This window comes from Phocoena sinus, chromosome 12 (assembly GCF_008692025.1).
Source record: "Phocoena sinus isolate mPhoSin1 chromosome 12, mPhoSin1.pri, whole genome shotgun sequence".
NCBI classification, from domain to species: Eukaryota; Metazoa; Chordata; class Mammalia; order Artiodactyla; family Phocoenidae; genus Phocoena; species Phocoena sinus.
In genome coordinates, this window is record NC_045774.1 from 16105738 (window position 1) to 16249916 (window position 144179).

Consider the following 144179-nt stretch of genomic DNA (forward strand, 5'->3'; position numbering starts at 1 on the left):
TGTACATAAGGGCATTTACTCTGAGGACACAAAGCGGGTGTGTAACAATACCTGCCCTGTCAGGATGTAAATGGAGAGGTCAAAGTAGCAATGAATGACAAGTGGGCAGAAAATATAGCAAGTGCCATGAGAAGGTGCAGTTTGGAAAGTTCTCACAACCTTGACCCTTGACCTGGTTAAGTTTTGGCTGCACCAAGTTTAACCTTTGAAAGGTTAAACTTAAGTAGAGACAGGGGAAATGGGATGGACAAAAGTACATTGGGGTGATGTGGGGCGTGCAAGATCTCTTCAGGGAAGTGATTAGGCCAATTTAGCTGGAAGAGTATTCTGTTGCAAAGTAACAAACCATCCCGAAAAGACGACAGAATTGTACAAGTTAAGCCCAGTCAGCAATGGGGAAACAGTAGAGGTTTCTGAAGAGAGCATGGAGATGATGTTCTCTCTTTAATCTAGCTGCAGGTGCAAGGTAAGAGGAAGAAGCCAGAGGCAGAACCAGTTAGATCACAGTGCGAAAGGCACTGAGCCTACTAGGAACTAATGGGTGGTTTCACAGGTGGGAGGCAGCTTTTTTCTTTTTTTCTTTTTTTGCGTACGCAGGCCACCCACTGCCGTGGCCTCCCCAGTTGCGGAGCACAGGCTCCGGACGCGCAGGCTCAGCGGCCATGGCTCACGGGCCCAGCCGCTCCTCGGCATGTGGGATCTTCCCGGACCGGGGCACGAACCCGTATCCCCTGCATCGGCAGGCGGACTCTCAACCACCGCGCCACCAGGGAAGCCCTTTTTTTTTTTTAATTTTACTTACTTATTTTTGGCTGCTTTTGGGTCTTTGTTGCTGCACGTGGGCTTTTCTCTGGTTGCGACGAGCAGGGGATTACTCTTCGTTGTAGTGTGCAGGCTTCTCATTGCGGTGGCTTCTCTTGCTGTGGAGCACGGGCTCTAGGCGCGCAGGCTTCAGTAGTTGTAGCACACAGGCTCAGTAGTTGTGGCTCACAGGCTTAGTTGTTCCACGGCATGTGGGATCTTCCTGGACCAGGGCTCGAACCCGTGTCTCCTGCATTGGCAGGCGGATTCTTAACCACTGCGCCACCAGGAAAGCCCAACTTTTTTCTTTGTAAACTCTCTGGAAAGCACTGCCACGTTGAAGATACCACAGTATTTATTCACTATGCTATGAGGATCAATAAGCATTATTGGAATGTAGATTGGTAAGTTGTAATGGTTCTACTATGCAAGTCGTCCTTTAGTATTCACGGGGGATTGGTTCCAGGACAGCCCCCAAGATATTCAAAATCCAAGGATGTTCAAGTACCTTATATAAAAAGGTGTAGTATTTATTGTGCTTTAAATGATCTCTAGACTACTTATAATACCTAATACAATGTAAATAGCTGCTGGTGCACAGCAAATTCAAATTTTGCTTTTTGGAAGTTTTTGGAATCTTTTTCCCCCCATTTTTTCCCCAACATTTATTTATTTATATGGCTGCGTTGGGTCTCAGTTGCGGCACACAGGATCTTCCTTGTGGCATGCGGGATCTTTCGTTGCTGTGCGTGGGCTCATTGCAGTGTGTGGGTTTCTCCCTAGTTGTGGCACACGGGCTCCAGAGTGCGTGGGCTCAGTAGTTGCAGCGTGTGGGCTTAGTTGCCTTGCAGCATGTGGGATCTTAGTTCCCAGATCAGGGATCGAACCGTGGCTTTGGAAGGAGGATTCTTAACCACTGGACCACCAGGGAAGTCCCTTCCTGAGTATTTTTGATCTGCGGTTGCTTAAATCCGAAGATGTAGAACCTGCAGATATGGAGGGCCGAATGCAGTTGGGATCAGAGGAAGGATATATTTCTGCCCTCAGAAGTGGGGGGCGGGAAAGAAAGAGGTAAAAGAAGGGGATCTGTAAAGAGAGGCTAGAATGAAGTGGACCTTGGGTCAATTTTAGGCTTAAAACAAATATGCAGATGTGCAAACACTGGACTAAGTCCTTTGAAGAAAGTGTTTATTTTCCTAGAGAAATAATTTGCTATTCTCCATCATAAAACGTACATTCTTTAGAGAGCTGGACATGCAAGAGAAATATAAACACACTTGATCTCCAGGTCAGCTTTGTAACCTTTGCAAAGCAATCAACCTTTTGACTTTAAAAGAGGGAAAGAATTACAGTGACTGAAATACCAAATTCTGATCGACTGAGATGTCCCTAGACCAATTCAGAGAAATAAATAGTAAACTTACCATTCTGTTCATTAATACTGTTGAGAAAAATGCCTCAAAACCCATTCATACAGAAACATAACCCAGTTTTAGGATAATCCGGTTCCTAGAGAGAAAAGAGGTTGGCTCAGATAGTTCCACATTAAGCCCCTCAACACCTCTGTGAGGAGGGTTTAACGTTAATATAATTATCTTCCTTTAACAAGGCAAGGAAAGAAAAGCAAAGGACTATCCCAGGGTTACAGAGTAAATCTAGGGAGATGCCCGAATTGGATCCCAACTGTCCTGACTCTTAAGATTTGAGGGGTGTATCTGGGGAATAAGGTGGCACAGTATTAAAAATGCAACTGCTTTCATAACCTTCTTAAATAACTAGGTAAATTAATGAACTATTGTACTGTAACATGGCAATTCTATTTTTGAACTTGTAATACAGGAAGAAATTTATAGTTGCAAAGACAATGCATTACCAAGCATTTTTAATGACTAACTACACTCCCTTAAAAAACAACAAGAACAACAACAGAAAAACACCAAACAGCCTACTACATATTGAGGGGGGGGGAATCCAATTTAACAAATATAAAGCTACAAAATTGTACTTTCTTTAGAGGAAGCCTTTTCTCTCAGTCGCCTAATTATATTTTCAGATGGAAACAATAAAAATTAAAATGCAGCCCTGAGTCATTTCATCAAGTAAAATGGATAGTTATAGTTTCTAAAAACTAGAATCAAAAAAATATACGTTCACTTGTCACGGAGAAATATAAGCGTTTTGTAATATTATATAGGAAACTATGCTAATACCTGGCACGCAGATATCAAATCTGGAATGGCGTTTGGTGCCATTTAATATTATTTTCTAAGGCAACACGGTCAACTTCAATTACTCACAGACTGACGATTATATCTCATACCATTTACTTAAACTTATCATTGTTCACTATAATTTCCCATCAACATTAAACCGGGATAGAGGAAACTGATGAAATGTCATTTAACCTTGCTATTTATACATGCTTTGATTAAAATATAAGTTAAATAGCTAATATAGTTTTGAGCTATCATAGATATGAGTTTATATACAATTTCAATACTCCAATATAAAGTCAATTAATATTACACTGTAGTTTGGCCCTGCTTGTCATTAAAAAAAATGGAACTTTTAAAAGAAAAATAAATGTTTATATTTTTTCCACAAAAATTCTCAATACAGCATGCATCTTTGTATAACATACTAGTTATATAGTAGATACTGGCCAACATTTTGTTAAAAAAAAAAGTTTTCCTGAGAAGTCCAGTTTACATGAACCGCTAACTGCCCACCTCCCCTTTCAATATAAAGCATGTCAGCACCCAAGGATGATCAGCAATGAGAAACGAAGTCCATCTTCCCATCTGAGGCTCTTAGTACCTGCAGTTCTATTTTAGTGCAATAATTCCTGAAGGTAGTCTCCAGACCACCCACATATCCAGACCTCATATTCCCTGGCAAAGAATATTTATGTCCTACTAGGTTTAAAAGACCAGTCAGGGCAAGGCAGAGCTTTCTGTAAGTTATGTCATAACAAGGTCAGCAAGGGCCACTCTGCTCTTTTCAAGCTCAGAAAAACGGAGTTATAATTTTTTGAAAACCCAACGTAAAGGTTCTCTTCAAGAGAAGCACCACCATCCTCAGCACTTACACATGATACGAGAGCAAACGTTACCTCAACGACTACTCAGGCTACATGGCCCAAGAAATCACACTTAAAAACCCCAAAAGAAACAAAAGAAAAAGCTATAATAAACTCTGAGAAAAGCAATATTCCTTTTTCTGCCTTAGCTTAAACATGACTGCTTTCATTCATTAGTTAAAAAGAAGCCTGCGGAAATTGATACAAATAATCCAAGAAATGCAGTGGAATGCCATGATGTCATGAGAAGACTCTGGAGAGTGAGTTTTCTCTGGTTTATATTAACTATCAAAGGTTCTGCTGGGGCATAAATTAGCTCCTGTCCCACAGACTTTAAAAACAAGTCACAAAATCCACGTTAGAATAGAAGTGTTTTAATTTTTATAAATAACTTATCTGTTACAAAGATAGTTTTTACCCAGCTAAATCACAAAACCATCAACTCAAGATATCCAAATTACGTTTTATTAATAAAACAAGTAAAAACTGATTTATCAATCTTCACATAGAACTGCAGATGAAGCTGAAAAACAAGGCCTATTTTTAAAACAAAACGCATCAAATGTAAGGGCTTTGAGTTTGTCTAATTAACTAGGATTGTCATAGTTCTTCCCATATACAAGATGCAAAGCCTGGAAGTTAAGGCTTTGACATTCATATAGAATCACCTGTAATAATCCTGTTTATTTAAAAATATTCATTTGCAAACATTTACAGTGGGTGACAGTCTACATTACCTCCTATCTTTTGCTACATTTCAGCACTTCCCTTAGGCCCATTCTAAGCACTGATATATAATTCCATAATTGTTTTTTAAAATGCATACTGTTATTTCTTTTTCTTGATTTCATTTAGTTATATACACTCCTGATCATCTGAATATTTATTTTCCTTATAAAAATATATCATCAAAATAAAGAGATGCTTGAGGTTGCTTCAGTGTTCAAGTTTGCTTGTTTTTCTTTTTTCCAGCTCTTCTTCAGTTGTCCTAAATATGACTAGCCTTGTTTTATAAATATACATGATACTGCCACCAAGTCAGGTTTAGAAACGGATTGCCCCAACAGTAAAGCATTTAAACTTCTCTCCGAAAAAAGGGCTGTAGGTACTGCTGCTGTTGCTGGTTTTGAAACTGTACTTTCCCAATAGTAATCTCTCGTGAGAGTTCTGTGGGACACGAGGCAGATAAAGCAAGCTTAACCTTGTTGCTGTCAGTGGGTTAAAAATATCTTTTGTTTTAAGCTTCCCTGTGGAAGATAAAACACTGTGTTGTGTTACCCACTGCTAAAGTCAGTATATAGTGTGACCTATAGACGTTAAGTCTTGTAATATTTTCTGCAATTCACTATGCAGCATCTGTATGTCTTCACAGAACATCGGCACTCATGAGGGCAAAGTACAGAATAAGTAGAGGAAAGTTATTTTGTGCATAGTTTCATTTCATTAATGCTTTTTTTATTTTAAGGCATTGCTTCTCTCAGGTAAGGCTTAAAAAGGGACACGATCGTGCTTAATCACTAAAAGGAAAAAAGAAAATTAGTTAACAAAAGACTATTACACTATACATACAGAAATACAAGAAAATAATAAGGAAGAAAAGAAATCACTTAAAGCAGACTCGAGAGATCTGTACAGTAGGAAAGGCTTTGGGATATCTCACTCCATGTTTGTACAGACAATGCATGCTGCTTTTCTTTTCATCTTTAGACCCTAGATGCTGGCTTCACAGAGTGGAGACGTTTTCAGGGAAGACAAAGACAAAGCCAAGAGTACCACAGATTTGTGAAGTTCTTCCCCTATCCATTGGCATTATATGGCAGCAAACAGTTTCTAAATAGTTAAACCTTGTTCCTTTTCTTCATGTTTGTAGTGTTTCACCGAAAGCTTTTTAAAAAAAAAAAGCCATTGTTCTATTCCTTCCTCCTGTCAAAATTCAGTAGTGACATGAGGGGAAAAGGTACTGGGAACACCTAGGTATTAATATATTGAGAATTATCCTTAATGGGCTACTGGTAACACTGTACATGGTTAGGCAGTGGGCAACCAAGTCTTTCAGCAGATTACCTTCATGTGATGAATTTCAACTGCCCATGACATTAGACTGAGGTATTATTAGCTCTGTGGGCTGACATTTAACATTAGCACAACACCATCTTGTCACACCTTCAATTTGACAAAATCCTATGTAGCAGTGAAACTTTTCCCCTGATGACAGACTAGTTTCTTGAACTTCAGATGTGGTTTTAGGGAAGATATAGGGCCTCTTGGCTCAGAAATGCCTTGGCATCTCACACTGTTCACAACGGATTAAGGCTGGATGGTTCAAAAAAGTACAGGCAGTACAATTCCACTGAGCCCCCTCATCATCTTCTGTGTCTTGAGTCTTTGGTGTTTTGATGGTGGACCTTTGATCTGTAAGGAAGCAAAAATCACAAAGTCATAAATTACTGGCAACTTTAAACACTATTTGTACTGCACAGCATGAAACAGCTTGTTAAACAAGTGAAGCATCTAGCTGAAACTGACACACATGCTTGATCCTTACAACCTGTCTCTATCAGGCTGGCACTTCTCTGCTGGGGAACAGCAACATGTACATGACATAACCACCTCAATATCTCCTCAAAGGGGAAAAGAGCATCATTTCCCCCAATTTATAGCAGGAGAAAAGGGAAGTCAATTCATATGGTAACTAATAGCCAAGATTACCATAATGTCACCTAATATGGTGAAAAGGTGTCCAACCACAATGTAATGCTGCTAGTGCATTTATGTCTGATTAAAGTTTGAGTTTCATTTCTCACTGAAGTAGTATTTATATTTTTGTTTTCTACCAGGAATGGAAGTTTTTGTTAAATGTTCTCTATCTGGACAACACAAATGAAATATAAAGATGAACTAATTTCTAAAATCTTATTTATTTAACTAAATATCGACAATAGACCTTGGAGGAGTAAATCAGTACAAAAGTTTACCAGACTTTATTTCTCACTTTATTTTAAAATCATATTTATTATGGAACACTGGAAAGACTATTAGATTAAAGATTAAGAGTTGTGAGAATGGAGTTCTACTCCTGGCTCTGTTACTAACTACTAATGTCTTTGCTCTGTGATCTTAGATAATAAATCATATAACCTCTACATCTAATCTTTCTTACCTATAAAATAAAGTCACTACAGCTTTATGAGGCCAATGTTCTAGAATGTTTGAATGTAGAGAGGTAACTTAAATATAGGGAATAATTATATTCCTCCATGGTTGTATCTAAGATGAAATTACGTTTATGAAACTACTTTTTGGGGGGAGGGAGGTACCATTTATAATTTCAGAATAGTATCCCTACAAATTATTGTGGAGACGTTTCAAGTAAAAGGAGCATGCATTGTTGGATCTCTCCAGTCAAGGTTTATAATTTGTGGTTTCCAAACTATGTTAAGACAATGTATATTAATTTGAAAATTCTACCTGCTCCATGGAGTTGATAACTAAATCCTTTTCTGCTATTTTAAAAGACAAACTATTGTATATAGTAGATGAAAATATCAAGTTTCTATAACAAATTTAAAATCATTAAGTTATGTTTGGTACTTTGTACCCCTTTAGCAGCACTTTACTGTTTGGCATTAAACACTTTATTGCAAAATTCCCACTTTAAGCATTGGTCAGAATTTTTTAGGCATCACCATAATTTCTGGCACATGCATGGGCAGCATGGAAGTACTATTTATACAGTAATTTTCTTTAAATTGAATAACTTTAAAACAAATATCTATTTAAGGTTTACCTAAGTAAAAATATTTGAAAAATCAAGGGTCTGACAGTACTAATTAGTATCCTCTAAAACACATTAAAATAAATACAGTTAAAAAAAAGTTTGACTTTTTACCATCTACAATTATTTCACACTCCATACCTGGGAAACATTTTATAGCATAACTGTTTTAATCTGGGGATAATCCAGTCTACTTACTAGAATTTTGGTCTCACCGAGGTTAGAAAACATTCCTACCTGGCACATTTTCAATAAAACCTTGTCTTTCCTTTTTGTTTAACTACAAAGGTTTTTTAGGAAGGCTATTCAATCTATATTAACACTTCAATCTATTAATAAGTGCCAGAATCTTCTTCATTATTTAAGTAATATCTAAGGTATCAATAGAGGACCTAAATTTTTTTTTAAATGGAAAAATCTCCAATGGTTTTCTTACATCTGCACGATCTCTTTTGGTACTTAGAATTATGACTCTTATTTATGAGTGGTATTTGGAAACTAAGTAACCACCAGAATTGAAAAAAGGAAATTAGGTGGCACAGGATGACTTGTGATTGCCACACTTCATTTTAGCTGTTAAAAAACCCTGCATTGGGCTTCCCTGGTGGCGCAGTGGTTGAGAGTCCGCCTGCCGATGCAGGGGACACGGGTTCGTGCCCCGGTCCGGGAAGGTCCCACATGCCGCGGAGCGGCTGGGCCCATGAGCCATGGCCGCTGAGCCTGCGCATCCGGAGCCTGTGCTCCGCAACGGGAGAGGCCACAACAGTGAGAGGCCCACATACCGCAAAAGTAAACAAACAAACAAACAAACAAAAACCTATAAAAAACCCTGCATTGTCTGTTGGTGGAAATGTAAACTGATACAGCCACTACAGAGAACAGTATGGAGGTTCCTTAAAAAACTAAAAATAGAACTACCATACAACCCAGCAATCCCACTACGGGGCATATACCCTGAGAAAATCATAATTCAAAAAGAGTCATGGGATGGGGCTCTTTGGTGGAGCTAATGGCAGACTCTGGGAGGGCTCACGTCAAGGAGAACTTCCCAGAACTTCTGCTGCCAGTGTCCTTGTCCCCATAGTGAGCCACAGCCACCGCCGACTCTGCAGGAGACCCTCCAACACTAGCAGATAAACAGAGGCTAAAGACCCGTTAGCAGGAAAGTCAGCACTGGAACTCAGGACTTCTGACTGCAGAGACCACCCACACACTTCCACGTCTTCTGTCTCTCTCCAGGCCCAGCCCTGTCTTCCGAAGCGAGATCGGGTGCTGACAGGGTCTTGGTGCTCTGGCCGGATGTCAGGCCTGAGCCTCTGAGGTGGGAGAGCCAAGTTCAGGACACTGGACGACTAGAGGCCTCCCAGCCCCACGTAATATCAAACAGCGAAAGCTCTCCCAGAGACCTCCATCTCAACACTAAGACTCAGCTCCACTCAGTGCTTCACCCAGTAAACTACAGTGCTGGGCACCCTATGCCAAACAACTAGCAAGACAGGAACACAACCCCACCCATTAGCAGACAGGCTGCCTAAAATCATAATAAGGTCACAGACACCCCAAAACACACAACTGGACGTGGTCCTGCCCACCAGAAAGGCAAGATCCAGCCTCATCCACCAGAACACAGGCACCAGTCCGCTCCACCAGGAAGCCTGCACAACCCACTGAACCAACCTTAGCCACTGGGGTCAGACACCAAAAACATGGGAACTACAAACCTGCAGCCTGTGAAAAGGAGACTCCAAACACAGTAAATTAAGCAAGATAAGACAGAGAAACACACAGCAGATGAAGGAGCAAGGTAAAAACACACCAGACCAAACAAATGAAGAGGAAATAGGCAGTCTACCTGAAAAAGAATTCAGAGTAATGATAGTAAAGATGATCCAAAATCTTGGAAATAGAATGGAGAAAATACAAGAAACCTTTAACAAGGACTTGGAAGAACGAAAGAGGAAACAAACAATGACATATAACACAATAAATGAAATTTAAAATTCTCTAGAAGAAATCAATAGCAGAATAACTGAGGCAGAAGAACGGATAAGTGACCTGGAAGATAAAATAGTGGAAATAACTACCTCAGAGCAGAATAAAGAAAAAAGAATGAAAAGAATTGAGGAAAGTCCTAGAGACCTCTGAGACAACACTGAACACACCAACATTCGAATTATAGGGGTCCCAGAAGCAGAAGAGAAAAAGAAAGGGAGTGAGAAAATATCTGAAGAGATTATAGTTGAAAACTTCCCTAATATGGGTAAGGAAATAGTCAATCAAGTCCAGGAAGCACAGACAGTCCCATACAGGATAATCCAAGGAAAAACACGCCAAGACACATATTAATCAAACTATCAAAATTAAAAACAAAGAAAAAATATTAAAAGCAGCAGTGAAAAGTAACAATTAACATACAAGGGAACCCCCATAAGGATAACAGCTGCTCTTTCAGCAGAAACTCTGCAAGCCAGAAGGGAGTGGCAGGACATATTTAAACTGATGAAAGGGGAAAACCTACAACCAAGATTACTCTACCCAGCAAGGATCTCACCCAGATTCCACAGAGAAATTAAAACCTTTAGAGATAAAGCAAAAGCTAAGAGAATTCAGCACCACCAAACCAGCTCTACAACAAGTGCTAAAGGAACTTCTCTAGGCAGGAAACACAAGAGAAGGAAAAGACTTACAATAACAAACCCAGAAGAATTAAGAAAATGGTAATAGGAACATACATATCGATAACTACCTTAAATGTAAATGGATTAAATGCTCCAACCAAAAGACACAGACTGGATGAATGGATACAAAAACAGGACACATATATGCTGTCTAAAAGAGACCCACTTCAGACCTAGGGACACATACAGACTGAAAGTGAGAGGATGGAGAAAGATATTCCATGCAAATGGAAACCAAAAGAAAGCTGGAGTAGCAATTCTCATATCAGACAAAATAGACTTTAAAATAAAGACTATCAGAAGAGACAAAGAAGACACTACATAATGATCAAGGGATCAATCCAAGAAGAAGATATAACAACTGTAAACATTTATGCACCCAACATAGCAGCACCTCAATACATAAGGCAAATACTAACAGCCATAAAAGGGGAAATCGACAGTAACACAATCATAGTTGGGGACTTTAACACCTCACTTTCACCGATGGACAGATCATCCAAAATGAAAATAAACAAGGAAACACAAGCTTTAAATGATACATTAAATAAGATGGACTTAATTGATATTTGTAGGCCATTCCATCCAAAAACAGCAGATTACACTTTCTTCGCAAGTGCTCATGGAATATTCTCCAGGATAGAACATATCTTGGCTCACAAATCAAGCCTTGGTGAATTTAAGAAAATTGAAATTGTATCAAGTATCTTTTCCGACCTCAACACTATGAGACTAGATATCAATTACGGGAAAAAATCTGTAAAAAATTCAAACACATGGAGGCTAAACAATACACTACTAAATAACCAAGAGATCACTGAAGAAATCAAAGAAGAAACCAAAAAATACCTAGGAACAAATGACAATGAAAACATGATCACCCAAAACCTATGGGATGCAGCAAAAGCAGTTCTCAGAGGGAAGTTTATCGCAATGCAATGCTACTTCCAGAAACAAGAAACATCTCAAATAAACAACCTAAACTTACACCTAAAGCAATCAAAGAAAGAACAAAAACCCCCCAAAGTTAGTAGAAGGAAAGAAATCATAAAGATCAGATCAGAAATAAATGAAAAAGAAATGAAGGAAACGACAGCAAAGATCAATAAAACTAAAAGCTGGTTCTTTAAGAAGATAAACAAAATTGATAAGCCATTAGTCAGACTCATCAAGAAAAAAGGGAGAAGACTCAAATCAATAGAATTAGAAATGAAAAAGGAGAAGTAATAACTGACAATGCAGAAACACAAAGGAGCATGAGAGATTACTACAAGCAACTATATGCCAATAAAATGGACAACCTGGAAGAAATGGACACGTTCTTAGGAAAGCAAAACCTTCCAAGACTGAACCAGGAAGAAACAGAAAATATAAACAGACCAATCACAGGCACTGAAATTGAGACTATGATTAAAAATCTTCCAACAAAAGCCCAGGACCAGATGGCTTCACAGGCGAATTCTATCAAACATTTAGAGAAGAGCTAACACCTATCCTTCTCAAACACTTCCAAAATATAGCAGAAGGAGGAACACTCCCAAACTCATTCCATGAGGCCACCATCACCCTGCTACCAAAACCAGACAAAGATGCCACAAAAATAGGAAAACTACAGGCCAGTATAACTGATGAGCATAGATGCAAAAATCCTCAACAAAATACTGGCAAACAGAATCCAACAGCACATTAAAAGGATCATACACCATGATCAAGTGGGGTTAATCCCAGGAATGCAAGGATTCTTCAATATACACAAATCAATCAATGTGATAAACGATATTAACAAATTAAAGGAGAAAAACCATATGATCATCTCAATAGATGCAGAAAATGCTTTCGACAAAATCCAACACCCATTTATGATAAAAACCCTGCAGAAAGTAGGGAGAGAGGGAACTCACCTCAACATAATAAAAGCCATATATGACAAACCCACAGCCAACATCATTCTCAATGGTGAAAAACTGAAACCATTTCCACTAAGATCAGGAACAAGACAAGGTTGCCCACTCTCACCACTATTATTCAACATAGTTTTGGAAGTTTTAGCCACAGCGATCAGAGAAGAAAAAGAAATAAAAGGAATCCAAATCGGAAAAGAAGAAGTAAAATTGTCATTGTTTGAAGATGACATGATACTATGCATAGAGAATCCTAAAGATGCTATCAGAAAAATACTAGAGCTAATCAATGAATTTGGTAGAGTAGCAGGATACAAAATTAACGCACAGAAATCTCTGGCATTTCTGTACACTAATGATGAAAAATCTGAAAGAGAAATTAAGGAAACACTCCCATTTACCATTGCAACAAAAAGAATAAAATACCTAGGAATAAACCTACCTAAGGAGACAAAAGATCTGTATGCAGAAATCTAAGACACTGAAGAAAGAAACTAAAGATGATACAAACAGATGGAGAGTTATACTATGTTCTTGGACTGGAAGAATCAACACTGTGAAAATGACTATACTACCCAAAGCAGTCTACAGATTCAGTGCAATCCCTATCAAACTACATATGGCATTTTTCATAGAACTAAAACAAAAAATTTCACAATTTGTATGAAAACAAAAAAGACCCCGAAGAGCCTAAGCAATCCTGAGAAAGAAAAACGGAGCTGGAGGAATCAGGCTCCCTGACTTCAGACTATACTACAGAGCGACAGTAAACAAGAAAGTATGGTACTGGCACAAAAACAGAAATATAGATCAATGGAACAGGATAGAAAGCCCAGAGATAAACCCATGCACCTATGGTCACCTTATCTTTGATAAAGGAGGCAAGGATATACAATGGAGAAAAGACAGCCTCTTCAATAAGTGGTGCTGGGAAAACTGGACAGCCACATGTAAAAGAATGAAATTAGAACACTCCCGAACACCATACACAAAAATAAACTCAAAATGGATTAAAGATCTAAATGTAAGGCCAGACATTATAAAACTCTTAGAAGAAAACACAGGCAGAACGCTCCATGACATAAACCACAGCAAGATCTGTTTTGACCCACCTCCTAGAGAAATGGAAATAAAACCAAAAATAAACAAATGGTACCTAATGAAACTTAAAAGCTTTTGCACAGCAAAGGAAAACATAAACAAGACAAAAAGACAACCCTCAGAATGCGAGAAAATATTTGCAAATGAAGCAACTGACAAAGGATTAATCTCCAAAACATACAAGCAGCTCATGCAGCTCAATATCAAAAAAACAAACAACCCAATCCAAAAATGGGCAGAAGACCTAAATAGACATTTCTCCAAAGAAGATATACAGGTTGCCAACAAACACATGAAAGGATGCTCACATCACTAATCATTAGAGAAATGCAAATCAAAACTATAATGAGGTATCCCCTCACACTGGTCAGAATGGCCATCATCAAAAAACCTACAAACAATAAATGCTGGAGAGGGTGTGGAGAAAAGGAAACCCTCTTGCACTGTTGGTGGGAATGTAAATTGATACAGCCAGTATGGGGAACAGTATGGAGGTTCCTCAAAAAACTAAAAATAGAACTACCATACAATCCAACCCAGCAATCCCACTACTGGGCATATACCCTGAGAAAACCGTAATTCAAAAAGAGTCACGTACCACAATGTTCACTGCAGCTCTACTTACAATAGCCAGGACATGGAAGCAACTTAAGTGTTCATCGACAGATGAATGGATAAAGATGTGGCACATATATACAATGGAATATTACTCAGCCATAAAAAGAAACGAAATTGGGTTATTTGTAGTGAGGTGTATGAACCTAGAGACTGTCATACAGAATGAAGTTAAGTCAGAAAGAGAAAAACAAATACCGTATGCTAACACATATATATGGAATCTAAAAAAAAAGAAAAATGGTTATGAAGAACCTAGGGGCAGGACAGGAATAAAGATGCGCAGACGTAGAGAATGGACTTGACGACACGGAGAGGGGAAAGGGTAAGCTGGGGCAAAGTGAGAGAGTGGCACGGACATATATACGCTACCAAATGTAAAACACATAGCTAGTGGGAAGCAGCTGCATAGCACAGGGAGATCAGCTCGGTGCTTTGTGACCACCTAGAGGGGTGGGATAGGGAGGGTGGGAGGGAGACACAAGAGGGAGGAGATATGGGGATGTATGTATATATATATATAGCTGATTCACTTTGTTATACAGCAGAAACTAACACACCACTGTAAAGCAATTATACTCCAATAAAGATGTTAAAAAAAAAAAAAAAAAAACACCCCTGCATTGAGAAGCAGAACTGATTTCAAGAACTAAGTAAACCTCTATAAGTGAAACTAGTAACTCCCTATTTTAGCTTTAAGGCAAAAATGACTGATTCTTTATTTCTCCCAAAGTAGCCAGTACACAAGCTTCTATCTTTTGTGCAAAGGTTTTTAAGTACTGGAGTTTTTCTTTTCGAACTTTTTATCATGGGAGAACGGTGAAATAAATCCTCAGGCACTTATCCTGCTTCTACAACTCTCAAGACAAATCTTATATCATCTATATTCCACCTCCCTCCTAACCTCAACACATAGGTACTGGTACTGGATTATGTGGAAACAAAACAGAATCTTTTTATATGAAAATTTTAGTTTTTGAAAGACAGTAAAAAAGAGTGTATTAAGGCAACTCATTTAGAGGCTAAAATACCCACTTTGCTTATTTTAGGAAGCTAGCCTACACCACTGTTTTCTTTATCCCTATATTCAATTAACATCCAAATAACATCCAATGTCTGAACACTGGCTTCCCCACGTACTATGCCAAATACCCTAATCTCACTTTTACTCCTTTGTAATAAGAGTTCATTACGTTCCAGCTAACGATGTTTAAAGACATTTAAATTAAAAAATATGAAGATAAAGCTAGGCCTAATTAAATTACACTTGAACAAAAATGAGTGGACAGCAAAGGATACTGAAAGAGACTATGAAAATTCTTGTAACAAACTAAAAAACTAGTAACATACTTGTTTCTTTCTTATTCCCATTTTATATGTTTTTTAATGCCTGGAGTAAAAAAACCCACACAAATGTTCCCACATTTCTTAGTTTGGTGTCTATACAGTCTGTGAATATCAGTGATGTAAAAATGATAATAGGTAATTATTTTAAAAAACCATTCGTCTGAAATTCAGAGTATTTTGATTACAGACAACTATGCGTAAACTATATAGGACAGAATACTCACGAAAAATAAACTTTCCTAAGGTGTCTTCCTTAATGTTTGTCTAAAATTTCAAAGAATGCAAGTTTCCGCACCTGGTGATCTTTTTTTTTTTTTGGCCAAGATTTGCTATTTTGGGAGTATATGATGAATCCTTAGGACATGCATATTACTTTTCAAGAGCTAAGTACATTACATTTTTGCACCCCTCCAAATCCCAGCATGTAAGTGAAAATAAATATCTTCCGAATGAATCCATCCAAGAATGCCGAAGTTTGAAGCACTTCTAGAGTGGAAGGTTTTCCAAAACCTTGCTTTTCAAAATGCAACAGTTCTCACGCTTACTGGACACACTAACCTTTGGGTTTTGGTGGCACAGGACCTACAAATCCAATATTGTCATAAAAGTTATGAATAGCGCTGGGATTAAAATGTGGTCCTGAAATACATAAAAAGTAAGTATATCAATGCTTATAGCTCAAAAATATTAAAAAAATTGTTAAAAAAAACCAAATACTTTTTTCTAAAAAATATCACAGTATAAATAGAAGAAATAAATACTTTTTGCACCTCTAATGTCAAATGACATGTCAGGGCTTCAAAAACAGCTGAGATAGGTATAATATAGTACCCATAACAGAGGTCTAAGTGGTAAATTGGGGAAGAAGTCAAATTAATGCCAGTAAGACAGTAACAGAATTAGAACTAGACCCCTGTTCTATGTGACAAGATAACTTAAAATTTAACAATTTAAAATACAATTTTAACATGGTCTTAAGCAACTAAATAGCTTGGCTTCAAGTAAGTATAAAAACCTTGTAGTAATGTAATACAATGCTTCAGATTTTAAACAAAAGGAACAAGTTCAAGACTTATAGTTTCTAGACTGGCACTAACTTCCTTTTTCTCTCCAAAGTTAAATTATGGCATTTTCAATGAATGTTTCAAGATAAACAGCTTACTTACTAAAATAAAACAAATCATCTTTCAGTTTAATGGATTTTGGCACATACTAAGAAGTATGATTAAGGGCTTATTTTTTGGCTTCTTCCCTTTCCTGTCTTTTCCATTCTATATATTTCTATTATTTCTAAACTTCAGAATTAGGTTTAAGTTATAAATATTCCTTTTAGTTGTCTATCGAACTGAATTGTAAACATTTTTTGTTTTACAATAAGCAGTTATTGCTTGTCAAGAATAGCTCAAGTATAATAAGCTATCATTGTCCTAAAAATATATAAGCCGTATTTTTATTTTCTTCTCTATTTTAGCAATTAAGAAAGTACCATTAGGGTGGCGATGCCTTTTAAATTATGTTCTTAAAAGCATAATTCTTGAAAGGGAAAAAGGTATATGAGGTACGTACATCTTAATCTCATTAAATATTGTACCAGATTATACTAATACATAACAGCAATACTTGACAATACAGCCAGACATACTAATCACTGTCTTCCCTTAACACATGACTAAAGGGGATTTGAAGGCTATACAATGTATCAAATTACTCCTCAACCAAATACATAACTTTGGGGGCAAGTGGAGAGTGAGTGAAAACAAAAATCCAAGTAGCACTATACGCTCCAAAGTCAAATCTGAAACAGTAAGATCACAATTGATAAGTCTGGTTTTAGCCATGGGAAAAGAGTTGGTAAAAATGAATTTCAGCTGAGTATGCATTGAACTTTACCTCTGGCTTGAAAAAGATCAATTTCTTTGGTTAAGCAGTCAATGTCAATCTGGAGTTGTCTATTACAACTTCTCAATTGCTGCATTTCTTCGAGCTGAAAAATAATTCCATGTGAGAAGGATCTACATTGAACTCTTGTGTTATTAGCTAAGAAAGAGTGAAATTTTGCAGGGGGAGGTAAGGACAGAGAAAGAAGTATGAATTAAGAGCATTTCTAGAAAATAAGATCAAGCTTTTATACTTATGACAGATTGCCTATTCTCATGTTCAAGCATAGCAGGCACAACAGTTAGAGAAAGAGACTTACTGAAGGTATTTGGGATATGGAATTTGATCTTTTCAGACGCCTTCGAGTTAGATTATTTTCCATTTCATTGACCTCAGATTTTAGTTTATCCAGCTTTTTCTTTTGAATCTCAAGTTCTCTTTGAAGTCGTTCCATTCTGGCCTTCTGATGTACCAAAAGAGCTGCAATACATATTAGTAAATATGAGGACCCACCCAGGTTAGTCAATTAACCTTTAAACAGCCTTGGGAAAACAAAACAAATGACTACTTCTGTGACAAACAAGAGGCTGCCAAGAACCCCAAAGATAACAATAACACAAAATATTGTGAGTTAAACATTTAAAATTTCAAAATTTTTTACTTGAAAATTATTTTAATCATTTAAGCATACAAATGTCACTCATTTTTTGGGGGGGGGAGGTTTTAATATGGCCAATGACAGCATTTTTGCCTATAACCGCTCAAAAGGTCTAGTAGAGTCAATTAACCTACTTACTATTTAATTCAAATTTGACCCCTTGAAAGGATAAGCCCCTCTACTCCAAAAAGTCTGACATGTTTGGACTATACATAAGGTATCCTAATATAGACATGTTATAGATATTTTAGAAGGGAACATGAGTTAGGTTAAATCCATTTTGATGTATACAACAAATAAAACTGATTTCAATTCATATGAATGTTAACATTAAATTCCTCAAACTGCAAATTAAAAACAATACCATTCAGATAAATCAAACACATCTTCTTATATTGCAATTACATTTTGTGAAAATATTTTCCTAAGATTTCATAAGGAAAGAAAATAAGCAATCAATCTTGTCGCATGAATGATGAATTGCTTGGGAAACCTTATTAAACCATAAAAATTGGTATATGTTCCTGCCATCTCTGGACAATGTGAGCTTCACTTCTTAGGACACTGGACTGGTAGTGAAGATACCTGAATAGACTTCTATTAAAAGGCAGCTTGGGATGATTCTACCATGAGAAAACAGGCAGATTTTGGAAAATACAATAAATAACCTCTAAAAATGAAAAAGTCAAGTCGATTAAACAGATTAGATTAATGCTAAACAGTCATCATCAATCAAACTCAAATTTCCATGAATCTAAAAAATAAGGAAAAGGCTATATACATTCAGGCCATTCAATCTGGTAGTGTATTCTAGAATCAGAATTAGGGTGTGAGGTGCGGGAGGCTAGTTAGGCTCAAGTACTTTAAAATTAACTTTAAACAATACATAATTTTTCCCAACAAAAATTTGACACTAATATAATCCACAGGTATTTCCTCTGTAATTTTTCTTTCTTACTTATTGGAAGAAAAGAGTATTAGGGCATTATGTTTCAAGTTTTAAAAACCATGACTGATTCTTGCTACCCTCTCTCCCATTTTAATATATATTCTAAGAACACAGGGCAGTGTTTTTGGAGGTACACATGTTCCTGGTAGAAAACTCACCATGTCTCTGTACCTCCATACCTACCCCAAGCTTGTTCTGTCAGGCTTTTATTAATTTGGTTTATTTTATATGAATTGCAGACTTTTATCCCTCTATTTCCAAAATATAAGAATTCTGCATTAGGGTTTATTTTATTCTCTTAAAAAAGATGAGGAGTGGGCTGTTAATTTTTGAGTGGGATAATAAGAGGAGAAAGACGGAGGCACGAAGTGGGAATGAAGGGCAAGGCAAAGGAGAACTAGGAGTACGTAATACACTTTCCTTCGTTTCTAAACCTTAACTACCTACCAACATGTCTCAAGTGGCATTAGACATTTGTTCAAATTAATGATTACTTAAAAGCAGTATTTCTTAAAAGTAATGGAGATTTTCTCCCTAAAAGTTTTTTCCTAAATATGTAAAAAAAAAAAAAACCCACAACTTTTAAAAAATACATTTATTTATTTATTTTATTTTTGGCTGCGCTGGGTCTTCATTGCTGTGCACAGGCTTTCTCTAGTTGCCGCGAGCGGGGGCTACTCTTCTAAAACACATTTACTTAGTGGTTCTAATGATACGTGATAATTCATATGTGCACTGAATTGGAAAATAAGATATACATTTGTTATATTATTTAATATTATATATGGAGAGGGGATAAGAACAGATTTTCTAAGAAATTGAAACCCAACCTATATTACACTCTGAGTGGTCAAAATTCATACCACAAGGGCAGGGAGAGAACCTCAAAGTAAGGAGTTATAACAATTAAATACGAAGAATCAATTATATTAGAGAGGACTTCCATTTAAAGATGATTGAGCATTGCATTTACATAATCTTCTGCCTCCCGAAACCCCATGAAAATGACAGAGGAATAAAACTGATAGAATCCAACAATGATAAAAAATAGGAAGAAGGCAATAAATGGACGAGAAATTTCAACAAGTTTCTGGAGAATGAAAGTAGATGAAGTGGCATAGGTTTATGAAGGAGGAAGCTACAGTCTCATAGACAAGTACTGTACTGCAAAGAGGCAGCTAACTTGCCTGCAGAAACCTAAAGAGGCTCCAGACTTTGGAGAATGAAGGTAACAACAGAAGGCAGAAGTGAGGAGTGGGCCAGAAAAGGGGGTTAATTGGATGTCTCTTTATGGAACAGCTGATCTCTCCCCATCCTGTGGAAGGGCAGGTAGCTGTATGCTTATTCTTAAGGCTCCTTCAAACACACATTTCTCAAGCTGGTTCCCATACACAAAGAATGCTAGGTGGTGACAGTGGAGTGTTCTCTTGCAGCAGAAGGCTCTTCACTTATTCCTCACAAAGCAAAGTCTGCCAAGTGATGAGTCTCACTTGCTTACCCAGGGCTTTTAGCCCTCATAGTCCTTCATTCTCAAATATGAAGCAATAGCCAAGGATCACCACACGTTTGAGGAACATCTGACATGTGAAAGACCTAGATAAAGAGAAAGACTAAACCCAGACTAAGTGAATATAACTGAATAGGGAGATGAGAGAACTCAACTTCTAATGAACACCATTAAGAGAGTTCAGACAATGAGCATCCTTAATAAAACAGCAATCGGCTATGAAAAAGGAATCGGAGAACTAGCTCTTAGAAATTAAAAACATTACTGCTGAAATGAACATTTCATACATGGACTGAAAGAAAATTTAAGGAAATCTCAACTACAAAACAGAAGGACAAGGAGGTGGGATATACTGAGAATATGACAATGAGAAATAAATAGAAAATTGGTCCAGGACGTTATATAGCTGATTAAAATAAGTTCTGGAAAGAGGCAATAAGAAACTGGAAACCAGGAGATTTCCTGGTCTGAAGGGAGACGCTAGCCTTCAAACTGAAGGTCCAATGAATGCAGAAAAATGGACGATTAAAAAAAAAAAGACCTATACCTAGATACATTACTGTGGTCTATATAGAGTAGTTATACATAGAATATATGTGTGTGTGTGTATATATACACACACACACACAAGCATGTATACCTTGATAAAATTAAAATAATATCCAATTATATACAAGTAGTTAAACCATAATAAGGCACAGGTAACGACTATGCTGCAGCTTCATTTGTAATATTTGCATTGTAATAATATTTTAATTATTCAGCCAAATCACATTAATTTTCCCTATTCTGGAATCCTAAATTATTTAAATCGTAATGGAACTGAAATTACTTTTTGTACTACTTCAAAGGGCATTAAGTAAATTACTACCATGAGTGAAGTGTGAAGGAAGGAAACAAAGGGAATAAACTACGTCAGGAGCTTACATATTATTACTTTGTATTTATAAATCATTTCACACTAAAGGGGAATCTTTTTTTGTTAGATGAGTTCATTTCATTTTTCACTTGGAAAAATTCAGCGTTTTAGATTTTTCATGATAAAGTACATTTCTCAATTAAACTGCAATCTCCTTGAGGGTAAACATTTTTGTACCATCTTGTATCTATTTTTAACCCTGAAAATTGTAGGCACTTGATAAATACCTATTACATGTAAAATAACAATAATTTGACTTTTAATGGATAGTAAAATGAAATAGAAATGTCTAGGAAATACTGTTAAAACAAAATTGGACATTTATTTTAAAGTCTCCTTGAATGTGTACTTCTAATATGTTTTACTTAGCAAAATTTTAATAATTTTAAAATATGGCAAGACTTTTTTAGGTTGCTGACACTGCAGAAAGATGGCTCTTTCATATGCTAGTTCTACTAAGGAAATAAGGGTTATATTTAACATTTCAATCATACAACGATTTCTTCAGTTTTCCAAACTTAACTATCCACCTTGTCCTTTTAAATACACAAAAAAGGAGGAGGAATAACAGGTAGAGAAAAAATACTCAGTACGCTTTAAATCTTCTTTCAGTCAAAATTAAATTTTAACGAATAAAGGTAATTTAGGCATGCAACGCCCCCTGGTGGTTGTTAAAATAACTGACAATTACTAAGGCTCTTAAAACCGCTTCTATAGGCATACTAGATATTTCACACAGCAATCTTGGAAAACGTAGTCTTTACCAAACTTTGGCCAGCTTCCAATAAACAATGGAGACAATTAATTACTCAACTTTATTTGTAAATAGAAAAACTCACCTGAAGTTTCAGACAGCGCTAGCTTTACTAATTTTAGGCATTCTATAAATGTAAATGACATCTAATTTCTCCAGAAGTTAAAAAAAAAAAATAAGAGAATTGGATGGGCATATTAAAAAAAAGATGCCTTTGCCATTGGAAAACGTACCAGGCATTTATGGATACAAAGATTTTAGGCTTATTTAAAAAAAAAGAGAGAGAGTGAAGGAGATAAACTTTATCACTGGAAACATAAGACACTTATTTCTACTGTCTTTAAAATTTTTGTCTGTCAGGGCAATTTTAAATGCCCAAGTGTGGTACCATGTGGCCTAAGTCATTGTACCCCAAAAGGCACAATGCCACCTTCTAAAATAAATCAAGATTTCTCTGGACTGTAACTGCGGACAGCAGGGATATTTAGATGTTTTATATACCACTGTATAATTACAATCACTTATTTGGTGATTGAGTCACAAGATTCAGAGACGGCAATTACCCTTTAAAATAAAGCATGCTGATGTTTTAATCTATTTTGCCACTTTTAAGGACAGCTTGAAATCAGATCTTGCAACAGTGTTGCAACTGGGCCTGTAATCTGGGCAACACATTTTACAACAAAACCATGAAAATAATGCTTAACCTCTGTAATTATTTTTAAGAAATTTAAATTACTTATATATTAGTATTAATAACAGATGAGTATGGGACCCCTGCTAGACAACTTTGTTGTCATTTATTTGCATATAATTAAGATGCTGCATGTACTCTTACAGCATTATGATACAGATACTGTCTAAAAGCTTTGTTTTAGAGAAGAAGAAAACTGGGGCCTACAGACACCTAAAGAGCCTCAAAGAAATACAACTGGATGAACCATAATAGGAATTGGGAATGTTCATAGCTTAGAAAGATTTATACTTTAAAAGGGGATATGGTAGTTATTTTCAAGTTTTTGAAGGGATGCCATATGAAAGAGAAATAAGAAATAAGGCCAGTTCAATATGAGTTCAAGGAGTATCACTATAACTAAAGAGGAGATATACACAAGATTTCTGTTCTTTTCTCTCAAAATCTTGGAGTGGAGAAGGGCTTTCTAAACAGAAACAGAAGCCAGAGGAAAAAAAGATTAAAAAGTTTGAATGTACAAAAATAAAAAAATTTATAAAACAACAAAAAAATTTATTGACCAAGTTAAAAGTAACAACATATTAGAAAAAACAGACTAGGCACAAAACAAGCAAGTTCACAAAATAAGAAATACAAATGGTTTAAAAATTAATACATGAAAAGATGCTCAACCTCACTCATATTCAAAGATGCAAATTTAAAAACACCAAAACAATATATTTTTACCTATCAGACAGACAAAGATGTATTTTTTTCAATCACCTGCATAGTGATGGGTGGGAGAAAGAAAGATGAAAAGGACATTCTTATAAATATTACTAAAAATGTTCCCCATGTATAAATATAGGAGTATAAACTGGTAGAATCTCTTTAGAGAGAGTCTCAAAATTAAAATTGGCAACATGCTCTGAGGCGGTCATCAGTGTCCTTCACCAAATATTTCGGCCTCTCTGCTTTCCAGGTATGTGGTAGAACGGCGCCTCTCCATTCTCTCTGAATTAGGGGTGGCTATGTGGACTTGTTTTTTCTAAAGAGTAACAAGTGTCAGAGCAGAAGCTTAAGTTGTCAGAGCTGATTTGCTGTATGTCCTTTGCCTTGCCTGAGCAATCACGGAAGCACAGAGATGGAGCTTCCCTTAACCTGGGCACCTAAGTGAGGATGATGTAGAAGAGCCCACCAGCTAATCTAATTGGCAAGTGAACTAGAAATAAACCTTTGCTGTTTAAAGACACAGTTTCTTACAGCAGCATAACCAAGCCTAAATGATACATCTATCAAGATTAAAAATGCACATATCCTTCGACACAGCAGTTTTCCACTCCTGGGAATCTCTTCTGCCAACATACTTGGGTGTGGGCAAAATTTGTATGCACAAAATTTTTACTGCAGCAGTTTGTAAAAACAAGACCCTAAGATCTGTCAAAAAAGGACTGATTAGAGATCATGGTACAAAATACTATGCAGTCTTCTTTTTTTTTGCGGTACGTGGGCCCCTCACTGTTGTGGCCTCTCCCGTTGCGGAGCACAGGCTCCGGACGCGCAGGCTCAGCGGCCATGGTTCATGGGCCCAGCCGCTCCGCGGCATGTGGGATCTTCCCGGACCGGGGCACGAACCCGCGTCCCCTGCATCGGCAGGCGGACTCTCAACCACTGCGCCACCAGGGAAGCCCTATGCAGTCATTTTTAAAAGAAGCAGATCTGCAATGCCTGACATGGAATACTCTCAAAGAGATAAAAACAAAAACACTGATAAAGACAGAGAGTAAAATACTATGCTTCATTTGTATAAAAAAAGGTATAAATATGCTTCATACACAATTTCAATTTCTAGAAGAACACGAAATGAACTGTTAGTGACCAGCTACTGGTTGTCTCTGGGGAGGGGAACTTCCCATCATAAACCCTTTTTGGTCTGTTTGCATTTAAAAAAAAAATGAAGTATATTTAGAAAAATGTTTTGGTGTAATCCCTATAGAATCCTAGCTGACTTCTTTGTAGAAGATGACAAGCTGATTCTAAATTATATATGGAGTAGCAGGAGACCTCAAAGAGCCAATCTAAAAAAAGAACAAAGTAGAATTTACCTGCCCCAATTTCAAAACTTACTACAAAGTAACAATAATCAGTGTAGTAATGGCATAAGGATAGACATACAGATAATAAAAAAAACCCTGAAAGTCCAGAAATAAACCCACGTGTTTACAGTCAACTCATTTTCTACAAAGGTCCCAAGACCATTCAATGGGAAAAGAAGAGTCTTTTCAACAAATGGTGCTGGACTGCTATATTTAAAATAGAGAACCAACAAGGACCTACTGTATAGCACAGGGAACTCTGTTCAATATTCTGTAACAACCTCAACAGGAAAAGAATTTGAAAAAGAGTAGATACAAGTATACCTATAGCTGAGTCACTTCGCTGTGCACCTGAAACTAACACAACATTGTTAATCAACTCTACTCCAGTATAGAAAAGAAAAAGAAAAGGCCACCTATGGTACAGGAGAGAACTTCGCAGCAACAACACAACAGCCCAAATGGTGACGGGACATCTGGACTGCCACATGCACAAGAATGAAACTGGACGCTTATCTCATACCATTACACAGAAATTAACTCAAAATAGATGAAAGACCAAAATTTAAGCTCTAAAACAATAAAACTCTCAGGAGAAAACACAGGGGTAAATCCTGATGACCCTGGATTTGGCAAATGATTCTTAGATATGACAGCAAAAATATAAATAATGAAAGGAAAAAGATAACTTGGGCTTCAGCAAAATTAAAAACTTGTGCTTCAGGGACACTATCAAAGTGACAGGATAACTCACAGAATGGGAGAAAATAGTTGCAAATCATATAAGGGACTTATATCTAGAATATACAGAGAACTCATACAATTCACTAATAAATAACCCAATTAAAGAATAGGCAAAGGAAATAAACAGGCATTTCTCCAAAGAAAATATACAAATGGCCAGTGAGTACATGAAATGATCCTTGACATCATTAGCCAACAGAGAAATGTAAGTCAAAACCACAATGAGATACCACTTTACAGCCACTAGGATGGCAAGAATCAAAGAAAAAAGCAACTGTGGTGAAGGATGTGGAGAAATCAAAACCCTCGCACATTGTTGGTGGGAATGCAAAATGGTGCAGCCACTGTGGAAAACAGTTCATTCCTCAAATGGCTAAACACAGAGCTACCACAGGACCCAACAATTCTACTCTTATGTGTATACCTACACATATGTGTATACATATGTCCACACAAAAACTTGTACACAGATGTTCACAGCAGCATTATTCACAATAGGCAAAAGCTGGAAACCACCTAAATGTCCATGAACTGATGAAAGAATGAACAAAATGCAGTATATCTATACAATGGCACAATGGGCCATAAAAAGGAATGAAGTCCTAACACGTGTTACAAGGTGGATGAGCTTTTATGCTAGGTGAAAAAAGCTAGTCACAAAAGACTGCATATTATGTAGTTCCTCTTATAGGAAATGTCCAGAATATGTAAGTCTACAGCGACAGAAGGTAGATTAGTGACTACTTAGGGCTGAGGGTGGAGGTGATAGGATAGGAGGTGACAGATAAAGGGTATGGAGCTTCTTTTGGAAGTGATGAAAATGTTCTAATATTGGTTGTGGTGATGGTTACACACATGTGACTATACTAAAAATCACTGACTTGTACACTGTAAATGACTGATGAACTTTATCTCAATAAATGTTAAAATAATGACTAAGACTTTTTTAAAGTAAATTAAAAGAATGAAATATTCGTACATGCTAAAATAAAATGATCTTAAGATGTTAAACAAAAAATGTATATAATATATCCCCAAAGAGTATGTTTATGTTATACATACTGTAGAGTATGTACATATTATATAATGCCACATATATGTATTTATGTATACTCATATACATATATTGCATTCCCATTAAAAAAAAGTGTGTGAGACAGAGAGAGAGAGTAATTATAAAGGGAAGGAGGATCAAGAACTGCTAATGGAGATTACCTCTGATAATTAAACAGTGGGATGGCTGGGGGAAGGGACAGGTCAGGGGTCAAAAGGAGACATTTTTATCATATCTTCCCTTTTTTGGGTTAAATTTCTTTTACCATATGGACATGTTATTTTCATTAATACTTGTGGAAAATTCAGTTTAACATAGGAAATAACTTGCTAGTAGGCAGAACTCTTCAGAAATGGAATGTGCTGCCTTAGGAGGCACTTTGTTCCTCAGAAAGCACGCAGTACACAATGGGTTTACACTTGACAGGGGTCCTGCAGGACCAACTGCTGGATGGGTAAGTGGACTGGATAACGTTTGTTGCAGAGTTCTAGATGAAACAAGTCTCTTCCAGCCTTGAGATTTATTCCAAATTAAAAAGGTAGGCAGTCTGAAGACCAGGAAGAACCTACGAGAAGTAGGCCAGATTCGAAAGGAAAAAAATTCTTTAAGTGGTTTGAAGTCAAGCTTAACTACTGAGTTAATTTAATGTGACCTCAATGTCAACATAGTGAGTCAACGTTCGAAAAAAGGCATTTCCAATCAGCAGGTGAATCAAAGTGCAAATTTTAAAATTTAAATTAATTTCTAGTTCCTTTTGAAAAGAATATCTAGCCCCCTCAAGTTTTGTCATGATTAGCATTTTTATTAAATCTCATTAAATAGAAAGGTGTAGTGATTTGGAGGGAAGTACCGCTGAAAAAAATGACAAGGAGGGGCTTCCCTGGTGGCGCAGTGGTTGAGAGCCCGCCTGCCAATGCAGGGGACACGGGTTCGTGCCCCGGTCCGGGAAGATCCCACACGCCGCGGAGCGGCTGGGCCCGTGAGCCATGGCCGCTGAGCCTGCGCGTCCGGAGCCTGTGCTCCGCAACGGGACAGGCCACAACAGTGAGAGGCCCGCGTACAGAAAAAAAAAAAAAAAAAAAGACAAGGAATGAGAAAGTCCAAGAAGCTAATTTCCTCTCATACATTTTCTTATTTGTATTTCTATTTTAGGTTTAAAGTCATAGCTGCTGTTTGACAATGTAATGGGACCATAAATATAACTGGAAAAAAAAGTATTAAAGTATCATTAAAAATGCTTATTACTTTAGCTAGATCAGTGCCATAGATGCTTTCTGTAGCGATAATGGAGAAGATGAAATCATTTTTGGCAGCAATGTCAGTTTGGTAAGAGCCTCTGGCAACTGTAACAAAACACAGACCACAGGCCACTGCCCCCAATCCCCTACCATGAAAACTGGTTTGAATGAATGGAGCATTTGTTCTCCACACCTACAGAAGTTTCCAGTGTTACAAAAAGCAAACTTTTATGAATGGGGGGAGGACACCAGAAAGTCTCAGAAGACAGTGAATGATTAAGGACTAAAGTATAATTTACTTCCTTTACAGGGGGTGATGGTGATAGACTTGGTGCTGAGATGAGCAGGGTCCCGAAAGAAGTTTCATTAACTCTCCTCTTTTTTCATTCTATAGCAGAGGGCGTATGAAACAATAGATCTTTCAAAAGAAATTCTCATTTTTGAAATTTTTATTGTAGCATGTTTATATTTCAAATGTTAGATGATAAATAAATGAAAAATAATGCGTTTTGTTTACCACATTTATTTAGGCACGCTCTCGCCTCAATTTGAGAAAAATGTTTTCCAATGATTCTAGTACCTGGCTTAACTTGCTCTTCTACTCTGAAACAGTATGATTCAGGAGCTTTAGAAAGATCAATTTCACTGCAGGAGGCAGGGATATTTCTTTTCTCTTTATTACCCACACCACACAAATTAGAGTTCAGAAAAGATCCTTACTTAAAGATCAGTATTATTTGGGCCACCTCATTTAGTGCTGTGTAAACTGTAAAGCATTACACACGTATAAGTTAACGTCGCAAGAGATGCATTTTGCTGGAAAGAACAGTCTTTTGATTTGACTAGAACCAAGTCGATGAAACACTAGGTCAAGATTTTGACACTGGATGATACAGAAATCTTGGTCAACACCAGTTCCACGCTAAACAGAAGGAAATGAGATAAGAGGTTGCAGAACAGCACCCACTCCAGTACTGTGTGCACATGCAGATAACACAAGGGTACACAGCCATACGAATGTTAGGAAATTCCTTACATAGGTAGGTATGCTTAAAGAAAGTGATCATGGTTGTTATAGCTGTCTGGAGGTTGTTCAGTAAAGAGAAATAATTTGAGTGGCCCATTCTGGGGAAACCTGTTTTTTTTTTGTAGGCTTTGAGCTCTCAAAACAGAGCCCTTATTCATTAGCAAAGCTTTTTTTACCTTCAGGTGTCTTTATAAGGTCTTCCGGGACTTCCCTGGTGGTCCAGTGGTTAAGACCCTGCTTCCACGGCAGGGGGCGTGGGTTCGATCCCTGGTCGGGAAACTAAGATCCCGCATGCCACACAGCGTGGCCAAAAATAAAAGAAAAAATAAAAAGGTGCTTCCTACATCTACCAAGGTTATTACTTTATTGTTTCAAGTTATTTCAAATTATATCTATATATTATCTATATTGTGATTTCTTTTGTGATCGCTGCCTGTTTTTATTTATTTTTATTGAGTGATCTTCTAGCTCCATGCTTCTCAAACTGAGGCATACACAGCCCCTACAGTGGTGCAGCAGGGGTTACATGAAGGTACAAGATAAACCTGAAGCATCTTTCCAGAGGGTTTATTTTGAAAATCTGGAAAGACAGTGCCATGGGCTCTGTTAACTGCCTACGTGAGAGTCCTGACGCTGCTACTTGTCCTTTGGCTAGGTATTTAACCTATCTGTTCCTAAGTATTTTAAGCTGAAAACAGGAATACTACTAGTGCCTATTTTATAGTTGGTTGTGAGAAATTGATGGGCTTTCAGAACAGTGCCTAGCACATTATAAGCTTTCAGCAGTATTAGCTGTTATATATCTTAATATTAGATTATTCATTTCCCCGTTGAGCAAATATAAGCAATGATGGAGAGACAGGAAATGCTGGGGGGTGGATTCAGATAGGGAGATCAGGGATAGTCTCATTGAAAAGGTAGACTTCTGAGTAAAGACTTGAAGGGAGTGAGGGAGTTAACTGTGGAGTCAGGGAGGAGAGAATTTCAGACAGAGGGAATAGCAAGTTCAAAGGCCCTAAGGTATGCCTTCTATGTTTAAAGAATAGTAGCATGAAGGCCAGCAGGGCTGGAACAGAGTGAGTGAGGTGGTAAGTAAAACGAAAAGAGATTGGGGGGGAGGCAGCGGATGGCTGAATGAAATAGGTAGTGATCATGTGCAGAGGAGTCATATGATCTGACTTATGTTTTTAAAACTGTATCCCAGTGGATGCTGAGTCAAAACAAGACCATAAGTAGGCAAGGGTGAAAGCAGGTAGGCTACTGCAATAATTCATCTAAGAGATGACAGTAGCTCAGGCCAGAGTGGTGACAATGAACGGGGGTGGTAAGAAAAAAGAATTCTTGATATACTTTGAAGGTTAGAGTTGACAGGATTTATCGTCAAATTAGATGTGAAATATGAAAGAAGGAAGGAGTCAGTGGTATTTCTGAAGTTTCTGGCCTGATTAAGCTGCCATTAATGGAGATAGGAAGAGTAAGTTCGGGGCAATGTCAGAAGCTGTTTCAGACAGAGTAAACTTGGGATGCCTAGTAAACATTCAAATGGAGATGTTAAGTAGGCAGTTAATTAAATTGCTTGAAATTCAGGAAATAAGTCCAGGTTAGAGTTACAAATTTGGGAGCTATTAGCATAGAATAATATTTAAAGTTATGAGGCTGGCTGAGATCATCTAGGGAATGATAAGGACAGAAAAGAGAGAAGGCCCAAGGATCGAACTCTGAGGCTTTGATCTCACTTCTTTGAACAAAGAAGTGGAAGAACAAAGAAGTGAAAGGTCAGAGAGATGAGGGAGAACCACCAAAGAATAAAAGGAGAGGTGGAATCCTAGTGTATTATCCTATAGTAAGTCAAATGAACAAAATGTTTCACAGAGAAGAAGGTGCTTGACAGCGGCAAAGGCTACTGATACAGATCAAGGAAGACAAGGGCTGAAAGACCACTGGGTTTAGTAATGATGTTGTCACTGATGACCTTGACAGGAGCAGTTGTGGCTGACTGCAGTGGGAAAAATCCTGACTAGAGAAGACTCAAGAGAGAATGGGAGAGAAGTTGGAGTTAGCACATTTAAGGAATACTTTATTTTCACACTCCAGTTAGTATACGAATGTCTCACATCTACTTTAAGCAAAAATTCCCCTTATCAAGTTATCTTCATAAAATAAATTACTCTCTGGGGGTGGTGGTGGGAGGAGGAGAGACACAGGTGAGGGAGATTAAGAGGTATAAACTTTTGGTTATGAAATTCTGAGTCACAAGCATAAAATGTACATCATGGGGAATACAGTCAATAATTATGTAATATTTTTGTATGGTGACAGATGACAACTAATCATCGTGATCACTTTGAAATGTACAGAAATATTGAGTCACTATGATGTGTACCAGGAACTAATACAGTGTTGTAGGTCAATTATACTTCAAAAACAAACAAAGAGACATCAGATTTGTGGCTATCGGGGGGGGGGGGGGGCGGAATTAGATGAAAGCAGTCAAAAGGTACAAACTTCTAGTTATAAGATAAATAAATACTAGGGATGTAATGCACAACACAGTAAAGATAATTAACACTGTTGTACGTTGTAAATGAAAGCTGTTAGGAACAAATCCTAAGAGGGACTTCCCTGGTGTTCCAGTGGTTAAGAATCCACCTTACAATGCAGGGGATGTGGGTTCGATCCCTGATCGGGGAACTAGGATCACACATGCCGTAGGGCCACTAAGCCCACGTGCCTTAACTACAGAGCCCACGTGCTCTGGAGCCTGCGCACCACAACTACTGAGCCCACCTGCTATAACTACTAAGCCTGTGCGGTCTGGAGCCCGCCGGCCACAACTAGAGAGAAGCCTGCACGCCGCAACAAAGAGCCCAGGTGCCACAAAGAAAGATCTCGCGTGCCGCAACTAAGACACGATGCAGCCAAAAAAATAAATATTAAAAAAAAATTTTTAAAAAAGAGAATAAATCCTAAGAGTTCTCAGTCAGAAGGAAAACGTATTTTAAAAATCTATTTCTTTAATATTGTATCTATATGAGATGACGGATGTTCAGTAAACCTACTGTGGTAATCATTTCATGATGTACATATGTAAATCAAATTATTATGTTGTACACCTTAAGCTTATACAATGCTATACGTCAATTGTATATCAATAAAACTGGAAGAAAAAAATTACTCTCCATTTAAGAATCAGTAACTATCCAAACACAGGAAATCTACTATTTTGTTGGAAGGAGAGGAAAAGAAAGGACTTTGAGGGAAGAACAGGAATTAAGTATCAGTGGAAAAAAATACTGTTATATTAAAAATAATTTACTGCCAAAACTAAACAAAAATGGTTCTAGTTTAGTCACAGATATATGGAAAATAAAGTCTCAGCAGAATTTCTAGTGAAATCAGAATCACCCATGGAGCTTTAAAACACACATGCGCACCCATGCGCACGTGCACCCAGGCTTCACCATTAAGAAGTTCTAATTGAGCAAGTGTTGACTGAATCTGGACATTTTTATGTTTTGAAAGCTTCGTAGGTGATTACAGAATTTGAAAGCACCACAGCCTAGCTTGGGTTGTGAATCACTAGAATATAATTGTTTAAAACATAAAATAAACCAAAACAATCAGGCTCCTCTAAGAAACTCAGCAGTAAAATCACTACTTTTAGAAATTCTAAAAACGACAAGTGGTACTAATAGTAGTAGGAGGCTACATGCTGCATGGGGGTGATATAGTATTTTCCAATCTATAATACTTGGAACAATTCATTGGCGATATAAGGATGACTGAGATACATCCTTACTCTAAAGGACTCCAGCTAATTTACAAAACCTGAGTCAATAGTCAAGACAAACATCCTCTCCTTTTTTATCTGAATGAATTTAACAGTTTCCTACGGAAGATTAAATAACTTAAGGGGTCAGATAAAATGTGACATGATAGAAATTATCTCTAATTGAATTAATATAATTTAGTATTACACCAATATTAACTAGTCTGTTCCAGAAAAGGACAATCAAGTGAGATAGATTTAAAACTAATGTTCTCATTCACAATTCCAAACAAAGAGAAAGGTTGCACTAACTGATGTTTAAGGGAGACTGAAAGAAATAAGTACCAGGAACAGGATTCAAATTTCTCTTTGAGTTATTCAAGAATTCACAGCAATTTAAACTTTGTTATAAAATAAGACAAGTAATGTTGTATTAGAAAAATGAAGAACAGAGAATTCTTCTGGTCAAAGAAGGCAGATTTACTATATTAGTTCACTAATCTCCTATTAAAATGTGTTTTTATGAATTTTTATTTGAAGAAAATTTAAAGGGAAAATCTGCATCACTACAGGTGACAGAGTTACTGAAAAGAAAGTTTTATAAACGTTACGAAAACAGACAAATCAAGAGTTGATTATTCTGAAGATCTGATAAGGCTACCATTCAAGCTTCAAGTTATAAGATAAAACTGATATTCAAAATTTATATGAACACTCTCAAAGGTTCTTAAGATAGTATTATTTCAGGCAACATTTAAAAGATAAAATAATAGTGATATCCACTTCTGCAGTGAAATCAAATGTACACCAATTAAGCCCAGAATGGAAAATGATCCCATTGCCAATATTATTATTACCTTGTGTGTAGGCAGCATCATCAGATCCCATACTCAACTTCCGTGCTTCACTTATTCTATCCACATGTGCTAAAGCAGGGTCCGTGAGGTGCTGAATATTCTCTGTTTCTACATAATGATCAGGATGGTTCAGCAGATTTGTAAGTTCAAAGGTAGGGGACACCACCCCTGGTGAAACTGCAGGGGGTTTATTGGGAGAAACTGTAATTTTGAAAGTATATTTTGTATTGGGTTGAGTGACCACCACTCGAGGAGAAGTTGCAGAGTTATTGCCTATTGCTCGACTTTTGGGAGGGTGGTGATGAATAAAGGCAGGCCCCATGCTCACTTGCCCGGACATATTCCTGGAGGCAGCAGATGCTCCAGAGTTTGTGGATATGAAGAGAGTGGGCTGATTCCGCATGACCTGCTCATCTCCTGTGGTGGCATTAGCTGAAATATAGACCTTAGGCTGACTACGGGACATCACCTCATCGGTATTTGGGGGACTGGCAGCTATGTAAACAGTGGGCTGATTTCTGTTTAAGGTCTGGCTGTTGACCGAAGAGGAACTGCTGGAGGTTCGAGGTCCAGAAGAACGCAGTTTCGAAGAACTGCTTCTTTGCGGGGGTTCAAGTTTGATTTCAATCTGGTTTTTCCGAGGTCCTGTTGAAATATTCTGAATGTTATATTGGCTATGGGCAGAAGACTGTGAGCTACCAGACGAATGAATTGTTGGTGGTTGTGGAGTAGTAGGTGAACTGATGGGCATGTAGACATGAGAGGTCTGGTGGCCTTGCTGATTTGGTTGCTGGGCTGAGGTATGTGGCAGAGGATTAGATGCAGGATATGTAGTCCAGGGACCAGGTTGTGAAGGTTGATAAACTTGTTGAGGGTTCATGGGATTAAACTGAGATACCCAGCCAGAATGCTGTTGTGTCTGTCGAGTTGTACCACTAGGAGTTGTAATGTAGGGCCTAATATAGATAGAATTTCCCTGTGGACTGTTAAGTACAGGTGGAGGTACACCATGTATGTGCAAAGATGTAGGAGTATTACGACCAGTCTGGATATTTGGGGCTAAAGTTACCATAATGGGATTAAATCTTGGAGTTTGTTGAGAAAGGTTAGATGTTCCTTTGCTGCCTAAGTGAAATCCAAGATGTGGTGCTGAATTTGAAGCACCAGATGTACTGGACATTCCAAAAACATTAAAGCCTTGAGGAACTTGAGCTGGTGCTGTCTGTGGCTCCTGCTGAAATAGTTCATTATTGGACTGACCACCTTGAAGTTGTCCATCACTAATGCTGTGCGTTAGAGTCCTACTTCCATTCATTCTATTTCCTTCTCTTCCATGGTGGTAAACATTCTGTGACTGCAAGTCCAAGTTGAGAGAAGTCATGTGATTGCGTAGACCAGAAATTCCAGAATCATCCGAAAAATTCAAGTCTCCTTCACCGTAAAGATACCTTGTACTCTCCTGAGAGAGAACTGCACAGCAGGCATCCAGGTTATTATTATTCTATAAGACAAAATAAAAACAGCTTGTGTTAACAACCAGAAGCCAATGCATATACTCTCATCACTACTTAAATATTACACGATTAACAAGAGATTAGTTAATACAATGATAACAGATACACTTGAGCTCTTTTACTTGAGAAGAACTAGTATTTATGCAAATAGTTGAATTAAACATCCTCACTACTAATGTAATGGAAAAGTTCTCTAACTAGCAATAGCTAAAAGTGAACCAAGTCAGTATTCTGTTTTAGGAGTTATTTTATAGTAAAATGGATTCATGCAAATATAGTAAAATTACAACTTAATTAAAAATGCAGTTTGAATTTTGAACAAAATATAAGCATTCAACTTAAGCATATAATATTGTATAATTAATATTTTGCATATTCACGTGCTATGTAATTCTTTTAAACCAATGACCTTTTAAAAACTATTATTTGTGGTATTTAAATTAAAAAGTTCTAAAATTCATAACAAAGGCATTACAATTCCTTATGTGCTTCCTCTTGTGTTAAAAACAAACAAGCCACATACATATACATATGTAAGATCAAGGTAGCCTCCAGAGTAACTGAGATCACATCTTTGCCTTTAGATAGCATCATATAATTCTACTCCAGAGAAATGAAAAACAAAACAAAACAAAACAACTATTAGACTGTTTCTAAAGAATTCTCAAAAGAAACTAACCACTACTTATAAATTATCCATAAAAATATTTACTGAACACCTACGATATGTACATCATTCTGTTTGAGACTGTGGAAGACTCAAACGATGTATAAAACCAGACTTTTCCCTAGAAGAGCTTGCAACTCAATTAGGGAGACAAACCATGGATTTATGAAAAGGTAACATTATTAAAACATGAATATATGTCAAATAATAAGTGGTATTGAAGTTCAACAGAGAGTTAATACCGTAGGCTACCGTAGAAAGGACTGTGTTAATGAGGGAGGTATAATCTCATGGGTTTCACAGTATATGTAGGACTTGGATAGGAAAAAAGGCATTCCTGGTGAAGGGAATGGCATGCCTAAAAACAGACATAAATGTGATAGTAAGGAAAAGTATGTTCTAAACAAGGTGACTGGAGCAGATCTGGCTGGAGTTAAAGGTTTGTATTGGAAATTTTGTGGAACAAATTGTTAGAAAAGCAGATTGGGGTTAAATAATTGGGGCTTGTTAAAAATGAGTTATACTAGAGTTTGGGCTTTAATACAGGCAATGGGGAGAGCCACTGAACATTCATTAACAGAGAAGTGAAGACACAAAGGATGTTTGGGGAAGATAAAGAACTCCACTGATACTTAAGATGAAGAGGAAAGGAAAACTTTTTGCCAAGAAGATCGGTTAGAAGATATGAAATAATGACTGATGGTGGAAACAAATTATGAAAGACTACAAATAAACAGTCAACACAATTTGGCTATAAGGGAGAAAGAGAATTCAAAGACAGCTGGAAGACAAAGAGCCTGACAGAAAGGGGACAGTTTTAGACATAAAGAGGATGAATATAGCCAAGTTAAAATGTCTACAGGTGGTTTGACATGAGATAAAATCTTATTAGAGAAAATGGAACTAAAAGGCATCTCGAAGTCTTGTTAAGAAATGGTAGTCTACAGTTTGACCAGATAATACGAAAGAAAAGATTAGTGAGCAACGTTTGACTTTTTTTCTTCCCCAAACGAACACTTCAAATCTCTCATGCTATAAAAATCCTTTTATCCTACACATAACTCTGAATTGATATATACTAGTTTTTCAAAGAAAATTTAAAAATTCATCACAATCTTTATCAATTGATTATTCCTTATCATAGTTAGACCTTATCTTTTGCCAAACCTAACTGGTGCTTTTTGCTTCAAGCTAAGTTTATTGCTATTCTTAGTAAATTCTTCTCCCTCCTAAGCCAAAGCTCACAAAGACCTCTTCTTCTCATCTCCTTCGCTGACATTCCCAAATTAAAATGTATATTCCCTACTAAATCCAATCCCACACTTCCTTTTTAAAAGCTGATACTCCCATTTTAAAAAGTCTTCTCTAATTCTCTTGAGCTCTCAAAAATCCTTTCAATTCTTTATAATCTCTCATTATTTAATATGTCCTAGTCCCAGCTATGCCATAACTCACGTGCCCTTAGGTTTTTTACTCTCTACAGACATTAGTTTCTTATCAGCAAAACATAAAAGAACTTACAGGGATTTTACAAGGCTACAATAGGATAAAAGGAAACGTACTTTTTATTAAACATTTTATTTTAGAAAATTTTAAACATGTATGAAAATAGAGAGTAAATATGACAAACTCTCCTATATTCATCATCCATCTTTTAAAATATCAATATATGGCAAATCTTTCTTCATCCAATGTGTATGCCCCAGCTGCTCCCTTCATCAAGCTAGATCAAGCCTGACATTATTTAATTTCCATCTGTAAATACTTCAATATGTATCTTAAAACATAACCACAATGCCATTATCATACCCTAAAATAATCAACACTTAAGATCGTATAATATCCAAATAGTGTTAAAGTCCCTTGATTATCTCATAAGTATCTTTTTAGTTAGTTTAAATCGGGATCTAAGCAAGGTCCACATATTTCATTTGGTTGATATGCCTCTTAGATTTCTTATAATAATAATTAATCCTCCGCTCTTTCTCAAATTTTCTAAGCCATTTGTTTTTTGAAAAATGATCATTTGTCCAGCAGATTTCCCATCTGGATTAGCTGATTGCACCCTATGGTATCAATATTTTCTGTATTTCACTGTGAACTAGAAGGTACAACTAGAGGTGTGTGCAGGTTCATGTACAAATTGTTAGCAAGACCCTGTATGGGCTTTATTTCATAGTGTATCACACAGGAGGCACAATAATATATCTGCCTGTCTTTTTGTGATCTTAAGGCTGACTGGTAGGTTCTGATGTTGTCACAGCTTGATCCAGCTAATGATCTTTTTGTGTGTGTGTGTGTGTGTGTGTGTGTGTGTGTGTGTGGTATGCGGGCCTCTCACTGTTGCGTCCTCTCTCGTTGTGGAGCACAGGCTCCGGACGCACAGGCTCAGCGGCCATGGCTCACAGGCCCAGCCGCTCTGCGGCATGTGGGATCCTCCTGGACCGGGGCAGGAACCCATGTCCCCTGCATCGGCAGGCGGACTCTCAACTACTGTGCCACCAGGGAAGCGCCAGCTAATGATTTTTATCAGCCAATGATAATCACTGTTTAGAAACTTTATCTCATTAGGGGTTGCAAAATGGTGCTATTGGTGATATTCCAAATATAATATTCCTTTATCATGTATTAGCTGCAATTCTTCCTCATAGAACTTGATCTCTTTAACTATTTACTTACTCTTTGCACAGAAGAGGCAGGATAAATAAGTTCTCTTTACTGGCTTTTAGAATAATGAATTGGTGCCCTAGCAACTTCCAAAGGTGACACTTACTTTCAGTATCATTATAAACTCCTGTATCTTTAACATTTTGATATGTGTCAACTGATTGTGGTCATTATATCCTATCTTCAGCCTAGTGGGAATGACTCCAAGTTGGCTCCTGTGTACATATGACATGAGCTCGTTAGTCTTTCATAGCTTCCTTGCTTTCTAATATGACAAGATGTCTAAGATCATCTTGTACACATCTTATCCCAGACCTGGGACCAGCTGTTTCTCAAAGAATCCCTGGTTACTTTTAGTGGGAAACTGTATAGGACTCCCTTTAAGTGTATCAAAAGAGATGGGATGAGTTTTTAAAAGGTTGAAAAATCACTGCTTTTTTGTATATATACAAATCTGCATTCTTTTCAAAACCACAAAAGAGTCCGAATCATTATTTTCAGTTCATCTTTTTCTCCAAGCTTCTTGCACAGAGACATTACAGATAATATCAAAGTATACACTATAATCATCCTTCTCAAACTCTGATTCATTCACTCTTTCAACCGATATTTACTGGGCATCCCAGTAGGATGTAGAAAGGAATATAATCGCTGCTCTTAAGGATCTCACAGTCCACTGAAGGAGATTAATGTGTATGCAAATAAATATAATGTACAATGGTAGGTGTTTTAATAGAAATATGAATAAGGATTATGGGTGGAGGGCACCTGAGAAGGCTTCAATTAAGGATATGGTAAGTAACACAACACATTACTTTGAAAAGAAATAGCATTTTTTTTTTTTTTTTTTGCGGTACGCGGGCCTCTCATTGTTGTGGCCTCTCCCGTTGCGGAGCACAGGCTCCAGACGCGCAGGCTCAGCGGCCATGGCTCATGGGCCCAGCCGCTCTGTGGCATGTGGGATCTTCCCGGACTGGGGCACGAACCTGTGTCCCCTGCATCGGCAGGCGGACTCTCAACCACTGCGCCACCAGGGAAGCCCAAGAAATAGCAATTTTAAACGTACAGATTTAATTGTCATATTAAAAGAATTAAAAACTAGTGAAAATTTCAGTTAAAAAAATTAAAGTGTCAACTATGCAATATTTTTACAGTATTCTAAGTTATGATTTAATCACCAAATTTTAAAGATATGAATTACATCCACTGATAACATAGCTATCTTAGAGAATCCACAGCACAAGGAAATGATGTGAGTAGTTCCAAAAAGAGGGGGCTGAACAGTAAACAAAGTCAGGAAGAGAACAGAGGTTAGATATTTCTGTTCTCCTCCTAAGAACATGTATACAAAGTGGTAGTGTGACATGATTCTTTAGCTACTAATTTTCAATATTCTATATACTTTTTTTTTTTCATTCTAGAAAAGTTCTGAACCAGTATATTATAGGGAGGATCCCTCCAGAGAAAAGACAGCCTACCCAACTTAGAAAGGGAGAGTGGCTCTCAAAAGAAAGGCCGTCACCAAATAAGAGGTGTTTATACTGCATTTAGATGTAGCTTATTTGCCGTTACAGTTTAAAAGTAACTCTAAATTTGGGAAAACTTACAACTTAGTTGTATCCCCAGAGGAGCCCTCCCCATTCCTTGCTTGTCACATTTTTGTTATATCAGCTAAAAAGGGACATTATTCGAATGATTAGCAACTCAATTTAAAGAGAGTTGGGTGTTGGGAAGCATGCCATACGGAGGTTTGTTTTTGTAAAACCAGATCAACACAGTGAAAGTTGATACTACTGGGGGCCCAAAAGAAATTCTAAATCATCTATTTTCTAGTTTTTGGTAAAGTTGAAAACATGTTTACTTATTTTATTTTTTAAAAAACTAGATAATTCATTTACAAAGATCAAAACAATATTAAAAGATAACACGCTAAGAAGTCTCACTCCCATCTGGCCTGTTCCTCCTTGCCCAACATGGGTAACCATCTTTTATTAACTTTGTTTTTAATCCTTCCAGTATTTCCTTATGCAAACAGGGGCAGATGTACATACATGTGAATATTTATTTATAGATGTATTTACATACATCTATATATACTGCTCTACATTTTTTTTTTAACTTAATATATCCTGAAGATCATACTGTAAGAGTTTCTCTCTCCTCCCTCCCTCCCCACCCCCTCCATGTCCTGGACAGTTCTTTCAGTAGCAAATCTTATACAATCTTATTGAAGAACCTATAATATTTTTGTAGTTTTCAATGACTCACTGAACATTCTCAGTATAGTCTTACCAGAAAATGCTATTTGAAAAATTAGGAAGAGGCACCTGAGTTCTAGGGGAAGATACCTTCCCCTCACTATCTCTGCTTCTTCCCATACTTTCTTTAGCTTCTGACTCCATTTTTATTACCCTTTTTTCCTCTTTCATTTCACTGCACATCTGATATCAACAAATATGGACTACTGATTCATTCACCAAATATTCATTATGGGCCTTCCACTATTATTACTGTTATTCGTATTGGTTGCTAACATTTATTGAGCGCTCATTATGAATCAGGTATCCTACTAGTTGCTTTCCTGCATTATCACATTTAACTCTCTGTGAACTTTCTTTATTCCCATTGTACCCCTGAGGAAAATGGGGGTCAGAGAGGTTAATTCAATTGCTGCTAATAACTGTCAAATCTTGAACTCAAGTCTCTTTATCAGGAAAATATATACTATTTGTTATTATTTAAATTTTTAAATTTATTTCCCCCTAGCTTTAACTGAGGTATGATTGATAAATAAAAATTGTATATATTTTGGTTGTACATGATGTTTTTTAAAGGTATACAATGTGATGATTTAATATACATATACATTGTGCAATGGTTACTACAATTAACACATTCACCACTTCACATAGTCAACTCTTCTCTCCTTCCTCCATCCCTCCCCCAACCCTCCCACCCTGGCTTCTTTCTTTTTTGGTGGTAAGCATACTTAAGATCTGTTCTCTTAGCAAATTTCAAATATACAATACAGTATTATTAACTCAAAACATATGCTCTTAAACAATATACCACAGAAAGAGCCAGACGTGTTTGGAGAATTCCAATCAGTTGAGGATGATTATAGCATAGGGTGTGAGGGAGGAAGGACTGGGTAAGAGATCATGCTGCAGAAGGCGGCAGGATTTTAGATCACAGACCTAGTATGTCCTAGTCAAGATATATAAACTTTACTCTGAAGGGTATGGGGAACAACCATGAGGTTTTTAAACAGGTAAATATATGATAAAACCTGCATTTAAAAAGACATTTCTAGCAGAAGTGAGGAGGATAGATAGGAGCGACCAAAGCTGGGTTAGACTAAAGGTGGGTAGACCAATTAAATGTACAGAGAAAAGATGATAGGGTGTGAACAAAATGTAGTCACTTGATATCAAGTACAGATATTGAGCCTTGAAAGTTTCATATAATTTCAAACTTTAAAAATCATTCATCAAGAATAAATATGTCTGAAACCAAATCACTTTTTTTTATATCTCCATTTTAACAAGCTGAAAAATAGTTCTTGATAGAAAGGTTTTACAGTTTAATCAAATGAGAAGGTACACTATCACTAACTATTTAGAATTACGGATTTCTAAAATTGTACGTACTAAGAAAAATGTAAAAATTTATTAGATAGTGGTATTAATTGGAAAACTTACAGATTAAATTAAGAGATATAAAAAGAAACATTTTTCTTCTTTAGCATTGGGACTTCAGGCATTGTCTAGTCAAATTTCCTCATTTTACAGATAAGAAAACTAAAGTACAAAAGAAGGCATATAACTTGTCAAATATGTTTAGGGTGCCTATTTAGGATTAGATCCCAAGTTTCCTGATCCCTTATTTAATGATTTTCTCACTTTCGTATGAAGACCTGGAATTTTTAAAAGTTCTGGCAAAATGGGGAAAGTGGGGAGTGAAGCAAGCTCATAGTAAGTGTGGACCATGTATCAATGCTTTATATTGAGATCTCATTTAATCCTCACATCTACTTTACAAGGTAGGTATTATCCATATGACAGATGGGGTACAGAGAGCCTAATAACTTGCGAAAGGCCACATGACTATCAGACACCAAAGCTCATCTCTCCATCATAGTACACTAATGCCAAAGAAGATAAAAGAGTTTTCTTTCAGTGTTTAAAAAAATACCAAGTTTGTATTAATAAATTCAGAAATCATTGAACACTGACCTGTAACATGCACCTGGATACAACAACTTCAGGTACTTCAGGGAATTTTTGTCGCAGGTCATGTAAAACCTGAAAATCAATTTGGTGGCTTCCTTGGGCCATTCGTATATTGCCTGATCAGGACTATTTGTACAGTAGGCAATTCTAGGCCTTAGTGGAAACAGTACTCATCTCTTCTGTCCAAGCATTTTCTGTGAAAGAAAGAAAAAAAACTTTAATGAGAACTGTTATAGAATGAATATTGTTGTGGATTTAAAATTTCAATACAAAAGGGTATGTGCTTTAGTACCTAATATTTAATATAAACTATAAAAATATTATTTAGTCCTATAATGCTTCCCATATAGTTATACTATCTTTTCAGTTTATAACTACTGGTGGCAAACTTTAAAATGTTCTAATTCCTATGTATTTGTATGCTTTATAATGGCATTCTAATTCCTACGTATTTGTATGCTTTAAAAGGCATTCAAATAAGAAACTGTCAAGGTTGTTTTTAAAATGGAAAACTGAGTAACTTTACTGATTTTTTTCTTAATGATCAGAGGACAGTCTAAGGTAAGTAATCTTGTTTACTTTACTTAAAATTTTTAAAGTTTGGATCCTGAAAAAGTTTGGTCCTACAGATAGCTTTGCCTGCTTTGTCTAAAACTGATCTGTAAATCAAAACATTTGATATTTTGCCTTAATTTTCAGATATACTTAATCTTTAAATGTGTAATCAATTCATTCTCAGGGGCTTAGCAGCATTTTATTCCCTCTGTTTCTATAAAATCAGTATTTTAAAAATGCTAATGCTTGGGCCCCAACCCCAGAGGTTCTGATTTAATTGGCTGGGAGCAGCATGAGCGTGTGGGTATTTAAAAGCTCCCCGAGTGATTCTAACATATGGCCCAAGTTGAGAATTACCTAACTTATTTATATTCCTAATATTCCTAATGTAAACCGTGCTTAATCTTCAAAGCTTCTTTGGGATATAAATAGTATAAAGTATATTAAACCTAAATAACATATTAAAATATTTAAAATCATCCCATTTGAATAATAATTAAAATACATTTCATTTTAGTATAAATTTGACAATAAGACAATCTCTTTAAAACAAATTTCTTATCTGTAGCATTTCTCTTTTCCATAAGCTTAAATACAAGTCTGTAAACTCTATAAATGTAGGAATTAGGTCTCTTTTGCCCATTATTAAACACCTAGCGCTTTGTAGACAGTTTTCAGCATAACAGTAGATATTAAAACACTTTTGAGTAAATTTAGTTATGATAGGACTCCCGAATCCTCAACACAATAAAAGCTCATTGAGATATCATGTTTGGTAAAGACTCTCAAGCTTTTTATTATCACGTGGTTACTTTTTCCTTAATTCTTTTGTCTGTGTGACTTCAGCTTAGTTACATCTCATAGGTAAAAGCACTGCCAAACCAAGTTATCTGCATTACACATTTCTCAAATCTATTTCTAAAACACACACACAGAGACACACACACACAATTTTTAGCACTCAATGCAGTGTTTCTAGAAATGGGTTGCAAGAGAAAAGAAAAGTACTGGAAATTAGCAAAGATATTTAAACATAACAATAAAGGGCGATAAACAGGCTACAGTACTGCTCATCTTGAGAAAGCCTCCTTGACTTCACTCCAGCTATCAGCTCATTTACCTGCCCATTCCCTCTTTTGGGCTAAACTCCTTGAAAGGGTGGTTTATACTTTGTCTTCATTTCCTTCCTCTTATCACTTTTAAATCCTCCCCAGTCAGGTTTTCATAGTTTTTCTCCACTGAAACTACACTTATCAAAGCTGTCCTGGATCTTCAGGTTGTCAAACTTAACAGTCACTCCTCAGGCCTCGTCTCACCAGACCTCTCTGTAGCTTATGATCTAGTCAACCACTCCCTCATTCTTTAAACAATTTCTTCACTTGGCCTCTGAGATTTATACTCTTCTGGATTTCCTCCTACCCACTAGCAGCTCCTTCTCAGTTTTCTTTGTCAGATCCTCTTCCCTTTCGGAACATCTAAATGTTGGTGAGTTATGGAGTTCAGATCTAGGGTTTCTTTTCAATTACACCTACATTCCTCTTCAAGGTAATCTCATCCAAACACACTACTTTAAAGAGAGGCTTTGCAAATCTGTATGTCCAACAGCAAGGGAGCTCTCTCTCCCTTGAGTTCCAGACTAATATAACCAGCTGCCTGCCTCACATATCCTTTTGGATATCTAAAATTCACTTCAAACTTACTATGTCCAAAATTGAACTCTCAATTTTCCCCCATCCAAACCAAACCTTTCCCAGTCTCTTTCATCTCCGTATATGGTACCACCAGTCATTCAGTTGGTCCTTCTCACATGCCATATCTAATCCATTATAAAGTTTGGTTGGCTGTTATCTGCAAAAGAATATTCTGAATCTGACCACTTCTCCCCACCTTTATTACTGCTCTTGTCCAAGCTGCCATCATAGTTCACCTAGACTACTACTGCGAAGGTCTCCTAACTGGTCTCCTCCCTGCCTTAACTCTTTGCTCTACCCCCACCTCCCACTCTATTGAACAGAGTGATCTTTGTGAAAAGTAAATCAGAACAATCATTTCCCCAGCGCAAAATCCTAAACAAGGCCCCTGGCTAACTACCACCCCCGGGGCTTTGTCTCCTACCACCATCTTTATTCCCTCAGTTCCAAACTAAGTTCCCTCACACTGGTTACTTTCCAAAGAGAAGCCAATCTCATTCCTCCCTTAGGGCTTTTAGACTCCTTGCTCCTTCTGCCTGGAACACTTTTCACTCAGATACTTGCATGGCTTTCTCTCTTACTTCATTAACGTCTCTGATCAAATGTCACTTCCTCAGAGACTGCTTCCTTGACCAATCTCTCTATCTAAAATAATGCCACACTTGTTTCCCTTCCCTCCCTATCACATCCTCATACCTTGCTTTTACTTCATAGCATTTATCAATATCTGACATACCTACCTACCCACCTGCCTATCCCTAAAGCATTAGCTCCACAGGATTAAGAACTTTGAAGTTCACTGCTGTATCCCCAGGATCTAAGTCAAAGATGTAACATTTGTTGGATGAAATAAAGGTTTTACTGTATGGTTTCTTCATATTTTTTGCTTCTAAAATGCATTTCAAATAACCTAGATTGGAAATTTATATACATAATTTGAGGGAGAGGCAAATAAATAAATTCTCAGTCTAATTCAGGACAACCTTTCTTATTTAAAAGTAGATGAATCATGTAAATAAATTTCAACTTATTCTATTGTTAAAACATATACAGAAATTTCCAAAGTTCTTCGAAAAACTCTTATCACGCTTGCTTTATAATAAAGACTATCAAGTACACTAACAAGAAAATTGTTCAAACGTACAACTGTATTTTAGGGATTCCACTTCCTGTAATGCCTAAGTAGCTCCTACTGGACGAATTCCCTCATGAGCAACTTCTATAACTAGACAACGTATAAAGAGATTGAAGGCAGAAACAGCAAAGGGGGAGTGGTGGTGCTGGGGGTGGGGAGGTGAAGGAAGTCAGTACGTAGAAGAAGTGGACAGCACAGGGTGATTTTCCATTTTTTAAATGGCTTTTAGCCAGAGAGCAGGCCTCAGTTGGTTTGCTCAGCTAAAACCCAAACAAATAAATCCATAGTCTTACTCACTTAATGAACCAAAGGATAGGTCATGTTATGGCATGACCACAACAGCTGAAAATCTAGCCAGTAAATCATAGAAAGGAGAGAAGCACCAAATTCTGTGTATAAATTCTGCACGTATCTCTGATCCCCAAGCTACACATATGGGAGAGATTCCAAACAGCCAGGCTAAGGCTAAAATAACAGAACTGACATTTCAGTTTGAAGTCTGAGTTGAGCCAAGTTAACTGCCTACTGAAACAAACAAGTAAGGAAGCAAACCACCAGCCAAACATCAATACCCACTAGAGGAACACAATAGACTCCAGAGTCTCTACAATGTGTCATTCATAATGTCCAAGTTATAAACTAAAATTATTACACATAAGAAACAGGAAAAACTGACCCATTCTCAAGAGAAAGGCAACTAAGGGAGACCAAGCCCAAGATGACCCAGATGCTAGAATTAGCACCTAAGGATTTTATAGCAGCTATTTTAACTATGTTCAAGAATGTAAAGGCAAATATACTTGGATTTCTCAGCCAAAATGAAACTATTAAAAAAATGCAAATTCAAGAAGTGAAAAATGTCTGAAATTAAAAAATTCACTGGCTAGATTTAACTACAGATCAGAAATGACAGAAGAAAGAGTCAGTGAACTTGAAGACAAAGCAATAGAAATCATTTTAACCTGAAGAGTGGAGGAAAATAAAAATGGTTGAGGTAGGGAGATGAACAGACCCTCAGGGACCTGTGAGAAAGAATCAATAACTCTAATACAATATACCTGTAAGTGGATATCCAGAAGAAAAGGGGAGGGAGAATGGGGTAGAAAAAAGTATTTAATGAAACAGTGGCTAAAAATTTCCCCAAGTTAGTAAATGATATAAATTTACACATCCAGAAGATCTTGACTGGCTCCCCGGCCATCTTGGAGGTTGCTCTTGGTTGGGCACCATCCTGCACCTAAGGCAGGAAGGTGGTGGTCACAAAGAAGACAAAAAAGTTGCCTAAGTCAATCAACTCTAGACTCCAGATCAACTCAAGATTCCAACTCCTTATGAAAAGTGGAAAGTACATGCTGGGGTACATGCAGGCTCTGAAAATAAGACAAGGCAAAGTGAAACCTGTCATCCTCACCTACAACTGCTCAGATTGAGGAAAACTGAAACAGAGTATTACGCCATGTTGGCCAAAACTGGTATCCATCTACAGTGGCAATAATGTTGAATTGGGCACAGCGTGTGGGAAATACCAAAGAATATGCACAATGGCTATCAATGATCCAGGTGATTCTGATATCATTAGAAGTATGCCAAAACAGATTTGTTGAAAGTAAATCATGCAAAATTTTTCTATAATAAAACTGGCCAGAGCCTGTTTTAAAAACAACAAACAAACAAAAAGATCTTGATCAAGAAGATCAGCAAACCCTCAACAGGAAAAGCCAAAGAAAACCACAGAGAGGCCTAACAGTCGAAGTGCTGAAAACCAAAGAAAAAAAAAAATCTTGAAAGGAGCCAAAGAAACGAAATATAGGGAAACAACAATTAAAATGAATGCCGACTTCTTATCAGAAACAGTGGAGTCCAGAAGATACTGAAATGACAAAATTTAAGTGCTGAAAGGGAAAATAAACAATCAACCGACATCCTGCATCCGGCAAAAGTAAACTTTAAGGACAAGGCAAGATAACCATTTTTAAATATAATCTTTGTGGGTGAGTGAATAAGTTTTACAACTAAACACATTATTGAAACGGACAGGTATTTATTTAATTACGAAAGGAAAACCAAGAAATACTTTACAACTTAATCTGGAAAATTATTTCTAATAATAACCAAAAATATATTTTCTATGGTTAAGATGCAAAATGACTGCTCTTCTGAGAAAATAAAGAAGTCATACTTTATAGGTATGCTTCTAACAGTAGGTGCAAAATTTTGGCACCTAACCTGCCACCAGCTCAAATGATCTAGGAGGAATAATTTCTTAAGGATTATAAACAGTAGCAGAGTATACACAGTACTACAAAACCCAACCGTAAATATACCGGAAGGATTTACAAAATGTGCCGTGTTCTTTCCTTTCTTAGGTATGTAAGCAATTTACTTCTGACCTCTCAATACTATGACAGTGCAGAGTACTAAGTATCAGTTAATGGCTCACTCAGACTTCACGTTATGATAATTATCAAGTCTTCATTTTCACTACTGTTTACCATGGTGAATTCTTCCAGAGTAAGAATTATAGTAAGAGTATAACACAAATAATGTAAGAATTTAACACATAATAATGTAAGAATATAACACAAATAATGGTTTAACTGTATTCACAAGAAGAGACCACAGTCTTCAGCTTAAAAAACAACGATAAAGAAAAGCAACAGGACTTACAGGTCTGATCAAAATTTGAGCATTTATGAGGTAACTGGATATTTAAAATTAGACTATCATCACCATCCACAACCCACGAATTTAAGGAGTGCCTAGTATGCAGCAGATACCATGTTGGAGATGCAAGTATCAGAGTCTATACCCTTGCTCTCCAGGTCACAGACATTCCTGGATTAAAGGCACCTCAAAACAAGCTCATAATTTAGGTAACTATTTTAACTTGTCCACTATTTTATATTCTGTCTGCCTCCTGCTACCAGATCTGCTGCCTGCTATCTCAGTCTGCCTTGGTGCTGACACAGTAATCTTTTTCATCCGTTTCACATCATTCAAAAACACACTGGAAGGGAGTACATGAGGAAAAACCATAAAGAGCAGCAGCAAGAAAAAGGTAGGGGCCACATCGTGAAGTGCCTTTTGGGCCATTAAAATTTGGAGGTTTTAGCTTCAGGGTAATGGGAAGCCACTGAAAGATTTAAGCTCAGAGGCAGGAAAGGTGACATGATCAAGAAAACCTGTATGTATGAAGAATGGCTATGGTACAGAGAAAAGGGGCAAAAGAATACATGAGAAGACCAGTTAGAAAAATGCTGTAGTGTAACCATGAAATAGTTAATAGCTTGTAACTGCAGAGATAGCAATGGACAGTGAGTAGAAGGAAAATCTTCAGGGATATTTAGGAAGTAAATTTAATAGAACTTTGAGATGGATTAGATACTGGGGTAAAGAAGGAGGTATAAAGATTGCTTTCTTATTTGCTCAGATGGTGGTCCCATCTATAAACTAGGGAACAACAGAAAAGGTCCAAGGAAACAAAGGGGTAGATTCTAAGTTTAGTTTTGAACATACTGAGTCTAGGGTACCTTTAAAACCTCAAAACAAATGACTCTACTACCCAAAGCAATCTACAGATTCAATGCAATCCCTATCAAACTACCACTGGCATTTTTCACAGAACTAGAACAAAAAATTTCGCAATTTGTACGGAAACACAAAAGACCCCGAATAGCCAAAGCAATCTTGAGAACGAAAAAAGGAGCTGGAGGAATAAGGCTCCCTGACTTTAGACTATATTACAAAGCAACAGTAATCAAGACAGTATGGTACTGGCACAAAAACAGAAAGATAGATCAGTGGAACAGGATAGAAAGCCCAGAGATAAACCCATGCACATATGGACACCTTATCTTTGATAAAGGAGGCAGGAATGTACAGTGGAGAAAGGACAGCCTCTTCAATAAATGGTGCTGGGAAAACTGGACAGGTACATGTAAAAGTATGAGATTAGATCACTCCCTAACACCATACACAAAAATAAGCTCAAAATGGATTAAAGACCTAAATGTAAGGCCAGAAACTATCAAACTCTTAGAAGAAAACATAGGAAGAACACTCTATGACATAAATCACAGCAAGATCCTTTCTGACCCACCTCCTAGAGTAATGGAAATAAAAACAAAAATAAACAAATGGGACCTAATGAAACTTCAAAGCTTTTGCACAGCAAAGGAAACCATAACCAAGACCAAAAGACAACCCTCAGAATGGGAGAAAACATTTGCAAATGAAGCAACTGACAAAGGATTAATCTCCAAAATTTACAAGCAGCTCATGCAGCTCAATAACAAAAAAACAAACAACCCCATCCAAAAATGGGCAGAAGACCTAAATAGACATTTCTCCAAAGAAGATATACAGGTTGCCAACAAACACATGAAAGAATGCTCAACATCATTAACCATTAGAGAAATGCAAATCAAAACTACAATGAGATATCATCTCACACCAGTCAGAATGGCCATCATCAAAAAATCTAGAAACAATAAATGCTGGAGAGGGTGTGGAGAAAAGGGGACACTCTTGCACTGCTGGTGGGAATGTGAATTGGTTCAGCCACTGTGGAGAACAGTATGGAGGTTCCTTAAAAAACTACAAATAGAATTACCATATGACCCAGCAATCCCACTACTTGGCATATACCCTGAGAAAACCAAAATTCAAAAAGAGTCATGTACCAAAATGTTCATTGCAGCTCTATTTACAATAGCCAGGACATGGAAACAACCTAAGCGCCCATCATCGGATGAATGGATAAAGAAGATGTGGCACATATACACAATGGAATATTACTCAGCCTTAAAAAGAAATGAAATTGAGCTATTTGTAATGAGATGGATAGACCTAGAGTCTGTCATACAGAGTGAAGTAAGTCAGAAAGAAAAAGACAAATACCGTATGCTAACACATATATATGGAATTTAAGGGAAAAAAATGTCATGAAGAACCTAGGGGTAAGATAGGAATAAAGACGCAGACCTACCGGAGAACGGACTTGAGGATATGGGGAGGGGGAAGGGTGAGTTTCGACAGGGCGAGAGAGAGTCATGGACATATACACACTAACAAACGTAGTAAGGTAGATAGCTGGGGGGAAGCAGCCGCAAGGCACAGGGATATTAGCTCGGTGCTTTGTGACAGCCTGGAAGTGTGGGATGGGGAGAGTGGGAGGGAGGGAGACGCAAGAGGGAAGACATATGGGAACATATGTATATGTATAGCTGATTCACTTTGTTATAAAGCAGAAACTAACACACCATTGTAAAGCAATTATACCCCAATAAAGATGTTTAAAAAAAAAAAAAAAAAAAGAAATGTACTTTTTCCTAAGAAAAGAGATAGTACCTAAAAAAAAAAAAAAAAAAAACCTCAAAACAGTGATATCACAGAGGGAGTTGGGATATATGGACCTGGAGCTCAGAGGAGAGGTCTAGGCTGCAGATAAACATTTGAGAGGCATCTATGGTGCTGGCATTAATTAAAATCTGAGCATAGATGAGACAATCCTACCATATAATTTAAGAACAGTCAAAGAAAAATACTCTTGGTTATATTATGTATAAAACATCATACAGTCACTATTAATTTTTTCCCTAAAGGCCAACATTCCTTCCAGCCCAAACACTAAACATTATATACAAAAATTGATTTTAAAATATCTTAATTTTTTGTTCCGGAACTATTTTAAGGATATACCCTATAATGAAAAATTAAATAAAAATGTAAAGAAGAAAACATGTACATAGTTTTTTAAAAGCCAAACAGTACTACAAAGTTTATCAAGAAACCAGCAATTTCCCTGTCTCATGCCTCTCCACTTTTATCCTATTCCATATTCCACTGTCAACACTGAGCTGTTTCTCCACATTCCTACAAAGATGATTATAGGGCTATTTCTTGATTTTTCAATTTTATACATTTTCTATGGATTTCCTACTGTGGAAAATGAAGAGTTAGCTTTATAACTTAGTTCCCATCCCATAATATAACCATGCTTCTTCACTCCAATGTCCATCTGCCCAATACTTATTTCACAATTTTTTGCTTAAATCCATATTCAGTATTTATATTACTTTTTCCTGTAAATACTGTTAGCCTACACTTAATCTATTATGAGGGGTGGATTATATTGCCAAGGTCCTTCCCCTACTAGCATTTTGGGAAGAAAAGTGTGTGTGTTGTTAATGAAAAAACTGTAGAATATTAACCATATGTGACCAAAAGCTGGCTTTCCATCAAGTCCAAGAAAACAGCAAAGCTCTCGCAATTCTAACCCCAGGAGAAATGGGGAGAAACGAGAGGGGAGGGGATAGGGGTAAACACTACTATTCTACTATTGAAATTATAGATTTAGATGAGATGTATTACTTTTAAACAAACCTTGACAAGAGATTAAAAAACAAACAAAACCCCCAAACTATGACTATACAGATATGTAAAAGATTAAAGTTGACTGCTCCTGGCCAGGAGGTACCATACAAAATAAATGATGGAGGAAAGCAAAATTCCCAGAGATCTAACTTTTAAGAAAAAAGGAGTGGACTTCCCTGGTGGTACAGTGGTTAAGAATCCATCTGACAGGGCTTCCCTGGTGGCACAGTGGTTGAGAGTCCATCTGCCGATGCAGGGGACACGGGTTCGTGCCCCGGTCCGCGAAGATCCCACATGCCACGGAGCGGCTAGGCCCGTGAGCCATGGCCGCTGAGCCTGCGCGTCCGGAGCCTGTGCTCCGCAACGGGAGAGGCCAGGGCAGTGAGAGGCCCGCGTACCGCAAAAAAAAAAAAAAAAAAAGAATCCATCTGACATTGCAGGGTATATGGGTTCGATCCCTGGTCCAGAAAGATCCCATGTGCCACGGAGCAACTAAGCCTATGCTCTAGAGCCTGCGAGCCACAACTACTGAAACCCGTGTGCCTAGAGCCTGTGCTCTGCAACAAGAGAAGCCACCACAGTGAGAAGCCCGTGCACCACAACAAAGAGTAGCCCCCGCTCACCACAGCTAGAGAAAGCCTGCGTGCAGCAACGAAGACCCAATGCAGCCATAAATAAATTAATTAATTAATGTATAAAAAGATAAATAAAAAAGAAGTAACTGGTAATGTATCTTATATAAACTACTTAGATTTATGTAATTTAAACTTGACAAAGTGTTGGCCTTTATTATTAAAGTCTTATTAAAAAAATAAATCAATGAATAAATTAAATGTAACTCTCAGATAAGCTTAAAACTTTCCTAAGCAGTAGAATTTCAAGAAACAATACTCTAACCATCTGTTTCTAAAATTTTCTGGCGAAAGAACATGTTAATAGTTAAAAACAGAAATAACACTGCTAAATATTTCACCCTCAATTTCTACATTAGTGGGCATTGTTTCATTTAATAAAATGAGACAATTAAATGGCTGGTTAAGTATAAATTCTAAGATTCTATAATTTGTGCTCATTTATTTATGAAATTTAATCTGTCACTTACTTGCAGTGTCTTCTTGGGCAAATCATTAAACTCCTCTGTGTCTCAGTTTCTTCACCTACAAAATGGTGATGACAGAGTAGCTACCTCACATGATTTTGAGTAATACACATAAGATAATAAAAAGGAACACAGAGCAAGCAAACAAGTAAATAAAATAGCTTATGTAAATGGTAGCCATTAACACTATCATTTCTTCCTTGTAAAATGAAGGAAACTCCAAGAATTTACAGGATTAGTGATAACACAGTGAAAATTAATGGTATTACACTTGCCTGGCCTGTAGCAAAAACTACAAACACTAGTAGTAATAATTATTTATTCGAAATATCATGAATTTACACAAAGTACAAAGGAGCAAAACCTTAGCAAACACAGCTGCAGGCCACTCTGGCTGCAGAATACTGAAGGAGTTGACTGAGCCTTTGAGGCCTTCCTTTCCCATGTATATGGGACAAATAATTTGTTTTAATTAGGTAACTCAGATAAAGCTACCTGAAAACCAAATAGTAGGTTGCATCTAAGTGCCAGATAAGTGATATAAACTGTGCTATAGGTGTTTAAAGGGCTCTCTGGGCTGAGGGAGGGTGTGGGAGGGTCTTGAATCATGGGTACTTAAATAAGAAGGTTAAAGTATGAAGCAAGGCAACCAAATACTGGGCAGGTTCTGGAGACAATGAGTCAGTCACCTGTCTGGCTAAAAGAAGGAGGGACAGGAGGAAAGGGAATTATGAAGAAGGAGTTTGGGGTGGTGAGTATCTACAAGAGAAGACGAGAAAGGCCAATGAAGGCTGCAAGTGTACAGTGGCCTTTATCATAGAAGATCTTGAGTTAACACTAACCGTTTAGTATTATTATGTAAACTGGTATACATATTTTATCTTTGCCCAGTTTGTACATGGTTGAGTTTTGCTGGAACAAATTTAATTACTATAACAGAAAAAATACAGTTCATGGTGAAATATCACAGAGAAATAGGATGAAATATATAAAACTAAAATTCACTTCCCAACTGCATTAGGATTCTCCTTTAGCTTGCGGACAAGAAGGAGGTCTTTCCACTTTAACCATATATACCATCCTAAAATTTAACTCTGATTTCCATAGTGACTTCCAGAGACGATAATTTTTTCTATAAACAATGGAATCTTGAGTTGGATAGAACCCTAGGAAATTGTCTTATAAAAGTATATATATTTAAGAGGTTAGAGAAAAGCCTTGCTGCCCAGTAGACTCCTTTTACCAGACTTCCTCTTCCATTCATCTATCCAATTTTACCTCCTAAAACTAACCCTTGACAACAAACAGAAATTTTTACACAAGTAATGTTAGTTTCAAAGTGGAGAGACTACCTTGTTCACTGCTGCTGTACCCTAAACACTTAGAAAGTGTAAGGCAAGTAGTAGATGTTCAAAAAATACTGTTGCAATAAATCTCTGAATACAGATCAGAATACATCTAGATTAAAGACTACTATAAAAAATGGTAGCTATCCCTCCAAACTAAAGTGTCTGCCTTACCCCCGGCTATGTCAGTGCTGTTGTAATACTTGTTTTGAAACTGTAAATTTGTTTCAATGCAATTGATATGTTAGGGAACAGTTTGAACACTAAATGAATTTTGCTGTGATTTTATCTGCCAGAAACACTAGGTTAATGCAGAAAACCATACTCAGCTGAAACAAGCTGCATGTGAATACACAAAATGTGAATGTGAACACACCCCAACCATCTGCCAGCTACCTCAGCTCACTGCATCTTCATGGAATCAGTCACACCCATCCACAACTTGTGTTCAACTTCCCTTGTGATTTCAGAAAACTCTTCTTCAACCACTTCACAATAACAAGCTTCCACAACTATGTGGAAACTTCTTTTACAAGGCAAACTTCAGGAGGGTTTAAAAGCAAAATACAATATTTATTTGTATAACTATTGTACAAGTATTTACATATTTCTTAGCCACTTAACATGTGTAAAACTATACTATCATGTTTTTTAAGGTTCCTATCTTTCTAAGTGTTCACTGATGACATTTTGAGTGTTGTACCCCAATTCCATGTTTACCGTAAGTCTTGTAGGGTTTTGTTTTTTTATTTTTGACTGTATTATTTTCCATAGTATGGTGTTTTTTAGCAACATATATGTCAAATTTTAACAGAACTGTTTGTACTGCAAAGCCCCTGACCTCAAAAACGGTTACTCAATTCCCCAGGATGTCTAATTGGAAGGTAGAATGTTTCAACTTACATATTTGGTTGTCAATATGATGTTAACAGTTTCTTATTACTAATTTTAACTTGTGTCTCTCTGTGGACTGGCTGACAGGATCAGACTGTGCAGTGAGTTAGCTATAACTTTTATAAAGTTAAAGCAAGTTTTGAAACTTTTTGGCCTCAATGAAGATTTCAGAATTAAACGTAAAAAAAAAGTATTACCTTCCTAATTATATACATTATTTAAAATACCTTTTTCATTATTGGTGTAGTATGTAACTATCTCATCAAATGCCAAGTAGGTAATCGTTGATGCACTTCACATCTGATTAACTTTAAAAGAATTTACAAATGCCATTAATTGAATATGAAAAATCTCAAAATTAACTTTAACAGCAAATTTTTAGAACTGTATTTCTTGGAGCATGATATTACATCTTTATTAAGGCAAAGCAAACTCGCTGCCCCCCAAATTCTATAATATCAAGTTATTTTCCTGAGATTTAAAATGTAAGAATTATAGCTATGGCAATTAAAAATCTAAAATTCAAATACTATCATCATCTACAATTAAAAACAGGGTAAGTATAATTCACCTATAGCATAAACTTTAGCATAAAACAGCTGTAATACTGAATCATTTTACATAGATATTTGCAAAAATAAAATAACAGAAACACACCAAGTTAGTCACCTAAATGCTACTTACTTTAAGTTACCTATCATGTTCAGATTTAGTGTTAGTTAAAAGCTTAAAGGGAAAAGGATTATGTTACCAGAAAATGTATTTCTCAACTTTATAAGCCTACAGTAATTTATTTTCTAAAGAAAAACAGTAAATATTAATAACTGAAGTAACATAATGATCCACATTACTTCCTTTTAAAAAAAAATTTCCCAATTTCCTCATTTAATACACTGCCTCAAGTTCATTGAATGTTGACCATTTCTTATGGTTAAAAGGCTTACCCGTTATAAGTTCCTCTAAAAGGAATGTGCAAGTCAGCCACACTTGGCAATTTAGGTATTGTGGTTTTGTGGTGAGTGCTACCATTTTCTAAGGATCAAGAAAAGTGCAATAAATCTAAGGCAGAATGGTTATAATCCATCAAAACATATTATATAACTAACTACCTTGTGCGTATTTTCCAATTCATACCCCATTATTATCTTTCAATACATTAGGGCTTTAAGATGGAAACAAAGTTACTTCTGAGTGAGCCCCTTTTAATGTAATTTTTGGATAATGCATCCTGTATGCAAATATCTTTAAAAGAAAACATGATATAAATATGTGATATGATAATAAGCTCCTATTTATGGGTAAAAGGGGAAAAAAAAAGAGGAGAAAAAGAAATGAAAGCACTTGAAAGAACCAGTTTACATCTTACATCAACCATAAACATTTGTAATGAACTAACAGTCTCAGTGACATGTGAAAATTATAATAATTTGGTTAAAATATTAATCTAGAATGGCATTTTAAGATGAAGATTCAGAGAAAGTTATAAGAAGTTTCACCATCTCCATGTAGTTTCAACCCCTTCCTTGACCCCTGTTTTTTCTGTTCATCTCATCTAACTTTGCCCCTCTTCTTTCTACTGTCATGGCCCTTAGCTGACTTATCCCCAGTGTAGACTGCTGGCCAGATGCTAGGTATCTGTGTGTGTTATGGCACTGAGAGTGTGATGGTTAACTTCATGAGTTAGACATAGTATAAATGGACAGTTATTCTTAATCTCCAAAACCTTTAATAACTAACAAAAAGTTAAATCAGTAATTTTAAAATCATATACATACACTTGATTGGTAATTGACAACTGTGGTGAATCATGAGACTGCTAAGCCTGCGAATGGAGAAAGTACATAAGGATCTATGTGCAAAGGAAAACATTGAAAAGAAAGATTTCATTACTATAACAGTATTCAGAATCTTCAAAAGAAATTATAGTGTATTTAAAATGAGTGGTTAAAACAGTAAAACAATATTAAATTGAATCAACTCTCTAAAATAAAGTAATTTTGTTTTTTGTTATGTACCAGTCTTTCAAATCTAACACTACAAAACTGTTGAAAAGATGGCTATTAATCTTGTTATAGTTATGGGGAATGAATTTTATATTAGATGGTCAAGAATAATCTCAAAACTGTACAGAAACTTCTATCTCAGCAGATTTATTACATATAAATCTACTTCACAATTCTTCAAACAATTATAGATACCCTTAGAGAATACTCAATATTTTTAATTGTATAATATAGTTGAATAAAGAACCAGAAATCTCATTATACAATGCTTATCCATAAATCTAGAGACTTCCATAATAAGAAATATGAACTGCAAAAATATATGAAAGTGATCATCTACTTCATATTTTGATTTATGAAATGACACATTTTCTAATATATTATTGTTATATATTATATTTGCATATGTACTATATAGTATACATATTTTGCTTACTCAATAAACATTTGCTGAGTGTCTACTAGTCACTCTATATGATAATGGGTGCTGAAAATATTAAAATTAATAAAAGCACAGTTGCCTCCACTCAAGAAATTTACATTGTAGTAGGGGAAGACAATACATCAACAAGTAAATATAATAACTGAATTGTAACTGAGTTGTGCTCCAGTATACATGGGAAACAAAGAAGGGACCCATCAATTCTGAGGGAAGTGGAGGGTTTATGGAAACGATTAATTAAAGAAGGCAACACCGAGACAGCGGAAGCAAGAACTACAATCCTGCAGCCTGTGGAACAAAAACCACATTCACAGAAAGATGGACAAGATGAAAAGGCAGAGGGCTACGTACCAGATGAAGGAGCAACATAAAACCCCAGAAAGACAACTAAATGAAGTGGAGATAGGCAACCTTCCGGAAAAAGAATTCAGAATAATGATAGTGAAGATGATCCAGGACCTCGGAAAAAGAATGGAGGCAAAGATGGAGAAGATGCAAGAAATATTTAACAAAGACCTAGAAGAATTAAAGAACAAACACCTAGAAGAATTAAAGAACAAAAAAACAGAGATGAACAATACAATAACTGAAATGAAAAATACACTAGAAGGAATCAATAGCAGAATAACTGAGGCAGAAGAACGGATAAGTGACCTGGAAGACAGAATGGTGGAATTCACTGCCATGGAACAGAATAAAGAAAAAAGAATGAAAAGAAATGAAGACAGCCAAAGAGACCTCTGGGACAACATTAAACACAAAAGCATTCACATTATAGGGGTCCCAGAAGGAGAAGAGAGAGAGAAAGGACCTGAGAAAATATTTGAAGAGATTATAGTTGAAAACATCCCTAACATGGGAAAGGAAATAGCCACCCAAGTCCAGGAAGCACAGAGAGTCCCAGGCAGGATAAACCCAAGGAGAAACACACCCAGACACGTAGCAATCAAATTGACAAAAATTAAAGACAAAGAAAAATTATTGAAAGCAACAAGGGAAAAATGACAAATAACATACAAGGGAACTCCCATAAAGTTAACAGCTGATTCCTCAGCAGAAACTCCACATGCCAGAAGGGAGTGGCATCATATATTTAAAGTGATGAAAGGGAAGAACCTACAACCAAGATTACTCTACTCAGCAAGAATCTCATTCAGATTCAACGGAGAAATCAAAAGCTTTTCAGACAAGCAAAAGCTAAGAGAATTCAGCACCACCAAACCAGCTCTACAACAAATGCTAAAGGAACTTCTCTAAGTGGGAAACACAAGAGAAGTAAAGGACCTACAAAAACAAACCCATAACAATTAAGAAAATGGTAATAGGAACACAGATATCGATAATTACCTTAAACATGAATGGATTAAATGCTCCAACCAAAAGACACAGGCTTGCTGAATGGATACAAAAACAAGACCCATATATATGCTGTCTACAAGAGAACCACTTCAGACCTAGGGACATACACAGACTGAAAGTGAGGGGATGGAAAAAGATATTCCATGCAAATGGAAATCAAAAGAAAGCTGGAGTAGCAATACTCGTATCAGATAAATAGACTTTAAAATAAAGAATGTTACAAGAGACAAGAAAGGACAATACATAATGATCAAGGGATTAATCCAAAAAGAAGATATAACAATTACAAATATATATGCATCCAACATAGGAGCACCTCAATACATAAGACAACTGCTAAGAGCTATGAAAGAGGAAATCAACGGTAACACAATAATAGTGGGGGACTTTTAACACCTCATTTACACCAATGGACGGATCATCCAAACAGAAAATTAATAAGGAAACACAAGATTTCAATGACACAATAGACTAGCTAGATTTAATTGACATTTATAGGACATTCCGTCCAAAAACAGCAGATTACACTTTCTTCTCAAGTGCACAAGGAATATTCTCCAGGATAGATCACGTCTTGGGTCACAGATCAAACCTCAGTAAATTTAAGCAAGTTGAAATCATATCAAGCCTTTTTCTGACCACAACGCTATGAGATTAGAAATCAATCACAGGGAAAAAAACCCGAAAAAACATAAACACATGGAGGCTAAACAATATGTTATTAAATAACCAAGAAATCACTGAAGAAATCAAAGAGGAAATCAAAAAATACCTAGAGACAAATGACAACAAAAACAATATGATCCAAAACCTATGGGATGCAGCAAAAGCAGTTCTAAGAGGGAAGTATACAGCAATACAAACCTACCTCAAGAAACAAGAAAAATCTCAAATAAACAACCTAACCTTACACCTAAAGGAACTAGAGAAAGAAGAACAAACAAAACCCAAAGTTAGCAGAAGGAAAGATATCATAAAGATCAGAGCAGAAATAAATGAAATAGAAACAAAGAAAATAATAGCAAAGATCAATAAAACTAAAAGCTGGTTCTTTGAGAAGATAAACAAAATTGATAAACCATTAGCCAGACTCATCAAGAAAAAGAGGGAGATGACTCAAATCAATAGAATTAGAAATGAAACAGGACAAGTAACAACTGACACTGCAGGAATACAAAGGATCATGAGAGATTACTACAAGCAACTATATGCCAATAAAATGGACAACCTGGAAGAAATGGACAAATTCTTAGAAAAGCACAACCTTCCGAGACTGAACCAGGAAGAAATAGAAAATATAAACAGACCAATCACAAGCACTGAAATTGAGACTGTGATTAAAAATCTTCCAACAAACAAAAGCCCAGGACCAGATGGCTTCACAAGCAAATTCTATCAAACATTTAGAGAAGAGCTAACACCTATCCTTCTCAAACACTTCCAAAATACAGCAGAGGGAGGAACACTCCCAAACTCATTCTACGAAGCCACCATCACCCTGATACCAAAACCAGACAAAGATACTACAAAAGAAGAAAAGTACAGACCAGTATCACTGATGAATATAGATGCAAAAATCCTCAACAAAATACTAGCAACCAGAATCCAACAACACATTAAAACGATCATACACCATGGTTAAGTGGGATTTATCCCAGGGATGCAAGCGTTCTTCGCTACATGCAAATCAATCAATGTGATACACCATATTAAGAAACTGAACAATAAAAACCATATGATCATCTCAATAGATGCAGAAAAAGCTTTTGACAAAATTCAACACCGACTTATGACAAAAACTCTCCAGATGGGCTTCCCTGGTGGCGCAGTGGTTGAGAGTCTGCCTGCTGATGCAGGGGACACGGGTTCATGCCCCGGTCTGGGAAGATCCCACATGCCGTGGAGCAGGCCCATGAGCTATGGTCACTGAGCCTGCACGTCTGGAGCCTGTGCTCTGCAATGGGAGAGGCCACAACAGTGAGAGGCCCGCGTACGGCAAAAAAAAAAAAAAAAAAAAAAAACAACTCTCCAGGAAGTGGGCATAGAGGGAACCTACCTCAACATAATAAAGGCCATACATAACAAACCCACCAAAAACATCATTCTCAATGGTGAAAAACTGAAAGCATTTCCTCTAAGATCAGGAACAAGACAAGGATGTCCACTCTTGCCACTATTATTCAACATAGTTTTGGAAGTCCGAGTCACGGCAATCAGAGAAGGAAGAGAAAAAAGGAATAAAAATTGGAAAAGAAGAAGTAAAATTGTCACTGTTTTCAGATGACATGATACTATACACAAAGAATCCTAAATATGCCACCAGAAAACTACTAGAGCTAAACAATGAATTTGGTAAAGTTGCAGGATACAAAATTAATGCACAGAAGTCTCTTGCATTCCTATATACAAATGATGAAAAACCCGAAAGAGAAATTAAGGAAACACTCCCATTTACTATTGCAACAAAAAGAATAAAATACCTAGGAATAAACCTACCTAAGGAGACAAAAGACAAAAGAAAACTATAAGACTGCTGAAAGAAATTAAAGATGATACAAACAGATGGAAAGATATACCATGTTCATGCACTGGAAGAACCAACATTGTGAAAATGACTATACTACCCAAAGCAATCTACAGATTCAATGCAATCCCTATCAAATTACCAATGGCATTTTTTACAGAACTAGAACAAAGAATCTTAAATTTTGTATGGAGACACAAAAGACCCTGAATAGCCAAAGCAGTCTTGAGGGAAAAAAATGGAGCTGGAGGAATCTGACTCCCTGACTTCAGACTATACTACAAAGCTACAGTAATTAAGACAATATGGTAGTGGTACAAAAACAGAAACACAGATCAATGGAGCAGGATAGAAAGCCCAGATATAAACCCACACACCTCTGGTCAACTAATCTATGACAAAGGAGGCAAGGATATACAATGGAGAAAAGACAGTCTCTTCAATAAGTGGTGCTGGGAAAACTGGACAGCTACATGTAAAAGAATGAAATTAGAACACTCCCTAACACCATACACAAAAATAAACTCAAAATGGATTAAGACCTAAATGTAAGACTGGACACTATAAAACTCTTAGAGGAAAACATAGGAAGAACACTCTTTGACATAAATCACAGCAAGATCTTTTTTGATCCACCTCATAGAGTAATGGAAATAAAAATGAAAATAAACAAATGGGACCTATTGATACTTAAAAGCTTTTGCACAGCCAAGGAAACCATAAACAAGACAAAAAGACAACCCTCAGAATGCGAGAAAATATTTGCAAACGAATCAACAAAGGGTTAATCTCCAAAATATATAAACAGCTCATGCAGCTCAATATTAAAAAAAAACAAACAACCCAATCAAAAAATGGGTAGAAGACCTAAATAGACATTTCTCCAAAGAAGACATACAGACGGCCAAGAAGCACATGAAAAGGTGCTCAACATCACTAATTATTAGAGAAATGCAAATCAAAACTACAATGAGGTATCACCTCATACCAGTTAGAATGGGCATCATCAGAAAATCTAGAAACAACAAATGCTGGAGAGGGTGTGGAGAAAAGGGAACCCTCTTGCACTGTTGGTGGGAATGTAAACTGGTACAGCCACTATGGAGAACACTATGGCGGTTCCTTAAAAAACTAAAAATAGAACTACCATATGACCCAGCAATCCCACTACTGGGCATATATCTAGAGAAAACCATAATTCAGAAAGACACTTGCACCCCTATGTCCACTGCAGCACTATTTACAATAGCCAGGACATGGAAGCAACCTAAATGCCCATTGACAGACAACTGGATAAAGAAGATGTGGTGCATATATACAATGGAATATTACTCAGCCATAAAAAGGAACAAAACTGTGTCATTTGTAGAGACGTGGATGGACCTGGAGACTGTCATACAGAGTGAAGTAAGTCAGAAAGAGAAAAAAAAAATCACATACTAATGCATATATGTGGAACCTAGAAATATGGTAAGATGAACTGGTTTGCAGGGCAGAAATAGAGACACAGATGTAGAGAACAAATGTATGGACACCAAGGGGGGAAAGTAGTGGGGAGGATGGTGGTGGTGGGATGAATTGGGAGATTGGGATTGACATATATACACTTACATGTATAAAATGGATAACTAATAAGAACCTGCTATATAAAAAAATAAATAAAATTCAAAAAAAAGAATGATGACATGAAAAACAAAACGATCACAAGATTATAATTAAAAAAAAATAAAATAAAGAAGGCAACACCTAAGCTGGGTCTTGGAAGATAAAAATGTGTTCGCTAGATTGTCAGGCAAGAGGGAAAGAATATTTCAAACATAAGTAGTTGTCTGGGAAAAGACTTTAAATGCATGGCAAGTTTGGAAAACCACAAGAAGCTGGTTAATGTTGAAGTGCAGGGAGTGAGACTAACAGCAAAAAAGTATGATAAAGGAAGAGGCTGAAGAAGTAGGGTAGGCACAGGCATATCATAGATGATCTTAATTGCTTTCCTCTGCACCATATGTGCTGAATCCCACAAGTCAGCAAGAACAACATGCCTCTCACTTTCCAGATTCAGATAATTTATCTCTGAAGTTCCAAGCCCTGCCTGGTTCTGTGACATTCCACCAAGTCCCAGAGGTGGGCATGCATTCATTCAGCAACACTCACTCTGTTCCATTTAGCAGTGTATAAGCTGCAGTGGAGATCAGGAGGAAGTGCCTAAAACTTAGGAATTAAGGAGAGGCAGGAGAAACTTCACAAAGAATGTAGTGCTTGAACTTAGCCATTACAGATGAATCATAAAAGTCTTGCAGGAAAGAGGGAAGACATATGGGAACATATGTATATGTATAGCTGATTCACTTTGTTGTAAAGCAGAAACTAACACACCATTGTAAAGCAATTATACCCCAATAAAGATGTTTAAAAAAAAAAAAAAAAAAAAAAGTCTTGCAGGATTATCACTGACTACTGTTTGTGTTGCGGGAAAGACCATGAAAGAATAAATTTGAAGAATTATAGCTGTAGTGTAGAAGGGTAAGTGAGATAAGGCTAAAAAGGTGGAAAGTTTTCAGTGAAAAATGTACAGATTCTAGATAATGTAAAAGATCTAAGAAAATTATAGTGGCCTGGAACTTTCTCATAAATATGATCTACTTTTTGGTTCACCTTGATATCTGGGATCCATTCCACAAACACTGCCCACTCTAAGCCTGGTAATGTGTTCTAAACATGCAAAGGTGAATAAAATATGGTCCCTGCTTCTGAGATTATAAATTAGTAGAATTCAGATTTATATTGGACTTCTTATAGTATATATTTGTTACCTATCTTACTTCATCCTCCCCACATGTGAAGCAGAGAAGACAACGGGTAAACCATTTTTTTTTTCTTTTTAACTGAAGAGAATCATGGAAAGACGTATTAAGAGATATATCTACAGTTCCAACTAAGTCAGTAGCAGAGCAGTATTCTAGGACAGCAGTTCTCAACTGTGGTGTCACTACCCAGTGCTAGCGCAATCAGTTGTAAATGAAATTTGTTGCTGATCATTAAGTACCAGAGCTCTATCTATAACAATATAAAGTATCTAACCTATGGACAAACACATGTGTTTAAAGAGGAGCATATAAGGATGTCACTGGAGTGTATATTACTAAAAGAACAACCTGAATGACCATCGAGGAATGAATAAATAAATTACTGTATAGCAATACTAAAGAACATCATACAACTTTTTTTTTTAAGTGGAGTAAGATATCCAAGTAATTATATGCAAAGACCTATAAGACATTACTGAATGAAAAAAGATGCAAAACCCGTGTATAATGATACCCTTTGTGTTAAAAAAAAAAAGGATACAAAAAAACTTTTAAACAGATTATTTTTATATGAACGCACAGGAAATGCTCTGAAAGGATACACACTAATGAGAGCCGGCTGGGTAAAGGGACACATGGATGGAAGATGGACCAAGGAGATTTAGTCATCTCTGTTATGTCTGAATTTTTCATAAGGATATATATTCATGTATTACTTGTATAATTAAGCATAAACAATTGAGCTTAAAGCAGAATATTTTCCCTATAAAGTTATTTCCTACATATCTCCCCATAACACTACTTGTATTCTCCTACCCACTACTTGTGGGTAGGAGAGTAAGAGCAGGATAGAAAGAATTATTTGCAAGTACCTGAACTGAGCCAACTCAATGTACTTTCAGATAACTCAAAGCCTATGTTATCAATGCTGAAACCGTTACTGATACAGTTAGCAACTGCAACAACGCTCAATCATCAGGAGTCTTGACAGACGAGATTTAAACGTCCATACATAAAGGTGGACAAGAGCACTCGCCTCTGAACCTATAGCATAATCACTCTGGTTTAGCACTCACTACAGGTTGGGCTCTGTGATGAACGCTGTTAACCTGTATTATTTCAATTATTTCTTACAACATTCCTGTAAGGATTAAATGAGAAACTGCAGGTAAAACTCTTCACACATAATGCCCAATCACATAACAATAAGTGTTGTCCTTTATAGGTGTTCCTACTGCCTAATCTCTAACCTTATCAATTACTGTACTGCAGTCAGCTTTTCAAAAGCCTCACTGACTTAAGTGTGCCAATGCTAAGAAACCTGCAATGGATTCTCATTACCTACTGAACTAAATCCAAACTCCCTCATCAGACATTTGAAAGCATGTGTGACGCAGCTCCATCACCCATCATATTCCTCCTGTACCGTACTATTCTGTAGGCACATTGGAGTGCTCACAACTTTCAGAATATATTATATACTCTGACTTCCATAACTTAGGAGTACTCTTGTCACTCTTGCTAAACAGTTCTATCTACTCTTCAAGGTTCTGTAGAAATATTACCTTCTCTACAAAGTTGATTCTCTCTGGCACTCTCAAGTACATTGCTTGCACCTCTATTATGATACTTTTTTTGTATCACTTGTTTGTAAACTGACTGAAAGCAAGTTTTATTTATTTTTACATCCCTACTGTGCCTAGCACAGTGTTTTATACACAATTTGCATTTAATAATGTAGAAAACTTTCACCATTACTCATAGCCCCAGTGATAACCAGTACAACTTGAAATTCTGAAGCAATTCTCTCTAATTTCCCCTTCAATTCACCTACCAGTGGTAATGACCCTATAGTAACTCTGGTAGTAACTCTTTCCAGTCCTAATTCAACACTCAGTGAGATATAATTATTTCCATACCAAACAAATGAAGTGGCACATAATCAGTGACCTAATGCTGACAAGACTGGCTGACATTAAATTCATTACGCATTAACACTGGAGGAAGGAATACAAAGCATAAGCTAGAATATTGGAATCATCTTTTAAAATCACAACTGGGATATAAAATTCCTCTGTTCAATTTTGGGTAATCTCTAACCTAACTGAATTGAACTTTAAAATCAAAGGATGTGTAAGGTCATCTACCCATTTAGTAAATAGAGTCACCTTTTATGGATTAATTATTTCTAAATCTATACAAATTGGTAAAAGCAGTAAATGTCCTTAAAAGCTAAGTGACCTCAGCCCTCTAACCATTCATAAGTGGTTTTTTCTCGGTTAAAATCTAAGGTAGCAAGAGACCTTAGTTTTTAGTTTTGTTGTTAAATTTCACGACATTCCAACTACTAATGACTTTGGTTTCTTTTGAGCAATCAAGTAAAAACATAGCAAATACTAGTTATATACTTACATTTAAAATATAATTAAATTCTTCAGGCGAAAGTATTACATAATACGTTACTTGGTTCTATCCAGGAATCTTCTTCCAATTTTTAAAAGCCATATTAACTCTTTATGTGAAGGCATTCGTAGTGCAGAACAGTTGAGGATCTCAGGACAGAGAACTGGTTTCATTTAATTCTCTAAACTACTTGTACCATATGTGAACCTCTTAAAGGAAGACAGTTTTGTTGTTACTGTTTACTTTTCAATGAAGACCAGAGTACCTTTTGGAGATTTACAGGGCTTAACTCAATAGCATGTCAAATTTATTTTTCTTAAATGGTTTTTGCATTAGTTTGCTACTACTAGCAAACAAGTTAAATTAGAAATATTCAGGCAAAGGTACATTAAAGTCAATACTAGCTGCATGTTATCTAGGTGTTAGGGATGTTACCAAACTTTAAAGCAAGATGACCACAAGTTTTGAAAGTAAAGTGTTGGTTATTATAGATTTCATAGTAAGGCAGTTACATGGCTAAGCTTGGCTGGTACCATGGACTTTAGCATACCTGGAAATAGAAAAATTCAAATGGTAGCTGTTCTTGATTGGCCCATTGCCATTTTTGCAGCTTACAAATTTTTAATTAAGTAACTGCAGTGAGCTCATCTCTACTGGATACTCCTTTTCCAGGGCAGGTCCAGGAACTGGGTCTGGAGCCTTGAAAGCAGAAGAGAAACTAGAGTAAACTAGAGGTAGGCAGAACAATAAACGTGACCAGATAACATTGAGATCTAATAGCAGTGAGGTAGTCCCCAATGTCTCTCACATGAAATATTCTTAAGTGGAAAAGAATCTCTTAAATTACAAGTTACCAGAAGATGCTATTTGCATTAGTTCAGTCATTGTCTTAATCTACACAACTCCACTCTGAACTCTTAATTCTAGAAACTAAAACAGTAGCCTTTATGAAATCTCTATTGGCTTTTAGCAATAGACTGCCCAATATGGGACCACAGAGTATAAAGAACGAGAAAAACAACAATAAATTCACTTTCATTGGTAAAACTGGAATTGTAAAGTCCTCATTTTCAGGTCAGTTTTCTCTTTTGCTATCTTATTTCCAATCATCTTCTAATTGTTCCCCTAATTTCCTACAATCAATTGTCAGAGGTTTCTTAAGAAATGCTTTATATATATCCAAGCAATGAACTGAATTTCAAGTTCCAATTTTTAAAAATACTTTGTAATTCTTAAAGAGGGAGGCAAAGAACAGCTCATAAGATGTGGTTCTTAACCACACTGGAAATTCTTTTTTCCATTACCACAACAGATTCAATGATTTTTTTTTTTTTTTTGGTTAGGTCCACATTATTTAAAAAAACACACACACGCAAAACTTGCAACTACAAAGGTTACAGAAATGGTAGGCTATTAAAAATGTTAGACTGTTGTACTAATTAGATTACTAGGGCCTGGAAATGATGTCCTTATGTTTGGTGAGCTGATACCCTTAGGAGTCTCTCTCTAAGAAACGAATCAATCCCACAGCAGTCAAAATAAACTGAACCCTCTGCTGCTGTCAAATGATGGCAGATTGTGAGAACTGTAACAGGACAAAAAAGTAGTGAAGACAAGGATTCAAAGAACTTAACTCCCTGCATTTCTAGTAACTAGAAACACAACAAAGCAAAATAAAATGAAAGTAGTTTTTAAGAAAAATGTCAATTTTCCACCTTCTGTGATGGCATGTTGCAGGTGAAAATATTCAGGTGGAGAAAGATCTAGGTTCAAATCTGGTTCCAGTATAAACTAAAACTCTGCAGAAGTTTCCGGTCTATTAAATGGGATACCATCCCCCACCTCACTGGATTGTCATGAGAATTAGCACCTAATGACCTGGCACACAGTAGGTATTCAATACATTTTTCTGCATAATGGAACGTTATTTTTTTGTTCTAAACATATGAGTATACTTAAGCTTTCATTTTAATAAATGCTAAAGCAACAGCTGTGTAACAAGCTTTAGGTTTAAATAACTCAACTATGTCACATCCTAAGAGATATAACTGATTCATCAACACTGATTTCAGAACAAAGCAAATGTAAGAACGCTCAGTTCTGAGAATTGATGATAAATAAAAATATAACAATTTACATTTAGGATATAAAGAGAATTAGTGGTAAACAAGTAAGTAGACATGTAATTCTTCCTCCTCCAAGTAAAGGAAAAAATACGTTTGTCAACAGGTTAAAAGGTTATAGATCTGGGATACAGTGCCTTTTAAAAAACAAAAGGAATCAATATATGATCTAACTAGGTCTTTAAGTCAGGAAATGCTTTAAGGGCAAAGAAAAGCCTTACATTTGAGCAATAATTTTCCTCTTACTGATAGAACAGTGGGTTCCACACAAAATTATTATTTACCAAATATGGTTCAAAGATCAGATTACACCTTCCCTGGCATTACCAAGTAATAGAGCATTATCGCAGGCCACAAGGAATTTTAAAAAGAAAAAGAAAAAAAAAAGTCCTTAAAGTTACTCGAAATGTATTCACTGCTACAACTTTATTTCAAATAGTTTTTAAAAGTTAACATGGAAAGAAAGAGTCTTACTCAAAAGAGATTGCAATTTACTTAGAGATGATAAGATTAAACTAAATTTTGCCAGAAGGCAAAAAAAAAAAAAAAAAGTATTTAAAAATGAGGATTCCTATTCATTAACCCATATGGATAGACTTTCAGTTTAAAGACATCAAGAAAAACACTTTTATAGACAAACCATTAATTTTTGTTTTTATTTTATAACTACTATCATATTGAAATCTCATTACTCAAATAATGTTTCAGTTGATTCTTTTGGATTTTCCAGACATAAAATGTCATCTACAAATAAATGTGCCTCCTCCCTTTCAATAATTACACCTTCTATTTTGTTTTTTGGTCTAATTATATTGGCCAGCATTCCCAAGACAATGTTATGTAACAGTAATGCTGGCCAGACCTTTTTTGATTCATGACTTTTAAAAAGGAATTTAGTATTTCACTAAATACTAAAATAGGAATTCTAGTATTTTACCATTTCTAGTAACAAAATGCTGGCTTCCGGTCTGAGATATATAAAATCTTGGCTATGTTCATTCGTTCTTGTTTCACTAAGCATTCTTATTAGAAATAAATGTTGATTTCCCTTTTTTTGGATATCTGTCAAGATATTCATAGCCCTCGTGACCTACTAATACGACTTAATTTGATTTATCATTACATTCCTAGAGTGAATATTACTCAGTTATAGTATTATTCTGTTAATGTAATGCTAGATTCCATTTGACAGTTTTATTAAGCATTTTTTGCACCAACTTTTGTGAGACTGATGTGCAATCTTTTATGTTTATATTTTACGTTACGTGCCTTTATAAAAAGAACCAGGAAGCTTACCTTTTCTTCTCTATATTCTGATATACACAGCTAATTATCTAGTGCTTTTTGCAGGAAAGAGTCTCATATCAGCTAAGACCAGCATTTTCATTTGTGGCTGCAGATCCTATCCCTTTCTTTCACATTTCCACAACACCCTTTCTTTTCAAGCTCTCACTTCAACCTACGAACCTGTTTAAGTCTTAACCATCTTAAACATACATCCATGAACACATTTATACCACAAAAACTTTCCTTATCAGTTAAGTCTTGTTCAGCAAGTATTTATTCCCAAAGCTGTTTATTAAAACTGCTACTCTATTCAAGGAACTGAGAATGAACTGCAGTTCCTGCCCTCTATTCCAAATCTAGTAAGGAGCACAACCATGCATACAAAAAACTGCAATAGCAATGCAAAGAATAAACAAGCTATGCTAGGACATCTCTCTCACCATCTGTGCCTTGCGAAACTTCTCTACTGAGTAGTTATGCTATGGTCTCAAATTTGTTTTAATCTGCCTTCAAGTTTTATCCCTTGATAAGTTTTATTCAAATCACCAAATCCAATAACCTCTTCAGGAGCCTTACCCACCATTTTGCAAAAACTTTGCGGCTTGTTTCATATTTTTTTAATAAATCCAATTAGATCTTCAAATGTACTGTTAAATTTTGTTTTTTTAAAGGAAATTCATAGAATATTTTATTCTTTAAAAGTTTATTCATTTATGGCTGCGTTGGGTCTTCACTGCTGCACGCCGGCTTTCTCTAGCTGCAGTGAGCTGGGGCTACTCTTCGTTGCGGTGCGTGGGTTTCCCATTGCAGTGGTTTCTCTTGTTGTGGAGCATGGGCTCTAGGCGCATGGGCTTCAGTAGCTGTGGCACACGGGCTCAGTAGTTGTGGCTCGCGGGTTCTAGAGCACAGGCTCAGTACTTGTGGCGCACGGGTTTAGCTGCTCTATGGCATGTGGGATCTTCCCGGACCAGGGATTGAACCCGTGTCCTGTGCACTGGCAGACAGATTCTTAACCACTGCGCCACCAGGGAAGTTCCCATAGAATATTTTAAGTTTTACTAGGCACTTTTAATTCACCATATCATTTGATGCTCATGAAAAACCACCCAGTAAGGCTAGGTAATTATTACTCTCATTTGCACGGTTCAGAAAAATACATCAATTTACTGATTATCAAAACTCCAATAAGCAGCAGAGTTAGGGCCAGAGATGTATTTGTGGCTTTCTAACTCCAGGTCCAGGGTTCCCTCCTCTATGTTTTATTAACTTGATTGATTAATTACTAACTTGAATACTTACTGATCATTCTCTTCTTTAAAACTTTTCTGGTCAATATTGCATATTCTTCTAGCGTCCTAGGTTCCTTACTTTGGTACTTCTTAATGTTTGTCAAAAGGATGTATAAGTAAAAACTATGACATTTATTCTCTCACTTCTTGCTCTGGCATCTCATCTACAGTTACAGCATCATCTAGGGAGAAGCTCCTTTAAATTGTAGTTTAAGCTTCCTGTTCTACTTGATGAAACGTAAGCATTCAGAATCATAGAATTTGATGTTGAAAGGATCTTAGAGATTATTAAGTCCAACATCTTTATTTAACAGAAGAAAAATATAAAGTTCAACTCACACAAGTCAGTAGCAGAATTTGAATAAAAGTTTAAGCAAAATTTGCCTTTTTAAACTTATGAATCATAAAACAAATATATACATACACATTAAATAGAAAGCAACTAAAATTTCAAGAGTAATTACTGGCCCCTGTTTCATTTTTGTTAAAGATACTTGTCCATATTTCTAATATGACAATACTAATGTATGAGTCCATTTATCAAAGTAATTTTTTTTTAAAAATCATGGAATGGCAATAAAGTTAAAACCTACTCAATTCTATATATTCGTGCATTAATTATCTATCTTCCAGATTTTTAGAGTGAACTGGGAATCAAAATCACACCACTACCTAGCTTAATGCTTCCTACCTAGGCTGATAATCATGACCTAGTCTACAAGGCAGGAACAGATACCACTAGACTGTTTTCTGAACACCACTTAGAACAGTGCCTGGTACATGTATTAAGTACTGAAAACGTGTCAGCTACCACTGCTTCTCCACCAATTACTACTTCTGAATATATTCATATGATTATAAATATGGCCGTATTAATGATTCAGCCATACAGACAAGCATCCTGTTAGAGGACCAGTACCTCACTCTTCTCCTTTTGGTCTATTGTCCAAGTTTTGTTCTAGTGAGCAGGGCCACAACCCTTTGTTATCTAGGAATACCTTTCCAACAACTCCCAAGCTAGAAGTACTTTAGTATCTCAACATCAGAGTCTATAGGCTCTGAAAATTAACAGCTCATTTTAAAAGGAAATTTTCTACTCCAACACTTCTAAACTTTTAAGTTCATTTACCCATGATACAGAATGCATGAGAAATAAAAGGGAATCTCATTTGAAGCAGGAAGACTTTTTTTCCTCTTAATTGTGCTTAAGTTTAAACTTAAACTCTTCCCCAAACTAGCTTCCCCTCTTCAACTTCCCATTTTTATCAGAAATAGCAATTTTCTTGTTAGCCTGAAAACTGAAATTACCTTAACTTTTCTCTTGCCTTCCTTTACCTTTCTCAACTGCTTCAAATTTCATCCATTTAATAACTAACATTCCTCAAAACACAACTCCTGAGACTCTCCTCACTCGATATTACAGTCAGTACAGTTCACAGTCACTTCCTCAGTTCTGAAATCTAAAAAGTTCTGAAAAGATTTTTTATGAAGCTTCATGTCAAAACTCATCTGGTAGTGGCAAAAGTCTGCTTTGAACTGACGTGAAGCTACTTATAGGCTTTATTTAGCCACTTACTGTAAACATTTCCATTTTTCACTGCAGAGATACTAGTGTTTAACTACTGGGTGATGCCTCAAACCTTGCTGGGCATGTTACATAGTATACAATATATACACATGTTACCTTTCTAAAATTCAAAAAATTATGAATTCCAAAACATAGCTGGCCCCAGGGTTTCAGAAAAGTTATCATGGACCTGTACAATATTGTTCCAAGAATCCTAATTTAGGCACCCTATTTTTAACTTTCTTTTTGATACTTCCCCTTACACCGCTCCATGCATTTCAGCCTCCATATTTACCACCAAGTCCTATAGGTTCTTCTTTCCAAACACCACAATTGCCAATTCTACTCCACAACTACTGCTACCACACTATCCCAATCATCCAATTTCTAAACGACCAGACCCATAGTTTACCTCCCTGCCATTAAGTTCTTCCCATCTGACCCATCAAGCAGATTAAGAAAGGCTCCTATATAACCACTTAAAATACTTCACTGCTTTGCACAAGAACTTAATAAACTGGAACAGATACATAATAAGAGGGCAAAGATGGTGATTGTGGGATTATAGATGAATTTTTGTTACCTTATCTATAACTGTAAGCTAAGAAGAGGTTCTCTTTTTTTCCAAACTTAATGAAGTTTTAAAATTTCTAAATTGACATATTTATTCTGTAATTAAAACAACACAAACAAATGAAAAATATACTAGGCCACTCCCCTATTTATCACTTCAACTAAAATTCCTCAGTGTGGTTTTCAAGGCCTTCTCCAGTTTGGTTCCACTAGGACTGGTATCATGGACACCCCCCTGGCCAACCCCGGCTTTTAGGTAAAGGCCAGTTTTACTGAAATATAGCTAATTATTTTTTTTAAAAGAATGATTTTTAATGAGTAAAATAAATGATCACAAAGAAAATCAATTATACTGAAAAGCACAGTAATCAAGTGTTCTTTAGAACCCATATTTATGATATATTTGCTTCTTTATTAACACTCAACACAATAAAATCCAGCAGGGGTCTAATAACAACTATAATTTTGAAGTAGTAATCTACATAAACTGTACTCAGAGACAGCCACAACAGTAAAGTGAGATGAAAATACCTGTGCTTTTTTTCTATTAGTAATAAAGTCACAGGTACTGCTAATACTACTGTGCTTTACTGTTTAAAATCATAATGGAAGGAAATATTAAATTTCAGTTACAGGTTATTCGTTGGTAAAAATATACAGATTTTTTTTTTCAGGGACTCCTTTAAATTCTCTCCTCAGATACTCTTCAGGGTTATGGAGTCTAGAATTAAACTCTATTAAATCCACCTACTTTTATTTCCCACTAGTCCCCACAGTCAGAGAACTTCAGTCAGGTTTTGTCGGAACATGTTCAACCCTGCTTTCATTCCTGACTATGTTACTGCTCTAGCTTAGGATATCATTTCTCCACCTGGATGCTTATCAAAATCTTAACTATCTCTTGAAAAGCAATTCATGTTCCATCTCCTTTTCAAATTCTTTTTCTACTTCTTCAGGTCACATGGATCTCTCTATTCCTAGAACTCCTAATGTACCTGTGGGTCAATGCTTCATGACCCAACATGTAATTATTTTCTTCAAGTTCCACTTCCATGTCTCTTCATCCAAGGTGTAAGATCCCTGAGGACATGGGTGACATGCTTGTATACAGGACACTGCACATATAATATAGGCACATCGAATGTATTCAATAAAGAAACTATTCTCAACAAACCAAGTATCAGAAGACAATTTCTTTGGGAAGTTTAAGTACCAGAAAATACATCAAGAGGACTGAAAATTCCACTAAGCAGCAAAAACAGACTCATAAATTAAGCTTAATATTAATAATTCACCTCAATCAGAACCTAGATAGTCATATTATATTAAAAACTCAGAAACTTATTTACTCGGCAGTAATGAATTCCAAGTAATAAATCAGGAATGGAGTGCTAAAGTAGGCATAAAACAATGATTCATTCAAAAAATATTTGCTAAGCATCTACTACATGCCAGGCACAATTCCAGATTCCACTGATTCAATGGTAAAAAAACAAAAAACAAAAAACCCAAAACAATGAAAAACAAAAACTCACACAAGAATTTACTGTTAGGCCTTGGACTAGAATCTGGGGTTCCTGATCCTCATTATGAGGCTCTGGAACAAAAAGCTGCTTCTGTCTTTCAGAATAGGTAAAGTTGGGGTGGAGAAATGCTCTCAGAAGGCAGTAAATCATATAAAACATTATAAAGAAAAAGATTTGGAGCTATTAAAAAATATATATATAATCTACATAGTATATAAATATAACATTAAAATCTCTATACATAAAATCTATAAAGAAATAGATTTGGGGATAAGTTTCAATTGTCTGTAGAATATTTATTGCCTAATGATACTAGATGAATGAGGTATTACTCTACTCACTGATTAATATTTTAATCACAAACACTTCATGAAGTTTTATTCTTCTTCAAAGAGCTCCGCCAAGTCGCCTCATTTACTTTATATAAAAATATAAAAACTTAAATACCAATATCACAGAAGTTGGGTGGGTGATAGCAGTCATGGTGGTAAATATTATTCTAAGTAATCTTTTTCATTGGAGGGAAGAGCCCAAAAGAGGAGGATAATGTGAATGTGGGTAGGAAACAAGGAACTGCTCTCCACACATTTCAATCTCTAGTGCTGTTTATGACCAAATAGAAATTACTTTTCTTAAAGGAAAGTTCTTAGACTAATAGCAATGGAATTCAGAGACTGAGTGAGTGAGTGAGGGGGAAGGATAAGTGAGTGGGACTGGAACAAATAAATAGTCTGACAGTGCCATGCTAGTAACCTTAAGTCATCTTATCCAAAACTCAACCCACTGCCTCCCACGCAATAATATAGCTATATGTTAATTACTAATAACAGAGCACTGATTCTGAAGTTAGAAATCTCAGGGTCTTCAATTCTTTTCCTCACCATATACAACCACTGGCAAAGTTCTACTGATTACTCCCACAAATGTTTCTTGCATTAATCCCCTTTTCTAGTCCCACAACCTCCTGGTTCAGTATCTTTTACCTGGATAATCAAAGTAACACAATAATCTCTTATCTGATGGCTCATTCCACTCTTAGGCCGTTCTAAGCTATATTTCACAGTGGTAACAAGCTTTCTAGCTCCTAGACATAGCTGGATCATGTCACTTTCCTCCCCAAGAGAGGTAAAAGATTTTGTAGAATTAGACTGTACTGAGTTTTGGTAGAAGGTGATGACATTGACCAAGGGAATAATGGAAAAGAGGTTGGGCAGGAAGAGAGGAGACTTAAAGACCAAGAACTTACAACAAAGGAGTCAGAAAAGTTAGATAAAATGCAGTAAAGAATGGGATCAAGAAAGCCAAATGAAAAAAGGAATAACAATAAAGTTTATTATTTTTATAATAATTTTGTAACAATGAATAGCTAACATTTATTAAGCATTTATGTATGTGCTAAGCACTGGGCCAAATGATTTATAATGCACTCATTTAATGCTCTCAATAATCATGAGAAGTAGGTACCTCTGTATCAGACTCAGCTGACTACACATTGTTCTCTCCCAGAGAAAATAAGGATTATTTTATATAGCGCCCCGTCCCCCTCTGGCCCCAGCCTTATTCCCCACAATGCCTAAAACAGAGCACCAAACAATTTACATTCTTACTATGTTGGTGTCAACAATACCAGAGGAAAGCCATTTTTCCTATTAATTTCATTAATATGTCATTGACTAGCACAATATATACATGTATATACAGCTATATACATACATACACGTACGTAAACATACACATACAAACACACTAGGGATCTGGAAATAAAATACTATGGCTTTCAAAAATAACTCTTCTCTTGGGGCTTAAATCTGAATTGGAACAGTAATGGCTCAGGGTATTTTTGTCTTGTAAAGCTCAAAGAGGAAAGGTAAATAAAAATGTTTTTAACTGAAGAGAAAAGAGGCTTATACCCCTACCACCTACCTGGAAATAGGGAGGACCTAGTCCTCCTAAAGGCAGATGAAAGTTACTTTCTTTTAAAATGTGTATAGGAAATTTCCTATGAGATATTACTATGGTCTAAACTCTAAGCCCAGCCTACTATTTGCCATGTGTGTTCCATTCCGTACAAGAAGTCTGGGCCAACTTTAGATGATTTTGCATAAATCCACTACCACTAGGAAAAAAGAACAAATAACAAATGGCAAAATGTGTGCTTCACTGACCTTGGGTTAGTGATGTTGCTATGTTTGGGTGCATTCTTCAGGAGTGTAATATTTGTTTGAAAGCATCAGGGTACTATTCAGAAAAGACTTTTTTTTTTTTTTTTGCAGTACGTGGGCCTCTCACTGTTGTGGCCTCTCCCGTTGCGGAGCACAGGCTACGGACACGCAGGCTTAGCGGCCACGGCTCACTGGCCCAGCCGCTCCGCGGCATGTGGGATCTTCCCGGACCAGGGCACGAACCCGTGTCCCCTGCATCGGCAGGCAAACTCTCAACCACTGCGCCACCAGGGAAGCCCCAGAAAAGGCATTTGACCATAACCTATACTCTGGAATCTCAAAAACTCACTTACTTTTAAAAGCAAGCAAATCTTCTAGCTTTAAACTTTAGTAGTATGTGTGTTCACTCATTCATTCACAAATATTTACATAGAGCTTAAATGTCAAGGCATTGTACCGATGCTGTAAAAACTTATTTAGTGGGAGAAACTGAAAAATAAACAGAATATTATAATAAAATATGGTAAATCCTGTGATAGGGGAAAAAAAGTCCTGAGATATTTAAATTATAAATAAGAAAAAGCATTAATCAGTTACAACAGAAAATATCATGCCACTTAAAAAAGTATTTTCCAGAATACCTTAATATGAAGAAAACATACCTGAATGGAACTCAGAAGATCTTTTTACCAAGTCTGTAAACTGAGGCTTACCCTTTCCCTTTACCAATTTAATTCTGGCTCTAAGTCAGAAATCTAAGTCTCTCCTTGCTAGCTATTTTGCATTCCTATTTTAAATTTTTGTTTTTGACCTGTCTCTTTGGCTATCTGTTTTATCTACAAAAGAAATGTTGCCACAGAAAGCCTTTCAGTCACTTAATAATAGTGTCAAACCCTTTTCACAATATGCATAAAGCTACTTCATTTACAAAGATTTAGGACAAAGCTCTGAAAATTAGTAAAGCACATGTGTCTATACTACTATTATAGCCATCTACTTATCAAATAAGCATGACTAAATACACATTACAATAAATATATATCCCCCAAATTTATCTCCCAACCACATAATTTCTGGTGCACTCAATGTGAGATAAACAACAGTGTTGATAAACAGAACGAATCAAAATTTTCACGAAGTTCTTCACGTGCTAGGAGAATCTTGCTTTTTGCTAATAAGCCTTAAACAATGGCACAGTAAAAGAAAAAGATTACAGGTATAATTTTTAATAACTATCACTATAATTTCTCAAATATCAACTCAACTGATGACTCTCTAATTTCTATTTCTAGCCTGAATTTCTTGCTTGAATTCCATTTGCATATCAAATTACCTACTTGATAGGTCCAGTTAAGTGTCTAGTAGGCCTTTCAAAGTTAACACATCCAAAAAAAAAAAAACAAAATCTCTTGATTGCCCAGCCCAAACTTGTTACTTCACTGTCTTCCCCAACTCAGCCAACAACGACTCCATACTTCCAACTGCTTGGGCCAAAAATCTTGGAGTCATCCTTGACTTCTCTTTAATGCCTCAGATCCAATTCATCAGCAATTTCTGCCCACCCAGGGTTTGTAATATATCCAAAATCTGATCTCTTCACACTCTTTCCTGTTGTTACTCTGGTCTAAGCCACCATCAGCTCTCATTTGGATAACTGCAGTAATTTCCAATATGGCTTCCCTGTTGACGTCTTTGCCCTGCTCTTATAGTTTATTCCACAAAGAGCTGCCAGAGTGAATCTTTAACAAGGAAAGTTACCTTCAGTTAACAGTTTAAAGAAGAAAAACCATATGGTCATATCAAGTGATTCTTAAACTAGGAAGAGACAGGCACCTACAAAAAACCTACAGCTAACACGTACTTAATGGTGACAGACTTCATGCTTTCCCTTAAGATCAGGAATAAGACTAGCTTGTCTGATGTCACCACACCTACTAAACACAGTATTGGAAGTACCAACCAGAGCAGTAAGGCAAGAAGAGGAAATAAAAGGCATCCAGATTGGAAAGGAAGAAATAAAACTGTCTCTATTCATAGACACATTAGAAAACCCACAGTCTCCACAAAAAAACTACTAGAATTTATTAGTTTAGCAATGTCTCAGGATAAAGGGTGAACACACAGAAATCAACCATATTGCTATAAACTAGCAATAAACAACTGGAAACCAAAATTTAAAACACAGTATCATTTACAACTGCTCCAAAAAAAAAAAAATGTATCTAGTTATAAACCTAGCAAAACATGTATAGAATTTGTGTGTTGGAAGCTACAAAATGCAGATGAAAGAAATCAGGCAACCTAACTGTAAGGAGAGATAAACTGTGTTTATGGCTTGAAAGACTTAACAAAATAAAAATGTCAATTTTCCCCAAATTGATCTAAGGGTTTAATGCAATTCCTACCAAAATCCCAGCATGATTTTTTTATAGATTCTAAATTTTCCATGGAAAGGAAATGCAATAGTTAAAACAATTCTGAAAAAGAAGAATTAAGTTAGGGAAATTTTACTACCTGGTTTTAAGACTTACCATACAGCTACAGTTATCAAGACAGTGTGGTAGTAGTACAGAGATAAACACAAAGATCAGTGGATCAGAATAGAGAATCTAGAAACAGACGCTCACAAGCACAGCCATCTGACTTTTGACAAAGGTGCAAAAGCAATTCAATGGAGGAAGGATAATTTTTTTTAACAAGTGGTGTTGGAACAGCTGAACAATCCACAGACAAAAAGTGAACTTCAATCTAAACTTCACACCTTTATGTGAAGATTATGTAAAACTGGATCATAGATCTACGTATGCAAGATGTAAAGCTTTTTAGAAAACTTTTAGAAGAAAATAGGAGAATACCTTTGGAAACCTAAGGTTAAGCAAAGAGCTCTTATTAGACTTGACAACAAAAGGCACAATTCATAAAAGAAAAAAAGATAAATTAGACTTCATAAATTTTTTTTTTCTCCGCAAAAGCCCCCATTAAGAGGATGAAAAGATAAGCCACAGATCAGGAAAAGATATTTGCAAATCACATACTTGACAAAGGGCTTGTGTCCAGAATATAAGAACTCACTAAACTCAACAACAAGAAAACAAACAATCCCATCAGAACATAAGCAAAAGACTTGAACAGACACTTTACCACAGAGGATACACAGACAGCAAACAAGCACATGAAAATACATTCAACATCATTAGCTATTAGGGAAATGCAAACTAAAGCCACAGAGAGATGTCACTACATATCTATTAGAATGGCTGAAATAAAAAATATACTGACAATACCAAATGCTGACAAGGATGCAGAGAAATTAGATCTCTCATATACTGCTGATGGGAATGTAAAATAGTTCAGCCACTCTGGAAAAGTGGCAGTTTCTTACAGAGTTAAACATACATTTATCATACAACCCAGCCACTGTATTCCTGGGGATTTATCCTAGAGAGATGAAAAAGCATTTTCACATAAAAACCTGTGGAAAACTGTTCACAGCAGCTTTAGTTTTGGAGCCCCAAACTGGAAACACAAAAATTCCTTCAATCAATGGCTGAACAAATTGTGGTACATCCATACAATGGTATACTTCTTAGCATTAAAATGCAATGAACTACTGATACACGAAACAACTTGGATGTATCTCAAGCGCATAACGCTGAGTGAAAAAAAGCCAATCTCAAAATATATAACACAACACATGATTCCATTTTTATAGCAATTCTTGAAGAGTGAAAGGGGGAAAAAAAGGAAAATAGCTCACGTCTTAAAATCCTTCCGTGGCTTCTAATCTCATCCTGAATACTAAAATCCTTTCTACGATCTAAAGAGCTACATGGAAAGCACATCAGTAGATGAGAGGATCTCATCCACTCTTCCTCCGCTCTCTTAACTCCAACTGCACTGGTCTTCTTGCTGTTGGAACACGGCAAGCATGCTCCTGCCTCTCTATTTAGAAAGCTCTTTCCCTTTATTACTTCACTCAGGCACCTGCTCAAATGTCATCTAATCAGAGAAGACTTCCGTGTTGCCTCCCAAATAAAATGATGTCTTCTTCCTCTTTCTCTCTCTCTAGGAACCTTAAAACCAACAAACAGAACTCAAACATCTTCCTCACCTGTTACTGCCCCTGGTATGCTCTTGTGTTGATGAATGGCAGGCATTATACTATGCACTCAGGTACTCAAGCCAGGGCATGTGTGATTACTTACTTCACACTCAGTATTCTCTTCTCAAATTCATCACCTACTCTTCTCCCTAATTACAGCCTTAACTCACGTCTTTATCACTTCTCAAATAAACGGTTATAAGGCTACCTCCCGCCCCCCCACTCTTTTCTAAATATTCTCTACACTGCAGCCAGAGAAATCTTTCTAGAATGTTAATTTAAACATTCCATCATTTATGGGATGAAGTCAAATCTACTTTACAGAGCATACAAGTATTTTCATGCTCTTTCTTCTCATTTTCCACCTCACTTCCAATTAACCCACCACTGGTACCTAATGTACTGTGGAACTATTCACAGTATTGAATAGGTGTGGACTTTGCTACCTCCATCCTTTATGCATGTTGTTCTCTCTGACTGCAACGGCCTCTCTTCTCCCAACTTGTCCTCCTCTTCCTTGCCTATCTGACACAAACATTGTATCACCTTTTCTATGAAGAATTCCCTCTTATATCCCTCCTTCCCTCACTGAGTCAGACACTCCCTCCTGTAGATTCCTAAAGTGCTTTATGTCTAACCTTGTCACTGCATTTGCTAGTGTTAGTACACTATTGATAGCTTGTATACCTGTCCCTTGAGGGCAAGAACAATATGTTAATCATCTTTCCAATCCCATCACCTAGCAAAATACCTGGCACACAGGAGGACTCAAAACTAATTCAAAACTACTGGATAGGTGAATTAGGTTGACCAATAAAGAAGGTAGAGATGAGGCATGGTGAAAGAATGAGTCAGGCAAGATTTTTTGGGTTAGCTATTTTGCATAGGTATATCATAGAAGCCATATGAAACAAACTCTATGGAGTTTCTTTCTATTCTTTTGGTCATGTGATACCCTATAGAAATTGAAGTACTGATTCCGTAGCTTGGTTTGGCTAAGATCACCAGTTCACTTTTCCCATGAACCAGTTACCTTCCTCAAAAGAGTACTTCTTGTTCCATTCACAGAGCTACAGCAATGGCTCTGAACAGTCATCCTGTAAATTCATGCCATTGTTCATGAGGGGAAAATCTCATGAAGAGAATGAGGATATCTCACTCAGGCCCAAGCACCACCTCAGCTAGAAAAATCTCAAAAGAGAAAAAGAAAAGTCAAGCCCAACCAATACATGTCAATACATTTTCATATGTAAAAAAGCAGAATTGGCTTTGTGGAAATGGAAATTTTTTATTTTTTGAAACCCCACTTCCACATGTTTATTTTTCCATTTCCTTAGAAAATCATCATAAAGTAGCAAACAGTACTTAGTTAAGTATAGTTCGGGTATATGCTAGTCACAAGGTAAACAGCAAGTTACTCTCAATGCAAACACACAGTACCTGTATTTTCACCAACTTTTGTTTGTCAATGGTCCCTTAGATATCTTGAGTACTTTTTCTCTTCATTTCTAGTAACTACTTAACTGTGATGCCTACATGCATCTGCTTGAGTTCCAAAGAGTAGACGCCCATGTTTGTCAGGTCACTAACAGTCTTTTAAAAATTAACCAAGCAATTATACCACAATCTGTGCTCAATGAATTAAAATGGAACAAACACTCTGTTCTGAAGGCCTTTTAAAAAGCAAACTTTCTTGCCTATATTGCTATCTTCTCTGTTACTATTTTCTAGTGATAACTTAGCACCAATAAAAGCTGATGAACAGAAAATGTTTGTATAAGCATCACTGTATAATACAAACTGTATTATTAGTAGGTTAAAATATTACTTATACAAATAGCAATTAATACTAATTAGTACAGCAAAATATTCTACAACAATCACCAGTTCACTCAATGAAGTAAGAAAAAAAAACTTTTAGGAAAACTCAAAGCAAAAAATCACAGTTAACCCAGTAATGAACATCAGGAAATTCAGCACTGTATCTTTTTTGAATGTGAAATATGGACACAGAAAAGAATACTATTAAAATGATTGAAAAAATATTAACTAGCAATTTAAAACAAAAAAATTACAAAGGTCACTTTATACAGATAAAGTGGTATATGTTTTATAGTATTATATTTAAGCTCATATATTTTCAGTGTTTTCAAAATCTGATCCATGCCAATTTTCTAATGCTTTTCATAAAAAAGCCTAAATCATGGGTTGTGAACTAATTTCAAATTAAAAATGTGGGCTTTTTCACAGGAACAGATAAGAAAAATACAAAGAATTAATAATTTGCATGTTTATTTTGTAATTAAATAATAATGGTGATGTTTTGTTTATTTCACCCTTGGTCTGAAGAGGTACAGTAAATTAAACAGTATAGAAGTTATTTCCCTTTTATTCTACTTGTTGGGGAAAATGAATTGAACAGGTATTCTGAAAGAAAAACCTAACAAAGCTAAATTCCAAATGTAAGATTACCTCCCATTATTTGAGCTATATGTCTACTAGAAAAAATAATTCACCTTGTTCTGTTTGAAAGATTAATACTTTTTGAAACTGAGCTTTGCTAAATAGAAGCTAATATTGATATAAGAAAGTTACAGGGAAGAAAATCTGCCTCAAAAAGCATAGGATATATCAGACATTTTGACTACTACTTATTGATGTCTACTAAATTCAGGTAAGTACTGTGCTAGGTAACATAAATACAGAGCTAGCTAACATAAGAAATACAGATAATGTAGTTAAAACTACCATGCAAGGTAGGTATTATTATACCTATGTATTTTTCTAAAGACAAGTCCTAGAGTCAAAGAGTTTGAGTGATTAGCCTAAGACCACAAAGCTATAGTTAGTAATAGAACTCAAAATTGAACTTGGGCTCATCTGACTTTAAAGACCAGGTCTTTTCTTATCATACGTCACAGATTCCCAACACGATAAAATTAAGATGTTTAGTTAAAAGGGTGGAGGTTGACAAGTTGACAAGTTAACAGAGACCAACTCAAACTCAAAAGTAGTATTTTCTTCAGCAGCTGAGAGAATTAAAACTAGGTAAACTCCCTTCTACTCCTATTTTCCCAGTTCATATCAGAATGATTGTTTTTGTTGATTTCTATGATAAACAAAACTTGCCTGGTGTGAGAACTGTGTTCAGCAAGGTCAAATTGCAGATTTCAAGTTTTCATTTGTATTGGCAAGTATTTCCTCCCATTGATAGGGAATGGAAAATCATTCCGCTGAACTGCCATTGATTGGCTCTATACTAATGAAACAAGCAGTATCTGGCCTGCCTGACTGGCAAACCGACAGGAAGCAAACTTGTGATGTGCTCCATTTTGCTAACACTAAAAAGGTTAACATTAAGATATTATGGGTCAAAATAAGTTTTCCTTAATATAAATGTTAGAGGAAAACTTTAAACATTAAAACTCAAAAGAAGAGTATTATTTAATACTTCTAAAAGAAGAGTATTAATTAAAAGAATAAAAAGAATTTACTGAAAATTTACTTTTTGTGCACTTTTTTCCCCTCAATAATTCACTGTCATCTGTTATTCTCCCAGAACCCGTCTTCTGCACTAGCCAAACAGACAAGTTAAATGGTCAGAATCAACCCCCAGGAACTCTGAAGTTTTTGATGGTACCACTAATCTCTATACTATACCTCGGAATGTGGCATTGCTTTTGACTTACTATTTTGGCAAGCTTGGGCAGGGGCTGGTTGCAGAGACCACGAATTTTCTTTAACAGAGTAATTCTTTTGAATAATTTTATTAAAAAAAATCAGCATTCATACATTTCCACCAAAATCTTTTAAATTCTACACTTCTTTACTCTTGCTTCTCTCCTCTGTCTCTCTCTGCAGGACCATTCCAACCTCTACTTTATTATTTGGCTTCTGAGGCTTGTACCAGGACTGTTTTTTGTTTTTCTTCTTAGGTGAAACAAGAATGCCACTTTCTTTAACAAGGCAATTAAAATACTACAAATTCTTAAAATGCCCTGGTCTATGTTGTACCTGTTTGTGGATAAATCAGACTGACTTTCTTTCTGAAGCCACTCAAACTGACACCCTGTAGTAGTATCCCTTTCCAGTGGTCGGTTATTACAGTTCAAAACAAACAAACAAACAAACAAAAACCCACAAGAGTATAAAAATATCCAATTGTACATATTTTTATCTCATTTCTAAAACAGTATTGTGTCATACCAAGTTTAAAAATGAAGCAATTTGTTTCTATACATCTTCAAGGGGAATTTTTTTAAAAGCCAAGAAATATTTTGCATAAATGACTAAAGATCTTAGAACTTAAGGGAAGTCTTCAGTTTTAGGAAAGTTAAAATTATTATTCATTAGGCAGAGAATAACTTGCTACAGAACAGGAAAAAGCTTACTGGTACTAAGATTCAAACATCTGAAAAATGGTTACTGTTAAAGTAGGGTAGGGTGGGGTGGGACGTTTTCCCTTTTCCGTGAAAACACCAATATTCCCCACATCACAGGAATGTAAGAAAGTGACTGAGCCATTTAATCCATAATGTCAGTATAAATGTACAGTTTCACTGAAATTGCCTTAAAGAGGTAAGACAAACTTGTCTTTTAAAGGCTGGTTAAGAGCACATAATTATACATGAATTATTTTTTCTAATCTGCTTTTAAAAATTTCTATTCACTTTTTCACTTTAATGTCAACAACTTCATAGGAATAGGTTAATAAATACTAATTTAGCTGCAAATAATTTCTTTCTTTTCTTCCTTTTAACTTCTAGGATGTTTTTTCAAACTTTTGGCTAGATTCAAAAAAATAGCATTCAGAAGATTTTGTGTGATATCTGAGTCTGTGCTTAAAACTAGAGACTCAAAGACTTAAGTCCAGTGCAAACACTTTTCAAAATCAGAAGGTGCTTACTACCAAAAAGAGTTGTGATACACAGGAGAACTATCACTAAGAGCCATTCAGCACTGAACGCGCAGTAATCCTTGAGCTCCTTAAGTACAGGCCAGGCACTGAAGATATGGTGAAGTCAAGACTGAAGGGAAAATAAGACACGGTTTGTCCTTGAGACAGTTTAGTGATTTCCCAGGCTAAAAATGAAAAACAAATATTGCAATTTGACTATTCCACTCTTTCTTCAAAAGACTTATGCACAGTTTGCATTACTTTCTCTTCATAAAAGTTTTCCTTAATACTTTGTGAATTCTCTGAATTACCTCTTTTCACACAATAAAGGTATAATAACTAATGACAAAGTAAACATTTATTGAATATATAAACTGTACTAAATGTTTCACAAGTACTTCCATGAACTGGGATCTTATACGATATTTTTATCTACTTGTCAAAATGCTGAAATCCAACTCATCAAGATATGTCACAACTTTTCCTCATCATAAAGACTAGGTTTACTCCTGACAGCATATTGACTAGATAACATGTGCAAACGCTCCAGAAAGTATTAGTGACCATAAATTACAGTTGAGTTTTAATTAACCTTATTCTATCAGAGAAGAGTGCTTTAGTTGTTCAAATAAACTGTGTATTAAACAATGTCCCCCACAGTGCTATGAAAGCTTCTTGGAAAGATTACCAACATCAGCTATTTTGTTTTATAACAGAACTCCAGATAAGCAACAGACAAAATAGTTGCAGTTTATTAAGCTCCTTCTATGTATCAGATAATTTACACAAAATGTATAATTTGGCATCACAACAACCCTATAGGTATTCTATTCATTTTACAGAGAAGAAAACAAGCTCAGAGAGGCTGAGAAATTGTAGTTGGCCCCAAATCACAAAGCTAGTAAGTGGCAAACCAGGATTCAAACCAGGATAGCAGACTCCAAATTTTCTACTGAGCCACAAAGCGGCTTTCTGAAGCACTAACAATAGGAAATCGCTATTAACTAAAACTCTGAAGTACAAACATAATGTTGTTCCCAAGTTATGAAGTATATTTCTAAAAAAAGTTTCTTATTGGAGTATAGTTGATTTACAATGTTGTGTTAGTTTTGAAGTATATTCTTAAAGAAAAAAATTTATGTATGGAAGTTTTTGTTTTTGAAATCAAAGATAATATCCACTATGCAGTTTTTAAAAGAGCAAATATACAATGTCTGTTCCCCAACCTCCTGTTCTGTTTTACTTTTCTCCACAGTACTTTTTTCTCCCAGACACGCTTGATTTTACTCATTATATCTTCCACTACTAAAATGTAAACTATATGAGGACAGAAATTTTGTCTGTGTTATCCACTGCTGCCATCTCCAATACCTCAAAGAACCCTGTGCTCAATAAATATCTGTGAAACGATAGAAACCTTGGCACTTAGTAGGTATTCAATAAATATTAGCTTCTCTTTTACTATGCAGGAAACACTAAAAAGGTTAATGTTAAGATATTAAAGGTCTAAAGAAATTTACCACTCCCTTGATACCAAATTTTGAACTGAAACAGATTATCAGAAATCCAATAGAATTTCTTGCTCAAGTTTTACATTAAAAATGTTGAGGCAAATCAAAAAGATACATTCGGCAAAGCCTCATTTATAAAGCACTGTCAGGAGATATGGGGGTCTACATGAATTATATTTTGAACAAAGCACTTTTAAGTGGCAAAACTTTAATCAATTTTCACAGAGATCTTTTACTGATATTAATATTCACAATTTTGCTTTGTGGCAATTCTGACTTGGATCTCCTTCTAAAACATCAACTTCTCAGCTGACGCATCTTACTGTGCTTTTAACAGTAGCCCATTCCTTCTGAGGATTAAGAAATTAGAAACTACGCATACTTTGTAAAATGAGTCAATAAAAATCAAAGTGAAAAGTCTAAGTAAAATGCATAAGTTTAACGCTAGAAGGCTAGTAGTAAATACTACTTAGTACCAAACATTGTGTTTTGAGGGATGGAATACTTAGAAAATGAAGAAAAAGACAGCCATTCTTAATCTCTGACTCTTATCAAGATCACAGGCGAGTTTAGCAGTTAACTAAAGGGAATGTAAAAAGTACAGTACTGGGCTTCCCTGGTGGCGCAGTGGTTGAGTCCGCCTGACGATGCAGGGGACGCGGGTTCGTGCCCCGGTCCGGGAAGATCCCACATGCCGCGGGGAGGCTGGGCCCGTGAGCCATGGCCGCTGAGCCTGCGCGTCCGGAGCCTGTGCTCCGCAACGGGAGAGGCCACAACAGTGAGAGGCCCGCGTACCGCAAAAACAAACAAACAAACAAAAAAGTACAGTACTGGCCACCCCTGAGTACTTACTCAGGGATTTTAGCTTTCTGATTAAGTAAGTGTCCTTGATTTTTAGGGTCAGAATCATAAAAAAATGAAATGTTAAAATATTATAAGTATTTTGGAAATATGAGCCAGAGGCAAATAAATATGAACATGCATACGTTTAGATTTCATACAATTTCCAAGTCTCAAAATCCTTACCATCTTAATACAGAGGACTTAAAATAAAATGACATATAGACTGTGAGAGTCTACCGAAAGATTCAGCCCAAACCTCCTTAGAATCGTTCAGCATGATCACCTTCCTGTGCTTGGCACCCACCACTACCCACATTTCCGTTTTCCTAGTTGCCTAAAACTGTTCATCTAATCCTCTACTAGCATCTTATCCCCTAGCTTCTCCTCCTTATTACTGTTTTGCCCCATTTTCACATTTGCCTCTGTTATTTCCTCATAATCCTTTTATTTTATAGAGTCCCAATCTTAGATGGACCAAATAAAGATGACATAAGTGAAACAACGGAAAAGTGCTACTACCGTTCTCTCTTGGGTCATAGGAGCATGGCCAAGTAGAGATATAATGAAATTGAAGCTTTTCTGAATTACAGTTTAACTTACAAACTTTGTATGTTGTAAAGATTATCAGGAACTTTTTTTCAAAACATCTATAACAAGGTAAACAGTGCCTTTTAAATACGTTGATAACCATTAAAAAATACACTTTTAGTCTTGATGAATTTATACAACTAAAATAAATGCTGTTTCAGAAAATTCACACATTCCTCATGGGACTTTTTTGGCACAAAACTCACAAAGTTTCATGTAAGTGGTGCCTATCACACCCATTTTGCAAAATGCCATATGTTCATACATACATATGTAGATTTCATCCTCAACAGTATTTTGAGAAAAGAATTTTCCTTACAGAGAAAACTACAGAAGTAGAATAAATTTTTATTTCTGTCAAGACATAAGACTAATCATGTTATGACACTTACCCAAGTATAATGTGTTACTGATACTAAACAAGCAATTCTCAATAATAACGTAACTGGGGATCTGAGTAGTTGTGCCTACTTAACTCTGCAGAGTTTAAAAACCTCCTGATTTCATTAGATGCAATAACTGTATGCAAGTTTTAAACGATATCACTAGCTGAAGGCAAGCGCTTCTTTCCAGTAAAGAGAGGACCAAATATAGGTGTTATTTCAATCAAATCAGATTAAGTTAAAACTTATTTTTCAGGAAATTTGTATCAGATGAGACTGATCATTTACCCACTTCTTAACAAGTTACAAAGGCACAGGTTCTACTATGCGACAGTTCACTAAAGAGGGCTGAACCACTTGCATTTCATCAGTGTCCCCTGAGAATACTTTTGAACTCAGAAAAGGTATTCCACATGTCCAAGAGAAAAATGAAATAACGGAGTATATTCAGTGGACGACTTACTCATCTAATTAACGCATTCAACTTTCAGTTGATCCTTTAAAGATTTAAATCTTAAGCACCCTCTATTAGAAACTGATTAGATTTAAGGGGGAAAAAAACCCAACAGAAGTTCTGAATCACTGGAATTTTTGTTCTATTTCCTGTTAACACACTGATAGTGCCATCATTCAATATATTCCTTCCAGACACGTTTTTTCAAAGCTATTGAATCCTTTTTAAACTTGGCCCTATTTTAATTTGTAACTCATTTATCTGACAATTCTTCCCATTGTTTCTAATTTAAGTGCTCAGCCAAAGCTTACAGTAAGATGAAGAGCGTGTCTGTCTTTATTAGAAAATGCAGTGGTTTCAAAATCTAAAGTTTCAAACTGTCAGGGTTTAAAACCAATCACGACTTCACTGTTCCAAGGAATTCAAAGATACTTTTAAAAAGGTGTCAATACTCTGCTACTGTATGAAGAGTGTGGTAAGCAGCAGTAGTGTAAAAACTGAAAGCAAAATTGTATTCCATGCCCACCAAAATTCCCGGCCAAATCTGAAATTGCATAATGAGCAACGTACTCTTTAAGAGTGAGCTAAAGCACAAACGAATTCCTTTTATAAAATGCGAATCAACCTGACCCTAAAGTTCGACACTTTACAAACTTACCTAAAACAGACAAAATGGATGCAAAAGTATACTGCCTCACTGTTGCCTCAAATACGACCTTAGTGTTCAAGAACTTTCCAATGAAGAGAGGCACTCAAAACAGCCTCGCACTGGGGACCCCGAAACGCATGAACTCCTGCGAAACCCCCGTGAAGCTGCAAATTCCCTCCACTCTCCTGGAAACCCAGCTTATCAGAAACATTTGAAGAATTCCTCCACGACAATTAAGCTGACTTGAAGAATGGAAACCGAACATCGCAAATATACTATATATGGAATGAAACATGGCCAAACGCATAGATACGAAGCCACATGGGCTCCGCCACTCTGCTATACTACCCAGCCCGAGCAGCCTTACAGCATCAGCAACGGGAAGATACACCTGTCACCTGTTCAGCGATACCCAGACCCTTTCAGCCTCCCGGCCCCAACCCCAATCTTAGGGTTTGAGGTTGACAGGACAGAAAGCTAGAACTATCCTCTGAAATCTAAGGGCTACACACTCACAGCGGGGCTGGCTCCCCACTTCCAGAAGGCTGCAGAAAACCCACATCGGAAAAGGAAAGACGCTGTCCCCTCGACCTCCACGTAACTCCCTCGATCTCTCCCCGCAACACCCTCGCCCCTAAGTCATCCCTCCTCGGGCCACGGCTCCCCCAGAGGAGATCTCCGTCCCCCCCCGCCCAGCCCCCCCATATCCCACACATGCCAAAGGGGCGGGCCGGGGGCACCCGTGCAGGCAGGGGCCCTCTCCGCCCCCGGCACCCTCCCCCACCCGGGGCTCTCCCCGGCGCCCGACTCCAATGAATCTCCCCCTCCCCCTACACACTTCTTCCCGGGAGCCCAGGCCGGGCCCGATGCTTCCCACCCCCGCCCGGTCTGGAGGACTTGGGGGGCCTCCCTCTCTGCCTCGCCACTGGGGAAGGAAGGAGGCGGAGGGAGGAAGAGCGAGAGGAAGAAGCGGACGCCCCGCAAGGGCCTCGCGAGTCGGCAGAGTCTCTTCCAGATGAAGGGGGGGTGCGGGGAGCTGAGGGGAGAGCCGGGATTGGGGATCCCGCCGAGGCCCGGCAGCGCTGTCCGCTTACCCTTCGCCGCCGCCGCTTCCCCCTCCTCCTCCTCGGCCGCCGCCGCCGCCGCCTCTCCCACTACGGCAGCCGTCTCCACCGTCGCCGCCGCCGCCTCCACCACCACAGCCGCCGCCAGCGCCGCCGCCGCCTCCGATTCCACCCGGCAGGGGGGAACACCTCAGCTCTCCCTCCCTCCCCGCTCAGCCCCTCCGATCGGTCGCCGCCGCCAACTCCCTCCGGCTACCGCCGCCGCCGCCGCCGCCGCCGCTGCTCGTGGCTGAGGGGGAGGGGAGGGGGTCGGGCTGGGTCGCCCCGCCGGCGGCTGCTGCAGATCAAAAACGATGGCTGGGTGGCGTCGCCTCTCCCCGCTCTTCGGCTCCAGCTCGCTCGGCCTCCCTACCTCCTTCGGCCCCCACCCCCCTCGCGCTTGCTTGCCCTCCCCCCACCCCCCCAGCTCTAGCTCGCTCTCGCCGCGGCTCCGCCAGTCCAGTGCAAATCAAAATACTGTCACACAATATGGCGGCGCGGCCGCCGGCAAACACCGCGAGATCTGTGGGCGCTGCTGAGGCGGCGGCTGTGACTAGGCCTCCCCCAGTCGGGCGGCGGGGGAGCGGCCGGCGGCGGCGGCGGCGGCGGCGGCGCGGAAGATGCTCTTTCTCTGCCCTGCACCCCTCCCCCGACTCTCGCAGACTCCACACCCGTCTTGCGAAGGCTGCAGGGAGAACGCTGCCCGGTCGCGCGGACTGGCGCGGGCAGCCGCCGGGGCCGTGCTAGAGGGGGCGCCGAGGCAAACTGCCAGAGGAGGGCCCGATCCTACTTTTTAAGTTTTATCCCGGCCGCCGTTACTTGGAGGGGGTGTGTGTGTGGAGAGAAAGAGCAGGTTTACCCCCCAACGGGGGCCGATAGCAGTTTGGGTTGAAAAGAGAAAAGAACTCAGCTCCCTGCGGCTCGGCCCGTCCGGAAGCGGGCGGCGGGACCAGTGGGGCTGCTGGCCTCGCCGCGCGGGGAGGGGGCTTCGAGCTCCGGCCGGGGGGCGGACCCGCTGCCGCGGCACTGCAGCAGCCCCGCGCCTTCCCCGGGCCCGGGCCGCCGAGGGCGGCAGGTGGGCCGCTGCGGGGCGGGGACACACCCCTTTGGAGGCGGGCGGCGCCGAGAGCCGCTGGCTGACTGTGGTCAGAGCGGGAGACCAGAGTCGTCCCGAGAGTGTGCGGGACACGTCCTAGAAGGCTCGGAACTCGCAGCTTCGAGTTTGGAAAAAAGTGTTGGGCTCTGAGTCTTCTTGAGCGCTGGAAAGAAAAAACCAGTCTAAATGCTGCAAGGGTTTTGTTGTTTCGATTTTATTTAAATTGCACGTTCCTAGAAGTCCTAGAAGCAGAGCCAAAGACACTTTAACTTGGGGGGGGGGGGGCAGGCGAAGCAAAGACTTCTGTTTCTATCTTCTTAAAGAAATATTTGTTTAATTTCCCCCTAAAATGAAACGTGTTTAACACTCACACGTTTCTCACAATGTAAGATATTTATTTAAACATTCTAGCGCTTTAATGGTGTCCAAAACACTACATTTTTAAAATTTTTGTCCATTTCTCTGCCAGTTTCTTCCTTGAAACAATTCTTACTCCCCAGAAAAATCCTGAAGGACCATTTTTATTTTTCTATTTCCAGTATGAGCGCTGTAGTTACAGCGAGAGCCTTTAAACACACACACACACCCCCAAAACAAAACAAAAATCTCTTAAGAAGTACAGGCTTCTCTACGGTTAAGGTACTTTTGCCAGTTCTTTTCCCCTCACTCATCATTTAAAAATACCTGAAATATTGGGATAGGGCACCAATTCAAAACCTTTACCACGTCAGAAGCCGGAAGTACTTATTATTACTTACTGTATCAGAATTTAAGTATTTTTCTCTCCATTGTCGATATTAAAAGGAGTAAATTAGGATTTAAAAAATGGGAAGACTATAGTTTTAATGTATGCAATGCTTGGTAATAAAAAAAATCACTGAACCTTAATACTTCACAGTAGTCCTTTCTGAGAAACTATTTCCAAACTAAATGTTAAAGTAATTAATGAAATGAGTTTAGAGAAATTGAATCCATTATTAAGTAAATTTCACTTCTCTTTGAAACCACTATAAAATATAGAGCCAAGAATTGCTTTTGAAATGGTAGAATTACATATTTTATACAAAATATTGTTAGAAATTTAATGAAATGTATATATACATATTTTAATAGAAATATAATGCTTTGTAAACTTATGAACACGATAGGTGTGAATAGCTCAAGTCTAAGAACCAGTGGGTGGCAGAGAAGGTATGTATAACAATACATCCTTGCACCAACACTGAAGAGCTTTAACCTGGATCTAATCATGAGAAGCATCAAACAAACCCAAATAGAGGAAAATTCTACAAAATAGCTGGCCCATATTTTTAAAACACGCTCAATGTCATGAAAACAAAACAAAACTGCAGATTAAAGGAAACTAAAGACATAACAACTAAATGCAATATGTGACCCTGAACTACATCTTCACTGGAGGAGGAAAATTTTATACTTTAGGATGTTACTGGGATAATCGATGCAGTTGGAATATGAACTGTAGATTAAAGTACGTTATCCATGTTAAGTTTCCTGAATATATTATGTATGAGAATATTCTTGTTCATCGGAAAACACACTGAAATATTCCCTGTGGCCACCAGGGAAGTCCCCTTGGTTATTTTTAAATTTTAAAATAGTTTAAATATTTTTAAAAACTTGGTGAATATGGGAATTTCTCTACTATTCTTGCAATTTTTCACTGTATGAAATTATTGCAAAATAAGTTTTAAAAAACAAAGAGCTTTAAACTGCAGAGTTCCCTACTTAACCAAGAGAAGGAATGTTGTGAGATGGACAGGTAGAGATAGAGAAATAGATATCCTTTCATAATGGAACTAGCCATCTGTTTCTCAGTAACAGATGGGAGTTTTGGTCATTCAACTTTTCCTTCTTCTCACCTATTTAATCTACTTGAATTTGGAACAGAAATAGGAACGCTTACTATATATTTGGTAAATGTGATATCCATATTTAGTGATCCAATAAATATTCAGTGTCTATTATCCACAAGGCTCTGTGGAGAAAACATGAGGGAACAAAGCAGACTGTGCCTTTCAGATGCTCTCTGTAATGATTAGAGAGATAAAACAAGATATAATCCCTATACTACATTCAAGAGTCTTTTAGTCTAGTGCTGTGTGGCCACTAGCTACCTGTAGCTATTTACATTTAAATTAATTAAGCAAAATGAAATGTTCAGGCCCCCAGTTGCATTAGCCACATTTCAAGTGCTCATTAACCGTCTTCACAGAAAGTTCTATTATTGAACAGCACTGGTAGTAGAAGAGAATACACTATGTTAGTAACACCAATACAAAGTAGATGGTAATAAACACCATAGAAGCTTAGAAGAAGGAGAGTTTACTTTGCAGGGGGTGGCAGTAGAGGAAATGTCAGGGACAGTTTCAAGAAGATTGTGTACAGGCAAGTGGAGATGGAGCAAGAGAATTCCAGGCAAAGACAAGATGAACGAAGCGGGAAAGGGAGAGGCATATTCAAGGGATAGCACTTAGTTGTATGTATCCATAGTGCAAGGTACGTAACAGAGTGTAGCGCTGTACAACATCACAAATGTTGAACTGCTGAGCTTGGACTAATTCTCTAAGCAACGGGAAGTTACTAAAGAAGTTATCTTTTGGACGAGACAAAAAATATGATCAAATAGTTCTTTAGGAAGGATAATCTAGCAGCACATGTATGAAATGGATTAGAGTTGAGGGCATAAAGACTGCATAGCATTGCAATAGCCCAAATGAGACATAATGAATTGATATAAAGCGGTCTATCAGTAAGGATGTAACAAATTCCAATTTAAAATGGCTTAGGGGGCTTCCCTGGTGGCGCAGTGGTTGAGAGTCTGCCTGCCGATGCAGGGGACATGGGTTCCTGCCCCGGTCCGGGAGGATCCCATGTGCTGCGGAGCGGCTGGGCCTGTGAGCCATGGCCGCTGAGCCTGCGCGTCCGGAGCCTGTGCTCCGCAACGGGAGAGGCCACAACAGTGAGAGGCCCGCGTACCGCAAAAAAAAAAAAAAAAAAAAAATTGACTTAGGCAACAAGGAAATTTATATCTCACAAATTTGGTAATTACAAAGTAAACTTTGGGTTCGAAAGATTCAGAAGCTTGATAATGTTGTCAAAGACCAGGTTCTTGCCATCTCTGCTCTGCTATCTTGGGTGTTGGCATCATTCTCCAGCTAATAACAGCAAGGTGGTAATGGCAGCTCCAGGTATCATTTCCTGAGGTCATAATGTCTGGAGGGAGAAAAGAGTTTCTTCTTAAGAGAGGGAAAATGTTTCCCAGAACCACTCTCCCGTCCCCCCTCTAACTTCCCTCCCATCTCCTAGGCCATAGTTGAATCACATGCCTATTCATGAAGCAGTCCTGGGTTTACATGATGGAACAAGTGTGAAGGAGTCAAAGACGGAGAGATGAGAGTCAAAGATGACTACAATTTAAGCCTAAATGACTAGGGTCCATAGGAAGAAGAGAAATTACTCAGGGAAAGATGATGATTTTTGTGAGAGTCCTAATTTGAGGTATCTAGGTAGAAATGATCAGCATGTGAAAACATGGGATTGACGTACAGAATGAAGATCAAAGTTGGGGATATGCATTGGATGTCCTCTGCAGAGAGAAAATCAACAAAGCCATGAGATTGCAAAGGAAAGGAGGGGTAGAGAGGGTGTACAGCACAATTTCAGAAAATAAGGTGGATGCAGGGAAAGCATGGTCAGAGAAGTAGGCCCTATATTATACATAAGTCAAGGGGAATGGATGGAGTTTCAAGAAAGCCAACAGTGTTAAGTGCTATGGAGAGATTCAGGATGATGCAGATTTAGAAACATTGGGTTGCCAACTAGGTAACTGTGATCTTTAAGAGAGATGTTTCATAGTAAGGTAGAAGCAGATATATTTCAGGAGTTAAGTGATAAGCAGATAGATAGGAAGAAGCATGAAATATTGACTATTCTTTCAAAAAGTTTAGTAGTCACAAAAGGAAAAGCTATATGAATGAAGGTGTTTATAGCAATATTTATTTATAAGACTAAAAATTGGAGGCAACTGAAATTTATGAATGTATTATTATTTTTAAAATTAGGATTTGTGTACTCAATTGTCTGTGATGCAGTCATTTAAATAATTAAGATTATGGAACAATATGGAAAACTATTTATTAAGCAAAGGAAGAAGACAGAAAACTTAAAAAAAACACCAAAGACATGGATTATAACAGCAAAAAGTATATATACGTGTACATTTGTAAGATACTATAAAATATATAAAATAATTATAATTGTCTTGGGGTTGTTAAGCAATGGGATATATATTTTCCAAACTTTGTATGTTATAGAAATTTTATAATTAAAACACATATGCATATATTTTAAAATATTAAATGGCAAAGACAGAGAATGGTAACTTGAGGTAACTGTAAGGTTGAAAAACATTTGCTTTTTTTGGCTTGTTTTGCTTTGGCAAGAAATAAAAGACATTTGGCTGTGTTTATAGGCTGGGGGTAAAAATTCAAAGTAGATGGGCTTCCCTGGTGGTGCAGTGGTTTAGAGTCCACCTGCCGATGCAGGGGACACAGGTTCGTGCCCCGGTCCGGGAAGATCCCACATGCCACGGAGCGGCTGGGCCCGTGAGCCATAGCCGCTGAGCCTGCGCGTCTGGAGCACGGATTCAAAGTAGAGGGAGAGACTGAAGGTGCAAGAATGAGGTGATGACTCTTGAGCGTCTAAGAGAAACTTATAGGAATAATATTGAAGGCACAAGAAGAGTTTAGCTTTTTAGGACAAGGGACATTTTCTGAGACAAAAATAATTAAGAAAGGAAGACTATCCTAAAATATTTGTGTGTGTTTGTGCATGTGTGTGTGCAAATTGAAAGGTGATTCTAAAATTTATGTGGAAACAGAAGGGTCTATAGTAACCAAGACAATTTTGAAGAAGAACAAACTTAAGACTTAACGCTACCAAGTTTAAAGACTCATTAAAAGTCTCAGTAATTAAGACAGTGTGGTATTGGCACAGAGACAGATGAATACACAGAAGGAACGTAACAGAGAATCCAGAAATAGAACTTGATTTATGACAAAGGCACTGCTGCAATTCAGTGAGAAAAGGATATATTTTCAACAAATGGTGCTGGAACAATTGGCCATTCATATGGAAAAAAAGGATACTTGACTCCTACCTCACACCATATACAAAAATTAATTCAAGATGGATCATAGACCTAAATGGGAAGTTTAAAAAAGCTTCTGTTAATCAAAAGACACTATCAGGAAAGTGAATAAGAAAGAGAGAACATATTTCAATATATATATCTGACAATGGACTCACATTCAAAATATATGAGAAAATTTCCATAAATCAAAAAGAAAAACCAAACAACCCAATTTTTAAAATAAGGAAAAACTCTTGGAAGAAGTACCCTATAAGATGATTTCCAAATGGCCAATAAGTTCACAGAAAAGTGTTCAACATAATTTCTTATCAGGAAAATGCAAATTACAAACACAATGACATATCAGTACCTACCTAACAGAAGGGCTAACGTTAAAAAGTCTAACAGTGCCAAGTGTTAGCAAAGAAAAGTGTAGAGCAACCTGAACTCTCATATACTGCAGATGGGATTGTAAATTGGTTCAACCACATTGGAAAACTCTTTGACAGTGTCTACTAAAGCTAAACATATGCCTACTTTATGACCTAACTATGTTGTTTTATTTTATGTGTCAACTTGGCTGGGCCATGGTGCCCAAACAGCTGGCTGAACATTATTCTGGGTGTTTTTGTGAGGGCGTTTTTGTATGAGATTAACATTTACATTGGTGGACTTCGAATACAGCAGATTGCCCTCCACAATGTAGATGAGCTTCATTCAATCATTGAAGGCTTGAATAGAACAAAAGAACAACTTTTCCCCCACTAGGAGGAATTTCCCCAACTAGATGGCTTCCTGACTTGAACTGGTACATAGGCTCTTCCTGGTTCTCCAGCCTGCTGGCTTTTGAACAGAAACTGCAACATTGGCTCCCCCTGGCTATCCAGCCTGCCAGCTCATCCTGTAGATTTTGGACTTGCCAGCCTACATAATCATGTGAGCCAATTTCCTATAATCTCTCCATCATTCTTTCTCTCTGTATCCTATTGGTTCTGTTTCTCTGGAGAATTCTTATACATCAACAATTTCATTCCTGGGTATACGCTCAGGAGAAATAAATGCACATGTCCATCAAAAAACCGACAAATGGAATATTATTCAGCAATAAAAAGCAATGAAGCACTGATACATGCTACAACAGCGATGAACTTTGAACACCTTCTGCTAAATGAAAGAAGCTAGTCATAAAGGACCACATATCGTATGTTTTCGTTTATATGAACTGTCCAGAATAGGTGAATTCATAGAGACAGAAAGTATATTAGTGGTTGCCAGAGGCTGGAGGAAAGGGTAGAATATGGAGTGGCTTTTAATTGGTACACAGTTTCCTTTGGGGATGATGAAAATGTTCTACAGTTATATATTGGTGATGGTTTCATAACTCTGAGTATACTAAAACTCACTGAATTTTGTACTTTGCAAGGGTAATTTTATGGTATGTGAATTATATCTTAATAAAACAGTTACATATTTAAAAACGAATTAATTGCTGATACACTTAACAAAATCAGTGAATCTCATGCACATTCTGAGAGGAGAAGAAAAACAGAAAAGAATACACTTTGTATAATTCTGTATATGTGAAGTGCAAGAACAGGCAAAAGTAACTGATGGCAATACAATTCAGAATAGTGGTTACCTCTGGGGGTACAGGATGAGGAGTTTTGATTAGGAGGACTCATGCGGGAGCCTACTGGGGCACTAAAATATTCTTCATCTTGATCTGGGTGGTGATTGTTTGGATTTAAACACATGCAAATATCCATCGAGTTATATATACACTAAAGTTAAGCGTGACTTAGGCACTTTACTGAAAATATTTTGTACTTCAATAAAAACATTTTCTAAAAGGAGAACAACGGGTGACAATGTAGAGAAATTTAATCTTAGAAAGAGGGACAGTAGAGAGGTTGTGGTGGCCTCCAAGCTTTCGAATATGCAGAAAGCAAGGTCCTTTGCTCAGAGTAAGAGTGTTGGGAAGGGGATTAAAAACTTATGGAAAGGAGATAGTGATATGAAGGAAGAGGGTCACTCATTAATTGTTGTCTTATTTCTCTCTAGGGTAAACAATGTGATTTATGTCACATGCTCTCATGTGTACAAAATATGGTATGTGTGTGCTGTGTGATGCCACTGTGGGTAGAAACACCAGAAGTTTTATGAATAATTTAAAAACTTATTCCAGGAGAATAATAATAACAGACAGATCAATGAGAAATCAACAGTCTTTTTCATGGACTCAGCTACCCTTTGCCTCAGGACTAGACTTGAAAACAGAGACAATTAGAATGGCTAATATTCTCATCTTTGTCTCTCCCTTTCACCCTAGATCATAAACTCTTGAATAAAAATCTGTTTCATTCAGAATAGTTTATGCCAGCATAATTAGCTAGTGTTTAAATTCCATAATCTAGCTTTAGGCTGGACTGGGGTGCTCAGTACTTTAAAGGCTCTTTTTCACCTTTAGATAACCATTAGTTAAAAAGTCTATTATCTTCCCAGCCAACCAGTCATGCTGATTTCCATTTTTGAGACTAGATCATGATGCAAGAGCTTATCAGAAAATGTTGCGACTGTCTGACGTAGAATATGGCACGTTGATACACTGGCGTGATGCACAAATGTGATAGGAACCCAGAGCATATAAAATTTACCAGTTATAAACCACTATTTATTATACAGTGCTTTACAATTTACAAGGTTTTCTCACATATATTATCTTCTCTGTTTGTCACAGTTTCTTTCTTTCTACCACCACCAATTCACAACTAAAGATTTTAAGGTTCAACAGGTTAAATGACTTACTTTAGATTGGGTAATCTAAAACAATTATTAAGTGAACAGTGGGACTTTGAACAGATCCTCTGACCACATAGCCCAGGTCCTTTTCACCATACCATCCAGCAAGACATCTTCTCTTTGCTTAAAAAATTTACAATGATGATAATAATAGGGTGGGAAGTTTAAGAGAAACAAAGTTACTCTGGAAATTCAGAAGAAGAGGGGATCACAGGAAAGGTTTCTTGGGGATTATATTCCAGATGGGCCTTGAAGAGGTGACGGGAATGCAAAAGACCATAACCCCCCCAGAACCAAACCAAACAAACAAAAACAAGGGAAGGCATTGCAGGTGCATGTAATAGTAGGTGCAAAGCCATAAAGTCAGAAAAGCATAGACCATATTTTGGGAATATTCAGTAGTTTGGTTTTGTTGAACTGTAGGAAAAATGTAGGATAGTGGTAAGAGAGAAAACAGAAAAAGGTAGCATTATGAACTAAGTTTGGTAGGCAGTAGTGTACCATAGAAGTCTTATGAGCAACTGAATATACTTGCATCTGTACTTCATCTGTCCTCTATTTGGTGGAGAAAGAAGAGCCTGGAGGTGGGAAGACCACAAAGCCAATCATTTCTAGGCAAAGGTATGGACAACCTGAACAAACCTGTGGCAATAAAAAAAAAAAGTCAGGAGCAAGAGAAATTTCGATGGTAGATTTTTTTTTAACATCATTATTGGAGTATAATTGTTTTACAATGATGTGTTAGCTTCTGCTTTATAACAAAGTGAATCAGCTATACGTATACATATATCCCCATAACTCCTCCCTCTTGCTTCTCTCTCCAACCGTTCCTATCCTACCCTCTAGGTGGTCACAAAGCACGGAGCTGATCTTCCTGTGCTTTGCAGCTGCTTCCCACTAGCTATCTATTTTACATTTGGTACTGTATATATGTCCATGCCACTCCCTCACTTCGTCCCAGCTTACCCTTCCCCCTCCCCATGTCCTCAAGTCCATTCTCTACGTCTGTGTCTTTATTCCTGTCTTGCCCCTGGTTCTTCAGAACCATTGTTTTTTTGTTTGTTTAGATTCCATATATATGTGTTAGCATACAGTATTTGTTTTTCTCTTTCTGACTTACTTCATTCTGTATGACAGACTCTAGGTCTATCCACCTCACTACAAATAACTCAATTTCGTTTCTTTTTGTGGCTGAGTAATATTCCATTGTATATATGTGCCACATCTTTATCCATTCATCTGTTGATGGACACTTAGGTTGCTTCCATGTCCTGGCTATTGTAAATAGACCTGCAATGAACATTGTGGTACATGACTCTTTTTCCATTATGGTTTTCTCAGGGTATATATGCAGTAGTGGGATTGCTGGGTCGTATAGTAGTCCTATTTTTAATTTTTAAGGAACCTCCATAATGTTCTCCATAGTGGCTTATCAATTTGCATTCCCACCAACAATGCAAGAGGGTTCCCTTTTCTCCACACCCTCTCCAGAATTTATTGTTTGTAGATTTTTTGATGATGCACATTCTGACTGGTGTGAGGTGACACCTCACGGTCATGTTTTTCTCTAATGATTAGTGATGTTGAGCATCCTTTCATGTGTTTGTTGGCAATCTGTATATCTTCTTTGGAGGAATGTCTATTTAGGTCTTCTGCCCATTTTGGGATTGGGCTGTTTGTTTTTTTGATATGGAGCTGCATAAGCTGTAAATTTTGGAGATTATTCCTTTGTCAGTTGCTTCATTTGCAAATATTTTCTCCGATTCTGAGGGTTGTCTTTTCGTCTTGCTTATGGTTTCCTTTGCTGTGCAAAAGCTTTTAAGTTTCATTAGGTCCCAATTGTTTGTTTTTATTTCCATTTCTCTAGGAGGTGGGTCAAAAAGGATCTTGCTGTGATTTATGTCATTGAGTGTTCTGCCTATGTTTTCATCTAAGAGTTTTATAGTGTCTGGCCTTACATTTAGATCTTTAATCCATTTTGAGTTTATTTCTGTGTATGGTGTTAGGGAGTGTTCTAATTTCATTCTTTTACATGTAGCTGTCCAGTTTTCCTGGCACCACTTATTGAAGAGGCTCTCTTTTCTCCATTGTATATTCTTGCCTCCTTTATCAAAGATAAGGTGACCATAGGTGTGTGGGTTTATATCTGGGCTTTCTATCCTGTTCCATTGATCTATATTTTTGTTTTTGTGCCAGTACCATACTGTCTTGATTACTGTGGCTTTGTAGTATAGTCTGAAGTCTGGGAGCCTGATTCCTCAAGCTCTGTTTTTCTTTCTCAAGATTGCTTTGGCTATTCGGGATCTTTTGTGTTTCCATACAAATTGTGAAATTTTTTGTTCTAGTTCTGTGAAAAATGCGTAGAGAGGTTGAAAGGGATTGCACAGAATCTGTAGATTGCCTTCGGTAGTATAGTCATTATCACAACGTTGATTCTTCCAATACATAAACATGGTATATCTCTCCATTTGTTTGTATCATCTTTAATTTCTTTCATTAGTGTCTTATAGTTTTCTGCATACAGGTCTTTTGTCTCCTTAGGTAGGTTTATTTCTAGATATTTTATTCTTTTTGTTGCAATGGTAAATAGGAGTGTTTTCTTGATTTCACTTTCAGATTTTTCATCATTAGTGTATAGGAATGCCAGAGATTTCTGTGCATTAATTTTTTTTAACATCTTTATTGGGGTATAATTGCTTTACAATGGTTGTGCATTAATTTTGAATCCTGCTACTTTACCAAATTCATTGATTAGCTCTAGTAGTTTTCTGGTAGCATCTTTAGGATTCTCTATGTATAGTATCATGTCATCTGCAAACAGTGACAGCCTTACTTCTTCTTTTTCGATTTGGATTCCTTTTATTTCCTTTTCTTCTTGGATTGCTGTCGCTAAAACTTCCAAAACTATGTTGAATAATAGTGGTGAGAGTGGGCAACCTTGTCTTCCTCCTGATCCTAGTGGAAATGCTTTCAGCTTTTCCACCATTGAGGATGATGTTGGCTGTAGGTTTGTCATATATGGCCTTTATTATGTTGAGGAAAGTTCCCTCTATGCCTACTTTCTGCAGGGTTTTTATCATAAATGGGTGTTGAATTTTGTCAAAAGCTTTATCTGCATCTATTGAGATGATCATATGGTTTTTCTCCGTCAATTTGTTAATATGGTTTATCATATTGATTGTTTTGCATATATTGAAGAATCCTTGCATTCCTGGAATAAACCCCCCCTTGATCATGGTGTATGATCCTTTTAATGTGCTGTTGGATTCTGTTTGCTAGTAGTTTGTTGAGGAGTTTTGCATCTATGTTCATCAGTGATATTGGCCTATAGTTTTCTTTCTTTGTGACATCCTTGTCTGGTTTTGGTATCAAGATGATGTTGGCCTCGTAGAATGAGTTGGGGAGTGTTCCTCCCTCTGCTATATTTTGGAAGAGTTTGAGAAGGATAGGTGTTAGCTCTTCTCTAAATGTTTGATAGAATTCGCCTGTGAAGCCATCCTGGGCGTTTGTTTGCTGGAAGATTTTTAATCACAGTTTCAATTACAGTGCTTGTGATTGGTCTGTTCATATTTTCTATTTCTTCCTGATTCAGTCTTGGAAGGTTGTGCTTTTCTAAGAATTAGTCCATTTCTTCCAGGTTGTCCATTTTATTGGCATATAGTTGCTTGTAGTAATCTCTCATGATCCTTTGTATTTCTGCAGTGTCAGTTGTTACTTGTCCTGTTTCATTTCTAATTCTATTGATTTGAGTCTTCTCCCTTTTTTTTTCTTGATGAGTCTGGCTAATGGTTTATCAATTTTGTTTATCTGCTCAAGGAACCAGCTTTTAGTTTTATTGATCTTTGCTATTGTTTCCTTCATTTCTTTTATTTCTGGTCTGATTTTTATGATTTCTTTCCTTCTGCTAATTTTGGGGTTTTTTTGTTCTTCTTTCTCTAATTGCTTTAGGTGCAAGGTTAGGTTGTTTATTTGAGATGTTTCCTGTTTCTTAAGGTAAGATTGTATTGCTATAAACTTCCCTCTTACAACAGCTTATACTGCATCCCATAGATTTTGGGTCGTCTCCATTGTCATTTGTTTCTAGGTATTTTTTAAATTTCCTCTTTGATTTTTCAGTGATCACTTCGTTATTAAGTAGTGTATTGTTTAGCCTCCATGTGTTTGTATTTTTTACAGATCTTTTCCTGTAATTGATATCTAGTCTCACAGTGTTGTGGTCAGAAAAGATACTTGAAAAAATTTCAATTTTCTTAAATTTACCAAGGTTTGACTTGTGACCCAAGATATGATCTATCCTGGAGAATGTTCCATGAGCACTTGAGAAAAATGTGTATTCTGTGTTTTTGGATGGAATGTCCTATAAATATCAATTAAGTCCATCTTGTTTAATGTATCATTTAAAGCTTGTGTTTCCTTATTTATTTTCATTTTGGATGATCTGTCCATTGGTGAAAATGGGGTGTTAAAGTCCCCTACTATGAATGTGTTACTGTCGATTTCCCCTTTTATGGCTGTTAGTATTTGCCTTATGTATTGAGGTGCTCCTATGTTGGGTGCATAAATATTTACAATTTTTATATCTTCTTCTTGGATCGATCCCTTGATCAGTATGTAGTGTCCTTCTTTGTCTCTTCTAATAGTCTTTATGTTAAAGTCTATTTTGTCTAAGAATTGCTACTCCAGCTTTCTTTTGGTTTCCATTTGCATGAAATATCTTTTTCCATCCCCTTACTTTCAGTCTGTATGTGTCTCTAGGTCTGAAGTGGGTCTCTTGTAGACAGCATATATATGGGTCTTGTTTTTGTATCCATTCAGCCAGTCTGTGTCTTTTGGTGGGAGCATTTACTCCATTTACATTTAAGGTAATTATCGATATGTATTTTCCTATTCCCATATCCTTAATTTTTTGGGGTTTGTTATTGTAGGTCTTTTCCTTCTCTTGTGCTTCTTGCCTAGAGAAGTTCCTTTAGCAGTTGTTGTAAAGCTGGTTTGGTGGTGCTGAACTCTCTCAGCTTTTGCTTGTCTGTAAAGGTTTTAATTTCTCCATCAAATCTGAATGAGATCCTTGCTGGGTAGAGTAATCTTGGTTGCAGGTTTTTCTCCTTCATCACTTTAAATATGTCCTGCCAGTCCCTTCTGGCTTGCAGAGTTTCTGCTGAAAGATCAGCTGTTAACCTTATGGGGATTCCCTTGTGTGTTATTTGTTGTTTTTCCCTTGCTGCTTTTAATATGTTTTCTCTGTATTTAATTTTTGACAGTTTGATTAATATGTGTCTTGGCATATTTCTCCTTGGATTTATCCTGTATGGGACTCTCTGTGCTTCCTGGACTTGATTAAATACTTCCTTTCCCATATTAGGGAAGTTTTCAACTATAATCCCTTCAAATATCTTCTCAGTCCCTTTCTTTTTCTCTTCTTCTTCTGGAACCCCTATAATTCGAATGTTGGTGCATTTAATGTTGTCCCAGAGGTCTCTGAGACTGTCCTCAGTTCTTTTCATTCTTTTTTCTTTATTCTGCTCTGCAGTAGTTACTTCCACTATTTTATCTTCCAGGTCACTTATCCGTTCTTCTGCCTCAGTTATTCTGCTATTGATCCCATCTAGAGTATTTTTAATTTCATTTAGTGTGTTGTTCATCATTGCTTGTTTCATCTTTAGTTCTTCTTGGTCTTTGTTAAATGTTTCTTGCATTTTGCCTATTCTATTTCCAAGATTTTGGATCATCTTTAATATCATTATTCTGAATTCATTTTCAGGTAGACTGCCTATTTCCTCTTCATTTGTTAGGTCTGGTGGGTTTTTATCTTGCTCCTTCATCTTCTGTGTGTTTCTCTCTTCTCATTTTGCTTATCTTACTGTGTTTGTGGTCTCCTTTTTGCAGGCTGCAGGTTGGTAGTTCCCGTTGTTGTTGGTGTCTGTCCCCAGTGGCTAAGGTTGGTTCAGTGGGTTGTGTAGGCTTCCTGGTGGAGGGGACTAGTGCCTGTGTTCTGGTGGATGGGGCTGGATCCTGTCTTTCTGTTGGGCAGGTCCACGTCTGGTGGTGTGTTTTGGGGTGTCTGTGGACTTATTATGATTTTAGGCAGCCTGTCTGCTAATGGGTGGGGTTGTGTTCCTGTCTTGCTAGTTGTTTAGCATAGGATGTCCAGCACTGTAGCTTGCTGGTCATTGAGTGAAGCTGGGTGCTGGTGTTGAGATGGAGATCTCTGGGAGATTTTCACCATTTGATATTATGTGGAGCTGGGAGGTCTCTTGTGGACCAGTGTCCTGAAGTTGGCTCTCCCAACTGAGAGGCACAGCACTGACTCCTGGCTGCAGCACCAAGAGCCTTTCATCCACACGGCTCAGAATAAAAGGGAGAAAAAGTAGAAAGAAGAAATTAGAAGAAGAAAGAAAGAATGAAAGAAAGAAAGAAAGGAGGGAGGGAGGGAGGAAGGAAGGAATGAAGGAGGGAAGGCAGGAAGGAAAAAATGAAAGAAAGAAGATAAAGTAAAATAAAATAAAGTAAGATAAAATATAATAAATTTATTAAAATAAAAAAATAATTATTAAGAAAAAATAAATAAAAATAAAAAAGTAACAAAAAAACCGGACAGATAGAACCCTAGGACAAATGGTGGAAGCAAAGCTATACAGCATAAATCTTGCTCTCAAAGTCCACCTTCTCAGGCTTCCCTGGTGGTGCAGTGGTTGAGAGTCCGCCTGCCGATGCAGGGGACATGGGTTCGTGCCCTGGTCCAGGAAGATCCCACATGCCGCGGAGCGGCTGGGCCCTTGAGCCATGGCCGCTGAGCCTGCGCGTCCGGAGCCTGTGCTCCGCAACGGGAGAGGCCACAACAGTGAGAGGCCCGCCTACGGCAAAAAAAAAAAAAAAGTCCACCTCCTCAATTTGGGATGAGTCTTTGTCTATTCAGGTATTCCACAGACATCAAGTTGATTGTGGAGCTTTAATCCGCTGGTTCTGAGGCTGCTGGGAGAGATTTCCCTTTCTCTTCTTTGTTCTCTTAGCTCCCGGGGCTCAGCTTTGGATTTGGCCCCGCCTCTGCGTGTACGTCGCTGGAGGTCAGCTGTTCTTCGCTCAGACAGGACGGGGTTAAAGGAGCAGCTGCTTCGGGGGCTCTGGCTCACTCAGGCCGGGGGGGAGGGAGGGGCACGCAGTGCGGGGCGGGCCTGCTGCGGCAGAGGCCGGCGTGACGTTGCACCAGCCTGAGACGCGCCGTGCACTCTCCTGGGGAAGCTGTCCCTGGATCCCGGGACCCTGGCAGTGGCGGGCTGCACAGGCTCCCCGGGAGAGGGGTGTGGATAGTGACCTGTGCTCACACACAGGCTTCTTGATGGCGGCAGCAGCAGCCTTAGCGTCTCATGCCCGTCTCTGGGGCCCGTGCTTTTAGCCGCGGCTCGCGCCTGTCTCTGGAGTTCCTTTAAGCAGCGCTCTTAATCCCCTCTCCTCGCGCACCAGGAAACAAAGAGGGAAGAAAAAGTCTCTTGCCTCTTCGGCAGGTCCAGACTTTTCCCCGGACTCCCTCCTGACTAGCCGCGGTGCACTAACCCCCTGCAGGCTGTGTTCACGCCGCCAACCCCAGTCCTCTCCCGGCGCTCCGACCGAAGCCCAAGCCTCACCTCCAGGCCCCGCCTGCCCCGGCCGGTGAGCAGACAAGCCTCTCAAGCTGGTGAGTGCCGGTCGGCCCTGATCCTCTGTGCGGGAATCTCTCCGCTTTGCCCTCCGCACTCCTGTTGCTGTGCTCTCCTCCGCGGCTGCGGCTTCGAAGCTCCCCCCTCCGCCACCTGCAGTCTCCGCCCGCGAAGGGGCTTCCTAGTGTGTGGAAACCGTTCCTCCTTCACAGCTCCCTCCCACTGGTGCAGGTCCCGTCCCTATCCTTTTGTCTCTGTTTATTCTTTTTTCTTTTGCCCTACCCAGGTACGTGGGGGGTTTCTTGCCTTTTGGGAGGTCTGAGGTCTTCTGCCAGCGTTCAGTAGGTGTTCTGTAGGAGTTGTTCCACGTGTAGATGTATTTCTGGTGTTTCTGTGGAGAGGAAGGTGATCTCCGCATCTTGCTCTTCCGCCATCTTCCCGGAAGCTGAGTTACTTATCCTCTTTCATTTCTAATTCTATTGATTTGATTCTTCTCCCTTTTTTTTCTTGATGAGTAAGGCTAATGATTTATCAATTTTGTTTATCTTCTCAAAGAACCAGCTTTTAGTTTTACTGATCTTTGCTATCGTTTCCTTCATTTCTTTTCATTTATTTCTGATCTGATCGTTATGATTTCTTTCCTTCTGTTAACTTTGGGGTGTTTTTGTTCTTCTTTCTCTAATTGCTTTAGGTGTAAAGTTAGGTTGTTTATTTGAGATGTTTCTTGTTTCTTGAGGTAGGATTGTATTGCTATAAACTTCCCTCTTACAGCTGCTTTTGTTGCATCCCATAGGTTTTGCATTGTTGTGTTTTCATTGTCATTTGTTTCTGGTATTTTTTGATTTCCTGTTTCATTTCTTCAGTGATCTCTTGGTTATTTAGTACTGTATTGTTTAGCCTCCATGTGTTTGTATTTTTTACAGATTTTTTTCCCGTAATTGATATCTAGTCTCATAGCATTGTGGTCAGAAAAGATCTTTGATAGGATTTCAATTTTCTTAAATTACCAAGGCTTGATTTGTGACACAAGATATGATCTATCCTGGAGAATGTTCCATGAGTGCTTGAGAAGAAAGTGTATTCTGTTTTTTCGGGATGGAATGTCCTATAAATATCAATTAAGTCCATCTTGTTTAATGTATCATTTAAAGCTCATGTTTCCTTATTTATTTTCATTTTGGAGGATGTGTCCATTGGTGAGAGTGGGGTGTTAAAGTCCCCAACTATGAATGTGTTACTGTTGGTTTCCCCTTTTATGGCTGTCAGCATTTGCCTTATGTATTGAGGTGTCCCTATGTTGGGTGCATAAATATTTACAATTGTTATATCTTCTTCTTGGATTGATCCCTTGATCGTTATGTAGTGTCCTTCTTTGTCTCTTGTAATAGTCTTTATTTTAAAGTCTATTTTGTCTGATATAAGAATTGCTACTCCAGCTTTCTTTTGATTTCCATTTGCATGGAATATCTTTTTCCATCCCCTAACTTTCAGTCTGTATGTGTCCCTATGTCTGAAGTGGGTCTCTTGTAGACAGCATATATATGGGTCTTGTTTCTATATCCATTCAGCCAGTCTATGTCTTTTGGTTGGAGCATTTAATCCATTTACATTTAAGGTAGTTAGCGATATGTATGTTCCTATTACCATTTTCTTAATTGATTTGGGTTTGTTATTGTGGGTCTTTTCCTTCTCTTGTGTTTCCTGCCTAGAGAAGTTCCTTTAGCATTTGTTGTAAAGCTTGTTTGGTGGTGTTGAATTCTCTTAGCTTTTGCTTGTCTGTAAAGGTTTTAATTTCTCCATCAAATCTGAATGAGGTCCTTGCTGGGTAGAGTAATCTTGATTGTATTTTTTTCCTTTCATCAGTTTAAATATGTCCTGCCACTCCCTTCTGGCTTGCAGAGTTTCTGCTGAAAGATCAGCTGTTAACCTTATGGGGATTCCATTCTATGTTATTTGTTGTTTTTCCCTTGCTGCTTTTTTTTTTTTTTTTTTTTGCTGGACGTGGGCCTCTCACTGTTGTGACCTCTCCCATTGCAGAGCACAGGCTCCAGACATGCAGGCTCAGTGGCCATGGCTCACGGGCCTGGCCGCTCTGTGGCATGTGGGATCCTCCCGGACAGGGGCTGAACCCACGTCCCCTGCATCGGCAGGAGGACTCTCAACCAGTGTGCCACCAGGGAAGCCCTCCCTTGCTGCTTTTAATATGTTTTCTTTGTACTTAATTTTGATAGTTTGATTAATATGTGTCTTGGCGTGTTTCTCCTTGAATTTATCCTGTATGGGACTCTCTGTGCTTCCAGGACTTGATTGACTGTTTCCTTTCCCATATTAGGGAAGTTTAAAGTATAATCTCTTCAGATATTTTCTCAGTCCCTTTCTTTTTCTGTTTGTCTTCTGGGACCCCTATAATTCAAATGTTGGTGTGTTTAATTTTGTCTGAGAGGTCTCTAAGACTGTCCTCAATTCTTTTCATTCTTTTTTCTTTATTCTGCTCTGCGGTAGTTATTTCCACTATTTTATCTTCCAGGCCACTTCTCTGTTCTTATGCCTCAGTTATTCTGCTATTGATTCCTTCTAGAGAATTTTAAATTTCATTAATTGTGTTGTTCATCATTGTTTGTTTGCTCTTTAGTTCTTCTGAGTCCTTTTTAAAAGTTTCTTGTATTTTCTCCATTCTATTTCCAAGATTTTGGATCATCTTTACTGTCATTATTGTGAATTCTTTTTCAGGTAGACTGCCTATTTCTTCCTCATTTGTTTGGTCTGGTGTGTTTTTACCTTGCTCCTTCATCTGCTGTGTGTTTCTCTGTCTTATCTTGCTTAATTTACTGTGTTTGGAGTCTCCTTTTCACAGGCTGCAGGTTTGTAGTTCCCATGTTTTTGGTGTCTGACCCCAGTGGCTAAGATTGGTTCAGTGGGTTGTGCAGGCTTCCTGGTGGAGCAGACTGGTGCCTGTATTCTGGTGGATGAGGCTGGATCTTGCCTTTCTGGTGGGCAGGACCATGTCCAGTTGTGTGTTTTGGGGTGTCTGTGACCTTATTATGACTTTAGGCAGCCTGTCTGCTAATGGGTGGGGTTGTGTTCCTGTCTTGCTAGTTTTTTGGCATAGAGTGTCCAGCACGGTAGCTTTCTGGTTGTTGATTGGAGATGGGTCTTAGCGTTGAGATGGAGATCTCTGGGAGAGCTTTCACTGTTTGATGTTGTGTGGAGCTGGGTGGTCTCTGGTGGACCCATGTCCTGAACTTGGCTCTCCCACCTCAGAGGCATAGGCCTGACAGCCTAGCCGGCCGGAGCACCAAGACCCTGTCAGCCACACGGCCAGGTACGTGGGGAGTTTCTTGCCTCTTGGGAAGTCTGAGGTCTTCTACTAGCGTTCAGTAGGTGTTCTGTAGGAATTGTTCCATATATAGATGTATTTCTGATGTATTTGTGGGAGGAAGGTGATCTCCATGTCTTACTCCTCCACCATCTTGAAGGTCTCCCAGATGGTAGATTTTTTATAAAATCATTTTAGGCAAATGAAAGGGGTAAGGAAGAAAAAACTTATCAAAGAAAGACTGATTTTGAGCCTACAAAATGGTGAATTGTTATCACATTAACAGAAACGGAGAAGTGCTTTTGGTGGAAATAATGAATTAGGTTTTCATTGTGTTGAACAATGGTTTTAGTTGCCCTCTGCAGCTTTCCAAGCCTCTGTCATTCAGATGTTTAAAGATGAGAGGATGGATTGACAAAGAATACGAATGGCCAATAAATGTATGAAAATGTTTTACCTCATTGGTAATAAAGTAAATGACATTAAAAAAACAAAAGAGGTATTTTTTTCTTCCAGTGTATCAGATGGAGAAATATTAAAAAGACCAGCTATTCAGAAACAAACTTAAGAAATATTTAGGATTTATAAGAAAATGAAAAACTCTGCTGAAGAAAACAAGAAAAACTAGAAGAAAACTAGAAATAATATACCTTGAGTTGGAAGATAACATTTTAAGGACAAAATTGTCCCCAATGTTATAAATTTAACTCAAGCACAATCAAAGGTTGACAAAGTAAGTTTAAAGAGCATCTGGATATTTTATTAAATAAAAGTTGCAGAACAGTGTGTATAGCATGCTACAGTTTTTGTAAAGAAAAGGGGAAATACACACACACACACACACACACACACACACACACACATACACGCACTGGGGAGGAAAATGGGGGCAGCTGAGATGAGGGGAGAGAGTGAGACATCTCATTTTTTTAAAATTAATTTTTATTGGAATATAGTTGATTTACAACTTTGTGTTAGTTTCTGCTGTACAGCAAAGTGAATCAGTTACACATATACATATATCCACTCTTTTAGATTCTTTTCCCATATAGATCATTACAGAGTATTGAGTAGAGTTCCCTGTGCTATACAGTAGGTCCTTATTAGTTATCTATTTTATATATAGTAGTGTGTACATGTCAGTCCCAATCCCCCAATTTATCCTTCACCCCACCTTCCCCCTTGGTAACCATAAGTTTGTTTTCTACATCTCTGACTCTATTTCTGTTTTGTAAATAAGTTCATTTGTGCCCTTTTTTTTAGATTCCACATATAAGCGATATCATATGATATTTGTGAGACATCTCATTTTATTCCCTTTCCTCCTGATTTAGAAAATGTGAAAGCGTTACACATCAAAATTAATGAAATCAATTGAGAGGAAGAACTGGAATGTTTTTTTTAAGGAGAAATAATTAGGGTGGGGGTAGGGTGGGATTCAATGACTAGACAAAAGGCTTGTTACAAGGATTAAATGAAGGAACACAGGTAAAGTTGTTACAACAGTTCTTGGAACATGTGGTGTACACACAAATGCTTGTTGATATTATTTTTTTATAGTCTTTAGATGGGAACTACATGACTCAAATATGTAAAGAAATATATTGATAGATTTTTTACGACATGAAATTTAAAAACTTGTGGATGGGGAAAAAAGATTGAGAAAAACATAAACTGGAAAAATATACTTACAACATATATGAGGGATAAGGTCAGTCATTCCGCAGATATTTTTTGAGTGTCTGCCTTGGGTGAGGCATTACACTAGAGGCTGGCTACATGGTGATGAAGAAGATGGTCTTGGTCCTCATGGAGTTTATAGTCTATATAGAATAGTATTACTATCCCTAATATATAAAGGCTTATTAAAAGTCATAAGGTGGGAAACCTACAGGCCAACAGGAGATGGACAAAGGACATAAAGGGGTTGTTTGTAAAAGTATTGCTGATGGTCAATAAACATAGAGAAATAAATTCATTCTCAGTAGTCAATTTCATTCAAAAACAATGAGATTTAAGTTTTTGTTTATTAATGGTGAAAATTTTTAAAATGTGGAAACCCAATGTTGGCACAGTGGAGACAGAGGCCGTCTTATATCCTGAGATTGGGAGTAGAATAGTATGAGCTTCCCACAAAGCTGTTTAATAACATGTATTGGAATTTTAAATATGCAAACTGTTTGACCTAACAATTCCACTCCTAGGAGGAAAAAATTGGACATATATTTGAAGGTATATGTTCAACGATGTTTACTTCAACCTTCCTTATGATAGCAAAAAATAGAAAACAACCAGAATATATCTTAATGAGTAACGAGCTAAATTCTGGCGCATTGATAAAGAATATGATGCAAAGATTAAAAGGGTGATGTACTACACACATTGACATGAAAAGATGCCACAATATTATATTAAGTGAGGAAGGCAGATTGTGTGACAGATTATTTAAAAAAACTCTGATCACATTGAAAACAGTGGATGTGTATGTATAGAAAACATTCTTGCAAGATAGGCTCCAAAACATAACACTGGGTGACGACAAGAGGGGTCACCTTTATTTTATGTTTTATACTTTTCTGAGAGTGGTATTTTCTGAATTTTTAGCAATGAATATGTTACTTATACCTCCACACACAAAATGAAACTCCAATAAAAATAAACAAAATAAAGCTATGTCTCTTACATATTTTCCTTCAGAAGTTTTTTAGGAATAATCTTTGTTTAACTAAAGCCACGACGATTGAAATTTTTATGATTAGGACTCTCAGGCTTTGCACATTCATAATTTTTCCTGTCCTAAGTCAGTAGGGAAATCTTCCGTAAATAATAAAATATTTCAAGAATTTGGAATGAAATGACAATCACAGAGTACTGACCTCGTTTCCACGAAGGTTAAAAGAATCGAAGGAAAGGAAACCTTGACAGGGCAGCAGACAAGAAGTCTGAGCGGCACTGGCTGCCTGAGGTTTGCAGCAGGTTCTTTGGCAGCGGCGGGGGGTGGTGGAATGGAGGAGAGACAGGCAGTCTGCCTCTTTTTTGGTTTGCCAGCCATACTTACTCTTCCCCAAACTGTGTAAATTTCCACATGTGTAAGTCTTTAGGATACAAGAGAACTCCTCTCCTTGTCCCTGTCACTCTTCTACCCTTGTTGAACCAGGTCTTAGGTGCACTGTTATCTGGACATTAAGTCCTCTTGGCTCTGCAGACATTATTACGCAAAAATGACTGAAAATCCTTAATTCAACCCACTTTGCTATGGGATTCAGAGGCCTAATGCTTGTCATGTTTGCAACAGAATCGTTCTGTGACTCACAACGCTACCCATCTTTGGACAGAGAAGAACTGTGGCTCAGCCTCAGATCTTGGAGTCGGAGAAAGGGGCCCAACTCCACAGACCATGGGGTTATTGTAAGGAGACAGTGATTTCGTATGTCCCAAGCCTAGTCTGAAAACTAAATTGACCAAAGTACAACTGCTGCTGTATGGAGAGGGCCACATTATTAAGACACTTAGATTAAAAAGGAGTTCTTATTGTCAGAAAGTTTACCAACCTACAAACTTAAGATGATAAACTTTGTATGGTCTTTCATGCCTTCATATGTCTCTGTATATGAAGGGTCTCTCCCACCCCACCCTACCTTCCTGCCCTGGTGAACCCAGCAGGAGCATGACGCCAAGCACATAGTAAATTTTCAGTAAGACTGTTTAGTCCAAATTCTATAGATCTGTAGAACAGAACCCCCTCTTCCTCTTCCTCTTATTTCTCTTAGAGCAAAATTCCTATATAAATACAAGAACAAAAAATAAAAAATGGAAACCAAGTTTGATTGTTTGGAGGCGGGATGAGGAGAGGCACTGAATAATTGTCATGTTCCTAGACCTAGTTATTGGTTTACTTACTAGAAAAAGTCACAAATTTTTCTAAACAATTTTTTCCAAAATAAATGCTGAAATGCTCACTATTATAAAATGGAAACCTTATGAATTCTGAAGAATTTTAAAATAATAAGTCTATGTATCTGAATTGGAGGAAAAAAATGACATGTGAAGGAAACACTTTAGACTCTAGTTTCAGCTACTATAGCGTTTCTTTAAAAAAAATTCAAAAGAATGTTACCTCAGATTTACGAATAACTGCTTTGTCTATGTTACACTCAAAGTCAGCATTTCACTGAAAAATTTTGTGTTCTATTGTTTTTTTCTTTGAACTACTTTTCTTTCCACATGATAATGTCAGGAGTTTTCATTTCTAACAGCTCATCTATTAACAGCAGAGAACAGGCAGGACATTTGAGATAAGAAAAATGACTTGGAGGTGCTTTTATATGTTTAATGGTTCCTGAGTCTGAACAGTCTTGTGAACTTTGGATGGTGTCCTTAGAAAAAGGAAATGAGTTCAAAGAGACAAGCTATTGCAGTGTTTGAATTTCAAGCTTGTGGTGAGCCAAGTAACATGATGGGCTCATGTAGCAGAATTTAATAATAGATTATCTTAATGACGCACACTCCCACCCCAATTCTACCCTACTTATATTAATACTCGACATTTCAGTAAGATATTTGAACAGGAAGAAAGATGTTCTAATCATGACAAAATGATTTTCAACAGTTTTCAAGTGATACTCCCAAATTTGGAAAGACTGCAGTACTGAGCCACTTTTAAACAAATGAGTCTAGTCCTTTAGGTGAAATGATGGGAGATCCTGTGAGATCCTAGTCATGGTTCACCTGTGCCATTTTCCACAGATAAACCAGGGTACACGTTATTAATTTGTAAAATCAACTACTTTGTGAACATTGGTAGAGCATTGGGATCTAACCTTTTGCTGTTGCACCTGTCAGTTTTTCCATCTTTACCCATCAAAGTGTGACCTGTTCTGTAATGTGTCTGTCTTTGGTGAGGGACACGCCCAACTTCTGAAGCTCCAAAAAGAGAGTTTATCTGACTAAAACAGACACTTGAAGACTGAATTCCCAGACTCCTGTTACTGAAAGAATAGGAGGCGCCAGCAGGAATCTGAGCTGTCTGGCAAAACCCACTGTGCCCATCAGTACAAATGAAGATGAGATCACTGTAAAAACCAAGAGCATCTTTCAAATTAGTGAGAACTCCTTTAAGCTGAGAGAAGAATTTGAGGAAACTATACTAGGTGGCCAGAAAACCAAGAATACAGTGACCTTAGATAATGACTCCTTGATTCAGGTGCGGGACTGGGCTCCAGGGAGACCCCCAGAAGAAGAAAGTTAGTGAATGGGAAAATGGCGATGTAAAGTGCAAAGTGCCATGAGCAATGTTACGTGCACTGGGACACACGAGAGAGTATAAACAAGGCACTCAAACTCTGAGGCACTCCCGAACTGTGATCCAAACTCCTGAGGTGGTTTCCATAAGATTCCAAAATTAAAAAAAAATTACCTGTTCCTTTGGGGTCTAGCTGAAACGCGAGACCCTGGTCTTCCTAACAGGGGTCCTCTTTCCATCTTTTGGACCTTCACAGCACTTGCTTTGTGCCTGTCTCAGGGCACTTCCCACAGTCCACTCATCTCCATTCAGGTTCCTCCTTCCTTGACTTCACTGATTCACCTTTACCTTTGCATCTGCCATGGTTCCTAGTACAGGGCTTGCACATAACAGGAGTAACAGATGTTTCTGTGAAGAAATGAATGAATGGATGTATCTTTAACCAATCTGGAAAAACGTAAAATTAGGCATAAATGTATCTGTCACTGGTCGAACTAAATTAGTAACATGCAAAAGTTTACTTCTCATTTATTACACAGTAACACATACTTAACTTAGAAATTTAAGAAAATACAGATAAGCCCAAAATTACCTATACTCTTCCTATCCAGCGAGAGAAACTCTTCCATGCTTTTTTCTATTTGTAAACGTATATGTGTATATACATAATGGAAATATACATACGTACACACACATACACACCCACAGGTATATTTTTCTCCTTAATCAAAGTATTATAATATGCTATATTGCTTTGTAGCCTGTGTTATTTCAGGTTCTCTGAAAAGCAGACACCGAGATAGGACTAAAGGTACCTGAATTTCATTAGGAAAACACCTGTGAGAGAAAATGGGGAGGGAGCTGGGAGAGGCTGGAGAGGCATCAGACTGTGATCTAGGTCTGATCCCAAGTGAGGGAGAGAAAGACAGGAGGTTGAGTGGTGTCATCTAGGGAAAGTTCAGCAAGTCTCTGGAGGAGTCCTGGACTAAAAATTGGCCATCAGAGGAGTCCCACGTCCCCGGGGAAGAGGCCTGCCTTACTAACCCTGTCCGGCTGTCATTGGTTGCGAGCAAGACGGTAGGGGTGTGGCCTTGGCACAAACATTGTGGACAGATTTCCCAGTGCAGCCGCCTGAGGCCCTTGGTCAGTTATACTCTCTGAAGTTGGAAGTCTGATGCCAAATACCCACTTTTTATTATGAACATCTTTCCAAACCATAAACTATTCGTCTATAGTGTTCTAATAAATATTTCTATTTCACAAGTAATACATGGCTGTTTTAGAAAAACTGGACCATAACTGAAAGAACATAAAACTTACTAATAATTCTAAGCCTAGAATTACCTACTGTTAACATTTTGGTATATGACTTTTCTGATAAAAAAGTGCAAATATGCATATATAAATAAAACACAGGCTTATATATCTGTGTGTATAATGTATACATATACACACACAAAATATGCATACACATATATGATCATAATTTTCTAGCATTTGTGAGAATGATGGGATCTGCTCCTGAGCCTTTCTTGGGCATATTTTTGAATGGCTATGTGAAACAGAACAGGCTGTAAGTTCATAGAAGCTGATTGAGAGGTTTCAACAGGCAGGACTTTAAGACTTTGTATATGTCAATGATTTCCTTCTTGGATATGAAAATAGATTTAATTTTATACCTCTTTGTCAAAACTGCTTTTCAAATGGCATATATAGTTTTGTATTAAATATATAAGAATGTAATGAGTAGATATGTCTTAATCCTTCAAAGTTTCCTTCTGTTCTCCAAAATGGTGGCTCAGTGACTTCCGAGTTGATAGTTTTATAAAGTGATTTATTTTGCAATCACAAAAATAAGATTTGAAAGGATGTTGACCTGTTCAGTATAGTGTTTTCTGACAAGTATTCTTTGAATACCTAGCACTCTTCTTAGTGAAGACAAAATATTATATGGAAACAATAGATGAAGACACTACAGCTTTTTGACACAAAATAACTTTCACATGGATGAAGCAAATAAATGAAAAGAGATTTTAAAATGTGGACTGGCATTCATAGAGTTAGGATTTATAAACATGGGTTCTTATTACTCCTAACCATATTTTTTTTGTTGAATGTTTAAGTGTAATATGCAGAAATGACTATTTCATCCCCTTATTAACTCCCTGCTGGACTTCATTTTAAGAAATTTTAATAGTTGAAAACATAATCTTTATACTGCAGGCTTCACCAACCTCAGTGTATACTTAAGATTACAGTGACCTTAATACTCTGCGTTATAATGTCCCCAAGAACCTATGACTTGATTAGTAGGCTTTCGAGTTTTTTCCCTGGGTTATTGTAATTCCCGTTAATATCCATTAGAGGAGAGAGAACTCAGATGTTCCTTGGGGCTAAACTCTGTAGCTCTTGGCTCCTTGCCATGCCTTCTGGTTTTGGCTGCCTCAAGTGCTAGAGATTTGCCCTTGGTGTCACTGGTGATGTTATATGGTTGCTGACCACCATGTCAAGAGCCTGCACTGTCCCACAGAGATGTGTCTCTGGCCAACCGCACTGTGGACCTCTGCCAGTTTTCCCAGTTCACGATGATTCCAAGGATGAGAGGGAAGGCAGTCTCTTGTCATCACTCAATCTCTATCCCGGTTATCTCATAGCAAAACTCCCCAAGCCCTGAATGGTACAGCATTCAATTTACACATGGGCTCATTCTTGCCAAGGTGCATCCAATGCACTTGGGTAACTGAGGCAGGATCCTCCCTTTCCATGCAGCAAAAGATGCAGAGTCCAGGATATTCCATGCCAGTGACTTAGGCCTTGAAGCTAAGGATCATTGGTATGGACAACCCCTCTCTCAGCTTTCAGCCCACCTCTCCCTGTCTTTGCCTCCTTAATTTCATGCTGGAACCCCTGGTCCTTTCCTCAGTCTGACATTGGGCCTGTCTTTTAACTGCAGTGGAGTGTGTGGGTGTGTTGGGGGGGTGGATAGGGTGAGGTGGGGGGGACATGGTAATGGGGAGAGAGATGATTTTAGACACATGACTGACAAAAAGTTCTGTTGCATAACACTAAACTGTTCTCTAAGAATAACATTCAATCAGGAAAAGGTGGAAGGAAAGAGAATGATCCTAAAGCGTCACTTTCAGTCCTAAATTGAATTTTAAAATAACCCACAGAACTACAGAATTTTACAGCTGGAAGTGATTTTAAAGGCCATTTCATGCACTTCACTTGACCTGTGCAGAAACTAAACGATTTGCTCAAAATCAGAGTTATTGGCAGAATCAGTTCTAGAATCAAGATCATCTGACTCCAGTCAATCTTATACCCATGATTCAGAAAACATGTCTTATTGATCAAAACCTTTCTGATTTTTCCTTTTATATGAGAGAAATAGGACATTTGAGGTCTCTAGAGCCAAACATACAAATAAGGGCTTAAATTTAATCAGAGTAACTATTAACAATATATAGACTTTTTAGGATGAATCCCTTTACCTGGATTCACTCACAAATAGTCAGGATCACAGGGTCTATCCTCAGTTTACCATCTTTCTAGTCCTATATGAGTTATTGTTCCTATATTGTTAATACTTCGAGACCAACATTCTTCAATAACACTAAAAAGAAAAAAAGTATTCTGTCTTCATCCAGAAGACATTTATCTAGCAAAAATGCTATCTAGTTTGTCTAGCTTCATTTTTATCTAGCAAAAACCTGGGTATAGGAAAAATAGATTTCCACTAATTTGCACTGCACTATTAACTTTCTTTCTGTTGCAACTGATAATGGCAGCTGACGTTAGACACACTAATGTAATTACTATAGTCTCTTGACCAGAATTAAATATTTCAAACCAATGCTGTATTCACAGATGAACATTTCCACTCAAATTAGATTCTTAACATAGCATTTCTATTCCACTGTAACACTTTTCATTTTCTGTTGTATTTGAAATATGTAAAAACAGAGTTAGCTGTCCAGTCAAGGAAAAAAATTAAATCTCTCTATTTATTTAGCATGAAAAAGATTCTTTAAATAAATCCCCAATGAAAAGCTATGATTGATAGTAACAATGGAGCTAGGCATATATTTTTAATTCAAAAATGACATTAGGGGGAAGGAATGTACTTAGCCAGTTACAGAGTTAATCCTTTTAGCTGAGATTATCTTCAAAATTCTCAAAAAGGTTCTGTCAAGTGGGAGAATATAATATCATTTTATGGGATTTGCCCCTGAAATATGGAAAAATAACGTTTCTCTCTGTGTCTGTGTGTGTACTAGACTTTGTAAAATGCCCTCCTTATTTTAATTCTCCCTTAGAATAGCTTGAAGAGTAAATACTATAATCTCCAATTTATAAATGACAAAACTGAAGTTCAAAGAGCTTAAATGACTGGTTCAGGGTTACACATGTAGTAAGTAGTACAGTCTTGATTTAAAATGATGTCTTCTGACTTTAAAACTACATATCTTTCTCCAACAAAAATGCATTTCCTAGGAATATCATGTGTATTTTCAGAGATACTGAGCCTACTCAAATCCCCTAACCAGCTTGACCTCCTTCAGATCTTTGGGAATGTCAAACCTTGAATTTGGTGTAAGGTGGTCTTGGGTTGGTAGTATGCCAGTCTTGGCAGAAGTAAGCACAAATCCTCTTTGGAGGAAAATGCCTTCACTGTAAGCCTCAAATTATTCCTATAAATTATTCCTTTTACAAATGCAATATGTAGTGCATGGTTAAAGATAACCAGGCACAAACATAACTGAGAAGAGCAATCGTGGTGGATTTGAAGCTGTCAGCTATAAAAACCAGAAGTAGATGAACACATATGTGAAAAAATTTAATTTTTTAAACTAAAGAATTAGTTTAAATTTAGTTTAAATGGTTTTAACCATTTAAATGGATGGTTTTAACCATAGGTCAGAGGCAGCTAAAAATAGAACTGGTGAACTATATAATAGGTCAGAAGAAATTATCCTGAGAAGAGAGAAATAAGAAGAGGGTTCAAAACACAGCGATACTGAGAGAATATCTAACATGTTTAATTGGAGTTCCAGAAGGAGAGGAGAGAGACAATAGGAAAGAGTAATATTTGAAGACATAATGCTTCAGAATTTTCCAGAACTGATGAAAGATATCCACACATTATAAATTCTCAAGCCAGGTAAGTTAAAAAAAGAACAAAACACCTCACTTAAACTCACTGTAACGAAACAGCAGAAAACCAGAGACAAAAACAAAGTCTTTAAAGCAAGCAGAGAAAAAAAAAAGATTATCTTCAAAGGAGAGACAGTTGGGCTAAGTAAAGGCTTAGATGGCTTCACTGGCAGCTCTACTAAACATTTATGAAAGAAATAAATCAGATCTTCCACAAATTCGTCCAGAGAATTTTGAGAGTCCACTATATCTTAAGAGTCCACTATAACATCCACTCATGATGAAAACTTTTCAACATTGTACTGGAGGTTTTGACGGTACAGTAAGGTGAGAAGGAAAAATAAAAGTGTAATGACTGGAAAGGAAGAAACAAAACTGTAATTTAGATGGCATGATTATGTACTTTTCTATATCTGCGTTATATTTCACTCTAAAAAAGTTTTTTAAATGCCTTATAATTGCATAGCACTGTATGGTTTTCAATGCTCTCTTATATTAATGGTTGTATTTGATCATCTCAAGTCTGTGAGAAAACTCAAGTTCAGAGAGGTTGGGTCACAAAGCTGGTCTATGGTAGAAGCTGCACTAGAACCCAGGTTTACTCTCTACTGACTCTTCAAGAGCATTTCCAGTTCATACGTATTTTTACTATGGCATCCATTTCAATAACAGTTGTCCATAAAGCAATCTGTTTATTTGGGAACATAATTTATATTATGTGCAGTGCTATTTGTTATAGAGTAATACCAAACAACACATGACCTTGCAATTAGATAAAAGAAAGAAGCTATAACCTAACCAATGCAGCTGCTTTATCTGAGTGTCTTGGCTTATCAAAACAGCAGGTGGTAAAATTATGTTAGAAACCATTGATAAAACTAATGTTGTAATTTGAATTGCGCCCCCTAGCCCCTCGCCCGCCAATTTATATGTTGAAGTCTTAACCCTCACTACTCTAGAACGTGACTTTATTTGGAGATAGGATCTCTAAAGAGGTAAAGTTAAAATGAGGTCATTAGGGTGGGCCCTAATCCAATATGACTGATAAGAAGAGGAAATTTGGGCACATATGGGTACAGAGGGAGGACTCTGTGAAGATACAAGGAGAAGATGGCCGTCTATAAGCCAAGGAGAGAGATGTGGAATACATCCTTCTTTTATGGCCCTTAGAAAGAATCAATCTTACAGACAGCCTCCAGAATTGTGTGAAAATAAATTTCTCTTGTTTAAGCTACCCCAGTCTGTTGTACTCTGTTACAGCAGCCCTAGCAAACTAATACAGCTAGTGACATACATACATACATACATAAATGCCATTACTCTTGAGCAAAACAGATGCTGGATTTGTACAATGACACTTAGGATTTATAGCTGTTCACTTATATATAGCTTTAAAAGCTTTCTATTTGTTAAGATTTTTTTCAGGGAAAATAACTTTGTTGTTGAGTGTTTAACACTCTCTAGATCTCTGCCTTTTTACCATTGAAACAATCGCTTTTATAACACTGTATTGAATTATTGACGTTTTACAGTAATTAAATTATCACAGCAGAATAAACATTTTTATGATGATTCGTCTAATATTATCAGATGATGTAAATGAAGTCATATTGTCTGTGAAGTGATCTTACAGCATTTCGAAAGATATCGTAAATTTCTCCTTAAAAGATCATGTTAAGCTTATATTTAGAGGATAGTAATTTTGAAGAGTTTGAAGTGAATTGTAATTTATTAATGCTTTTAAAAGGCACGGTGTTGGGCTTCCCTGGTGGCGCAGTGGTTGAGAGTCCGCCTGCCGATGCAGGGTACACGGGTTCGTGCCCCGGTCCGGGAAGATCCCACATGCCGCGGAGTGGCTGGGCCCGTGAGTCATGGCCGCTGAGCCTGCGCGTCCGGAGCCTGTGCTGCGCAACGGGAGAGGCCACAACAAAATTGGGAGAGGCGTACCGCAAAAAAAGAAAAAAAAAGGCATGGTGTTACTGTCACATATGCCCTTCTCAACCCAGGCTGATGTACCTGGAACATCTGGTCTGTCATTCATTAAATTCAACATTCCAATGGAAAATGCTACTGGAATGTGCAAAGATTCAAACAACAAGCCAGGACACCTGCATCTGAGACCAGTTTTGTTTTGAAACCAGAAAACCCATGCAACATAAACAGCAACACACATAAGGAGTGAATTAATGACAGCTTGCTGGAGATAACTCAAAAAGAAAAAAATTTCAATAGTAGTTTCCAGACTTCTCTCTAGAATCAGAAGAGTTGGGTTAATAATTATCCCGAATGAGATGGTAGATTTATATAAAATGAATTTATTCTACATTAAATATAAGAAAATATTTCAGAACATTTTATACTCAATGATCTTTCAAAATAAAATAATTCCATTTACACTTCACTACAAATTTCTCCTCTCTCCATCCCCCCATCCCCTGTCCCCAATTCTAAATGAAGAAGAAGAGAGACAATTCAAAAGTTTTCTAATGTCCTATTGTAATTAGTAAGCCCCATAACGAGAGGCCTGTTGGTCATGAGGCCTGGCCCAAGAAAGCAATTTCTGGAGTTCACAGGGTTATTTTCATTGGGAAGCAAAACTTAGTTGGAAATTCCCAATTTGTCAGCTTTTCAGTCAGGGGGACTAATAAAGATATGTGCCTGGAAAAGTTAATTTATTCATCTAGTCAAAATATTTTAATTCAATCCTCATACATTGAGTAACAATGAAAACTTTCGTAATTAGCTTGAGTTATATGATATTTTTATTAAAGAAAAACAAAGGAATTTAATTAGGGATGTCAAGGAAATAGGTCATATGATTAACTATGAAATAACTTTAACTTTTGAATAAGCTCATTGTTGCTTAATTAAGGTACATTGATTTGTAGAAACTTCAGGGGTGCTTTTGTTACAAGTTGGAAATACGCTGGATTTCTTAATACTGATATGTAAATTTTATGCTTCTTAATTTACCTATTGGAACACTGTCAATAACACAGTTCAGTTCTTTCAAAAACAAATTTAATGATTAGCTCTCCCTCTATTTAAACAAATCTATTTAGTTAATTTTATGCTCTTTCTTAAAATAAACAATGATTCTAGAAGTGCTACCGGGCATAGTCTCATTGTTTGAACTTGCAGCTCTATATAGCTAGGTCCTTACTTACTAATAACTTTAATTGCATCAATCATTCAGTCTAAAATTGTGCTTTTTATTTTGACTTGTTCCGTGCTCATGGACTCCTGATTAAGAAACAGTTTTCTGATGCCAGCACGGATGGAGTTCAATCTGTGGTCCAAAGCACTGGGAAATGAGATTAATCAGTCTGTGTTGTCAAAAATTTACCAAAACACTTACTCTTTCCAGAGTGTTGTGCTAACCAAAGCACCATACTTCTGTCTAGTGACTCAATCTGCTTGCCATTCCTACTCTTAAATTCTGCAAAATCCAGTTGCCAATCACTTCCTTCTAGAAGGCTGCTAAGATTACCCATTTATGTTCCTCATTTATATTCTTCATTTATGTCATTTTAATGAACATTCATTGGTATGTTGCCTTATAACTTGTTTTCTAATGATTTAGTTCCTATGATGTGTCTTCATAGTTAGACTGTAACCCTTGAGGACAGGCACTGTCTTCTATTGCTCATATGATCAGCAACATCCCCGAGATTAGCACGTATTCACCTAGAAAGCTCCAATAATACTCCTAATGATGACATCTAGTCACAGTAAAATTTTGAAGCGGTTTCTGAATAATCAAAGGAAGTTTAAACTGAGTTTCATGATAGACTCTAATTTTTTGAAATGTGACAGTCCCTGAATGGTCAATGTATGCGGTCACTTTTGGTTCACAAAGCATGCATTCCCCAATCATTCTGAAGAAACAGGAGCTTACTGTGTGGTGTTCTGCATACAGCAGGAGCTCGGGGATTGTGTTTGATTTTAACAAAATGGCACAACCCTCCCCCGCCCCCCCTGCCCCAGGAAGAAACTGTCTTTAATCTGGATCCTGTTATTTTAGATTTTGTGATAAATTGTCAAACAAGGTTCAGGCTGAAGCATATCTTTGTTTTTGCTGTGAAAGTGGGGTTTATCTAGTAAATTATGAAGAAGGTGAGGGAATTTTAAATCATTCCCTCATTCAACAGCTATTTATTTAGCACCTACTAAGTATCATATACTCTTCTAGGCTCCTGGGATGTATAAGAAAGCAAAACAGACAAGTATTCCTGCCCTGATGGAGTTTACATTCTAATGGAGAGGAATAGGGCAGGAAATACAATTAAAAATTAGTAAATATATGGGGTAGTGACAATTGCTATAGAGGCAAATAAAGCAAGGCGGGAGGATAGAGATGAAGAGAAGAAGGGAGAGGACACAGAGGTTGGTTAGGTAAGTGCCCTTTGTTTGAACAAAGACGTGCTGCGGTGATAGCTGAGCCAGGGGTGAACCTGCAAATGCAAAAGCAGTGAAGTGTATACCGGCCAGGCACAGGCACCAGCAAGCAGCCCAGTGGCCTGGAGTGGGAGAGTGGTGGAAAATGAGGTCAGATCCTGCAGAACTGGTTCGCCACACTGCCTGCACATACAAAGCACCTGTGGAGCTGGCAGGACTCAGGCTCAGGCCCCAAACCAGAGACTATGGGTTTCAAAGGCTCCTCAGTTGATCCACTGAAGGCCATGATGAGAACTTGGGCTTGTGTTTCTATTAAAAAAATTTTTTTCCCCAGTTTTATTGAGGTATAATTCACAGACAGCACTGTATTAGTTGAAGGTGAACAGCATAATGGTTCGATATAAGTATGTAACGTGAAATGATCACCATGGTAAGTCTAGTTAACAGCCATCACCTTACACAGTTATGAATTTGTTTTTCTTATGATGAGAATTTTTAAGATCTACTCTCTTAGCAACTTTCAAATAGACAATACAGTATTGTTAACTATAGTCACCGTTACGTCCCCAGGACTTATTTATCTTGTAACTGGAAGTTTCTACTTTTTTTTTTTTTTGCGGTACGCGGGCCTCTCACTGTTGTGGCCTCTCCCGTTGCGGAGCACAGGCTCCGGACGCGCAGGCTCAGCGGCCATGACTCACGGGCCCAGCCGCTCTGCGGCATGTGGGATCTTCCCGGACCGGGGCACGAACCCATGTCCCCTGCATCGGCAGGCGGACTGTCAACCACTGCGCCACCAGGGAAGCCCAAGTTTCTACTTTTTGACCACCTTCACCCATTCCCCTTCAACCCCTGCATCTGGTAACCACCGGTCTGTTCTGTTTCTATGAGTTCCGTTTTTTTCAGGTCCTATGAGTGAGATCATACAGTATTTGTCTTTCTCTGTCTGACTTATTTTACTTAACATAATGGTGTCAAGGTCTATCCGTGTTGTTGTAAATGGCAAGATTTCCTTTTTTATGGTTGAATTGTGTGTGTGTGTGTGTGTGTGTGTGTGTATACACACACACTTTCTTTATCCATTCATCCATCGATGGAGACTTAAGTTTCCCTCTCTGGCTTTTATTTTGAGTGAGGAGAGGGTCATTGGATGGTTTTGAGCAGAGGAAAGACAGGACATGATCTATCTTTTAAAAAGCATTCCCTTGATTCCTGTGTTGGGGTACAAGTGCAGAAGTAGGGAAACCATTGACTTAAGAAAAGAAAATTTGTGTGCAGTTTTACAAAGCACTGCCGTGAGTTCAAGACACTCTTATTAGGACATCATCAGATATCGTATAAGTTCCACTATTGAGTATTGCTTGGTCCTAATAAACCAAGTATATTACAAGTTCCTTTGTGCGTAGTAAAATTGCATCATTCGAAAAGTATGCTGGAAATCAAAGTTTTCATTAATTTGATTAGCTTTTTCTGCAATGGTGTGGGTTGGAGACGTTTTGCTGGACAAAGAGAAGGCCCTTTTCTTTCTCCACCGGCAGTGGCATATCCCTGTCCCTCATCACGCGTGCCTTGGGGACCCCAGAGATGAGCAGGAACAGAGGAAAAGGAGCTGGTAGGGTGGTGATGTGGCCACGGGGGCAGCTTGTGTTTGCTTGAGGCTTTGCCTTGAGGTGCACAGAGCCCAGACGGGGCAGAGGAGCCTTGGCTGTCTCTGTGAGTTTGTAACTGTCTACCCTCTGCGGGTCCGCAGAGATGTGAGAGTAAAAGAAGAGGGAGCGAGAAACGCATCCACTCTGCTGAGCAGACCGTGGTGTGAGATGGAAACGATGCAGGGACCACTGTGTTCGGATCTCTGGCCCTCGGGTTCCTCATTCAGAGATAGCAGTGCCCACCTTATAAAGTGATTCTGGGATGGGTGAGATAATCCACGTAAAGTGCTTTGCACGGTAGCAGGGGCAGAGCAAGGACTTCAAAATATTTACTGTCATCATGCTATTTGTTTGTTGCTGATATTTTTAAACAATTAACTAATTCATCATAACCATAATTTTATTCTTTGGCGTGACAGTAATTTGATGGTTGAATTTAAATATGCTGCACATTCTTATGAGAGCGTCAAAACTCCAGATATTATTTAGTGGGAAACTACATTTTGTGGAGCAATTGAAATGAATGCTTAAGACCTCCTTGTAAAGATTATGCCCAATGCCTAAGTTCTGGGGACTTTTATTTACTCGTCCACTTTAGAGAGCGCTCAGAACTAACCTGCTTTTTCCTGAATTTCTCTTTACAGGGAATAGTGTTACCTGGCAGTTGAAGTGAGCACAATGTCTTTATTTATTAACTTATTTTTTTAACATCTTTATTGGAGTATAATTGCTTTACAATGGTGTGTTAGTTTCTGCTGCATAACAAAGTGAATCAGCTGTACGTACACATATATGCCCATATCCCCTCCCTCTTGCATCTCTCTCCCGCCCTCCCTATCCCACCCCCTAGGTGGTCACACAGCACTGAGCTGATCTCCCTGTGCTATGCGGCTGCTTCCCACTAGCTATCTGTTTTATGTTTGGTAGTGTATATATGTCCATGCCACTCTCTCACTTCGTCCCAGCTTCCCCTTCCCCCTCCTCGTGTCCTCAAGTCCATTCTCTACGTCTGTGTCTTTATTCCTGTCCTGCCCCTATGTTCTTCAGAACCATTTTCTTTTCTTACACAATGTCTTTATTTTAACACATATAAAAAATAAAACCAGGCACAGTACCACATTGAAAACAAATTCTGTAACAGGCTGATGGAGTGGCCCTGTGCTTGGTGGGCTGGAAAGGAAGTTGGTATACACATGAGTAGTTTGTATCAAAAGAAATACCTTTACGGGCTTCCCTGGTGGCGCAGTGGTTGAGAGTCCGCCTGCCGATGCAGGGGACACGGGTTCGTGCCCCGGTTCGGGAGGATCCCACATGCCGCGGAGCAGCTGGGCCCGTGAGCCATGGCCTGTGCTCCGCAACGAGAGAGGCCACAACAGTGAGAGGTCCGCATACTGCAAAAAAAAAAAAAAAAAAAAAAAAAAAAAGAAATACCTTTACAACAACTTTTAATAAGCAGATTTCATTTTCCTTCGGAAAAAGTCACAACTTCCTACTACTCTTAAAAAAAAAGACACCCAGAAAACAAAGTTTGCTTGTTAATAGTCCCTCCAATATGTAGGGGAAGCTTATTTTTTCTATCCATTTAATATTTCTGGGAACATTTGCAGTTTGGGCATAAATATATACATTTCAGGGGCTTCTACCCTTTTTATACTTGTTGCTAAAACAATGTTTATTGTTTTCTATTTATAAATTAATACATGTGTAATGTAGGAAAATATAAAGAAAAGAAAATCACCTATAATCCTTTCATCTGAAGAAATGAAAGAAATGTTCATCTGTCAACATTTCGTGTTTTGCTTTCAGTCTTTTAAAAAATACATTCTTTTATGGTTACAAAGGCAAAGTTAAATGATATATACAATTGTTAGGCTGTTTTGTTCCCTTAGCATTATATCATAAATATTGTCCTATGCTACTAAAAATCCTTCATTTTAAGGGCTGTCAAATATACCAATGTACAGATGTATCATAGTCTACTGAATTAGTCCCCTATTGCGATAGTTGGGCCTCAAATTTTTGCTATAATAAATAATGCAGTGGTGAACGTTTTTGTATATAAACCTTTTGTCAGGTTATTTCCTCAAGATTGGTTTCTGAAAGAGGAATGAATGGGTCAAGACATGTGAAAACTTCTAAGGGTTCTGATATGTACTGGGAAAGCCCTTTCCAGAAAGATTGAACCAGTTTGCCCTCCACGGGACTTCAAAGTACCATGCACTTTCAAACATACATTTTTTTAGAAACATTTTTTCCTTTTTAGAGGGTTTTTAAAAATGCTGTTTATATGCTGTTTGAAATAACAAAGTAGAGTAACATCAACTATTGGTAATAACTTAGAAAACTGAAAACAGCCGTAAAAGCAAATTATTGTCTTAGATATACAGAAGTAATTTGTAAGAAATGTACACCGTATAATAATATTTGAAAATTGTTTTTTCTTCATGTTCTGTGCATATGTCAGTTATGAAAGTCCATTGATAGCAGCTGGGATTTTTCTAAACTCTAAGACTTAAGACCAGGGCATTGGAAAAAATTAAATAGTAGTGTGTAACTAAGTTTGAGACACTGGATTGGAACTACTAGATTATTAAAAAGAGGTTTTTTTTTTGAGTAATGTATAGCTCATTTTTTAAAAGGAGCAAATTATCTTAGAAGAATTGGTGAAGTATATTCTCGGTGCCTTTCTTTCCCTGAAAGGAAAACTAGGACTTTAGTTGTTTTAAGCCATACACAGTATTATTTAGGGCACTGGTTCTCAAAGTGGAGTCCCCAGGCCAGCGGCAGGAGCATCACCTGGGAACTTGCTAGAAATTCAAATTCTCAGACTCTAAGGCCTAATAATTGGACCCTCTGAGCATAGTTCCCAGCCATGTGTTTTAGCAAGGTCTCCAGATGATTCTGAGGCATCCCCAAGATTGAGAACCACTGATTTAGGGTTTAAAAGCAAATCAGTTTGTCCATTTCCCCAACCACCACGACCTGAGGCGAGATAGCAACCGGTTAGACATAGAGAAGGACATTTCTGCCTTCCAGGTTTTGTTTATCTACAAGTGTTTGGGAAGTCATTCAATGTGCTTAATTAGTACATGTCTGTATGTGATGAAGCGGGTATATAAGTATATTAAAATACACATCTTAGAACTTTCCCCCTATTTCTTACTTCATAAGAAGGAAGGATTCTTCGTTGCTCCCAGAGTTTATAGGGATAATAGGTGGAAATGGAGAGAAAGTTAAGAGGAGGAAGTAGCTCACTGTTTAAGATAGGCCTAGTACTACCCCTGGGAGATGTGGGAAGCTGTTCCCCTGTAAAGAGATTCTAGGAAATGTATAAGACTCTAGGCTCCAGGCACAATTGTAAGATATTTGAGAGTTGTCTTCGGTGCCCTCTGGCTTTCTCTCCCGAGGTCTATGCTTTTCGTCTACCCACTTACAAGAGTGTGAGTGGTAACTAATTTATTACTTATGGAATGCCTGTCCTGCACCCTCTTGAAGAGCTCAGTGGGCATTGCATCATGAAATCCTACAACCACACCAGCAGAATGTGGCCTCTTAAAAGCAACTAATACTCAGAGAGGTAAAATAACCTGCCCGACATCACAGAGCTGTAAGAGTCAGAGGCAAGTCAAACCAGACTTTCCTGATTCCGACAGCTGTGCTCTTCGTCTCTGAGCGGTGGCCCAGATGGGATGTCTTTAGGCAGCGCCCCAGGCTGCAGAACTGCCCTCCTCCTGCCTTTAGCCAGCTCCACTCTCTCACTCGTGATCTTAGATGCTCCTGGCTCTGTGGGGGCAGTGGGCGTGGGGAAATAGCTCCAAGCGTACAGTGAGCACAATTCAGGGTAACCTCTTTCAAGATTGTTGGTACCTAAAGAAAGAGGCAGTTTTTTAGATGTTAACAGTTTGCGGGTGGCCTCTCTGGCAGTATAGCAGCTAATAGAGAGGGTATTTTGGAGTGGATTCAGGGGAACTTTCTAGTAACTTTTCAAATCATGCCCTTCAGGCAACTGCCTACCCTGCCCATGAGTAAGGACAGGTTGTTCATGTGCTTTGGGAATGTGTGTGTGTGTGTGTCTGTGTAAAGGGATCATTGTGTGGCAGACACAGATTAACCCAGGGTGAAAATTAGCTCTAATTTTTGTTAGATGCTTCCTCCTCTTAGTCTTTGTGAGAGTTGCATTCTCAGAACTAACTAAAAAAAACACTTATTGAGCATTTACTAAAACTCAGCAATAGGCACTGGGATACAAAGACTGACTTCAAGAAAGGCTGTAGTAGGGAAACTAAAGATACAACACTATATAACTTTGTTGAAACAGTAATGGAGATGTTCACAAAGAATTATGGGAAAGAGAAGAGGCACCCAACTCAGCTTGGGGGTAGTCAGAGGAGGGTTGCCTGTGGTGCAAGTAAGGTGTTGCTTATTCTTGGAGAAAGGATACAAGTCAGGGTAGAGAGCATGGCTAGAGGCACTTGGGCTGGGTATGTGGGGAGCTGAAGCATTTTGGTGTTGTGAACTAGTCGGGATGTAGCAAGTGGGAGGCTGTTAAATGCGCTAAGAAGAGAAATTGACAAAGGTCAGCTTGCATTTTAAGTGTATAATCTGGCAAATGAGTGTTAAGTTTGGGGAAACCAAAGGTCAGATCCTAGTGATAACACACCTACAAGATTGTTGTTATTTGTATTCTGAAACCTTGAACTATTCGCCGTACTAATTTTAATGATTTTTATTATATTTCAAAAATGTTTTTAAAAATCAAAGTTATACATGCCCAGTTATAAGCCGTAGTGCCCTGCCCTCCTTTATTCAACTCTAGTCCTGTTGGGCAAAAACCACCACTTCTCTTTGAGTTGTTTCTTCTTGCAGTTATTTCTACACCTCCAAATGAGACTCTTCTGCCCCTAATTTGTGATTTATTGATTCTAGTGAACTTCCTGTTACATTATACGAAGATACAACATACCCTCTCCCCTTCTTCCATATTTCTGTTATACTTATATTACTTTTGAAATTTCCTCTATTGGTTACTGATCTATTTACATAGGTCATGACCTGAAGTCCTTGGCTTCTACCTATCTACACCCACTTAGCATCAACCAAGTGGTGCAAACAGAGTGGGATAGGAGAGAGTTGCTCCTGAGAGGTTCCAGCCAAGGGAGCCTGCCATGATAGAACTACTCAAGTCTACTAACTGGAGAGGTGTTTAATTTATTAGATAACTGTGAGATTATTCTTTCTAGAGTGACAAAACAGTGACAAAATTCAACCTTTTGTTTATTAAGGTAGGAGATAAAGTCTTTGCTAAAAGTTTTTTTTTAAGTCCACCCTTCCCATCAAATCCCCTAAGCTGTCCCAATCAGTTGCAATTTATTATGAACCAGCAGCCAAGAATGCTTTGCTGTGATGTGTTACCACCTGAGGTGGGTGGGAAGAGATTTTTTTTTTAATGTAGGTAATATTTTATTTTGCCTGTATGTAGCAAGAGCTGCTTCCCTGAAGAGTGGTGGCAACCAGAGCTCCTTCAGTGTGTGACTAGTTCATGTGACCCAGTCACAGTCTTGGTTTTTGTTGTGGAGAGAGAATCAGTTCTGGCTGAATTCACATTTGCTCTGATATTTGTCCTAAACTATGATCTGAAAATGCAGTGAGTAATGGTTTTTAATCACACATTTAATAATCTCAATGGTTTCTCATTCCATTCCCTTAATTTCTAATTTAATTCCATTGTAGTCAGAGAATATAGTTTGTATGACTTGAACCCTTTAACATTATTTGAATTTGTTTTGTGACGCAGATTATAATCTAATTTGGTAAGTGTTCCATATGCACTTCAAAAGAATGTCTATTTTGTTGTTGGCGGAGGGGAGAGGAGATGTTCTACAATGAGGTATCACCTCACATGAGTCAGAATGGCCATCATCAAAAAATCTACAAACAATAAATGCTGGAGAGGGTGTGGAGAAAAGGGAACACCCTTGCACTGTTGGTGGGAATGTAAATCGATACAGCCACTATGGAGAACAGTATGGAGGTTCCTTAAAAATCTAGAGTTACCATATGACCCAGCAATCCCACTGAGGGCATATACCCTGAGAAAACCATAATTCCAAAAGAGTCATGTACCACAATGTTCATTGCAGGTCTATTTACAATAGTCAGGACATGGAAGCAACCTAAGTGTCCATCGACAGATGAATGGATAAAGAAGATGTGGCACATATATACAATGGAATATTACTCAGCCATAAAAAGAAACGAAATTGCGTTACTTATAGTGAGGTAGATGGACCTAGAGTCTGTCATACAGAGTGAAGTAAGTCAGAAAGAGAAAAACAAATGGTGTATGCTAACACATATATATGGAATCTATTAAAAAAAAAAGGGTACTGAAGAACCTAGGGGCAGGACAGGTATAAAGACGCAGACGTAGGAAATGGACTTGAGGACGTGGGGAGGGGAGAGGGTAAGCTGGGATGAAGTGAGAGGGTAGCATTGACATATATACACTACTAAATGTAAAATAGATGGCTAGTGGGAAGCAGCTGCATAGCACAGAGAGATCAGCTCGGTGCTTTGTGACCACCTAGAGGGGTGGGATATAGAGGGTGGGAGGGAGATGCAAGAGGGAGGAGATATGGGGATATATGTATATGTATAGCAGATTCACTTCGTTATAAAGCAGAAACTAACACACCATTGTAAAGCAATTATACACCAATAAAGATGTTAAAAATAAATTAAAAAATGATTTTTTAAAATTATGAAAAAATGTCAGTCAGGTCAAGTTGGTGGATAATTCCGTTTGACTCCTATATTCTTACTGATTTTCTATTTCTTCTGTCAATTATTGAGAGGGGTTATCGAATTCTTCCACTATAATTATGGATTTGTCTATTTCTCCTTGCAGTTCTATCAGTTTTTGGCTTCATATGTATTGAAGCTTTGTTGTAAGGTGCATAAACATTTAGGATTATTCTGTTCTGCTGATGAATTGACACCTTTATCATTAAGAAATGACTTTAAAAAATCTCTGGTAAAATTCTTTGTTCTGCAGTAGATTTTGCCAGATATTAATATAGCCACTCTGGCCTTCTTTTGGTTAGTGTTGGCATGGTATATTATTTCCATCCTTTTACTTTTAATCTTTTTATGTCTTTATAGATAAAGTTGGTTTCTTATAGGAAATATATAGTTGTCTTGCTTTTTAATCCGTTCTGAACAATCTTTTACTTTTAATTGTGTTGTTTAGACCCCACTTGCATTAATATGATTACCTATAAGGTTAGGTTAAAATTGGTCATCTTGCTATTTGTTGTCAGGTTATCCCATCTGTTCTTTATTCTCTCCTTTTTTTTTTTTTTCTCTTTTCTGCCTTCTTTTGAATTAATCAAGTATTTTTATGGTTCCATTTTATCTTTGTTGACTAACTAGTTATAACACTTTGCTTTGTTATTTTAGTGGTGGCTTTAGGGTTTATGGTATACATCTTTGACTTATCACAGTCTACCTATCACTTCAAATTAGTATAAGAACCTTACAAGAGTATACTTTCATTTCCATTCCTCCCTCTTTTTGTGCTTATTGTTATATATGTTTATACAACTTTTCATATACTTTTAAGCTACATTGTTATTATTTTCATTTAAACAGTAAATTAATTTTCTTTTAAGGAGATTTAAATAATTATAGAAAAAAAATTTATATATTTACCTAAGCAGTTACCTTTTTTTTTTTTTTTTTTTTTTTTGTGGTACGCGGGCCTCTCGCTGTTGTGGCCTCTCCTGTTGCGGAGCACAGGCTCCGGACACGCAGGCTCAGCGGCCATGGCTCACGGGCCCAGCTGCTCCGCGGCATGTGGGATCTTCCTGGACTGGGGCACGAACCCATGTCCCCTGCATTGGCAGGCGAACTCTCAACCACTGCGCCACCAGGGAAGCCCAGCAGTTACCATTTTTAATTCTCTTCATTCCTCTGTGTAGATCTATATTTTCATTTGGTATCATTTAACTTTATATTATTAAGATAGTTTCAAAGAGTGCTGTAATTAGGACTAAATGTATCATAAATCCTGTTTCTAAAACTACCTTTAGGCTGTTTTCAAGTAAAAATAATAGCAAATACTAAAATCGTGAATATCATGCTTTAATTCTGTTTCTGTTATGAGTCATTTAAAGGAAATAGAAAATGTAATAACTAACTTGAATTCTAAGTAAGTGCATTTAGACTCTGTTATGTGAGTAAGAATTCTGAATCATAAACAGCAGCCTCCTGTTTCTCATAAGGTAGAGTTTTAAAATGTTTCCATTTTTGTATAGGTATCGTGTTTATGTGGTTCTAACATCAAAAGGTATAAAAAGGTATTCTGTGAAAATCTCCTACCTCTGTCTCCCATTTGCCCAGTTCCTACACCCACCCCCATTCTTTATGCCCAACTAGATAATCACTGTTATTAATATTTGGTTTATCTCTCCAAGGACTTAAAAAATACATTTACAAGCCAATTCCTATCTCCTTATATATGTTAATGATACATCCACTGCTCTGCATCTTGTTTTTTTAACTTAATATATTTTGAAGATTTTCTGTATCAATATATAAAGAACTTGCTTATTCTTGAAAAAAAATTATGTAGCATTCCATTGTAGGGATGCATCTTACTTTATTTAACCAGACCTTTAATTCATAGACCTTTCAATTTTTTTGCTATTACATACAATGCTGCAATGAATCCACTTGTATTAACGTTATCTGCATGTGTGTGAGTATCTCTGTAGGGTAAATTCCTAGAAATGAAATTGTTGGATCAAAGATATAATCTTTGTAATTTTGATATTGCCCAATTCTTTTCCATTGGGATTTTACCGATTTACATTCCCATTAGCATTGTGGGAAGGTGACTGTTTCCCCACAGCTTTGCCAACATAGTGTACTTCTAGATTTTTGTATACATTATGTGATAAAAAATGCTATCTCGGTTTTAATTTATATATCTCTTATGATAAGTGAGGTTGAATAGCTTTTCAAATGTTTAAAAGCTGAGGGTAGAATTTTAAAAAGTGTATGATTGATTTACTGAATCTCAAGAAAACACTTTGGAGAAAGTAGGGAAATCAAAGAAGGAAAAATTCAAATAATTTAAACATTTTTAACCATAAAATTCCTATTAAAGACAATAAATGTTTCTCAGAATCACTGAGTACCACCTCAAACATCTGCCACTGTTAATATCATGTTATATAATATTTTCTTTGGCTCCCAATAGAATACAAACCAATGCACAAATGTATAAGCCAATTAACAATCATACTGACGTCTCTAACTCTAATCCACTATCACATGGATCATTTTAACCTCTTCAAGGGTAGGATTTTTAAAATAGAAAATGATCGTTTAAATTATGTAACTTCAGAGTATAGGTTTCCGTTGAAAACTGGGGAGATGTATGGGGTATGAATATCAGTCCACAACTCAAGTTCTTTGTTTTCCTTTAAATCAACTTATATCTAGCTCTGAGTCTTATCCTGTGGAGGTAGAAGGAAATTCCATTTCAAACATGCTTGGGGTCCCATGCCTCAGGGCTATTAAAGGTCCAGGGGTCTTGTGTAGCCCCTTGGCACTGGGGCGGGTTGTCTTTCCGCCCTGGTTGCTGCTGAGATGCCTGTGGTGGGAGCCACAGGGGTCCTAAGGCTCCACGACTTGTGCCACACATGAGGTGGGGTACTCGTCAGTAAGAAGAGCATCCTGCTCTGGTTCATGTGTGGCCACCAAGGTCTGGCACCTCCTCGGGCCCTCCATAAGCATTGCCCTGGTCCCCACTTTCTCTGGAACCCCAACTTCCTTCCCTATTCTAATCCAGGCCCAAAGCTCCACTCTTTTTTTACACTTTTCAAAGGCCCATTCCCTCCAGGACAATAAGTGCAGCTTCTTTAAAGGACTAAAGCTTTTTCAAAAGCAAGAATGGGAATTATCTTTTCAGGCAACCTTCTTAGACATCCCATTATTATAGGGTGCAAAAAATGTCTGGCTACCTGCTTGAAATGGTGGTAGGGGGAAAACACAGGCAGAGCAAAGATAAGGTAATATTTCAGTACATTTCTCCTATAAGTGAGTAATGGTGGATTTGAAAAGCCAAGGTAATAAAACGCTTTCAATTAGAATTACGAGACAAAAGAAACACTTTCTACTTTGAGGTTGTACAGTCTACAATTCCACTCTTAAGAACAAAATGCTCAGGTCACATCCATACACGTTAGCAATGGGATCCCTTAACTGGGTGCCTAGTCCCATGAGACTTTTGGATGACAGAAGGCCGGATCACCCAGCCACAGCAATTCTAATGCATTTGCTATTTATGTCACATAGAAAACTGTTAGTTCTGGGCCCGGGATGCAAGATTCCATCACGCTTTTGAGTTTTGAACTGAGGTCCTATCATGTTTCCAACAATGATACTGGTCAATGGAAATATTATACTTTTAAGACATAAAACTAGATTATTAACAGAGATTTAACTTCGTGAGGTGCAAGCCGAAACTTTTATTTTCTCCAATCACTGCTTCCAATTGCCGTCTGTCCACTCTTTTTTGTTCTATTAAGTAGCAGATTTTTAAGATCCTTTTACTTTCTAGTCACTTCCCATTTATTGAAATTAGTCCAGTTTCAACTCTAATCACATATCACATTCAAAAGCTTCCATCTCCCCACCACAGGTCAGACTTTTAAAGGACTTTGAACAAGGAAGCTACGTGGTCTGCCTTTCTGTTCCCTTTCCCTGTTTCTTTCTGAGGGATCAGGGACAAAGGGAGGCACAAGGACCAGCTCCTTGTGTTGACTGTTGCTGGTTCTTTTGCTAAACTGATGGGCCATGGATACTGGCTTGGTGCCAGATGGACAAAGGCTGATTCTCTCATGGAATGTATAAATCAGCACATGAAGCGTCCTCATTGCACAAGTCCCTTTCTGGAACGTCTGGCCCTGGCCCAACCTCTGCCAGCCTCCTTTAGCACTGCCCTGGCAGTCTGCCCTTGCTGGTAGAGTTCACTCACTCGGTAGACAGATCTTCAGAGTGCAGCACTACAGAGCAGATTCCTCTCAGCACCCGTCCACGAGAGCCACTCAAGCATCTGTTCCACAGGATCTAAGCCACAGGAGCCTCAGGTATCTCTTCTAGGCCAAGAGTAGAAACTCATATGCTGCTCCCTGCCACATCTTCTCTAAGACCTCTATCTGTTAGATGACAGTTGTGACCATCACAAACGTCCCCAAATATTGCCAAATGTCTCCTGGTGATAGGGTGACCAACTTTCCTGGCAGTAGGCCTGAAAGTCCCATGTCCTGATGTGGTACACAGAGTGCTGTCCCCCCAAAACTGTCCACATGCAAATCCCCCAAACCTGTGACTCTATTACCTTCCATGGCAAAGGGACTTTGCAGAGGTGATTAGTTCAGTATCTTGAGATGGGATGATTATCCTGGGTGATTTGGGTGGGCCCACTGCAATCACGAGGGTTCTTAGAAGAGGGAGGCAGGAGTGCTAAAGTCAGAGAAGGAGCCGTGATGATAAGAGCTGAGATCAGAGTGATACAATTGCTGACCTTGAAGATGGAAGGGGGCCATGAGTCGAGGAATGCAGTCAGCCTCTAGAAGTTGAAAAAGGCAAGAAATAGATTCTCCCTGAGAACCTCTAGAAGGAACACGACCCTGTCAACACCTTGATTTTAATCTAAGGAGACTTCTGACCTCCAGAACTGTAAGATAATAAGTTTGCATCACTTAAGCCACTACATTTATGCTTATTTGTTATAGCAGCAATAGGAAACAAACACACCCACAAACTCCTTGGTCCCAACCCAAACCAGGATTGTGGGTCATCCTACCTGCGGGGCAAAATTGCCCCTGGTTGAGAAACACTGCTCTGTTTTTTAGGAGTAGTTTTCTTGAACTTTGCTCACTTAGCTTCAAGAAGGGACACATGCTTTTCCCTTCTCCCAGGATGAGGAAGGAATTATCTCTTACCACAGAAAATTACATTCCCCACAAGGCAATTACTCAACAACTTCCTCTTACCTCTCAACCAGCTCAGCCTTTGGGAGGTTGAGGGTGGGGCTGGAGGTGTGTGGTATTGGTTTTGTGTCAGCCAATACTGACACAGTTGGTCTTGGCTCCCTTTTTTACTCAGCTTTTTCCAGCTCTTTGCAAATTCCAAAGCAAAAGGAAAAAATCACATTCAACTTTCCATTAACCTCAGAAATGGCTTTAAGAAAAGCCTTTTGCAACTTCTGCTTTCTGGTTGTCCATAAGTGTGAGGAAGAAGATCTGACTGTTGGTATGACAGCTTCATTTCCTATCTCTGGTGGACTCTACTGTCCCCCAATGTATCCTTTTCCATAGTAATAGTGTTTTAAGGAAACCACTCGGCTGCCCAGCTAATGAGTACACTTTCAAGCCTTCCTAGCAGCTAGCTGTAGGTCAGTGACTAAGATCTGGCCAAGAGGATGTTAGTAACTTCTGGCTCATTTCCTAAAAAGGAAGCGGCTTGCCCTCTACTTCCTCTTTTCCTTAGGGTAGGAATGCAGATAAAATGATGGTGAATTAACTTCAACCAAGCAGATGATGACAATATGTTAGAGGATGATGGAGCCACAAGATAGAAAGAACCTGGGTTCCGGGATGACCCCACGGAGTAGAGCTGCCTACCCATCCTTAAGTAAGCTTAAGCTGTGTACGGTATATACTAACTCACTAATAAAATTATTTGCATCCCTGTCCATTTTCTGTGTTCCGTATAGTAGGAATTCCCAAACACTGTCATGCCGATGACATTCTCGACAATATTTTCAACTGTCCAAGTCAAAATGAAAAAATACTGCAGTAGCTAAGAGATGGAAAAGAAAAGCCACAGACAAAGGAATTGTTTCTAGAATATAAAAAGAACTCACAAAGGTCAATAATAAGAAAACCAAACAAGCCAATTAGAAATGGGCAGAAGAATTAAACGGACATTTCCTTAAAGAAGATATATAGATGGCAAATAAGCACATAAAAAGGTGTTTAACATCACTAATCATTAGGGAGATGAACACGGAAACCACGAATACCATCAAACACCTATTAGCATAGTTAAGGGAAACAAAAATTGATGTTATCAAGCACTGTCTAGGATAGTAACCACCGGCACCTCATCTATTGCTGGTGTGATGCAAAATGACAGAGCCAGTTTGGAAAACAGTTTAACAGTTTCTTGTAAAGTTAAAGGTACACATCGTATGACCCAGCGATTCCTCTCCTAGGTATTTACCCAAGTGAAATGAATACCTATGTTCACACAAAAACCTGTATGTGAATGGTTGCAGTGGCTGTATTCATAATCACCAAAAACTGGAAACAAACCAAATGTCTCTCAGTGGGGTAATAGATAAACATAATGTGATGCATTCATGTAATGGAATACTACTCAGTGATAAAAGGAATGAATTACTGATACATGTAACAACATGGCTAAATCTCAAATACATTATACTAAGTGAAAGAGGTCAGACTCAAAAGTCTACCTATCATCTGATTTCCTTCTATGATAGTGTTGCAAAGACAAAACTACAGATCAGACGACGGAAAAAGATCAGTGGTTGCCAGGGGCTGGAGGAGGTGATAGGACTGGATTGCAAAGGGGCACAGAGGAATTTTTTAGGGTAAAGGAACTGTTTTATTTGACTGTTCCATTGTTGTGGTGTCATACAATTCTATACATTTGTCAAAATTTGAAGAGCTGTGCACTAAAAATGGTGAACTTTATTGTATGTAAACTGTACTTTAATTAAAAATGGAAAAGAAGAATGATTTGTGGTAAGTTTTAAATTTTTATTTCTTTAAAAATTTATTTAATTTATTTATTTTTGGCTGCTTTGGTTCTTTTTTGCTGCATGAGGGCTTTCTCTAGTTGCAGCGAGCAGGGGCTACTCTTCGTTGCGGTGCGTGGGCTTCTCACCATGGTGGCTTCTCTTGTGGCAGAGCACGGGCTCTAGGCGCACGGGCTTCAGTAGTTGTGGCATGTGGGCTCAGAAGTTGTGGCTCGTGGGCTCTAGAGCACAGGCTAAGTAGTTGTGGCGCATAGGCTTAGTTGCTCTGTGGCATGTGGGATTTTCCCGGACCAGGGCTTGAACCCGTGTCCCCTGCATTGGCAGGCAGATTTTTAACCACTGCACCACCAGGGAAGCCCAATCTGTAGTAAGTTTAAATAAGACTACTCAGTTTTACAATGTTACATATTATACATGCTTTATAACTTGTAGCACTATGTTGTTGCTTGTATAGTGTAACATTTCTTGGTTTTTATTTGGCACAGTAATGAGTTGGCCACTTTTTACTGGAATCCCAGGTTTTTGGTGGACATCTTCCTGGTATATGTAATCTCAGCCTAGGATTCACTGCCTTAGAAGGCCAGGCTCTATAGATTTAATTAGGGATTGTGGTGCAATAAAATAAAACCCACTCAACTCATATCAGGAAAGGAGTTTACGAGGAGATAGAGAGGACTCTTGTAGAACCCAGATGCAAGAGCTCTTCTTGATCTGGGGAAACAAGAACGCCTCAGGCAGCTTTCTCCCCACCCACTCCCTCATTTCTCTCTCCGTTGTAACAAGGTCTCTCCTCTTTGCTGCTCTATCCATACAAGCTCCTCTGCCTTCGGTGCACCCCAGCCTCTTCTGCTTATACGTGGCCCAGCACGGCAGCCAGCCCCAAGTCCTAAGTGACCCCTGACTCAATCTCAGTTCAAAGGAGACAGATTCTGGCCAGCTCAGCAACTCATGGGTTAGTTCTTCACTTCAGTGCAGGCAGCTGTGGCCAGAGAGAGGTCCTATTATGAAGAACAGAGGCACCAGGGCTACAGGCATACATTAGATACTTTATGATGGAGTGTGGGCAGGCAATGGCTGGTACCTTTACTACAAATGACTTGTGTTTAACGTTTGCTCTTATTAAATGCCTGGCAAATGAGTGAAGTAAACCGAGAATATTCTAATCTTCTCCCTCCAGGTCAACCAAAGCAGGTCCCAAATTGTGAGACTTTGGCCTACTGAAACTCTGATGTTTACAATATTCTCAGAGGATGCACCATGTTTTCACATCAGAGAGACTAACGAAAGCAGATTTTACCTAGGTGTCAAGCATCTGACTCAGTTCTTGACCTATCTTAAATAAAAACAACACGTTATGGCTTTACAGACCTGGTGAACGTTAACAAGTTGAACTTTCCAATGTCCTGAGTATCCTTATTTATTGCCCAAGGAACCTAAGATTCAGAGAGGTTAAAGGAATTGCAAAAGCTGACTGTGAGGGACTCTTGATGCTTTGATAAGGAATTGGAAGTTTCTAGCTCCCAGACGCATGCTCCGTCTACTAGGCCACTCTCTGAAAAAAATTTTTGACGTTAAAAAGATTGACTCATTCTGTAACCATGAGAATTGGAAACAACTACTGTATTGTGCTTTTTTTCTTTTTTAAAGTTTTTATTACACAAGCAGTACATGTTCATTATAAAGAAATAATAAATTAT

General features: G+C 37.7%; 1 protein-coding gene and 1 pseudogene across 2 annotated transcripts; one reads left to right on the top strand and one right to left on the bottom strand.

Moving 5' to 3' along the window:
- Positions 1–4232: 4232 nt before the first annotated feature.
- On the bottom strand, positions 4233–92553 carry TAB2 (TGF-beta activated kinase 1 (MAP3K7) binding protein 2). 2 transcript variants are annotated; one of them, XM_032651203.1, is made up of 8 exons: positions 92179–92553; positions 67681–67829; positions 42504–42694; positions 33421–34921; positions 17495–17655; positions 17188–17281; positions 15856–15936; positions 4233–6292 (listed from the first exon to the last, which is right to left on the bottom strand). In XM_032651203.1, the coding sequence occupies exons 3-8, from the start codon at positions 42603–42605 to the stop codon at positions 6150–6152; spliced, it is 2082 nt and encodes a 693-aa protein (XP_032507094.1). In that variant the 5' UTR covers positions 42606–42694; positions 67681–67829; positions 92179–92553; the 3' UTR covers positions 4233–6149. The 2 variants fall into 2 exon arrangements, with proteins under 2 accessions (XP_032507094.1, XP_032507095.1); XM_032651204.1 differs by lacking the exon at positions 67681–67829 and having other exon boundaries at positions 4247–6292.
- On the top strand, positions 46211–48603 carry LOC116763270 (annotated as a pseudogene).
- Positions 92554–144179: the final 51626 nt, after the last annotated feature.

Coding starts and splice junctions, on each gene's coding strand:
- TAB2 (XM_032651203.1), bottom strand. CDS start 42,605: ATGGCCCAAGGAAGCCACCAAATTGATTTTCAGGTTTTACATGACCTG. Junction 17,656..33,420: donor TGATGCTGCCTACACACAAG/GTAATAATAATA, acceptor TATGTATTGCAG/CTCTTTTGGTACATCAGAAG. Junction 15,937..17,187: donor TGATCTTTTTCAAGCCAGAG/GTAAAGTTCAAT, acceptor TATGTATTTCAG/GACCACATTTTAATCCCAGC.